At 43.1% G+C, this 128864-nt stretch overlaps 2 protein-coding genes across 5 annotated transcripts; both read left to right on the plus strand.

Moving 5' to 3' along the window:
* Positions 1-9553: 9553 nt before the first annotated feature.
* On the plus strand, positions 9554-18850 carry GGCT (gamma-glutamylcyclotransferase). The gene is made up of 4 exons (XM_040259696.1): positions 9554-9908; positions 15936-16081; positions 16969-17104; positions 18197-18850. The coding sequence occupies exons 1-4, from the start codon at positions 9768-9770 to the stop codon at positions 18338-18340; spliced, it is 567 nt and encodes a 188-aa protein (XP_040115630.1). The 5' UTR covers positions 9554-9767; the 3' UTR covers positions 18341-18850.
* Positions 18851-25033: 6183 nt separating this feature from the next.
* Positions 25034-121075, plus strand: NOD1 (nucleotide binding oligomerization domain containing 1). Of its 4 annotated transcripts, XM_040259697.1 has the most exons (13): positions 25043-25591; positions 74534-74631; positions 76832-77137; positions 78393-78567; positions 81358-83185; positions 92974-93057; positions 94230-94313; positions 95655-95738; positions 101538-101621; positions 102717-102800; positions 107588-107671; positions 112319-112402; positions 119946-121075. In XM_040259697.1, the coding sequence occupies exons 3-13, from the start codon at positions 76937-76939 to the stop codon at positions 120016-120018; spliced, it is 2865 nt and encodes a 954-aa protein (XP_040115631.1). In that variant the 5' UTR covers positions 25043-25591; positions 74534-74631; positions 76832-76936; the 3' UTR covers positions 120019-121075. The 4 variants fall into 4 exon arrangements, with proteins under 4 accessions (XP_040115634.1, XP_040115631.1, XP_040115633.1 ...); XM_040259699.1 differs by lacking the exon at positions 74534-74631 and having other exon boundaries at positions 25048-25591; XM_040259698.1 differs by lacking the exon at positions 25043-25591 and having other exon boundaries at positions 74488-74631.
* Positions 121076-128864: the final 7789 nt, after the last annotated feature.

The following is a 128864-nucleotide window of genomic DNA, read 5'->3' on the forward strand; positions in this document are numbered from 1 at the left end:
GATTCTGCAGCTTTGAGGCCCGAAGAATGAGATCATATCCTTCCACAGAGTGAGGCTGATTTGATCTGACCTAATTATCTGATTGATGTCTTGAGAGGCAGACGTACTTGGATATGTATTTGCTGCATCACTTTTCTCTTTAGGCAATTTATTTAGTCCTCGCCCCTCTTTTTATCTGTGTGGCATGAGACCTTGAGATACTGACCTAAAATTCCATAAAATGTGAATTTAATAATATAGGTAATTTTAAATAATAAAAGAAATACCAAAATACATGCTCACACATGCAAAAATATAAAAGAATACAGAATGAAAAGATGAAAGTTTTTTGTTCAACTTGTTCCCCTTGCAATGCCATTTTTCTTCCCACAGGCAGACACTGTTAACAGTTTGGTGAATGCCTTTCCAAAGCATATAGTAATAGATAAAAATAGACATAGAAATCAAAAGAGACCGTTTTCCCAAGCACTAAATAATAACCTTTATTGTAACTACCCTTCAGGATTAATCTCAAAATAAGAATACAGATTATCAAATTATTGAGAAATTACTGCCTGCTGGGGTTTTATGGGCCCTTCCACCACAAAAACATTTTGGAGTTAACATATTCTGACATACTTCTTGGTCATGTGCCAGATCATAAGCTGCTAGGAGACATAAATACCACCATAGTTAATAAAATTTACATAGGATCTTATAATGTTAAGGCATTAGTATACATTTTAAAATCTTAACTCAGAGCTGAAGTGCCTCTCAGTAAATCAAGGAAAGCTGGAAACAAATCATACAGAAAAAAAGATTGGGGAGCCTGTGCAAAGGGTAGAGGAGATTTTGACTCTGGTTCAATTAACAAGCAAGTATTCACTATTCATTTCTGCTGTGGTAAGCCCTGTAGATATACAGAAATATAAAGTGTGGTCCCTGCCTCCAGTGGGTTTACTATCACCTGAGAAATCAAACTTGCCAGACAGAATGGAATCAGATAATAAAGGCTTGCACAAGAACTTGAACTTGATAAAGTAATAAACAGCAGGCAGCCTCTGAGGTCTACACAAAGGAGTGATACAATGAAAAAAATTAAAAGACTATGTCTTCAGTCCCTTGCATGCCTTCATTTCCCTTCCATAATTACTGCCCCAGTTCATGTTTTCATGACTTTGGCTGTTGCAGTGAACTTATATCCAGCACTCAGCCATCTCCCCATCCTACTCCCTCCCAATCCATCCTACACATAGCTTACAAGACTGAGTTTCCAAAGATGCAGAAGAGCCTCACTGGCTCAACTTGCTCATCCACTTTGAATACCATCCTGGTAATCAGTTTTAGTGTTATTATTAAAAACACACACACACACTTAAAGGCAAAACATTTGCACATTGTGGCAAGTTTGAAGAGGTATGCATAAAAAAGGCAGAGTGTCTACTGAGGAAGGGCAGCTGGATGCTTCAGTTCAGTCACTAAGTTGTGTCCTAGGCAAGGCCATTCAGGCCAGTAGAACTTCAGTGGGACAGAGGGGCTGGGTCTCATGAAGCTGTCTCTTAGCTCTGTGGGCTGAGAAATTCTGTCTTGGTTCAGGGAGAAGATTCTCACAACCAGACTCAAGAGAGATTGATGTACACATCAGAAAGCCAATTTGTTGACATACAATGAGAACAGTAACAGATAAACCAGATATCTGTGTTCATTGGTCAAGCATTTTCTTCCACTAGGAAAATAAAAGCCACGCAAGAAGGCTTCAAGTGTGAGTTTAGCATGTTTGAGGAGCATCACGGGAGTCAGCTGGTCAGAGTGGAAAGATCAAGAGGAGGAGGAGTAGAAGATGAGATCGAGAGGTAGGCAATGGTCAGCTCATGTAGCACCTTGAAGACCATGATAAGGAGTCTGGATTTTATTCTAAGAAGTCAAAAGCTATTGGGGTGTTTTAGGCAGGCATATGATGTGACTTCCCTGGTGGCTCAGACAGTAAAGCGTCTGCCTACAATGAGGGAGACCTGGGTTCAATTCCTGGGTTGGGAAGATCCCCTGGAGAAGGAAATGGCACCCCACTCCAGTATTCTTGCCTGGAAAATCCCATTGACGGAGAAGCCTGGTGGGCTACTGTCCATGGGGTCCCAAAGAGTTGGACACGACTGAGCGACTTCACTATCTACTATCTATGATGTGACTTACTTTTTGATAGGATAATTCTGGATGCTGAGTGGAGAATCAATTCCAAAAGGATAAAAATGACCATTAAGGGACAAGTAAGGAAGCTATTCTAGAAGTTTGACAAGAGCAATGGTGGCTTTGGACTAGGGTAGTGGTGGTAAAGGTAGAAAGGACTGATTTGGGTGTGTGTGTGTGTGTCTGTTGTCGGTTTTTTTTTTTTTTTTTTTAATGGCAGAGAGGATTAGAATGCTGAGGGGTTAGAGGTGTGATTCCATGCCCACCAAACAGCTTTCCAATTGAAATTTGTCTTTTTAGTAGATTTTCCTAGAAAGAAGTACTGATCTGGGAGCCATGGATCTGGTTTTCCTGCTAATTCCAGTTTTCTACCCTGAGGATTTGAACTTGAGCCTGAAATGGTTAGGTTACTCTGTGGATGCTGAGGCTGTAGATTATAACATTCCTGAGCTGGTCTCAGGTAATCTCACCTTCCTTGTTCTCCAAACCAGTCTGGAAATGAAATAAACAATTCTTATTAAATGCATATAGTTTATATGGAAAGCAGCATATTTAATTCCACAATGATATTTTAGAGTATCTCTTGAAGATTTCTATCTCCTTGGAGACCTTAAAGTATTTTGCTCTGCCAGTATTATTTTAAATAAATATGTATTACTGACCTGAAGTATAAAGAAATCATTATTTTTTTAAACAGAAGAAAAATCAAACAAAAGTTTAATAACACGTATACAAGGAAGAAGCCCAGGAAAACTAAGTAACTTCAAGAAATTATTATTAATTATATGTGATCCTAGGTTACACCGGAAGTATAAAATAAATACGAACCTCCAACAACTACAAGGATGTGAAATAAGCAGTTATGGGGAAAGAATTCTATTCACTGCCTAAAACCCAATGAGTTCCCTTTGATCTCTGCTCTCCTTGGAAACCTGTATGGAATCGGTCAGTAGGATCTGTTACTGCTGCCTTTGCTTCTGTCTTCCTCTGCACTCCCACACTCCCCAGCCTCGCCCTGTGGCCATCATCACCCACCTGAATCACTGCAACAGCTTCCTGGCTGGTTTCCTGGACTCTGATTTTCTGGGAGGGGGGATAGGGCAATGGTGCGAAGCACACGCGACAGCACAGAAGTGGGTTTGGAGAGCGGTGAGTAGTTCAATTTCAAGAGCGCAATGGATTTATAGCAGGAAATGGGAGACAAGTCTGGAAGGAGATTAGCACAGTTGAGAGGGCCTGGGATTTGCGCTCAAAGTTCAGATGATTTGGTGGAGATATCATAGGGGAGATATACATATATTTTTAACTTTTTATCCAGTGAGGTGGGAAAACTATTCTATTTTTGTTTTTAATCTAAGATATTAGATTTTTAAAAATATGCTTTACCTTTACTGTATTTAGTAAATATTACAAAATACAAGAATTTTGCTTTAACACTAGACCCCATAGTCAGTTGGACAGTCATCATCCGTCTCATGAGATGTGAGGTACCCTGGGGGAGGGGCGGGAGTGCTTTCCTAAGGAGGGGTTGACTGTGGCCCTAGCCCTCCTTCATTCACTTTCTGTGTTTGGTGGTTTACTGTAATTTGCTTGGCTAAGTGGATTTCCAGAGAGCTAATAAATTATCACAAAGAAAATTTCTGCCTAGAACTAGACTGAAGCTCTTACTAAAATTGCAAGCACAAGAAAAGAATGAAGAAAGGCACCGAGCTGACATTTCTGACTTCCAGTACAAGCTCTTCATTCTGGACCTAGTGATATAAAAATAATGAAGATTTAATAACACCTGACAAGATTAGCTAGAAAATGGAAATTTGAGGAGGACTATTTGAAATATGGATTTTTTATCTACTATCTATAATTTTGTCCCATATGTATGTTTTACATTGATATGAGAGTTAAAATAGTTACTTTTAAATTTTATGTTTTGTAGATATACATATATGCTTACTCAGTCAGTCGTGCCTGACTCTTTGCGACCCAATGGACGGTAACCCGCCAGGCACCTTTGTCCATGGGGATTCTCCAGGCAAAAATACTGGAGTGGGTTGCCATGCCCTCCTCTGTGGGATCTTCCCAACCCAGGGATCAAACCCAGCTCTCCCACATTGCAGGCAGATTCTTTACCATCTGAGCCACCAGGGAAAGGAAAGGAAAGTGAAGTTGCTCAGTCATGTCTGACTCTTTGTGACCTCATGGACTGTAGCCTACCAGGCTCCTCTGTCCATGGGATTTTCCAGGCAATAGTACTGGAGTGGATTGCCATTTCCTTCTCCAGCGGATCTTCCTGACCCAGGGTTGGAACCCAGGTGTCCCACATTGTAGACAGACGCTTTACCCTCTGAGCCACCAGGGAAGCCCATCATATATATAACTTTATATATATTATTATATATAGTATATGTGCTCCAAAGTCTTAATGATACAATCAAAAACTTAAAGTCTACTGGATTAAAAGATGGCATTTGGAAGAAATCTGTCCTCATTATCTTTATCAAGTAATTGAATACTAGTACTACCATTTCATAATATTCTTATAGATATGATAGAGATTATACTTGCATAATAACCAGTTATATTTAGACCATGAGGGCTTTACAATTTGAGAAATTTGGGAAGCAATACCAAGTAATGACTCCAGAATCAGATTGCTTAATTTCTTCAGTCATTGCTTCCTGGGGCAAGTTAATCGACCACACCTCAGTTTCCTTGACTATAAAATGAGACGTAGTAATTTCTGCATAGGGCCCTTTTCAGGATTAAATGAGCTAATGGATGTAAAAGTTTAAACTGGCATACAATAAGCACTCAGTGAATGTTCAGTTCAGTCGCTCAGTCGTGTCCGACTCTTTGTGACCCCATGAATCGCAGACGCCAGGCCTCCCTGTTCATCACCATCTCCCAGAGTTACTCAGACTCATGTCCATCGAGTCCGTGATGCCATCCAGCCATCTCATCCTCGGTCGTCCCTTTCTCCTCCTGCCCCCAATCCCTCCCAGCAGCAGAGTCTTTTCCAATGAGTCAACTCTTCGCATGAGGTGGCCAAAGTACTGCAGTTTCAGCTTCAGCATCATTCCTTCCAAAGAAATCCCAGGGCTGATCTCCTTCACAATGGACTGGTTGGATCTCCTTGCAGTCCAAGGGACTCTCAAGAGTCTTCTCCAACACCACAGTTCAAAAGCATCAATTCTTCAGCGCTCAGCCATCTTCACAGTCCAACTCTCACATCCATACACGACCACAGGAAAAACCATAGCCTTGACTAGACGGACCTTAGTTGGCAAAGTAATGTCTCTGCTTTTGAATATGCTATCTAGGTTGGTCATAACTTTTCTTCCAAGGAGTAAGCATCTTTTAATTTCATGGCTGCAGTCACCATCCGCAGTGATTTTGGAGCCCCAAAAAATAAAAGTCTGACACTGTTTCCACTGTTTCCCCGTCTATTTCCCATGAAGTGATAGGACCGGATGCCATGATCTTCGTTTTCTGAATGTTGAGCTTTAAGCCAACTTTTTCACTCTCCTCTTTCACTTTCATCAAGAGGCTTTTTAGCTCCTCTTCACTTTCTGCCATAAGGGTGGTGTCATCTGCATATCTGAGGTTATTGATATTTCTTCCGGCAATCCTGATTCCAGCTTGTATTTCTTCCAGCCCAGCGTTTCTCATGATGTACTCTGCATAGAAGTTAAATAAGCAGGGTGACAATATACAGCCTTGATGTACTCCTTTTCCTATTTGGAACTAGTCTGTTGTTCCATGTCCAGTTCTAACTGTTGCTTCCTGACCTGCATACAGATTTCTCAAGAGGCAGGTTAGGCTTTGGTTAAATTTGGGGTTTTTAAAGTGTGGTTTGCTTTTTAAAAAAATTTTTTTAAAAATTACATTTTTTACTTTAAAAAATTATTTTAAAGTTTTTAATGAAGTATGGTTGATTTACAATGCTGGGTTAGTTTCAGGTGTACTAACAAAGTGATTCAGTCACTAATTCTTTTTCAGATTCTTTTGGTTATTATAAAATATTGAGTATAGTTTTCTGTGCTATACAGTGTCTTCTTATTGGTTATCTATTTTGGTTAAATCTGAGGGACTTCCCTGGCAGCCCAGGGATTAAGATTCTGTGCTTCTAATGCAGGGGGCACAGTTTCCATCCCTGGGTGGAGAACTAAGATCCCCTGTGCTGCACGGCCACAAAATAGACAAATAAATGGGAGAAAACAACCCTCCTTGCTACCTGCTGCCTCTTGTTGGCCAACAGGGGTCAGTACATGGCAATCTACATGGGGAAGCTAAATAAAATGCTTCACTGGGGCAAGAAAAGATTTTCAGTGTCTGAGGAAACATCTATGTTTAACTTCAGAAAATTTTCACAAACTGGTGTTGCAAAAAATCAGTCACGATAAAATTAAGCACTTAGAAGTATAGAAAGAAAAAAGAAGTCAAAATACTTTAAAAAGTAATTAAATAATACATATATTTCAAATGTTTAAAAGCAGTTTAAAATGCAGAAGGATGTTTTAAATGGTAGTACTCTGCAGCAGAGACCTTGGGAATTCATGGTGCAGTAGAGCACAATCTGGCCAAGAAAAGCAACTTGCTTACCGAAATGACCAAATATGTATGTCAAGTTCTGCTGCCTTCATGATTGGGGTGGAGGCAGGAGAGAGCATGAACCTTCCTATTTGCAGACTATATAACAGCAAAGTTCATTATTGAATGCTCACTATGTCAAGTGTTTTACTTACATCACCATTTTTTTTTACTTTTTAACATGAAAATATTCAAATATATAGAAAATAATAAAATAAGCGTCCATATACACACAGTTTAACGTTTAACAGTTTCCTTATTTTAATTTTTCTGAATTATTTTAAATACAGATAGCAAACATTTTGCTCCTAAATACACCAATATATTATCTAAAAAGAGAAGTTTTTCTAAATAAACACAATGCCATTGTATGCGTGCATGCTCAGTCGTGGCGAGTCTTTTTGACCCTATTGACTATAGCCTGCAAGGCTCCTCTGTTCGTGGGATTTTTCCAGGCAAGAGTACTGGAGTGGATTGCTATTTCCTCCTCCTGGGGATCTTTCCCACACAGGGATTGAAGCTGTGTCTCCCGTGTTTCCTGCATTGGCAGGCAGATTCTTCACCACTGAGCCACCTGGGAAGCCCACAATACTGTTAAAAAACAAAACAAAACAAACAACAAAACTATCCAGTATCATCTAATGCTTTAGTCACTATTCAAATTCTCCAATTGTCACAAATATCTTTTATACCAGAACCAAGGACAAGCCATTGTATTATGTTTCTTAGGCTTCTTTTTATCTAAAACAGCCCTCCTTCAGTATTGCCTCTCTTCTTTTTTCTTTTCTTTTTCTTTTTTTAAAGGCACTGAGTTAATTTAAGAGACTGAGCCATTTGTTCTACAGGATGTCTCACCACTTCTTCTGGATTTTTTCTGATTGTTTGCTTTATCCTTCATCCTTGTAGTTCCTGCTTGATTACTCTGAAGTTAAAGATTTTTGGAAACAGTGCTTCACAAATGATGCTGGTGCTTCATATTGTATCACATCAGGAGGCACATAATGTCAGGTTGGTCTAATTTTAGTGATGATGAAATTGACCTAGGTTAAGGTGGGAAGGGACCGGATTTCTCCACTGTATTTATGGATTTCCCCTGATAACTGGCACATGATCCCTGGCTCTATGTGAATATCTTGTTCCCTATCACACTTTTACCTGTTGGTCTCATGATCCTGGTATGAATTAATCATTTCAGTAGGGACTGCAAAATGGTGAATTTCTAATTCTATCCTTCATTTTACATTATTTAGCTGGCATACTTTTGTAAAGGGAACTGTTTCCTCACCAACTGGGGCCATTTGGTTACCCTGAAATACATCTGCAACTAGAAAAGCAGGCTAAATGTTTATTTTCTTAAATTACCAGTTTTCAGAGTAAAGAGTTGGTGTAAAAGTCACTACCAGTAGTATGGTAGACAAAGTTTTTTTAAGTTTTTTTTTTTTTTAAGATTTGTTTACTCTTGTGGGGATTTAGTTTTATGTTTGACATTTTAAATCAACTGCAGTTATTTGTGATGCTTAAATCATTCTAACTTTAGCCAGTGGGCATTCCTTCAAGTTGGCTTCTGTGTCCTTTCAAAGAACTTTATTTTTTAATACCTCCTGATTTTCTGTCACAAGATGTTCTGAGTGCTCCTCTTGACCCAGCATCAGCCATTTCTCCAAGGAACCCTGATACCTTTTAGTGGAAAAGTGGTATTTAAAAATCAAACTCTGGGTGCCAAGGATAGTTCATATTAATTTTCATTTCAAAGTTAACAATATAGAGTTTAATGTCATTGTTATTAAATTTCTTTACATGGGAGCTTTTACCCTAATAACATTAACAAAATTACTTTTAATATTTATATCAACCCTATGAGATAGGGGATCATATCTTACATTTATAACTTGTGATCATAATTTGTTACAATCTCTATTTTAAAAGGAGACACCAGAGACAAGAGGTTCAGTTCAGTTGCTCAGTTGTGTCCGACTCTTTGCGACCCCATGGACTGCAGCGTGCCAGGCTTCCCTGTCCATCACCAACTCCTCGAGCCTGCTCAAACTCATGTTCATCGTTACACGTCCAGTAAACAGCACATCCAAGTAAACAGCAAGTAAACGTTATACATGCGAGGTTACACGTCCAGTAAACAGCAGCGTCGGGCTTTGAGGCCCTCATGCAACTTCTATTAGGGGAGACCCTGACTCTCCGAGGAGCTTTCCCAGGAGGCCAAGGGTCCTTAGAAAAGGTAATCAGGTAGATAATCAGGGCTGCTGTTCACACTCGCGCGTCCGAATTCTTTGCGAACACATGGACTGCAGCACACCAGGCTTCCCTGTCCTTCACTATCTCCCGGGGTTTGCTCTAGTGCGAGGTCTTATCCACTAAGCCCTCTGATCAGGGCTAGGGTGCAGGAACCAGGGAGTGGTGTGAACACTCCCTCCTCATTCCTCCAAACCCAAAGGGCGGGACCGGGCAAGCTTCCGGCAGAGGGACCGTCGGGTGCATGATCCGAGCCGCTGTTTCACTTTAAATGGATCCCAAAGCTCCCTAAAGAGTACACACTGTCAGGGAACCACGCACGCATCACCCTAAGTGGAGAAAATCCAGCTGGGACCTGTGAGCTGCCACAGCTTGGCAGAGGACCTGACCCGCCCCTTCATAGAGCCCAGCCCACCCGCCAATCAGAGGGAGCCTTGAACAGGGGGCGGGACAAAAGAGGAGCAGGTCCAATGAGGAATCAGCCTCCGATCGCCTCAGGACCGAATATTACAAAATCCAAGCTGCTAGCCTAGAGGAGGCGATGGGTTGGCCAATCAGAGCGAGTAACTCACAGCGTTGGGTACTGGCAGCCAGTCAGAAGAGTGCTCGCAGGTGACTCGCCCGGCCCCAGCTTCCCGCCTTTCCCCTAACCTCTAAATCGGGGGGCCGGTGGTTCCTGGGTTAAGTTCCTCCTACACGGAGCTGTATTTCTCGTCCTCTCTTTACGCTTGTACTACCGACCCCAGGCCTGTGCAGGCGTCTGGTGGGACATGGCGAACTTGGGCTGCGAGGCCCTCCGGAGTCAGGATGGGGAGAGTTTTCTCTATTTTGCCTATGGCAGCAACCTGCTGACGGAGCGGATCCACCTCCGAAACCCCTCTGCCGTGTTCTACAGCGTGGCCCGCTTGCAGGTCAGTGCTCTCCTCCTGGCCCCCGAGATGTCCTCTGCTCTCTCTGCAGACAAAGCGGGCAGGATTTTGAGAACTCACTTTCTCAGGGCCGCTCATCGCCAGCATTGGTCTGGGAATGCAGCTCTCTCTGCTCAAAGTACATCAGGGTTCCCTGCACGACCCTCCCCCCACCCCCTTCCCCCACGGGTCCCTCTCGTCCTCTCTCAGCCCTCTGCTTGATCCCGGCTATGCTGTGCTACTCTGGCTCCTGTGCCTCCCAGGCTGCCCTGAGCTCGCCCTCCTGACGTTCTCACCAGCTGCTCATTCTGCCCAGCTCCCGATGCCTCTCCCTTGGCCACTGACTTAGGGACATCATCACAGAATGCACTTGGTTGGTCCCTCTAAGAAATCTTCTCTGACCCAAGCCAAGGAATCAGTTGCTTTCTGTTCTACATTTGCTCCAGGACTTGTCACCTAGTTTTGTAAAAACCCGTTTACCAACCTTTTGCTCTCTACCTGAGGGGTCCTGAAAGCTGGAGCTATGTCTCATTCATAGTAAGGGCTGTGCTCACTTAAGTCTAATGGCTGAATGAACCTTCACTTGCCTTGGTAAGAATCATAGCTCTTAGTACAGTACATTTATTCATTTAGTTCATATTCTTCCAGCACTTACCTGGAGATACAAAGATGACTGAGTAAAGCTAGCAGCTTTCAGGACCTCCCCATCTGTAGGAGAGACAGGCAAACAATTACCTACAGAGCCTTTTGACATCATTTTACCAGGCAGACATGGTATCTGCTATCATTGGTCGGGTTCTTAGTTGCAAGCAACAGAAGTAGCTGATTTAAGCAGAAAAAGAACGTGTTGAAAGGCTGTTGAACAGCTCACAGAATGACCAGGAAGGTAGGACCATAGAACTGACAAAACAGGCAGGCATAGAAGGGAAGCTATAAAATAGCCAGTATTGCAGATGGAAACAGCCTGGGAGGCCACTGTTGACTCACCCTTGAGCTTGGTAAACACGGACATTGCATCATGAATCACCCACTCTGGACCCTGCCTCTACTGTCACTGTATCTGGAAGCTCCTGAAACCCAAATACAGTTCCCACCCCCAGAGTGGAATTTCTGCTCCCCTGTGTCACTGACTTCTAATTCAAAACCCTAGGTGGGTGTCCTAGGCCAAATCTTGGCCATATGCCCATGCCCTGACTCCAGGCAAAGCTAGGAGAACCAGTCTCTGGCATTTGAAACTTCAAAAACAGGAGTTGGGTTCTGAGCACTATCTACCCATCAAACTCATACGATAGGGAATTCCCCAAATATGGTAAAGAGGCTTAGATGTTTTTAGCTGGGATGCAGCAAAGAACTATCTAACAAATGATATTCAGTCACAGGTATGGTCAGTCTTAAAAGGAGATGAATTGTACCTTGCTCTGAGTTTTGCTCTGAACCTAAAACTGCTCTGAAAAGAGTGGAAAAAAAAAATTGTTTTAAGGAAGCATTGAAGGTGCTATGGGAGTATGTGACTTAGGGATCTGACCTTACTGGGATGTACAGTAAAGCCATAGCTGAAGATGTGACTTAAGCTGAGATCTGAATGACTGGCGAGGGGAGAAGCAAATGGAACAGCAGGGACAGAAGATTTCAGGAGAGAAAAAAGCTGGGTCTTTTAGCTAGTGTGGCTAGAATTTAATGTGTAAGGAGGATGTAGCATGAAGTGTAGAGAGGCAGGGGAAGGGCCACATGTTACAGGGCCCCAGAGGCCAATGAAGACTTGGATCTTTATCTTGAGAACAACAGTGAGAAGACCTCTGCCAAATTTAAGCAAATGAAATATCAGGTTTACATCTTTGAAAGCTTGTTCTGGTTGCTGTGGAAAGTGCTTTGAAAGGGTCAGGGCAACCTACCAAAAGGGCTTTTGGAAGTGGATGTGGGAGCGCAGTTAGAAAGCTTTTGTAGCGGTCACTACTGAAGCTAATGGTACCTTGGAGTGGTAGCCAGGGCAGGTAGATGGTTTTTTGGGGTGGTGAGGAGAGAAAACTGTTAGGCTTTGGTGATTGATTGTGAAATGAAGAGTAGATAATGGTTTTTGATGCAACAGAGTGGATAATAGTGATATTTGTTAAAAAAGAAAAAAAAAGAGGAGTAGTTTGAGAGGGAACATCAAGCTCAGCTTGGGCATACAATTGGCCCTTGAACAATGCCAGGGTTAGTGGTTCCCACCCTTTGCTGAGCCGAAAATCAGAGAACTGCCATCTCTGCCTCAAAAAGAGAGGAATCGATAAATGACTCGCCCAAGGGCAGGAAGCTGAAGAGGTCTGGATAGAATCAGGACTCAGACCCTAGTTCCTTTGACACATATTCGCTATTTCAGTCTCTAATCGAACACAAAATTTCCCCCATTCTTAGTTACTTTGATGATCTGAAAATTGAAAAAAAATTCACAGATAAGTAGACCTGTGCAGTTCAAACTCATGTTGTTCAAGGGTCAGCTGTACTGAGTTTGAGATGCTTATTATGTACCCAAGTGAGCAGAAAAATGTTAGTGAACATTAATGAAGTACTTGGGCTTCCCTGGTAGCTGCCTGCAGTGCAGGGGACCACGGTTCGATTCCTGGGTGGGGAAGATCCCCTTGAGACAGATTAGGCTATCCACTCCAGTATTCTTGGGCTTCCCTGGTGGCTCAGTCAGTAAACAGTCCATCTGCAGTGCAGGAGACCTGGGTTTGATCCCTGGGTTGGGAAGATCCCCTGGAGGAGGACATGGCAAGCCACTCTAGTATTCTTGCCTGTGAAATCCTAGACAGAGAAGCCTGGTGGGCTGCAATCCATGGGGTCACAAAGAGTCGGACACAACTGAGCTACTGAGCACAACACAGCACATGAAGTACTTACTATGTTCTAAGCACTTTCAAAGTCAAAAGAGAGACCTGAGCTGGATAAAAGACAGTTGGAATATTGGATGGTATTTGAAGCCATCGGAGGGTATGATTTTGTCTTGAGCAAACTGCTGAGAAAAGGGCCTAAACTGAGACTTTTAGAAACTCCAACATTTAAAAACTAGGTAGTGGAGGAGGAGTTGGTAAAGGGAATTGAGATCAAGGAACAGCTGAAAGGAAAGGAGGCAGATCAAGACAGTGTGGGTAACTATGTCAGAAACATCTGAGAAGTAGAGCAAGATGAGGAATGAAAATTGTCTATGGGATTTAACAGTATATCAATTCAGTTCAGTCACTCAGTCATGTCCGATTCTTTTCGACCTCATGGACTGCAGCACGCCAGGCCTCCCTGTCCATCACCAACTACTAGAGCTTACTCAATCTCATGTCCATTGAGTGGGTGATACCATCCAACCATCTCATCCTCTGTTGTCCCCTTCTCCTGCCACCTTCAATCTTTCCCAGCATCAGGGTCTTTTCAAATGAGTCAGTTTTTCGCATCAGGTGGCCCAAGTATTGAAGTTTCAGCTTCAACATCAGTCCTTCCAATGAATATTCAGGACTGAGTTCCATTAGAATGGACTGATTGGATCTCCTTGCAGTCCGAGGGACTCTCAAGAGTCTTCTCCAACACCACAGTTCAAAAGCATCCATCCTTTGGTGCTCGGCCTTCTTTATGATCCAACTCTCAAATCCATACATGACTACTGGAAAAACCATAGCCTTGAATAGACAGACCTTTGTTGGCAAAGTGATGTCTCTGCTTTTTAATATTCTGTCTAGGTTGGTCATAACTTTTCTTCCAAGAAATAAGCGTCTTTTGATTTCATGGCTGCAGTCACCATCTGCAGTAATTTTGGAGCCCCAAAATAAAAGTCAGCCACTGTTCCCAGTGTTTCCCCATCCATTTGCTATGAAGTGATAGGACCAGATGCCATGATCTTAGTTTTCTGAATGTTGAGCTTTAAGCCACCTTTTTCACCCTCCTCTTTCACTTTCATCAAGAGGCTCTTTAGTCCTTCTTCGCTTTCTGTCATAAAGGTTGTGTTGTCTGTGTATCTGAGGTTATTGATATTTCTCCCAGCAATCTTGATTCCAGCTTGTGCTTCATCCAACCCAGTGTTCTTATGATGTACTCTGCATGTAAGTTAAATAAGCAGGGTGACAATATACAGCCTTGACGTACTCCTTTCCCAATTTGGAACCAGTCTGTTATTCTATGTCCAGTTCTAACTGTTGCTTCCTGACTTGCATACAGATTTCTCAAGAGGCAGGTCAGGTGGTCTGGTATTCCCATCTCTTTCAGAATTTTCCAGTTTGTGGTGATTCACACAGTCAAAGACTTTGGCATAGTCAATAAAGCAGAAACAGATGTTTTTCTGGAACTCTCTTGCTTTTTCGATGATCCAGCGGATGTTGGCAATTTGATCTCTGGTTCCTCTGCCTTTTCTAAAACCAGCTTGTACATCTGGAAGTTCATGGTTCACGTGCTGTTGAAGCCTGGGTTGGAGAATTTTGAGCATTACTTTACTAGCACGTGAGATGAGTACAACTGTGTGGTAGTTTGAGCATTCTTTGGCATTGCCTTTCTTTGGGATTGGAATGAAAACTGACCTTTTCCAGTTCTGTGCCCACTCCTGAGTTTTCCAAATTTGCTGGCATATTGAGAGCAGCACTTTCACAGCATCATCTTTTAGGATTTGAAATAGCTCAACTGGAATTCCATCACCTCCACTAGCTTTGTTCGTAGTGATGCTTTCTAAGGCCCACTTGATGTCTCATTCCAGGATGTCTGGCTCTAGGTGAGTGATCACACTATCATGATTATCTGGGTCATAAAGATCTTTTTTGTATAGACAGGTCCTAGTGTGGTTTTATCTTTTATCAGATCTCCTGATGTCTTGCCAAGGATACCTGTTCCTAGAACATCTAATATACCATTCAAAGGTACTGGTCACTCAAACCAACCTTTTTAATGAAATTCTAAAGGTTTTTAAGAAAAAAAAGGTAACAGAGATAAAATACAAACTTTAGATTTATTATCTAATCCAACTTTTTTTTTATCATTAGGAAACTAAGCTCTGGAAAATTGGAAAGAAATCTTCCTAGTCCAAACAGCTGAGTAAGGATTCTTAATCTCCCTCATTCTGTCCTTTGATTACTCATCTCTGTGAGGGAAGAAACTAACAGCTTGAAACTTTGACTCCATTACTTTAGTTGTGAGACCTTAGGCAAATTACTTAATCTTTTTGAGCTACTGTTTTTCTTTCTGTTAAATGTGTATAAAAAGTTGTTGACAGGATTTTGAAAAGTCCTTATGAAGCCCATGGCAGTGTACAGAACCCAGTAATTGTTAGCTGCTCTTATGATTATTATAGATATGTTAACATAATTCATGAATGTTAAAATTTATAAGTATACAAATCACCCTCAAATGACAGCTCCCTTAGGGCAAAAAAATATGCTAATAGGATACTCTTAACATACATGAAAGTAGAAATAATGTTATAACCTTTATGCAGCCATCACCCAGCTTCAACAATTATGTACAGAATGATTATTGTTGTTTAGTTGCTGAGTTGTGTCTGATTCTTTTGCAACCACCAGACTCCTCTGTCCATGGGATTTCCCAGGCAAGAATACTGGACTGGGGTGCCATTTCTTTCTCCAGGGGATCTGCCTGAGACCCAGGAATCAAACCCTCGTCTCCTGTGTTACAGGCAGATTCTTTACCACTGAGCCACCAGGGAAGCCCACACTATGATTGCCTCTATGTTAAAATTTATGTGTAAGTAAGTGGATTGGGAAGCAGTTTTCAAAAATAAAGATAGCTGTGTTAAGGCATCAGGATTATGGGATTCATTATCCCCGTTAACCTCTTATTTATGGTAAGATACATGTACATATTCAGTATACAGTTTATTTTTAAGAAAAATATAGTCCTTGAAATCTGGGTCCTTGGTTGTTTATCTTTGTGTTTTTTATAGAAGGAACTCAAAACTTATGTTTCAGTTACATGGTGTTGAAGGTAAATCTGTTTTTATTTTGAAAAGGGAAATTTTGGTTCATGTGGATATTGATCATATCACTTTGGTTTCCTTTGTAGGATTTTAAACTTGACTTTGGCAATCCCCAAGGCAAAACAAGTGAAACTTGGCATGGAGGTATAGCCACCATTTTTGAAAGTCCTGGCGATGAAGTATGGGGAGTAGTATGGAAAATGAACAAAAGCAATTTAAATTCTCTGGATAAGTAGGTGGCTTCTAATTATAAGTTAAATCATTGCTAATTTAGAAGGTGGATCATATGCAAGAATGTGTGTGTATATATATGGACATATTCTTTACACTTGAGAGTTAACCTAAAAGGTATAATGTTCATTTCCTAAAAAGAAAAGCCTAGAAGGGTTACACACTCTAAGATTTGGGGAGACTTTTGTAATCTCTTCTATGATTGATGGAAGTACTTATTTTCTATTTGTTTTTCTAATAAAAATATCTTTGTAGTTTCATATTGTGAGAAAGCATGAAGATTTTTGTAATTATTACATACTTTTACTGATTTCAAAAACAGAAACTCAGTTTTTATAAGAGTCAGATTTTTAAAAAATATTTCTTTAAGGTAGCAGTTGAATCAGTAAAAACGTGATAATTTGTAAAAATTTCAAAACATATTAGAAATGCTTCGATGCTTTTTAGAACTTAAGAGTTGTATGGCAGAGCATTTAATACAAAGAAAGTTGACAGAAAAGAGTAGGATTTGAGAAGAGCAAACATCTGACATGCTTACTACTTTACTTCACTTGGAAACAGGAATGAGCTGTCCTGTCTAATTTTGCAGAATGGATATTCTCTTGTCAGAACACATAGTCCAGTTTTCATAGATAAAGAGCGATGTTTCAGGCTTATAAAGCCTGCAATAACTAAAGATCTATTAGAAGTATACCCAGTAATAGTAAGTCTCCAGCTTTCTAATTGAAATGCTAAGCTTACTTTTGATATGGTGGTATTTATAGTATGTTCTACTCTATCCCCCAATACATAGAGAACACATACATCCATAAATAGTTAAAATTTTAATCCAGTAAACTAACTTGGCTGAGTCAACGTATGATTAAAATGTGGCTGTTCTGATTCCAGGCAAGAAGGGGTTAAAAGTGGAATGTATGTCCCAATAGAAGTTACTGTTTCAACTCAAGAAGGAAAAGAAATAACCTGTCGAAGTTATCAGATGACAAATTATGAGAGTGTTCCCCCATCACCCCAGTATAAAAAGGTATCCTTTTTAACTCACAAAGACTTTTGGTGATTCCTTGTTAATTTTCACAGAGTTAAATGACAGAATATCTTGTTTTTAAAAGGCTGTGTTTTAAATTCTATATGAACAATTCATTTCAATCAATATGTTTTTAATACAAAAATGATAGTTATTTACTGAATAAATGTTCCAATTTATTTGTAATGATAGAACTATGCCCCTAAAACTTTGTTTATTAAAAAACTCTCAAAAATGTACTTGAGTCATAATCCTAGACATATTTTTCTTTAAAAACATGTATGAGTGTATTTTTTGTAGTTATTCTATACCTATGCTTTTTAATCATTTTTTTCTTCTCCACAAAATAGTATTTCATAAACCCCAAGATTCATTTTTATAGGGCAAAAATATATTTCCTACGGTTGAAACGTTTTCCATTTCTAGATGGAGGGATAAGTCATGCCCCTTTCAAAATCACGGACACCTTTCCAGCATGCACGCACAGGAAAAGAATAAAGGATAGAGAGGCTGACATCCCTCTTCAGAAACCCAAACTTAGGTACTTATTGGCAGGTCCAATCAGGACATGATACTTGGAGAAGGTGACCCAGTTCCTGGGCCTAATCTGGAATTTTCTAGAATGGAGCCTAGAGGAATTAGCCTGGTGTGGATCTGGGGAGTACCACTGAATACACTTGCTGTTTATTCCCCCATGTGTAATTCAGAGGTAGAGTAGACTCTAGGATTCAACTAAAAACTGCTCCCTATAAACTTTAAATTTCTTTGAAGAATGGTGTTTGTTTCTTAAAAGATTTTGTTCATTTCATGCAAATTCTATACAATAAGTTTTATATTAAAAATATTTTAAACCATAGTATTGAGTACAGTTGCTATCACATAGGGATGGATTGTGTGGCTGTGAAAACTCCCTGTATATTCATGCTCATCATGGGAGGAATGACTCTTCATTTTGTTCTACAGTTGTTTATTCTAGAGTTATCTGAAAGCTAATATTTCATACTTTGATACTACAAATAAAGCTGTGGTATACTAAACTAAATTATGTTCCTAACTAAAAGAGAGTTTTGTTGTTGTTTAACCATTTTCCAGGTCATTTGCATGGGTGCAAAAGAGAATGGTTTGCCACTGGAGTACCAAAAGAAGTTAAATGCAATAGAACCAAATGACTACAAAGGAAAGGTCTCAGAAGAAATTGAAGACATTATCAAAAAGGGGGAAGCAAAGACTCATTAGAATTTAATGGAATATATCTACATATATTTTCTCTATATGCTAATACCTTTTTAATATTTAGAACAGGGATCTGGGATGTATCTCTGTTTAATATATTTCAACAGTGTTCTGGAGGGTTATTTCACTTGGGTGCTTTCTTGTTTTCAGACTGTAAAAAGACCAAGATAGGAGTTAGACAATTGAAAGGTGGGCTATGAGAGGTGTTGGAATGCATGACAGTTAGGTGTGAGTACTCCTGTGAACCCTTAAAGTTATTTTATTGAGTTTATCTGAAGTGTATTTTTGCTCTGTGACTGAAGATAAATTTGCAACTTAATGATGGTGCTGGTAAATCCCTCTGCTCTGGGATTTTTAAAAATCAGCTTAATAAGAGCAAGCAAACTGAAGAGACAATTGATTATAAAATTTTAAAATTATTTTAAAACTATTAAAAAAAATTTTAATTATTTTAAAATTTAAAAGATGGCGTAATGTTCTTAGAGGAATAAATGTATTTGTGGTTTAACCTGTGTTCTCTGCGAAAATACTACATTTCCTTTTATGAGAAAGGCTCACATCATCACACATACTGGGTCTGGTCTTGGCCATATCCACTCTATACTAAAGGATTATTGCACAGACTCTGGAACCAGTATATTAGGGATCGGCTGTCAGTTCCACCACTTTCTACCTGGGAAACTTTGGGTTATTTGACTCAACTTCCTCAACTTCCTCGCCTGCAGACTGAGGACAGCCCAAATATCTATGTCTTAGGATCATTTTGAGAGGTATATGTATAAGCTTGGAACACAGCCTGGCATGTAATAAGTATTAGTAATCATTATTCTTATTGAAAGATTAAGTTTGTACTGATCCATCTTTAGAACAGAATTTTAAAGTAGAAGAGTCAAGATCATGAGGGAAAAGTATTTCTTGGAAGCTAAAATTTGATTTCTTGGCATATTAAGAAATGGTCATCTTCTTAAATTTATTTACTGAATAAATGGAAGCGAGTCATGAATAAAACAACACTGGTTATCATGCAATCTCTCATGTCTCTGTGGAATGCAGTGAACTGAACCTTCAAAATAGGTTATTAGAATGAAAGAGAAGAAACCCCAGGAGCATAAAATAAAGATTTGGTTTTTACTCTTGGGAAGAAGGCCCGAAGAACTTTTAAGCTACAGCTGCAATTCTATAGTGAGGCTTCACTATCTCCCAGAGTGGAGTACAAATTAAAGATTTTCCTTATTTTCTTTCAAGCTCAGAAATGCTTTTCAAAGACTATCTTGGCATTAGTGTCACCAGGAGCTGGTTGTATTTTGAGAGGGCCAAAATCATTGATGGAAATTCCTTACATATGACATTTGCCAGTACTACCTTGAAAACAACTAGAAAGAAGATAAAATGAGCTGAAAGGCTAGACAGTGATGGAAAGTATAATATATGTAGAGGTAATGTTATTAACGGGATTCCCTGGTGGCTCAGATGGTAAAAGCGTCTGCCTGTAATGCGAGAGACCCAGGTTCAATTCCTGGGTCAGGAAGATCCCCTGGAGAAGAAAATGGCAGTCCATTCCAGCACTCTTGCCTGGAGAATCCCATGGGCGGAGGAGCCTGATAGGCTACAGTCCAAATGTTAGTAACAACTATAAAAGGTGAAAAGTAAAGTGAAGTAAGGTTTTTACACTTCATTTGAACAGGTAAAATGACACCAGTAGACTAAAAAATTACATATGTATAATATGTATTATATAGAAGTATGCTACCTATGGGACTTCGATGGTGGCTCAGATGCTAAAGCGTCTGCCTACAATGCAGGAGACTCAGGTTCAATCCCTGGGTCGGGAAGATCTCCTGTAGAAGGAAATGGCAACCTGCTCCAGGATTCTTGCCTGGAAAATCCCATGGACGGTAGAACCTGGTAGGCTACAGTCCATGGGGTCGCAAAGAGTCGGACACAACTGAGCGACTTCACTTTCACTTTCATGTTACCTACTTAAAAAGTATACAAAGAGCTACACTTAAAAACACCACAGGTAAATAAAAACAGAATTCTAAAAAATGTTCAGGTAACCCACAGGAAGACAGGAAAAAGAAAATAGGAAATGACAGAACAGAAAGAACTGGGAAATGAACAAAAAACAATAAAATGGCAAACTTATACCCTAACATATCAATAAGTATATTCAATGAAATGATCTCAAGACACCAAGTAAAAATTGGTGGAGTGGATTAAAAGCATATAATTCTCTTCTATATGTTTACAACAACTTGTTTATCCATCCATCCGTTGATGGACATTTGGACTGTTTTCACCTTTTCACTATTGTGAATAGTGCTGCTATGAACATGTGTATACATATATATTTTTAAGTACCGAGGAATAGAATTGATGAGGTCATATGGTAATTCTAGGTTTAAGTTTTTGAGGAATGACCAACCTGTTTCTCACAATGGCTGAAAAATTGTACATTCTTACCAATGATGTATATAATTTTTTAAAGGAAATAAACAAGTGAAAATTTAACCAAACGTTTTAAGACTTGTATACTGAAAACTACAAAACACTGATGAAAGATATCAAAGATCTAAATAAAGGGAGAGGTATACTATGTTCATAGTTTGGAAGGCTCAACATAATAAAGAACTCAGTTCTCTCCAATGTAGGTTTACCACAATTTCTATCAAAATCCCTTCAAGATTTTTTTTTCTTAAATTTGTATGGAAAGGCAAAGGAATCAGAATAGGTAAAGCAACTTCAAAAAAGCAGAATAAAATGGGAGGACTCAATTGGCCCAATTTCAAGATTGTGTGGTACTGGCAGAGGGATAAACATACAGATCAATGAAACAGAATGGAGAATCCAGAAATACGTACAAGGTGCACAGGTAATTTAACGGAGGAAAGATAGCCCTTCAACAATTAAGCCCTTCAACAAAGATACCTTTGCCCTTCAACAAAGATAGCTCTTCTTCCTTGGAGAAGGAAATGGCAACCCACTCCAGTATTCCTGCCTGGAGAATTCCATGGACAAAGGAGGCTCCATGGGATCACAAGAGTCGGACACGACTTAGTGACTATTCCACCACCACCATCAACAATGATGCTGGAGCAAAAATTATAGGCAAAAATAATAATTACAATAAAGTTAACTGAAGTCTCATTCAAAAATTAACTCAAATGCCTGACAAAACTATAAACTTTGGGGTGGTAAATTTTCTTTGACATCTAGGAATTTGCAAACAGAGTTCTTAGACTGAATACCAAAAGCATGATCCATACAAGGAAAAATGGATAAAACTAGTGTACATTGAAATTTAAAATGTTTGCTCTGTGAAAGATCCTATTAAGAGAATGAAAATACAAGCTTGAAGTGAGAGCAAATATTTACAAACCACATATCTAACAAAGGGTTAGTACCTACAATATATCAAGAACTTTTGAAATTCAACAATAAAAAAGCAAATAATTCAACTAATAAATGAGACATGAAGAGACATTTCACACAAGAGGAGACACAGATGGCAAATATGCACATACAAAGATGTGTACCATCATTAGCAAGTTAAAAGCATAATGATAGATCATTAAGCTACACACGCATAGAACGGCTAAAAGGAAACATGACTGCCAAATGCTATGAGGATGTGATGAAACTAGATGACTTACACGTTGCTGGTGGGACTGCAAAACGGTCCAGCCGCTGTGGAAGACAGTTTAGCAGTTTCTTAGTAAGCTAAACATGCAACTATCATATGACCCAACAGTTGCACTCCTGGGCATTTACCCCAGGGAAATGAAAACTTACGTTCACATATAGACCTGTAGATTAATGTCTATAGCGATTTTATTCATAACAGCTAAACACTGGAAATAATCCAAATGTCTTTCTACATGTAAATGATTAAGCTGTGGTATCTTTGTGGTAATGCCATGAAATACTACTCAGTAATAAAGAGAACCATTGATACAAGCAATGCCCTAGGTGAAGTTCCAGAGACTTAGGCTGAGTGAACAAAACCGTCCCCAAACAAAATCTCAATACGTACTGTGTGCTTCCATTTATGTAACATTCTTGAAATGACATAGTACAGAAATGGGGAACAGATTAGCAGTTGTCAGGGGTTAAAGAAAAGGTGGTGTGGTGTAATGGCAACATGGGGGCTCATTGCAGTGGTGGAAATGTTCTGTATCTTGACTGTATCATTCAGGGTCTGCAAGATGTTACCATGAAGGGAAATTGGGTTAAAGGTGTAAGGGTCTCTGCATTATCTCTTACATCTGCATGTGAATTTACAGTTCAGTTCAGTTGCTCAGTCGTGTCTGCAACCCCGTGGACTGCAGCACGCCAGGCCTCCCTGCCAATTTTACATTCTTACCAACAATGTATATAATTTTTTAAAGGAAATACTTAAGTGCAAATTTAACCAAATGTGTTAAGACTTGTACTGAAAACAACAAAACACTGATGAACGATATCAAAGATATAAATAAATGGAGAGGTATACTATGTTCATAGTTTGGAAGGCTCAACATAATAAAGACCCAACTCCTGAAGCTTGCTCAAACTCATGTCCATCAACTTGGTGATGCCAACCAATCATCTCGTCCTCTGTCATCCCCTTTTCTTGCTTTCAATCTTTCCCAGCATTAGCCTCTTTTCCAGTGGGTCAGTTCTTTGCATCAGGTGGTCAAAGTATTGGAGCTTCAGCATCAGTATGAATATTCCATTGAATATTCAGGACTGATTTCCTTTAGGATTGACTGGTTTGATCTCCTTGCAGTCCAAGGGACTCTCAAGAGTCTTCTCCAACACCACAGTTCAAAAGCATCACTTCTTCGGCACTCAGCTTTCTTTATGGTCCAACCCTCACATCCATACATGACCACTGGAAAAACGATAGCTTTGACTAGGACTTCCCTAGTGGCTCAGATGGCAAAGTGTCTGCCTACCACGTGGGAGACCCAGATTCAATCTCTGGGTCAGGAAGATCTCCTGGAGAAGGAAATGGCAACCCACTCCAGTATTCTTGCCTGGAAAACACCATGGACAGGGGAACCTGGCAGGCTGCAGTCCACGGGGTCGCAAAGAGTCAGACACGACTGATTGATTTCACTTTCACTTGACTAGATGGACCTTTGTTGGCAAAGTAATGTCTCTGCTATTATGCTGTCTAGATTGGTCATAGCTTTTCTTCCAAGGAGCAAGTGTCTTTTAATTTCATGGCTGCAGTCACCATCTGCAGTGATTTTGGAGGCCCCCGCCCCCAAAATAAAGTCTCTCACTGTTTCCCTATCTATTTGCCATGAAGAGATGGGACCGGATGCCATGATCTTAGTTTTCTGAATGTTGAGTTTTAAGCCAACTTTTTCACTCTAGCGAATTTACAACTATCCCCAAATACAAAGTTTAATTAAAAGTAAAAATAACTATAAATGAATTTTTGAAGCAGCAGAATCAGCAGAGAACAGGAGACTATTAAACATGCCCAATAAAATTAGAAATAAGACCAAAATACTCTTGGAAAATAAATATTGTTGAAATTAAGAACTTAAGTGGATGATGTATTGGTTGCCTATTGCTGTTGTAATGAGTTACCACAAATTTAGTGGCCTAGAGCAACAGTTTTTATTATGGTTCTGGAGTTCAATAGTCTAAAATAGGTCTCACTGGGCTGAAATCAAAGTGTCAGCAGGACTATTCCTTCTGGAGCCCAGCTAGAGAACCCATTTCCTTGTTTTCTGCAGCTTCTAGAAGCCACTCTCAATTTCTTGGCTCATAGTTCCATTCTTCCTCTTCAAAACCAGCAACATCAGACCCAGTCCTTCTCAAGTTGCTATCTCTTTTAGCTCTCCTTCTGCCTCCTTCTTCCATTTATAAGGACTCTTGTGATTGCATCCAGCCCATACCAATAGACCATGATTAATCTTTCCATCTCAAGGTCAGCTGATTTGCACCCTTAATTCCATCTGCTACTTTAATTCTCCTTTGCCATATTCATAGGTTCCAGGTGTAGGACTTGAACATTATAGGGGCCTGAAGGGACTATTCCACCTAGCGAAGACCAGTAACACAGCAGATTCAAATAACCACAAAAATAATTGATTGATGGAAAGAACTGAAGAAGTTAACTGAAAGTGCAGCCAGAGAAGCAGGATATAGAAAATGTGAGTATTTAAAAGATATGGAAGATAAAATCCAAAATCCTAGAAGAAAGGACAAATTTTGCAATTTTTCTACCAGAAGTTCATGTAAGGATAAACTTACGTGAAGGAGAATTGGTATCTTTAGCGTCTCTATACTAGGTTTGACAAGTTTGCACGTCTCCCACCAGTGTTACCTTTGCAAAGTTTCACTTTTGAGTTATGAACAAACTTCTCAGAAGGCAGCCTTTTTTGGGAATCTAAATATTCATGAGCATATGGGGTTACATGATTGAATGTATTTTATTCAGTGTGAAACTTATTTATAGCATCGTTATGCCTTATGTAGACCTTTTCCATTTAAAATGTTTAAAAAAACACATTTTACTGGGAAATGTATTAGCTAGCATGTTACAAACTCCCTGACAGGTCATCACAGTGTTAACAGTATACAATGTACACCGCCAAGAAGAGATTTAAGGGCAGGAAGAAAACCTTAGATTTTTTGAAAGTCCATATCGAAGTATATGCTCTGTCGTAAAGGTTTGATTGTTTTGAGCTGCTTTTCATCCGGGAGCACGTGTCACGTGTTAACAGGAGTTTCACGGAGGAGCACGTGTTCTAACAGGCGTTTCCACAGTCGTGTTTTGAAGCAGCTGCCTCTGGTTGCGGACTCTGGGCTAGCACTTCTAGCGGGACAGGTCTGAGCTCGCAGCGGAAGGGACCGAGCTGGCACCACCAGTCGGCGCTGGGTCACCTCTGGCGAGCCCTCAGGCCTTCCAGCTCAGTGGCCTGGCCACTCTGCTGGGGCAGGGACTGCCCCTCGAGGCTGCCCAGGGCCACTTTCTGCACGCAGCCTCTCCGGGCCGCCCGCGTCCGCCTCGCCCGCCTCGGGTTTTTCGCGCAGGCCGCGGAGGTTCGGGGCGCGGCCGTCGTTACGGCCGTGACAGTTCGCGTTCCCGGCCCGCGCGGCGGCTGTACCTTCCCTGCAGCGGGTGAAGTTGCCGCGCCGCGCGCTCCGGGGTCGGCGCTCCCCAACCTCCGAGTTCCCGCCCGCACGCTCCCGGCGCACCCGACTCCGGCTCTGGCTCCCCAGTATCGCGAGGTCTCCACACCTGGCTACCAAGTAAGTCCCAGCGGCAGGGGTGGGTCGCTCGGAGCACACGTTTTCTGGGGGTCCTGGGCGCCGCGGCGGAGGAGGCGCAGAGAGGCGGCGTCCTGCGAGCGGGCGGAATTCAAAGCTGCGCTGGAAGAGCTCCGGGCGGAGCAAGGAGGAGAAACCCGGTGTTTGTGGAACCACGAAAAGTTCAGGGGGGTGAACTTCAGCGTTAGGGGAATCGTTTATCCCATGGTGGTCCAGCCAGAGCGTCTCAGTCCTGCCTGCACTGTAGAATCACCTGGGGTGCTTGTAAAATTCAGATGCCCAGGCTGGATCCATCAGAACCCCTGGGGGAGTGGAGGGGGTGGGGGTCTGTATCGTTTACACTTCTCAGCTGATTCCACTGTGTGGGCAGGGTTGAGCACCAACGACCAGAGTGGTTGCCAAGAGAGGGTGGAAAGGCGGGCAGGGGCTTTGATAAGAGTCCAGCCTGCGACAGATCCGGCTGTACCCAGTGTCCCGCGTGGCCCTGGGGAAGGGGCAGTGGCCCTCCCTCTGGTTTCCCAAGACGCAGAGAAGGGAAATGAGACAAGACTTGGCAGCGTCGCCGGAATAGGGCCTCAGCTATGCACACAGTCTTTTGGCATATTGTGAAACACAGAAGCTTTGCCAGATCATGATGCCTCGTTGGTTCTGCTTTCTGGGAAATGCCTCTGTTACTGTCATTTAAAGTTAAATGAAGGGAAGCCAGTAAACCCGTTGACAGCTTCTGGGATTTCTGCTTTAAGGGTGAAGTTCGGTGTGCTTCGGAGAAGGCAATGGCACCGCACTCCAGTACTCTTGGAGAATCCCATGGACGGAGGAGCCTGGTAGGCTGCAGTCCATGGGGTTGCTGAGAGTCGGACACGTCTGAGCGACTTCATTTTCACTTTTCACTTTCACGCATTGGAGAAGGAAATGGCAACCCACTCCAGTGTTCTTGCCTGGCGAATCCCAGGGACGGGGGAGCCTGGTGGGCTGGCGTCTATGGGGTTGCACAGAGTCTGACACGACTGAAGTGACTTAGCAGCAGCAGCGGCAGGTGTGCTTGCCGCAGGGTCGGGTTTGTACCTGCTAAAAGCCCCCTATCTGAGACTTCCCATATCCAAGAACTTGGATATTAGGAGTGCACAGAATTTACCCTCTTAGCACCCAAGGGTATGTGCTGGGGGCAAATAGCGCTAATCTCAGCAACTAGGGCCCCTGGACAAGACACAGATTTCTACTGCATGTGTGGGGCAGATAAGAAAGGTGGATTTGAAATAAACAACAGCCTAGGAGAAGAGAGGGCTTCTAGAGGGTCCAAGAAGAGTGGATTGTGGTTTTGCATAATGAAGAAATTTAAAGTCAAGCTTTGGAGCCCATCAAACCTGGGCCCAAATTCAGATTCTGTCACTTCTGTGATACTTGCATGATCTCCCTGAACCCCTGTTTTCTTTCTTGTGAAGTGGGAAAATAGCTCTGTCCTGAATGAGATAATGTGTATCAAATGCCTGGCAGGCCAGGTTGCTGCTCCATCAGTAGCAGTTATTGGCCACTGTAGTGGTGATTTGTGTTCAACAGTTGTTTTCTTAGCACAGCCACAGTGAAGAGAGTGTGCAGCAGTTGTCTCCCTGAAACTCCATTCCCTTTTCTTTTCCTGCCTTGCTCAGGAGAGGGGTTTGTACTCCTCCTCGGTCACTGTGTAGTTTAAGGTCTGGAATTTCAGGCCGCCAGTCTGTTGCTCAGTAGGGCTTATTAATGGCTCTGGAATACAGTTTTACTCCATGTGATAGGAATGACAAAGTGGTCCTTAAGTTTGAGACTTCCTCTATTCTACTCTAATATATATATATATGCACACATGCATATATGTATACACGTATATACATATGCGCTCCCCTGTAGCTGGGCCGTTTACGGGGTTTCAGAATTGACATGGGCACATACACGTGACTTTTGTGGTCAGCATCCTTGGGCTGTGCCCCAGTTGTACCTGTTTTGCTACTAACTCTTGGCCTAGGGACAATGAATCCTTCTTAGATGAACAAGAAGTCAGAAATTTGGGGAAGGGAAAACCTACATCCTGCAGTTGTCAGTGGGGGCATCCTGAATCTTTCACCTTAGTTCCACTGTGTGTGTGGATCCTCTGACAGCAACAGCAGCACTGTTTATTTTAGATTAAACAGTAGAAATACTATAAATAATGATTTAATGTTGATATAAAAATCAAGTGCTTTTACAGCACTATCCCTGATACTTGCCTAATGAGAATCTTAAATTCTTGTCTCCTTTTATAAAAAAAAGTTCAGTATTTATTCAGTATCTAAGACTTAAATGTAGGATTTGAAGTTTAAATTACCAGTTCCTTCTATGATTCTTCTTTTTTGGGGGTTTGAGGCAAGATGAAATTTTAAAAGAGAAGATTTATACCTTTGCTGAATTTTTGTCATCTTTTAGGTATCTTGGAGGTTTCTGAAAGTCCTGTGTTCTTTTATCTTTTGGGCAGAGTCAGTTGAGTCTCATACAAAGGGCTTCCTTTCATCCATCTATAGACCAAAGTTGGAAGGAAGGAAGGTTGTTTCAAGGAAAATTCTTTGGTGCGTCATTACTCAGTGACGTGTTCCCCCCCCCCCCCAACTTGACTCTTGTAGTAAGAGGTGAGTAATCACTGCCCATTTCAATTAATTAATGTTTTTTACCCAGTGCTGGAAAGTTTGTCAAAGCAAGACTTTATGGGTTGAATTCTTCTTGTTGTGTTTTATCTAAAACCCACCACAGACCAAACTGTGGGCAGAGACTTTAATGCAAAGTTGGCCAGGACAAGCTTGCCACCCTCCCTCCCTTTAGTCATCCTCCCTGCCTCTGGAGCTGTTGAGTCTAGGATGCTGTTACTCTGTGGTAATCTTTCCTTGGCCCTCTGAAGGGGCACGATGCCCTACCAAGAGATCTGCTTCTATAGAACCAGCAAGGCGATTTTGTGTTATACTTCACTTAGAGTGCTCGCTAGTAATCTGTTGCTTTGTTATTTGTTTTGCTGAGCAGTCATTTTCCTTCAAATTAAACTATAGTTTGAGGTTTTAATTCAACTTCAGTGGCTCTGAGATCAACTGGCCCAGCGAACTCATTGAGAAAGACCCTGATGCTGGGAAAGATTGAAGGCAAAGGAAGAAGAAGGTGGCAGAGGATGAGATGGTTAGAATCACCAACTCAGTGGACATGAGTCTGAGCAAACTCCAGGAGAGTGGAGGACAGGAAAGCCTGATGTGCTGCAGTCCCTGGGGTCACAAAGAGTCAGTCATGACTGAGCAACTGAACTTATGTTGTTCAGTTGCTAAGTCGTATCCAACTCTTTGTGACCCTATAGACTGCAGCACACCAGGCTTCCCCGTCCATCACCAATTCCCAGAGCTTGGTCAAACTCATGTCCATCGACTTGGTGATGCCATCCAACCATCTCATTCTCTATTGTCCCCTTCTCCTGCCTTCAGTCTTTCCCAGCATCAAGGTCTTTTCCAATGAGTCAGTTCTTCGCATCAGGTGGCCAAAGTGTTGGAGCTTCAGCATCAGTCCTTCCAATGAATATTCAGGACTGATTTCCTTTAGGATTGACTGGTTCGATCCCCTTGCAGTCCAAGGGACTCTGAAGAGTCTTCTTCAATACCACAGTTCAAAAGCATCAATTCTTTGGCGCTCAGCTTTCTTTATGGTCCAACTCTCATATCCATACACGACTACTGGAAAAACCATAGCCTTGACTAGACAGACCTTTGTTGGCCAAGTAATGTCTCTGCTTTTTAAATTGCTGTCTAGGTTGTTCATAGTTTTTCTTCCAAGGAGCAAGCGTCTTTTAATTTTATGGCTGCAGTCACCATCTACAGTGATTTTGGAGCCCCCCAAAATAAAGTCTGACACTGTTTCCACTGTTTCCCCATCTATTTCCCATGAAGGGATGGGACCAGATGCCATGATCTTTGTTTTCTGAATGTTGAGCTTTCAGCCAACTTTTTCACTCTCCTCTTTCACTTTCATCAAGAGGCTTTTTAGTTCCTCTTAGCTTTCTGCAGTTCTCCTGGGTTTCCTTACCCTACTGCTCTCCACCTGGGTGCCCTTTCCCAATAAAATCTCTTGCTTTGTCAGCACAGGTGTCTCCTCAGACAATTCATTTCTGAGTGTTAGACAAGAGCCCAGTTTCGGGCCCTGGAAGGAGTCCCTCTTCCTGCAACAAATGGCAACTCTGGTGGGGACGCTTCTTCGCTGAGACTGACATCCTGACTACTCGGGGTACTCAGGGGCCAGCTTGCCTGCCAATGGACCAGACCCAGCGGCTGCCACTGGGACCCTTTTGTCCCTGGTCTCCACCTGATGCGGATAACTGGCCAGATTGCCCTGACCAGTAAGGAACAAGAGACTTTATTGACATCTCTCCCCTTCCCTCTCTCTTTCCTCTCCTTAACCCTTCCTATCCTTCCCTGTTTTTCTAGTCCCCCGGTCCTGGACGCAGGAATCTGGTCGAAGGGCCCTCAGCCTGAGCTGAGGATTGGAGACTGATCACCTCCTCTTGGCAGAGAACTCGAATTCTGGTTCTGATTTCTGGTAGGGCCGAGTTCCAGTCCTCCCTTCTCTGGAGGCCCAAGGAAAAGTCTGATAACACCTGGGTATCTGTAGGTGGCAGGAGACGTCTGTAAGGCCACCCCTTTCCTCCCGCTCTCCCGCCTCCTCCTCCTCCTCCTTTCAACCTGGCTTCCTTTTCTCCCTTGAAATCTTTGATGTTAGTACTTGGATCTGAAGTTCTTTGTCTCTATAGGAGGTTTTCTGAGAGACTGTATTCTTGTACTTAAGGGATTCCCTGGTGGCACAGAGGTTAAAGCGTCAGCCTGCAATGTGGGAGACCTGGGTTCAATCCCTGGGTCGGGAAGATCCCCTGGAGAAGGAAATGGCAACCCACTCCAGTATTCTTGCCTGGAGAATCCCATGGATGGAGGAGCTTGGTGGGCTACAGTCCACGGGTCGCAAAGAGTTGGACACGACTGAGCGACTCCACTTTCACTTTCACTTTCTTTCATAAGGGTGGTGTCATCTGCATATCTGAGGTTATTGATATTTCTCCCAGCAATCTTCATTCAGCTTGTGCTTCATCTAACCGGGCATTTCACATGATGTACTCTGCATATAAGTTAAATAAGCAGGGTGACGATATACAGCCTTGATGTACTCCTTTCTCAATTTGGAACCAGTCTGTTGGTCCATGTCCAGTTCTGTTGCTTCTTGACCTGCATACAGATTTCTCAGGAGGCAGGTAAGGTATTCCCATCTATTGAAGAATTTTCCACAGTTTGTTGTGATCTACACAGTCAAAGGCTTTGGCACAGTCGATAAAGCAAACCACCACCTAGTTTCCTATAGAACTATTGAATGGGTCAACATGAGGGTCTAGGTAATTTGCAGAGTGAGCACCAGGTTAGCACCAGGTATTGGTTGGTTACTGTTTTAAGAAAACATGAAAAGTCACCGTCACTACATCTTTGTATTCCTCACTGTATCTTTGTTGCTATTGGCCCTTCTGTATGTCAACTCTACAATACAGTTTAGGGACAGGAAATAGTTAGATGGAGTGACTTGGTAGATATTTTCAGAGTCATGCTTAGCTGAGTAGGGCAGTCAAATACTACTAAGGAAAGGAAAGCCTTTCCACGGTAGAAGAGCTGGGAGCAGATGATGATTTACATGAGAAAATATTTGTGGTATTCTAATTCCCGGAAGATAAAAGTCTGATGACTAAGAACTCCTCATGCTTCTTTTTAACACATTCCCCAGTTGCTATCAGTGACCCCCCAACCAAGCCTTCTAGAAGGAACCAGGTGGAAAGCTAGGCTTTTCTTGGGGATATCCTAACTCCGTGTTATTCAGGACAGCAGGCCCCTTCATGGAGTGGGACATTCCTGGACTTCACTTAACAAGGCTAGTGTTGTTTACATTTAATATGAATTCAGGCACATTGATGATTTCAAGTGAAGTTATAAGATCTATGACAAATACTAAACAGTCAGGACTTGAATGGAAGAGACTGTGAGCTTTGGTGTCAGAACTAGGATCAAGCTCCCACTTCATTCCTTAACTAGCAGTGTGACCTCGCCCAGGATTTAATTCTTCCAACCTTGTGTCCTTGTTTGTATGAAATAGTTACAGTTCTTTCCTTAGAGAGTGGTTTTGAGTATTTGATAAGATAGTTGCTGTGAAGTGCTCAGTGTACCACCTGACTTCCAGGAAATGGTGGTTAAGATGATGATAATGAGTGTAATGATTGTCTGGCTTTGAATTAGCTACTTAATCCTCAGGAGCCTCAGTTTTTTACATCTGTGAAAAGGGGATAACTCTAACAATCTGGAAGGATTGGCTTGAGGCTTTGATGAAATGAAGTGAGATAAAGATGTGTCTGATCTCATAAACCCTAAATAATGATAGCTTACGTAGGTTTACTCTCTGCAACACTGGTTGAAGGACGTTAGGTTCCTGTTTTGTTTTTTAGCTCATTTAATCTGCCCAACAACCTCATATTGTAGTTATGCTCAATGAGATTAAATAACCAGCCCAAAGTGAACAGATTGTTAGTGCTGCACTCAGGATTTAAAGCAGAAATCCAGGTTCTAAGCACTCAGGACTCAGTGAGTGCCCCTCCCTCTCTGCCCACCTCCCCCTCTCCACCCATGCCTGCCTCCTGGAATTGACCCACAGATGTGCTTGTGCTCTTTGTAGCGCAGTACTCCTGGATACAAGGCCCTTGCACAGAACTGCCTGCCTCTGCCTGCTGATGGAGTGAACATGGGCACCCCCCTCCACCTCCATTTATAACCTTTAAACCTCAACCATTGCTTTCACTGGATGATCTAATACACACGGTGGGTGGTGATACTGGTACTGACTGACGTTATTAGAATGAATTATGATGTTTATTTTGGGATAAATGTCGATCATCTCAGAGTACTGAGATTGTTAACCTAGCTGTAATAAAACACAGACGTTCTGTGTTTCCAAACATATTCTAAAACAGTCACCCAGATAGGTGTGCTGGGTATTTGAGAAAACAGAAACCAGGCCTGGAATTTCCCAGGATGGGGACCCAGGTGGACATGCCAGTGTTTAAAGGGCATTCCATCAAAAATACAGTGGCCTGTGCCAGGCCCACTACCTTTAAAGATATTCCTTACTCATCGCCCTTCTGCACCCTACTAGCATTTGCATTGTTTGGCGCTCTGGCAGCCTTCCAAGAGGCTTGGGCCAGTGGAACTTGGAGCCTAGAAAAGGGAATTCTCCATTGAGTGACTTGAGGATGATTTAACATGTCTGGTAATGAACTGGCACTTGTTTTTCTGGCTTTCTGAATGAAAAAGAAACTTCATGGGTAGGAAGTTCTTTGCTGGCTTCCCAGCCTGGTGTTGAGGGCTGTCAGAGAACTGTTTATAGCTCCTGGCTCCTCCTGGCTGTTTGGGGTTTCAATTCTGCAATCCATTGATTCAACAGATATTATCAGAAGACCTTGCTGGTGCCAGGAATCTACCCAGTTTTGGGGATACAGCAGTGAATGAATCCCAGTGCCCAGTACCTGGCCAAAGGGAATTTGCCAGCTATTGGAAGAGGAAGGGGTGGTAAACACAAGTACATAGGTATAAATGGGCTAAGTGCTGTAAGTGAAAACAATAGTATGTCATGACACATGTACTGGGCTTAAGGGAGTCTGGGATCTGCCCCTCCAAGAATGAACCTTTTCAACTAGTTCTTTGGGATGAAGAGAGGTAAGGCCACACTAGATGCAAGCAAGAGCATGTTTGAAGGCTCAGAGGTGGAAAGAATGGAGTGTATTGAGGCGAGTGCAATGAGGAAGGCCAAGCAGAGCCTCCTGGGCTAGGAAAGATTTGGAAATTTATTGTAGAGAGCAATAGGAGGCTTTGAGGAGTTCCTACCCGTACCTTTTCTCAATGTTAGTAATCTATAAGAACAAGGTGATTAATGACCTTTACTTGTTAAGTTTTATAAACCTTGTCTTGGGCTTCCCTGGTGGTTCAGTGGTAAAGAATCCACCTGCCAATGCAGGAGACGTGAGTTCAACCCCTGGGTCAGGAAGATGATCTGGAGAAGGAAAGGGCAACCCGCTCCAGTATTTTTGCCTGGGAAATCCCACAGACAGAGAACCTGGCAGGCTACAGTCCATAGGGTCAGAAAGAATCGGACACGACTTAGCAACTAAACAACAACAGCAGACAACAAACCTTGTCTTAATGTGCAAGACAACTATGGAGACAAATTACGGTTTTCAATTACTTTTTAAAAAAATCTTTATTTGGGTGCATCGAGTCTTAGCTGTGGCACGTGGAATCTTCATTGCATCATGCAGGATCTCTTTGTTGCAGTGCCAGACTCCCTCGTTGTGGTGTGCAGGCTTTGTGCGGGCTTAGCTGCTCCTTGGCATGTGGATAATAGTTCCCTGACCAGGGATCAAACCCGTGTCCCTTGCATTGCAAGGCAGATTCTTGATCACTGAACCACCAGGGAAGTCCCTATGGTTTTCAGTTTCTAATGAAGGAACTGAATCTCAGAACAGAGAAAAGATGGCAGAACCAGGACTCAGAGACTGGTCTGCCTGGCCCACAGCACCTGCTCCGTGGTTTTTCAGGAGGAGATGTGTGTAAATGCATGCCAGCCAACCATGTGCCAGCATCCTTCAGTGGGAGCCTCTGTGCATGCACATGGGTGGGGTCCAGTACACCCTAGCTCCTTAGAAATAGGAACAAAAGGTTCCCAAAAGGGGAGGCAGGATGGCAGCGTGGGTGCCAGACTGTCAGAGTCTGTGGGTAAAAATTCTGGGAACCCTCTGGCTCAGGGGAGAAGCTTTGAATGGTAGTTCATGCTAGTCTGTTTCTCTCTGGCTTTATCCCCAAAGCCCGGAAAGAGGTACATTCTTCATGCTGTTCATCTACCAGGGAATTTGCATATACTTAAGAAACTGGAGACTGGTTCCAAATAGGAAAAGGAGCACGTCAAGGCTGTATATTGTCACCCTGCTTATTTAACTTCTATGCAGAGTACATCATGAGAAACGCTGGGCTGCATGAAGCACAAGCTGGAATCAAGATTGCTGGGAGAAATATCAATAACTTCAGATATGCAGATGACACCACCCTTATGGCAGAAAGTGAAGAGGAACTAAAAAGACTCTTGATGAAAGTGAAAGAGGAGAGTGAAAAAGTTGGCTTAGAGCTCAACATTCAGAAAACTAAGATCATGGCATCTGGTCCCATCCCTTCATGGGAAATAGATGGGGAAACAGTGGAAACAGTGTCAGACTTTATTTTGGGGGGGCGTCCCTGGTGGCTCAGAGGTTAAAGCGTCTGCCTGCAATGCAGGAGACCTGGGTTCGATCCCTGGGCTGGGAAGATTCCCCTTGAGAAGGAAATGACAACCCACTCCAGTGTTCTTGCCTGGCTCCCAAATCACTGCAGATGGTGACTGCAGCCATGAAAATAAAAGACGCTACTCCTTGGAAGGAAAGTTATGACCAACCTAGATAGCATATTCAAAAGCAGAGATATTACTTTGCCAATAAAGGTCCATCTAGTCAAGGCTATGGTTTTTCCAGTGGTCATGTATGGATGTGAGAGTTGGACTGTGAAGAAAGCCGAGCGCTGAAGAATTGATGCTTTTGAACTGTGGTGTTGGAGAAGACTCTTGAGAGTCCCTTGAACTGCAAGGAGATCCAACCAGTCCATCCTAAATGAGATCAGTCCTGAGCATTCATTGGAAGGACTGATGCTAAAGCTGAAACTTCAATACTTTGGCCACCTCATGTGAAGAGTTGACTCATTGGAAAACACCCTGATGCTGGGAGGGATTGGGGGCAGGAGGAGAAGGGGACGACAGAGGATGAGATGGCTGGATGGCATCACTGACTCAATGGACATGAGTTTGAGTGAACTCCAGAAGTTGGTGATGGACAGGGAGGCCTGGTGTGCTGCGATTTGTGGGGTCACAAAGAGTCGGACACGACTGAGCGACTGAACTGAATTAAACTGAAAAAACTGGAGTGTTTAAAAAAACAAATTCTTTACGTGGAGCTTTCAGGTACAGGAAAAGCCTCTTGTTTTGGGGCATCTGCATTGCCCCTTTTCTTCTCACCCCTGTGTAGCTGTCGTGAGGTCATGGAGTGAGAGGTCACAGCAGGTCAGGTGTATCTGGGCTGGCAAGGAGGACCTGTTTCCTGAGATAGGCCCTCGCCAGGCGGGGGCCCAGGGCGTGCCATCTCTCAGAAGAACCTGGCATCTCCTCGACCTCTCGATGGCCCTTGGGGTCCCCTCCCACACATCCCAGGTACTGTCTGACTAAGCTGCAGGTAGATTTGTGTCCCAGACAGTAAAAGTCCCCAGCTAAGCATTTTGGCCAACAGTTAACTGAGTGTTTGTTCAAGACCAGGTTTCACTTCAAGCCTCCAAGGTGACTAACATGTTTTGTTCTTATAAAGTGCCTTTTATTTGAGAAGCTCCAGATACCTTCTGTGTCATCCTCAGTGCCGTCTCCTAATGTTCTCTGGCTTCCAGACCTGCCCCTTCTGTAGAACTTTCTTTGGTATAAGCACCTAAACCCACTTATAGGGTTCCAGATCTGGGTTTCTGATTCAAGACTCTGTTATCTTTTGTTGGCTTCCTTTATTAACATATTTTAATTCACTGGGCCCTCACAGATGAGTACAGCAGGGGGGTTTGGGAACTTTGTTTTTCAAAGCCTAGATAAAAACAGGAAAATGTCCACCAACAATTGTATATCAGCCTCATAAGGCATGGGCTTCCCAGGTGGCGCTAGTGGTAAAGACCCCACCTGCCAATGCAAGAGACATAAGAGAAATGGGTTCAATTCCTTGATTGGCAAAATCCCCTGGAGGAGGGCATGGCAACCCACTCCAGTATTCTTGCCTGGAGAATCCCATGGACAGAGGAGCCTGGCGGGCTACAGTCCATGGGGTCGCAAAGAGTCAGACATGACTGAAGCGACTTAGCACAGCATACCCATAAGGCACAATGGAGGACATTGTCACAAAACAATGGGTGATTGTGTACCAAGAGAATGCTTGGCAAGTGAGAGCTATACTTTGGTTAAACTTTTTAAGGCAGCTGCTCATGGAAAAGTCTTAGAGCAATAGAAAATTTTGGTGCCTGCAGATCTCAGTTTATCTACTAATGAACTTTCCTGGTGACACTCCTAAGTGAGCCTGTGAATTCTGGAAATCTACATATTTGTTCAATGATCATTAATGGAGCACCTGTTATTAGCAGCATACTGTGCTGGGTTCATTCATTCAACATTTTTTTAACCCAGCATCCTCTCTGTGCTGGAGATATAGGGACTAACCATAGGAACACCATCCCTCATAGTCAAATGCTGGGCCTCAAAGATGAACCAGTCCAAAGCTCCAACTTATACCATCTTCTCCTTGGTCATGATACATGCTTGCAGTATGACCAGTGTTGTGCTAAATGCTGTCTAAGTATTCACTCACTGAATCCTCATACCAGTCCTAGAAAGTATGTGTTATAGTCTGCATTTTGTAGACAAGAACATTAGAACATTGAAACACAGAAGGCTATGTATTTGTCCAAATCACACAGCTAGTGATTGGAACCATGTAGCCTGGTCCTGGGCTTCCCTTGTGGCTCAGCTTGTAAAGAATCTACCTGCGATGTGGGAGACCTGGCTTCAGTCCCTGGGTTGGGAAGATCCCCTGGAGAAGGGAAAGGCTACCCACTCCAGTATTCTGGCCTGGAGAATTCCATGGACTGTATAGTCCATGGGGTCACAGTCGGACACGACTGAGTGACTTTCACTTTCAACCTGGTTTTAGAGTCTTGCCCCTTCACTGCCACTATCAATTGATATGGAGAAAGAATTCAGGAGAAGAAAAAAGTGATGTACCCCATCCTGTGACACAGGTGGGGATAAAGTACCATGGGAATTCCCACTGAGAGGAGAGAGGAGCTTAGGGGAGGACATGGTGAGGTGGGGCCCCTGTGCTTTCCACATCTGACGGGCATCAGTCCCTGCTGGGGGTGGGGTGGGGTGAAACTCTTGGCTGCTGAGGGGGTCACTCTAACCAGAAATAAATAAAAGAGCGTTGGCCTCAGTGCCTGGAGGCCTCAGTGCCTGGAGGCCTCAGTGCCTGGAGGCCTCAGTGCCAGGGTTCTAGTTCTGGTTGTTATAGACAAGTCTTGGCCTTGCCTAGAGCTTCAGTTTCCTCATCTCTAAAATAGGGGTGTTGGACACTGTTCTGTTCTGTGGTCTATGGTTCCAGCAGGAAAGGGAGGGGCTGGCTCTGCACGCTGAGCACGGTTTCTTGACCAGAAGGAGATGCTTGGCTCAGGAATGTGGAGTCAGACATTCGAGTTCCCTGGGGGCCTAGACAGCTCTGAAAGGTGATTGGTATCCCATGAGCATCCACCCCCAAGCACTCCCGTGCACTGTGTCTGCATCCCTGCCTTTGTGGTGGCAGGGCGGCAGTGTCTGTGCCTAGAGTTCAGTCTAAGTGGCGCTTTCACAAGAGAGAGAGAAAGGGAGACTGAGAGATGGAAGGAGAGATGGAGAATGAGACAGGAGACTGACTTTTTCTATCTGTGACGTTCTGAGAGATTGTGCTTTCAGATACTTAAAGTAAATGAATGTTAATGGAACTTAAGAGCTTTGAATAATGACTGTAGCCTCACCTGTCTGCTAAATTTTCTCTGGAGGGGGCTGTTGGTAGTTTTCAGGTATGGCAGAGGCATAAAGTACTAGGCTGGTTTTCCAGGTTAATAAATTGGAAACAAAACAAGAAAAATGAATAACCTCCCCAGAACCCCATGCTCCTGAGTTCCGTGTAGACCCAGTGAAGAGTGGCAGCTTGAGTTTGTCTAGTTTCTGGAAGCATAATTGAGTTGATGTTTCTGTGGCTTATGCAGCAGAAAAAGTAGAACTCTGTTTGAGCTGACCCATATTTTGCATTCTCTCTGCAGTTGTATCAGTGTTGTATAAAGTTGTGCTTGGTCTTAGCTTGCTGTTCAATTGCTGATGGGAGGTGTTGGGCCACCCACCTCCTTGCTGGGCAGCTTCAAGTATGGTGGAGCCTTACTGTCCACAGCATCTGTGTCAGCACACAGGGTATAATTGTCTTCTGCACCATGAGACTGAGCTGAGGAGGCCTGGGGTCCTGCTCAAATGAACCACACTCCAGAGAGAAGTCGTTTCCTTAGGAGAATCCAGCTGTGATCCTCAGTGTTTATGGTTGTGTGTCTGCAGGTTGTGCAGGGATTTATGATCAGGTTGGCAGAACCTTTATTTTTTTATTGAAAGATAATTGCTTTATAGAATTTTGCTGCTTTCTGTCAAACCTCAACATGAATCAGCCATAGGTATACATATATCCCCTCCCTTTTGAACCTCCCTCCCATCTCCCTCCCCATCCCACCCTTCTAGATTGATACAGAGCCCCTGTTTGAGTTTCCTGAGACATACAGCAAATTCCTGGTGGCTATCTGTTTTACACATGGTAATGTAAGTCTCCATGTTACTCTTTCCATGCATCTCACCCTCTCCTCCCCTCTCCCCATGTCCATAAGTCTGTTCTCTATGTCTGTTTCTCCACTGTTGCCCTGTAAATAAGTTCTTCAGTACCATTTTTCTAGATTCTGTATATGTGCATTCGGTTCAGTTCAGTTCCAGTAGCGTGTTGGGCACCTACTGACCTGGGGAGTTCCTCGTTCAGTATCCTATCATTTTGCCTTTTCATACTGTTCATGGGGTTCTCAAGGCAAGAATACTGAAGTGGTTTGCCATTCCCTTCTCCAGTGGACCATGCTCTGTCAGACCTCTCCACCATGACCCGCCTGTCTTGGGTTGCCCCGCGGGCATGGCTTGGTTTCATTGAGTTAGACAGGCTGTGGTCCTAGTGTGATTAGATTGACTAGTTTTCTGTGAGTATGGTTTCATTGTGTCTGCCCTCTGATGCCCTCTTGCAACACCTACCATCTTACTTGGGTTTCTCTTACCTTGGGGTATCTCTTCATGGCTGCTCCAGCAAAGCGTAGCCGCTGCTCCTTACCTTGGATGAGGGGTATCTCCTCCCCACTGCCCTTCCTGCTCTTCAATGTGAGATGGCTCCTCTAGGCCCTCCTGCGCCCGTGCAGCTACCACTCCTTGGAAGTGGGGTGGCTCCTCCCGGCTGCCGCCCCTGGCCTCAGGCACGGGGTGGCTCCTCCTGGCCGCCGCCCTGGCATTGGGCGCGGGGTGGCTCCTCTCGGCTGTTCCTGCACCGTCGTAGCCTGGCACTCTTGGCGGCTGCCCCTGACCTCGGACATGGGGTAGCTGCTCTCGGCCACGCTTAGTGCGCCGGTTGCAGCTGCCTGCGCTTATTTATCTTTCTCTTTCTGACTCACTTCACTCTATATAATAGGTTCTAGGTTCATCCACCTTATTAGAACTGACTCAAATGCGTTCCTTTTTATGGCCGAGTAATATTCCATTGTGTATATGTACCACAACTTCTTTATCCATTCATCTGTCAATGGACATCTAGGTTGCTTCCATGTTCTATCTATTGTAAGTAGTGCTGCAGTGAACAATGGGATACATGTGTCTCAATTTTGGTTTCCTCAGGGTATATGCCTAGGAGTGGGATTGCTGGGTCATATAGTGGTTTTATTCCTAAATTTTAAGGAATCTCCATACTGTCTTCCATAGTCGCTGTATCAATTTACAGTCCCACCAACAGTGCAAGAGCATTCCCATTTCCCCCACACCCTCTCCAGCATTTATTGTTTGTAGACTTTTTGATGATGGCCTATTCTGACTGGTGGGAGCTGATATTTCATTGTAGTTTTGATTTGCATTTCTCTATTAATGAGTGATGTTGAGCATCTTTTCATGTGTTTGTTAGCCATCTGTATGTCTTCTTTGAAGACATGTCTGTTTAGCTCTTTTCCCCACTTTTTGATTGGGTTGTTTGTTTTTTCTGATATTGTTGTATGGGCTGCTTGTATATTTTGAAAATTAATCCTTTGTCAGTTTCATTTGCTATTATTTTCTCCCATTCTGAGGGTTGTCTTTTCACCTTGCTTATAGTTTCCTTTGATATGCAAAAACTTTTAAATTTAATGAGATCCCACTTGTTTAGTTTTGTTTTTATTTCCATTACTCTAGGAGGTGGGTCATAGAGGATCTTGCTTTGATTTATGTCTTTGAGTGTTCTGCTTGTTTTCCTCTAAGAGTTTTATAGTTTCTGGTCTTACATTTAAGTCTTTTAATCCATTTTGAGTTTATCTTTGTGTATGGTGTTAGGAGGTGTTCTAATTTCATTCTTTTACATGTTCAGTTCAGTCACTTAGTCATGTCTGACTCTTTGCGACCCCATGAATTGCAGCACGCCAGGCCTCCCTGTCCATCACCAACTCCCGGAGTTCACTCAGACTCACGTCCATAGAGACCGTGATGCCATCCAGCCATCTCATTCTCTGTCGTTCCCTTCTCCTCCTGCCCCCAATCCCTCCCAGCATCAAAGTATTTTCCAATGGGTCAACTCTTCGCATGAGGTGGCCAGAGTACTGGAGTTTCAGCTTTAGCATCATTCCTTCCAAAGAACACCCAGGGCTGATCTCCTTTAGAATGGACTGGTTGGATCTCCTTGCAGTCCAAGGGACTCTCAAGAGTCTTCTCCAACACCACAGTTTAAAAGCATCAATTCTTTGGCATTCAGCTTTCTTCACAGTCCAACTCTCATATCCATACATGACTACTGGAAAAACCATAGCCTTGACTAGATGGACCTTCTTTGTTGGCAAAGTAGTGTCTCTGCTTTTGAATATACTATCTAGGTTGGTCATAACTTTCCTTCCAAGGAGTAAGCGTCTTTTAATTTCATGGCTCCAATCACCATCTGCAGTGATTTGGGAGCCCCAAAAAATAAAGTCTGACACTGTTTCCCCATCTGTTTCCCATGAAGTGATGGGACCAGATGCCATGATCTTCGTTTTCTGAATGTTGAGCTCTAAGCCAACTTTTTCACTCTCCTCTTTCACTTTCATCAAGAGGCTTTTTAGTTCCTCTTCACTTTCTGCCATAAGGGTGGTGTCATCTGCATATCTGAGGTTATTGATATTTCTCCTGGCAATCTTGATTCCAGCTTGTGCTTCATGCAGCCCAGCGTTTCTCATGATGTACTCTGCATATAAGTTAAATAAGCAGGGTGACAATATACAGCCTTGACATACTCCTTTTCCTATTTGGAACCAGTCTGTTGTTCCATGTCCAATTCTAACTGTTGCTTCCTGACCTGCATACAGATTTCTCAAGAGGCAGGTCAGGTGGTCTGGTATTCCCATCTGTTTCAAAATTTGCCACAGTTTATTGTGATCCACACAATCAAGGGCTTTGGCATAGTCAATAAAGCAGAAATAGATGTTTTTCTGGAACTCTCTTGCTTTTTCGATGATTCAGCAGATGTTGGCAATTTACATGTAGTTGTCCAGTTTTCCTAGCACCATTTATTGAAGAGACTGTATTTGCCCCATTGTATATTCTTGCCTCCTTTGTCAAAAATAAGGTACCCATAGATGCATGGGTCTATTTCTGGGTTTTCTATCTTGTTTCATTCATCTATATTTCTGTTTTTGTGCCAGTACCATACTGTCTTGATAACTGTAGCTTTGTAGTATAAATTGAAGTCAAGAAGGTTGATTCCTCCAGCTCCATTCTTCAAGACTGCTTTGGCTATTCAGGGTCTTTTGTGTTTCCATATGAATTGTGAAAGTTTTTGTTCTAGTTCTGTGAAAAATGCCATTGGTAATTTGAAACCGATTGCATTGAATCTGTAGATTGCATTTGGTAGTATTGTCATTTTCACAATATTCTTCCTACCCAGGAACATGGGATATCTCTCCATCTGTTTATGTCATCTTTGATTTCTTTCATTAGTGTCTTATAAATTTTTTGTCTACAGTTCTTTTTTCTCCTTAGGTAAATTTATCCCTAGATATTTAATTCTTTTTGTTGCAATGGTGAATGGTATTGATTCATTAATTTCTCTTTCTGATTTTTCATTGTTAACATATAGAAACACCAGTGATTTCTGCATATTGATTTTGTATTCTTCAACTTTGCCAAATTCACTGATTAGCTCTAGTAATTTTCTGATATTATCTTCAGGGTTTTCTATGTGCAGTATCATGTCATCTGCAGTGGGAGCTTTATTTCTTCTTTTCTGATCTGGATTCCTTTAATTTCTTCTCTGATTGCTGTAGCTAGAGCTTCCAGAACTATGTTGAATAATAATGGTGAAAGTGGACACCCCTTGTCTTGTTTCTGATCTTGGGAATGCTTTTAGTTTTTCACCATTGAGAATAATGTTTGCTGTAGACTTATTATGTATAGCCTTTACTATGTTGGGGTAGGTTCCTTCTATGCCCATGTTTTGAAAAGTTTTAATCATAAGTGGGTGGTGAATTTTGTCAAAGGCTTTTTCTGCATCTATTGAGATCATCATATGGTTTTTATCTTTCAATTTGTTAATATGGTGTGTCACATTGATTGATTTGTGTATATTGAAGAATCCTTGCATCCCTGGAATAAACCCAACTTGATCATGGTGTATGAGCTTTTTGATGTGTTGCTGAATTCTGTTTGCTAACATTTTGTTGAGGATTTTTGCATCTATGTTCATCAGTGATGTTGGCCTATAGTTTTTTGGTGTGTGCGTTGTCTTTGGTTTTGGTATCAGGGTGATGGTGGCCTTGTAGAATGGGTTTGAAAGTGTTCCTTCCTCTGCAATTTTTTGAAAGAGTTTTAGAAGGATAGGCATTAGCTCTTCTCTATATGTTTGACAGAATTCTCCTGTGAAGCCATCTGGTCCTGGGCTTTTGTTTTTTTGGGAGATGTTTGATCACAGCTTCAATTTCAATGCTTGTAATTGGGTTGTTCATAATTTCTATTTCTTCCTGGTTCATTCTTGGAAGATTGAACTTTCTAGGAATCTGTCCATCTCTTCCAGGTTATCTATTTTATTGCCATATAGTTGTTCATAATAGTCTTTTATAATCTTTGTATTTCTGCATTGTCTGTTGTAACCTCTCCTTTTTCATTTCTAATTTTGTTGATTTGAGTCTTCTCTCTCTCTTTTTTTTTTGATGAGTCTGGCTAAAGGTTTATCAATTTTGTTTATCTTCTCAAAGAACCAGATTTTAGTTTTATTAATCTTTACTATTGTTTCTTTCATTTCTTTTTCATTTATTTCTGCTTGGATCTTTACGATTTCTTTCCTTCTACTAACTTTGGGGTTTTTTTTTGTTCTTTTTCCAGTTGTTTTAGGTGTAAACTTAGGTTGTCTATTCGATGTTTTTCTTGTTTCTTGAAGTAGGATTGCATTACTATAAACTTTCCTCTTAGAACTGCTGTTGTTGCATCCCATAGGTTTTGAGTTGTCTTGTTTTCATTGTCATTTGTTTCTAGAAATCTTTTTATTTCCCTTTTGATTTATTCAGTAACCTGCTGGTTCCTTAGAAACATGTTGTTTAATCTCCATGTGTTTGTGTTTCTTACAGTTTTTTTTTCTTGTAATTGATATCTAGTCTGATAGCATTGTGGTCGGAGAAGATGCTTGATCCAGTTTCAATTTTCTTAAATTTAGTGAGGCTTGATTTGGGACCCAAGATGTGGTCTATCCTGGAGAATGTTCCATGTGCACTTGAGAAGAAGGTGTATTCTTTTGCATTTGGATGGAATGTCCTGAAGATATCAATGAGATCCATCTCATCTAATGTATCATTTAAGACTTGTGTTTCCTTATTAATTTTCTGATTTGATGATCTGTCCATTGGTGTGAGTGGGGTGTTAAAGTCTCCTACTATTACTGTGTTACTGTCAATTTCTCCTTTCATGTTAGTGTTTGTCTTATATATTGAGGTGCTCCTATGTTGGGTGCATCGATATTTACAATTGTTATGTCTTCCTCTTGGATTGATCCCTTGATCATTATGTAGTGTCCTTCCTTATCTCTTGTAATCTTCTTTATTTTAAGGTCTATTTTGTCTGATATGAGGATTGCTACTCCAGCATTCTTTTGCTTCCCATTTGCATGGAATATATTTTCTATCATCTCACTTTCAGTCTATATGTGTCTTGAGGTCTGAAGTGGGTTTCTTGTAGACAACATATATATGGGTCTTGTTTTTGTATCCATTCAGCCAGTCTGTGTCTTTTGGTCAGAGCATTTAATCCATTTAAAGTAATTATTGATATATATGTTCCTATTGCCATTTTCTTAATTGTTTTCCATTGATTTTGTAGATCTTTTTTCTTCTCTTGTATTTCTTGGCTATATAAGTCCCTTTAACATTTTTTGTAAAGCTGGTTTGGTGGTACTCAATTTTCTTAACTTTGCTTGTCTGAGAGCTATTTATTTCTCCATCAATTTTGAATGAGATCCTTGTTGGGTACAGTAATCCTGGTTGTAGATTTTTTCCTTTCAGTACTTTAAATATATCCTGGCATTCCCTTCTGGCCTGCAGAGTTTCTGCTGAAAGATCAGCTGTTAAGCATATGGGGTTTCCCTTGTATGTTACTTGTTGCTTCTCCCTTGACGCTTTTAATATTCTTGCTTTGTGTTTAGTCTTTGTTCGTTTGATTAGTATGTGTCTTGGCATGTTTCTCCTTGGGTTTATCATGTATGGGACTCTTTGTGCCTCTTGGACTTGATTGACTGTTTCCTTTTCCATGTTGGGGAAATTTTCAACTATAATCTCTTCAAATTTTTCTCATACCCTTTCTTTTTCTCTTCTTCTTCTGGGACCCCTATAATTTGAATGTTGGTACATTTGATATGGCCCCAGAGGTCTCTGAGACTGTCTTCAGTTCTTTTTATTCTTTTTACTTTATTCTGCGCTTGAGAAGTTATTTCCACCATTTTATCTTCCAGCTTACTGATTTGTTCTTCTGCTTCAGATATTCTGCTATTGATTCCTTCTGGAGTATTTTTAATTTCAGTAATTCTGTTGTTTGTGTCCGTATGTTTATTCTTTAATTCTTCTAGGTCTGTGTTAATTGATTCTTATATTTTCTCCATTTTGTTTTCAAGGTTTTGATCGTCATTACTATCATTATTCTGAATTCTTTTTCAGGTAGTTTGCCTATTTCCTCTTCATTTATTTGCACTTCTCTGTTTCTAGTTTGTTCCTTCATTTGTGCAGTATGTCTCTGCCTTTTCATTATTATTATTTTTTTAACTTATTGGGTCTGAGGTCTCCTTTTCCCAGGCTTCAAGGAAAGTTGATTTCTTTCCTTGAAGAAGGTTGAATTCTTTCTTCCTTTTGGCTTCTGCCCTCCTAAGGTTGGTCCAGTGGTTTGTGTGAGCTTCATATAGGGTGAGATTTGTGCTGAGTTTTTGTTTGTTTTTCCTCTGATGGACAAGGCTGGTGAGGTGGTGATCCTGTATGCTGATGATTTGGTTTGTATTTTTGTTTTCTTTGTTGTTTAGATGAGGCATCCTGCACAGCGTGAAACTGGTGGTTGGGTGATGCAGGGTCTTGTATTCATGGGGTTTCTTTTGTGTGAGTTCTCACTATTTGATACTCCCTAGGGTTAGTTCTCTGGTAGTCTAGGGTCTTGGAGCCAGTTCCACTCCAAAGGCTCAGGGCTTGATCTCTTCAGGAGCTTGCACTCAATGGCACTCAGTGTGACATTACTGATTGAACAAGGCAGACCCCTCACAAGAAGTCCTCCTCTGGGCAGACCTTGAGAACACTGACCCCATCCCTTGCCTCAGGTGTGGCCTCCTGGCAGAACCTTTTATAAAAAATGATTTTGTTTTATTCTTGGCTGTGCTGGGTCTTTATTGCAGCGCGGGCTTTTCTCTAGTTGCAGGGAGTGCGTGCCGCACTCCAGTCGCCTCACTGCAGTGGCTTCCCCTGCCCGGAGCACAGGCTCTGTGGCCCCTGGGCTTCTGTAGTTCTGGCTCCCAGAGTCCAGAGCACAGGCTCAGTAGTTGTGGTGCACAGGCCTAGTTGCTCCGTGGCCTGTGGGATCTTGCAAGATCAGGGATTGAACCTATATCTCCTGTGTTGGCTGCTGGATTCTTGACCACTGAACTGCCAGGGAAGCCCCAGCAGAGCCTATTTTTGTTGCCTTTTTGTAATCTGGGGAATGTCATCTCTGAAGTAGGCAGGTATCTATTTGAGGTAAGCAGAGAAGGATGGCTTTATTTTACATTATCTTAAATCTGAGTTCAGTAAGTAAACAGCAATGATCAATTCCTATTGTCCAGGAATGTGTAGACAGAATGTTTGATATATCCACATCATGCATGGCTAATGTGGCTCTGCCAGAGAGGGCATTTTCTGGATAGACCCTAGCAATAGGGTTTTTTTTTTTAAGCAGAAAGAAAGGAACAATCTAAAGAGGTTTCATTAGTAATGATAGCCCTTTAGGTGGGGAGGAGATATTGATGGAAAGTATAAGGTACCTTTGACGTCATCCATCAAAATGAAAACATCACTCAGGGTCAGAATGTTACACAGAAGGAAGCTGAGTCCATGTTATTTTAAAGTGTTCAGTGGCTTGGATTACATGAAAAGAAAAATAAGACAAAGGAAATGAAAAGACTTGTGGTAATTATGGATCATTTTTTTCTTTGTGTTACTTAAGGTTAAACAGTTTTAAGGTTTAAAAATATCTACTTAAAAGTCAGTTCTGTTGACTCTCTTGCTCCATTTTGTTTTGGTAGGGCTTGATTTTTCATCTTACATGCTGTATCTCAAACCAGGTTCAGTAGTAATAACGTAAATTGACAGGCTTCTACTAAATTGAAAACAAAAATGTTCCATCCAAAACCCATCAAGTCTGACTATGATATTTCACCACACCAAGAGGAGCATTCTGTTTATTGACAGGTGCACAGAAGGAGTCATACCATTCCATCCGAGTGTGTTTGATTTTAGTGGATTCTCATTTAGTTTAATGGAGACTGAGCATTTTTCCCTAAGAGGGTGAGCTGAAACTCAGAGTTCATTAAAAGATGGTGATTGCTGGGAGTGTTGCATTAACCTGCCTCAAGTTTTCCTAAGATGCCCCAATAATTAAAAAGGCTTATTTAAAGTTTAAATTATGCAAGTATATAGTCTTATAAAAAAGTAAAATGTTATAAATAAAAGTACTATACCAGTCCTTTATGCCCTTGCCTGTCTGGAAGTACTGTCTCTTTTCATAAAGTATGTCTTTTTCCCTGTGTTTTTCTTTGCATTTATGTTCACAGATGTATACTTGTAGAAAATATATAATGTTTTGCATGTCTGTAGGGCAGATGATATGGGAAAATTATGTTATTGTACTCTTTCTGCAACTTGCATTTTTCAAATGACAGTATGTCTTGAAGATCTTTCTTTCAATACATGGAGCTCCACCACATTCTTTTTTTTTTTTTTTATCATTAATCATGTCCTTTTATCTTTTATGATTCCTAGCCAATGACTCTAACAGAAGTGGTGGTGGTGGACTGGGTTGAGTGGCTGAGGTTTTTCTGATGTGGGGCAAGTAGCTGTGTGGAGTGAGGTGGATGCAGGACCCCAACAAGCAGACACAGCCAGTCCAATACATAAGAAGAGAATGTGTGGCTTGCTGTATGCCTCCCCCTGCTTTAAATAAATTAGTATTTTCTTGTATGCTGCTGCTGCTGCTAAGTCGCTTCAGTCGTGTCCGACTCTGTGCGACCCCATAGATGGCAGCCCACTAGGCTCCGCCGTCCCTGGGGTTCTCCAGGCAAGAACAATGGAGTGGGTTGCCGTTTCCTTCTCCAGTGCATTAAAGTGAAAAGTGAAAGTGAAGTCGCTCAGTCGTGCCCAACTCTTAGCGACTCCATGGACTGCAGTCTACCAGGCTCCTCCATCCATGGGATTTTCCAGGCAAGAGGACTGGAGTGGGGTGCCATTGCCTTCTCCAATTTTCTTGTATAGATTATTTTTAAGTCTGAAGTAGGTGGGAAATGATGCTGAATTTTAATTTAATTCTAAAGTCAGTTTTATGGCATCTGAAGAAAAAGTTGTAGTGGTTTTATCTTTTTTTTTAAACAATATTTATTTCTGGCTGTGCTGGGTCTTTGTGGCTGCACACAGGCTTTCTCTAGTTGTGGCAAGCAGGGGATATTCTCTGGTTGAGGTGTGCAGGCTTCTCATTGCAGTGGCCTCTGTCGCAGAGCACGGGCCCCAGACGAGTGGGCTTCCATAGCTGTGGCACTTAGGCTCAGTAATTGTGGAGCACAAGCCCAGCCACCCCGCGGCTTGTGGGATCTTCCCCAACCAGGGATCAAACCTGTGCCCCCGGCATTGGCAGGCAGATCCTTAACCGCTGGACCACCAGGGAAACCTGTGGCTTTATCTTTATTGCGAGTGGTTCTTTAATGTCCTGGCTGTCTGTCCTGTAGAAACTGATGCCGTGTGAAGGCAGGGAGAGGGCTGCAGAGAGTATTCCAAGCCTTCTGTTCTGCCTCCAGCCAACTTTCTGGCCCTTGATAACTCACTTCACCCCTCTGGGCCTCAGCTTCTTAGTTTGCTAAGTGCTTTTCTTACCCAAAATAATGGTATCTTCAGGCCAGGTTAAGTTGTGCTGCAGTAACAGGTAATTACAAAATCTCAGCAGCTCAAAAAATCAAAGCTTTGTTTCTTGTTCACACTCTATGCCCATCGCATGTTAGCAGAGGCTCTCCTTACTGTGGTTACCTATGGGCCAGGTAGATGGAGCAACCACCGGCTGGAATGTCGCTGGTCCTGGTGCCAGAGGAAAAGGAGAGTTGTATGCTGACAAATTTTGCAACCATGCTGAGTAACTCGTTCCACTTCTGCTCATGTATCGTGAGTCAGAGCAGGTAACTTCAATAATGTGTAATCCTATCTGGTACCTGGGAGGAGAATCCAAATTACCTGATGAGCAACACTCTTCTCTCGCAGTGTTCTTTGTCAAGGAGTGGGTAGGAGAGTGTGTGAAACTGTCCTGTGATCAATCAAGTTATATCCTGAAAGTTAATCATTGACATTTTACTGTGGCCTCCAAGGTTCCAGAGCGTAGCAAACAGCAGCCCGTGTGAGGACTTACATTTCCGGAAATGACTGGAGCTTAGGGAGGTGGCAGTCGGAATAGGAACAGAGGCGGATGGCTCTAAGCCAAATGCCACAGCACCTGGATGCCAGCAAGGCTGGCCTTGATTTTGCTTATGTTTGTATGTGTTTCCAGCCTGAATGCAGAAAAAGGAGAAAAAGTCAGCAGCAGAAATGGTTGTAGGGTGGCCTGACTCTATGTTAGCATCTTCCACACTGCTAAAGAATGTTTTAAGGCCTAGGGATCTTATCTGCTGTTGGGAATCTTATCTGCTGGTGTTACCAAAAAATACCAACTTTCAGAAAGCTGTGCCATTTATTTTGAAATACATATATATGTGAATGATGACTCCCAACACTTGGGGTAAGAAAAGAATGACATCACGTGGATATTGGGAAATGATTTCCTCAAGGTTTCTGTGCTCACTCTAGCCCCCACACCCTCTTCAGGATGGGGGCCCAAGTGTCTGCTCCTCCTGGGAGTCAGTGTTCATACCACACTGTGGGCAGGGTGACCTCTGCACTCGGGCTCTGCCAGATGATTGTGCACAGAACAAAACCGCTGCTGAGTGGCCGTGTTTCAGTGTCTCCAGGGAATGCTGAACTGATCTCTCTTTGGGCCTTGCTCTAAGGATGAATGGGATGGGGTGGCACACCCGGGTGACCCTCAGCAACCGGGCAGTTCTTCCCCTGCTGCATGTGTGCTGTGAGTTTTCAGGGCTCAGCATCTCTCTAGTGTCTTGGATCCAAACTGCCTGCTAGACAGAGGCTCTTGCCACTTCTCTTTGTCGCCTTCACTACAGAGGGCTCCAGTGGGGCCAGGGAAGCCCTCAGGAGAGCTACAGACAGACTTGACTCTGGGCATTTCTCAGTCACTCCTGTAGCCCCTGTTCTGGGTCCATCTGCCCAACCGGGCCACAACCTCTGTGCAGGGGGTGCTACGTACCCTCCACGTGCCTCAGTGTCCTCACTGTAAACCGGGGGTAACAGTGACTTCTGCCACCTCTGGCTGGTCTAAGGATTGAGTGAAAGAACAGAGAGGGTTAAATGAGGTCTAGGCACTTAGTGACCACGAACTCAATCCTACAGCAACACTGGGAGGTAGAACTGTCAGAGACTTGGAGGAAACCGAGACACAAGAGGATGGCTGACTTGCTCATGAGCAGTGGACGCATGTCTGAACTCAGCCCTCTGGCTCCAGAGACCACATTAACCCCTTACATTATCTGGCTTCCTGCGGTGAGTGGAAGTGTTCAGTCAACACTCGGCCCATAATGAAATGCTTCTGCAGTGTTAGTGATGACTGTCGGTGCCCTGTTGGGACCTCTGAGCAGCACAGGTTTGACATTGAGTTTCCTGAGAAGGATGCCTGAGGATGCAGCCTCCCAGAGCCTGCCCAGCATCCACCATCCCCCGCCACCGCCTGCCCGCTGCAGCCCTTCCGCAGGCCTGTCTGTGATGGATAGCTTGTCGTCGTGTGACTGGGAGCTGGTGGAGGCTGCCAGGTACAGTGTCCAGATTTGCCCTGGCAGTTCAGGCAGGCAGGGCTGAGCCTAGGAAGGGGCTACCATTTGTCATCAGTTTTGATCCTCGGTTTGGCACATGGAATTTCTCAGGTGTGAGGTTTGAAAACAGCAAAGAGTGGCAGGTGGTTCTTACTCTTTAGAAAATAAAAACCAGGGAAGGCAAAGCAACTGTCAGAAATGAGCTTCTGCAGCTCAAAAGGGGGTCTTGGCAGAGGTACAACAACCACGTATAGTGTGATGCCAATTATGCAAAAAGATCAGTGTAACTGCATATAGAGAAAAGCAGAAAGGGAACATACTCCAAAATGTTAACAGTGGGTGGTGGGCAGCTTTGTTTCTCTAAACTTTTTTATTTCCAAATTTTCCACAGTGAGCAGGTATTGCTTTTATATTTGAGGAAAATTATTAAAACATAGAATGAAACATCAGAAATGGATGAACATTTTTTTGAAATGTCTTTTATCTTAGCATTGCAGTTACCAGAGAATGCACATTTCCTTTCTGGATCCCCTGGGTAGTAGAAAGGGCAGGAAGGAGCAGGCTTATGATGAATCCCTCTTTGGAAAGTGAAACTGAATGTGTGTGCATATGTGTGTGTGTGGCTATGTATGCATATGCCTATGTTTGTGGTTTTACTGTAATAGAAGTCAGTCTCTACCCACGAGTCCTGGTTGTTCTCCAGATGTGGGACTCCTTTTAAAGTGAGTTCTTTCTGTGAAGCGTCCTGGTGGCCTGATGGTGCATCAGCCCACGTGCCCTCTAAACCCCTGGCCTCACCTGCCTTCCCAGACTTTTGGCTGACACAGCCCTCCTTCCATTCTGGGGATCCATGTTCACCACATTCCAAAATCTTTGCTTTGTTTCCACCGTTTTCAGTCTCTTATCAGCTGTTTCAGCTGTTAATCTGTTTTCTTTGCATTTGGTGGTCTGGTTGGTTGGTTACTTACTGTCTTCTTTGTAAGTCCCCTGAGGGCAAGGGTAGTTGATTTTATTGACCTATGTGTCCTGTATGTTCCATAAATACATGATGAGTGAAAATGGAGACAGGAATGAACGCGAGGTGCTCCCTCTCTGGGAGCTCACCTTCACAGTCTGCTTCTTCAGTTGGGAAGGCATCACAACCGACCCTTCTGTGATAAGACTGCCTTGGGATCACTCTCCCCTGGAGGTGTGGCTTTCTTTCTACCCCTTCAGACCCCTCCCCTCCAGTTTCTCCTGGTGACTGGCCAGCAAAGGAGACCACGATGGCAGCCAGAGAGCATAGGCACCTGCATTGATGTGGGCTTGTCCTTACCTGCTTGCTATTCTAAAGAGACAAGTTACTAGGACACAGAACTGGTGGAGAGTATTGGTTGACAGCAAGCTCAAAAACCTGTCAAAAGTCTGCAGCAATGTTCCAGAGAGTTAAACCTAAGTACTTGGGATGGGTTAAATATTTATTTTTTTCTCATTTAAAAAATGAGATGCTCCCTATCAGAGATAGTTTGGAATATGCCTCCCAAAATCTAAGTAATAAAAATCACCTGTAATCTTGTCACCCAAAAATAATGGCAATGTTTCGATAGATTTCTGAGTTTTCTTCTTAGTGTATATGGTTATTTATAATATGTGTAAATGCCAGTGGCCACAGCACTGGAAAAGGTCAGTTTTCATTCCAATCCCAAAGAAAGGCAATGCCAAAGGATGCTCAAACTACCGCACAATTGCACTCATTTCACACACTAGTAAAGTAATGCTCAAAATTCTCCAAACCAGGCTTCAGCAATACATGAACCGTGAACTTCCAGATGTTCAAGCTGGACTTAGAAAAGGCAGAGGAACCAGAGATCAAATTGCCAACATCCACTGGATCATGGAAAAAGCAAGAGAGTTCCAGAAAAACATCTATTTCTGCTTTATTGACTATGCCAAAGCCTTTGACTGTGTGGATCATAATAAACTGTGGAAAATTCTTCAAGAGATGGGAATACCAGACCACCTGACCTGCCTCTTGAGAAACCTGTATGCAGGTCAGGAAGCAACAGTTAGAACTGGACATGGAACAACAGACTGGTTCCAAATAGGAAAAGGAGTACGTCAAGGCTGTATATTGTCACCCTGCTTATTCAACTTATATACAGTTAAGAGAAACGCTGAGCTGGAGGAAGCACAATCTGGAATCAGGATTGCCAGGAGAAATATCAGTAACCTCAGATATGCAGAAGACACCACCCTTATGGCAGAAAGTGAAGAAGAACTAAAGAGCCTCTTGATGAGAGTGAGAGTGAAAAAGTTGGCTTAGAGCTCAACATTCAGAAAACAAAGACCATGGCATCCGGTCCCATCACTTCATGGCAAATAGATGGGGAAACAGTGGAAACAGTGGCTGACTTTGTTTTTCTGGGCTCCAAAATCACTGCAGATGGGGACTGCAGCCATGAAATTAAAAGATGCTTACTCCTTGGAAGGAAAGTTATAACGAACCTAGACAGCATATTAAAAAGCAGAGACATTACTTTGCCGACAAAGGTCTGTCTATTCAAGGCTATGGTTTTTCCAGTGGTCATGTATGGATGTGAGAGTTGGACTGTAAAGAAAGCTGAGTGCCGAAGAATTGATGCTTTTGAACTGTGGTGTTGGAGAAGACTCTTGAGAGTCCCTTGGACTGCAAGGAGATCCAGTCTATCCTAAAGGAGATCAGTCCTGGGTGTTCATTGGAAGCACTGATGTTGAAGCTGAAACTCCAATACTTTGGCCACCTGGTGCGAACAGCTGACTCACTTGAAAAGACCCTGATGCTGGGAAAGATTGAGGACAGGAGGAGAAGAGGACAACAGAGGATGAGATTGTTGGATGGCATTACCGACTCAATGGACATGAGTTTGGGTGGACTCCAGGAGGTGGTGTTGGACAAGGAGGCCTGGTGTGCTGCAGTTCATGGGGTTGCAAAGAGTCAGACACGACTGAGTGACTTAACTGAACTGAATGTATGCATACATATATATGTGTATAAGAAACTGCTTGAACAAATTAGAATACCATCCTTATGAAATTTCATTTATTTTTAAAAAATCTTTGCAAAGAATATTTATAAACAAGAGTAAACATGCCGGGTATAATAATAAATTAAAAGCACAGTATAAATAATATGACAGTTTTTTTGTTTTTCCTTTCTAACATATGCATATAAGGCTATACATTTCTATGACTTTTTAAATCATAGCCCACAAATTTTGATAAGTTGTATTTTCATCATGCAATTCAAAGTATTTTCTAATTTCTGCTTTTATTTCTCCCTTGACTTACAATTTTGGAAATTTTCTAAGTATTTTTTATTTTGTGGTCAGAGAACATGTTCTGAATGATTTCAGTTCTTTAAAATTTCTTCAGAATGTACTTTATGGTCCTGTATATTGGTCAGCTTTGAACATTCAACATGCATTCTAAATGCTGGACATTCTGTTGCTGTTGGCTGTGGTGTTCTGTAGATTTCAGTCTAGACAGACTTATTGATAGTTTTGTTCATATTCTCCATATTCTTACTGTTTCATTTTTTTGCTCTATTCTTTCAGTTGTTCTGAGAAATGTATTAAAGTCCTTCACTGTTTGCAAGGGCTTCCCTTGTAGCTCAGCTGGTAAAGAATCCACCTGCAATGCAGGAGACCTGGGTTCGAACCCTAGGTTGGGAAGATCCCTGGAGAAGGGAAAGGCTACCCACTCCAGTATTCTGCCTGGAGAATTCCATGGACTATATAGAGTCAGACAAGACTAAGCGACTTTCACTGTTTGAAAATCCTCATTGTGGATTTGTATATCCTTCCTTTTTATGTTTGTCAATTTTTGGTTTATATATTTTGAAAATAAGTTACCATGTGTATACAAAATTAAGTTTCTATGACATTTTTAGAATTAATTATTTTACCATTATGAAATGTTACTTTACCTCTAGTAACATTTCTTCCCTTAAATTCTTCCTTAATTTTAATAGAGCTCTACCAGATCTCTTTTGATTAGTTTGTGTCTAATATATCTTCTTGAAAGTGAAAGTACTTGGGTGAATTAAATCCTGTCATTTTCTTTAAGGTGTAGCTTATACAAGGGTTCTCTTTTAGCACATCCTTGCCAGCATTTGTTATTTGTGTTCTGTGTGATGGTAACCATTCTGCCAGGTAGGAGGTGATATCTCTTGGTGGTTTTAATATACATTTCTCTGATTGATGTTGAGCATCTTTTCATATGCCTGTGGGCCATCCATGTCTTCTTTAGAAAAAATGTCTATTCAACTCTTCTGCTCATTTTAAATATGGATTGTTTGTGGGGTTTTTGTTTGTTATTTTGGCCAAGTCATGAAGCTTTTGGGATCTCAGTTCCCCAGCCAGGGGTAGAACCTGTATCCTCTGCAGTGGAAGCACAGGGTCTTAACCACTGGACTGCCAGGGAAGTCTGACTTGTTTGGTTTTTGATGTAGAGTAGCATGAGCTGTTTGTACATTTTGTATATTAACACATCATGAGTTAGATTGGGTTGGCCAAGAAGTCTGTTCAGATTTTTCTATGACATCTTGTAGAACCCAAATAAACTTTTTGACCAGCCCATTATTATTTGTAAATGTTTTTCCCCAATTCAGTAGATTGTCTTTTTGTTTTGTTGATGGTTTCCTTTGCTGTGCAAAAGCTCTTAAGTTTAAGTGTGTCCCATTTGTTTCTTTCTGCTTTTATTTCCTTTGCTTTAGGAGACAGATCCAAAAAAAAAATTGCTGTGATTTACGTCAAAGAGTATTCCATCTCTGTTTTCTCCTAGGAGTTGTTTGGTTCCTGGTCTTACATTTAGGTCTTTACTTCATTTAAAATCTACATTTCTATATGGTGATAGTGTGTGTGTGTGCTCAGTCACTCAGTTGTGTCTGACTCTTTGTAACCCCGTGGACTGGAGCCTGCCAAGCTCCTCTGTCCACGGGATTATCCTGGCAAGAATGCTGGAGTGTCATTTCCTCCTCCAAGGGGTCTTCCTGACCCAGGGATGGAACCTGCATCTTCTGTGGTCTCTTACATGGCAGGTGAATTCTTTATCACAGAGCCACCTGGAAAGTCCCATATGGTGTTAGAGAATGTTCTAAATTTCATTCTTTTGTGTGTAGCTGTCCAATTTTCCCAGCACCAGTTATTGAAGAGACTTGTCTTCTATCCATTGTGTATTCTTGCCTTCTTTGTCATAAAATAATTGACTGTAAGTGTATAGGTTTATTTCTAGGCTCTCTATTCTGTTCCATTGATCTATATATTTGTGTGCCAGTACCATGCTCTTTTGATTACTTTTGATTACATAGCCTTGTTGTTTGCAGTCAGGGAGTGGGATTCCTTCAGTTCTATTCTTTTTCAAGGTTGTTTTAGCTATTCAGGGTATTTTGTTTTTCCATACAAATTTCAGAAGTATATGCTCTAGTTCCATTTAGAATGACATCAGTATTTTTCCTTTTTTAAAAAGACATTGAAACATACTTGATTTATAATATTGTATTGATTACTATTGTGTAGCAAAGTGATTTATTTATACATATATATGCATTCTTTTTTATATTTTCCATTATCGTTTATCATAGGATATCAAACAGAGTTGTCTGTGCTATACAGTAGGGCCTTGTTGTCTATCCATTCCATATATGAAAGCTTACATCTGCTGATTCCGAATTCTCAGTCCATCCTTACCCTACTCTCTCTCCGCCTTGGCAGCCACCAGTCTGTCCTCTATCTCCATGATTCTTCTGCGTTTCCTAGATTCATTTGTGTCCTGTTTTAGATTCCACGTATAAGTAATATAACAGTACTTGTCTGTCTGACTGACTTTGTATGATAATCTCTAGTTGCATGTTGCTGCAAATGGCATTATTTCACTCTTTTTTATGGCTGACTAGTGTTCCATTGTATATGTGTACCATATCTTCTTTATCCATCTATCTGTCAAAGGACATTTAGGTTGTTTCCATGCTTTGGCTCGGAGAAGGCAATGGCACCCCACTCCAGTACTCTTGCCTGGAAAATCCCATGGACAGAGGAACCTGGTGGGCTGCAGTTCATGGGGTTGCTAAGAGTCGGAAACGACTGAGTGACTTCACTTTCACTTTTCACTTTCATACATTAGAGAAGGAAATGGCAAGCCACTCCAGTGTTCTTGCCTGGAGAATCCCAGGGACGGGGGAGCCTGGTGGGCTGCGGTCTCTGGGGTCGCACAGAGTCGGACACGACTGAAGTGACTTAGCAGCAGCAGCATGCTTTGGCTATTGTGAGTAGTGCTGGTATGAACATAGGGGTGTATGTATCTTTTTGAATTATAGTATTTTCTGGTCATATGCCTAGGAGTGGGATTGCTGGATCATATGGTAATTCTATTTTTAGTTTTCTGAGGAGCCCCCATATCGTTCTCCACAGTGGCTGCACCTACTTACATTCTCAACACCAGTATAGAAGGGTTCCCTTTTATCCATACTCTCTCCATTGTTTTATTATTTATAGACTTTTTAATGATGGCCATTCTGACTGGTGTGAGGTGGTACCTCATTGTAGTTTTGATTTGCATTTCTCTAATAATTAGCAATGTTGAGCATCTTTTCATGTGTCTATTGACCATCGGTATTTCTTCTTCAGAGAAAAGTCTATTTAGGTCTTCTGCACATTTTTCAGTTGGGTTGTTTGTTTTTGTTGTTGAGTTGTATAAGCTCTTTGTATATTTTTAACACTAAACCCTTGTCTGTCCCATCATTTTCAAGTATTTTCTCCCATTCTGTACATTGTCTTTTCATTTTGTTTATGGTTTCCGTTGCTGTGCCAAAGCTTGTAAGTTTGACTAGGTCCCATTTGTTTCTTTTTGTTTTCATTTCTATTGCCTTGGGAGACTGATCTAAGAAAACATTGGTATGATCTATATCAGATGTTTTGCCTGTGTTCTCTGCTAGGAGTTTTATGGTATCATGTCTCATGTTTAAGTGTCTAAGCCATTTTGTGTTTCTTTCTGTGTCTGGTGAGAGGGTGTGTTGTATATTCATTAATTTACGTGCAGCTGTCTAACTTTCCCAGCACCACTTGAAGAGACTGTCCTTTTCCCATTGTTTAGTCTTGCCTCGTTTGTTGAAGATTAATTGACTGTGGGTGTTCGGGTTTATTTCTGGCTTTCTATTCTGTTCCATTGATCCATATGTCTGTTTTTGTCCTAATACCATGCTGTTTTGATTACTATAGCTATGTAGTATTGTCTTAAGTCTGGGATGGTTATGCTTCCTGCTTTTTTTCTTTCTCTTTACGATTGCTCTGGCAACTCTGGGTCTTTTATGGTTCCGTATAAATTTTAAGGATTATTCTAGTTCTGTGGAAAATGTTGTGGGTAATTTGATACGGATCACATTAAATCTGTAGATTGCTTTGGGTGGCATGGCCATTTTAACAATATTCTTCCAAGAACATGGGATGTCTTTCCTTGGAATCATCTCGAATTTCCTTTATTAATGTTTTATGGTTCTCAGCATGTAAGTCTTCCACCTTCTTGGTTAGCTTTATTCCTAAGTATTTTATTTTGGGGGTTTCAGTTTTAAAGATTTTTTTTTTTACATTGTCTTTCTGATATTTCATTGTTGGTATAAAGAAATGCAATTGATTTCTACATGTCAATCTTGTTATATTGATACTTTGCTGAATTTATCAGTTGTGGTAGTTTTTGTGTGGAGTCTCTAGAGTTTTCTATATATAGTATCATATCATTTACAGATAATGGTGATTTTATCTCTTCCCTTCCAGTTTTGATGCCTTTTATTTCTTTTTCTTGTGTGATTGCTGTGGCTAGGTCTTCCAATACTACGTTGAATGGAAGAGGTGATAATAGGCATCCATGGACATCACCAGATGGCCAACACGGAAATCAGACTGATTATATTCTTTGCAGCCAAAGATGGAGAAGCTCTATACAGTCAGCAAAAACAAGACCGGGAGCTGACTGTGGCTCAGATCATGAACTCCTTATTGCCAAATTCAGGCTTAAATTGAAGAAAGTGGGGAAAACCACTAGATCATTCAGGTATGACCTAAATCAAATCCCTTATGACTATACAGTGGAAGTCAGAAATGGATTTCAGGGACTAGATCTGATAAACAGAGTGCCTGATGAACTATGGATGGAGGTTCATGACATTGTACAGGAAACAGGGATCAAGACCATCCTCAAGAAAAAGAAATGCGAAAAAGCAAAATGGCTGTCTGAGGAGCCCTTACAAATAGCTGTGAAAATAAGGGAAGTGAAAAGCTAAGGAGAAAAGGAAAGATATACCCATTTGAATGTGGAGATTTGAATGTGGAATTCCAGAGAATAGCAAGAAGAGATAAGAAAGCCTTCTTCAGCAATCAATGCAAAGAAATAGAGGAAAACAATAGAGAGGGAAAGACTAGAGATCTCTTCAAGAAACTTAGAGGTATCAAGGGAACATTTCATGCAAACATGGGCTCAATAAAGGACAGAAATGGTGTGGACTTAACAGAAGCAGAAGATATTAAGAAGAGGTGGCAAGAATACACAGAACTATACAAAAAAAGATCTTCATGACCCAGATAATCACGATGGTGTGATCACTTACCTAGAGCCAGACATCCTGGAATGTGAAGTCAAGTGGGCCTTAGAAAGCATCACTACAAACAAAGCTAGTGGAGGTGATGGAATTCCAGTTGAGTTATTTTAAATCCTAAAATACGATGCTGTGAAAGTGCTGCACTCAATATGTCAGCAAATTTGGAAAACTCAGCAGTGGCCACAGGACTGGAAAAGGTCAGTTTTCATTCCAATCCCAAAGAAAGGCAATGCCAAAGAATGCTCAAACTACCGCACAGTTGTACTCATCTCACACGCTAGTAAAGTAATGCTCAAAATTCTCCAAACCAGGCTTCAGCAATATGTGAACCGTGAACTTCCAGATGTTCAAGCTGGTTTTAGAAAAAGCAGAGGAACCAGAGATCAAATTGCCAACATCCGCTGGATCATGGAAAAAGCAAGAGAGTTCCAGAAAAACATCTACTTCTGCCTTATTGACTATGCCAAAGCCTTTGACTGTGTGGATCATAATAAACTGTGGAAAATTCTTCAAGAGATGGGAATACCAGACCCCCTGACCTGCCTCTTGAGAAATCTGTATGCAGGTCAGGAAGCAACAGTTAGAACTGGACATGGAACAACAGACTGGTTCCAAATAGGAAAAGGAGTACGTCAAGGCTGTATATTGTCACCCTGCTTATTTAACTTCTATGCAGAGTACATCATGAGAAACGCTGGGCTGGAAGAAATACAAGCTGGAATCAGGATTGCCGGAAGAAATATCAATAACCTCAGATATGCAGATGACACCACTCTTACGGCAGAAAGTGAAAAGGACTAAAGAGCCTCTTGATGAAAGTACAAGAGGAGAGTGAAAAGTTGGCTCTACATTCAGAAAACTAAGATCATGGCATCCAGTCCCATCACTTCATGGCAAGTAGATGGGAAAACAGTGGAAACAGTAGCTGACTTTATGTTTTAGGGCTCCAAAATCACTGCGGATGGTGACTGCAGCCATGAAATTAAAAGACACTTACTCTTGGAAGGAAAGTTATGACCAACCTAGACAGCATATTCAAAAGCAGAGATATTAGTTTGTCAACAAAGGTCCATCTAGTCAAGGCTTTGGTTTTTCCAGTGATCATGTATGGATGTGAGAATTGAACTGTAAAGAAATCTGAGCACTGAAGAAGTGATGCTTTTGAACTGTGGTGTTGGAGAAGACTTTTGAGAATCCCTTGGACTGCAAGGAGGTCCAACCAGTCCATTCTAAAGGAAATTCGTCCTGCATGTTCATTGGAAGTACTGATGCTGAAGCTCCAATACTTTGGCCACCTGATGTGAAGAACTGACTCATTTGAAAAGACCCTGATACTGGGAAAGATTGAGGGCAGGAGAAGAAGACGATGACAGAGGATGAAATGGTTGGATGGCATTACCAACTCAATGGACATGAGTTTGGGTAAACTCCAGAAGTTGGTGTTGGACAGGGAGGCCTGGCAAGCTGTGGTTCATGGGGTTGTGAAGAGTTGCACACAACTGAGTGACTGAACTGAACTGTCTTGTTCCAGATTTTAGCAGGAAAGTTTTCAGCTCTTCACCATTGAGTATTATATTGGCTCTGGGTTTGTCATAAATTAACTTTTCCTAGCTTGAGATAGGTTCTCTCTATACCCACTTTGGGGATGACAGAGGATGAGATGGTTGGGTGGCATCACCAACTCAACTGACATGAATTTGAGCTAGCTCCAGGAATTGTGATGGCCAGGAAGGCCTGGCTTGCTGCAGTCCATGGGGTCGCAAAGAGTTGGACACAACTGAGCCGCTCAACTGAACTGCTAGCCACTTTGAGTTTTTATCATGAATGGATAGTGGATTTCATCAAATGCTTTTTCAGCATCTATTGAGATGAGCATGTATTTTTTGTCTTTTCTTTATGTAGTATATCATATTGATTGATTTGCATATATTGAACCATCATTGTGAACCTGGAATGAATCCCACTTAGTCATGGAGTATGATCCTTTTTATGTGTTGTTGGATTTTGTTTCCCAATATTTTATTGAAATTTTTTGCATCTGTATTCTTCAAAGATATTGGCCTGTAATTTTCTGTTTTTCTGGGTTCTTTGTCTGGTTTTGGTATCAGAGTGATAGTGGCTTCATTGAGTGTCCCTAGGAGTGTCCCTCCTCTTCAGTTTTTTGGAAGAGTTTGAGGAAGTTTGGTACAAGTTCTTCTTATGTTTGGTAGAATTCATCTGTGAAGCCATCTGGTCCTGGACTTCATAGGGAATTTTTAAATTACAGATTCTATTTCACTTCTGGCAATTGGTTTCTTCAAATTATCTATTTCTTCTCGATTCAGTTTTGGTGGGCTGCATGTTTCTAGAAACTTGTCCATTTCTTCTAAATTGTCAGATTTGTTGGCATATAATTGGTCATAGTATTCCTTTATTTTTTGTATTTCTGTGGTATCAGTTATTATGTCTTTTTCATCTCTTAATTTGTTTATTTCAGTTCTCTCTCTTTTCTTCTTGGTAAGCTTTGCCAGAAGTTTGTCAATTTTGCTTATCCTTTCAAAGAACCAGCTCTTGGCTTTTTTTAATCTCTATTTTATTTCCTCTATGATCTTACTATTTCCTTCTTTCTGCTGACTTTAGGTTTTGTTTGTTCTTCTTTTCCTAAATCTTCTATGTGGTGACTTAGGTGGTTTATTTGAGGTTTTTCTTGTTTTTGAGAAAGGCCTGTATTACTGTGAACTTCCCTCTAAGAACTACGTATGGTGCACCCCATGGCTTTTGTATGGTTGTGTTTCCACTGTCATTTGTCTCAAGGAATATTTTAGTTTCCACTTTGATTTCATTGCTGACTCGTTGATTTTTTTTTTTTTTTTAGTACCATGTTGTTTAGTCTCCATGTAATTTTTTCTCATTTCTTTTTCTGCGGTTAATTTTTAGTTTCATTGTGCTCAGAAAAGATGTTTGAAATAATTTCTGTATTCTTAAATTTTTTGAGGCTTGTTTCAGGCCCTTGTATGTGGTCAATCCTAGAGAATGTTCTGTGTGCACTTGAAAAGAACTTGTATTCTATTTTTTGAATGTAATGGCCTGAAAATATCAAGTAGGTCTAATTGTTCTATTGTATCATTTAGGATCTCTGTTGCCTTATTGATTATCTGTCTGGAAGATCTGTCCATCGACGTGAGCCTCTTGTTATTACTGTATTCCTATCAATTTCTCACTTTATGTTTTAGCATGGTTTTATGTATTTGGGTGCTCCTATATTAGGTGCATATATGTTGATGAATACAAAATTCTCTTCTTGTATTTATCTTTTTATCATTTTATAATGTCCTTTATCTTTCTTTATAGTCTTTAAGGTCTGTTTTGTCTCAGGAATATTGCAATCCTACTTTGTTGTCATTTTCTTTTTTACAAATTATCTTTTTCCACCCCTTCAGTTTTTAGTCTATATGTATCCTTTGCCCTAAAATGGATCTCTTGTAGGCAGCATATTTTAGAGTCTTGTTTTATTTCCAGTCTACCACTCTAAATGTCTTTCTATTGGAACATTTAGTCCACTGACGTTTAAGGTAATTATTGATAGATATGTATTTATTTCCATTTTGAACCTTATTTTCCCATTGATTTTATATTTCTTCTTTGTCCTTTCTGTTTTTGTTAATCATTTTGTATCCTTTTGTAGTTTGATTTTCTCTTGTATTATACTTATGTTCTTTTTGGTTTTTGTGAATCTATTGTGTGTTTTCAATATGTGATTAACCTGTTTTTTAAATGTGTTAACCACTTACTATATCTACTTGCCTTAGATTGGTAGTCATATAGGCTCAAACACATTCTTGGCGGGGGTGGGTAGGAATCTACGTTTTCTGACTTTCTGCCCCTACATTTTATGATTTTGAGGTCCTCTTTTACATCTTTATGTTCATCCTTTTGCTCTTCATTGTGGTTTTCATCACTTTCATAGAAAATGTATTAATCTAGTTTAAGTGATTTATTTTCCATTTGTGATTTTTTTTTTCTATTATGGATTCTTCTTTTCTATTTAGAGAATATCTTTCAATGTTTCCTTTAGGATAGGTTTAGTATTGCTGTACTCTCAGTTTTTGCTTGTTCGAGAAACTCTTTATCTTTCCTTATATTCTAAATGATAATCTTGCTGGGTAGAGTATCCTAGGTTGCAGATTTTTCCCCTTTAGAACTCTGAATGTATTTTGCCACTCCTTTCTGGCCTGCAATGCTTCTGTAGAAAAATCATCTGTTAGCCTTATTGGAGATTCTCTTGTAATTAACTTTGTTTTTCTTTTGCTGCCTTTAGAATCCTCTCTTTAATTTTGTCCCTTTTTATTTGTCTTGGTGTAAGCCTGTTTATCTTGTTGGGGACCCTTTGTGCTTCCTGTACTTGGATATCTGTTTCCTGTACCTGGATATCTGTTTCCTTCTTTAGGACTAGGAAGTTTTCAGCCATAATTTTTCAAATACATTTTTGACCCCCTTTTTCTTTCCCTTCTGGAATCCCTATCATGCATAGATTGGCATGCTTTATATTATCCCATAGTCTCTTATATAGATTTTTTTTTCATTTGGCTTTCTGTTTGCTATCCTGATTGGGTGATTTCCATTATTCTATCTTCCAGGTCACTTATCTTTCTGCATTATTCAATGTGCTATTCATTGCCTTTATGCAGCTTTCATCTCTGCAAATGAATTTTCCTTATTCTTTTTTGATCACACTTTGTGGCTTGTGGGATCTCAGTTCCCCAACGAGGACCTGAACCAGGCCCCATCAAACCCTAACCACTGGACAACCAGGGGAATTCCCTGTGGTTGATTTATGTAATTTTTCTTGGTTCCTCTTTATAGTTGCTGGCTCCTTGTTATAGTACTCTGCATTGTTGTTGATAGCCTTTCTTAATTCCTTCATATTTTCATTATTTCCTTTTTGAAATCAGTGTCTATTAGACTGAAGAGGTCTGCTTTATTGTTTGTCCTTTCAGGGGAATGCTCTTGGTTTTCTACCTGGATTCCTTTGCTTCTTCATTTTGCTTATATTTCTCTTACTCTGTGAGTTTAGGAGAAACAATTATCTACTGTGGTCTGGGAGGACTATTTCTATGTGGAGACGTGCCTGTGTAACTTGTGTGGGTTTAATATATTTGGTGCGAGGGTTGTATTTTAGTATGGGTGCCTGTCATCTATTTTCTTAGTGTGTGTGTATTATTATCCCCTTGATAGAGAGTGTGCAGATGTGGTGTCTGGTGCTTTGTTTGGGGTTTCTTGGCAGCAGTGGTGGCTCAGGTGTGCCCCAAGAGAATGTGATGGGAGCAGCGGCTATTCTTGCAAAGTTGCTAAGTCACTTCAGTTGTGTCTGACTCTGTGTGACCCCATAGACGGCAGCCCACCAGGCTCCCCCGTCCCTGGGATTCTCCACTCCTGGAATCTGTGAAGGTGGGTGGTAGCAGCTTGCAACCATGCCTGGTGTCCAGGCAGGTGGCAGCGGTGGTTCCTGAGCACTCCTGGAGTGGTGATAGCTCAGGACTGCTCCTAGAGCCTGGGCAGGCACTGTCCTGTCATCTGTGAGCTCGTGCACAGGAAAAAAGGCGACAATTCAGCTCCCTACCCTCCCACTGCACACTTTCCAGACAGTGGCAACTGGCTTTTAGGATGGCCCAGGCTTCCTCTGTGTACACCCCCAGCCATAGGCTCAGTGAATTCCAGCCCCAGCCCAGGCTGTTTCCACACAGCCTACCCCAATCTTCTCCCTGGTTCTGATCTCCAAAGCCCAAGTTCCAGCACTCAGCTCCCACCCACCCCAGTAGACGCATGTCTCAGACTGGGGAACGAAGGGCAGAGGCCCTGATCATCCATACAGTTTTCCCTCTGCTCCAGCTACTTACTGCCTGCTGGCTGCTGCACTCTCCTCCAAGCCTCTGAAGCTCCCTTTCTGTCCCTGTAGAGCTCCCCACCAGGGAGGGGTCTTCCCATGGTGCAGGAAACTTTCCTCTTTCACAGCTTCCTTCCAGCAGCACAGGGCTTGTCCTGATTACTTTCTGGGTAGAGTATTCTTGGTTGTAGGTTTTTCCCTCTCATTTTAAATATGTTGTGCCATTCCCTTCTGACCTGCAGAGTTTCTGCTAAAAAGTCAGCAGATAGCATTTTAATTATAAGGTATGTTGGTGTGTTTCCTTTGGGTTGATTCTATTTGGGTTTCTTTGCACTTCCTGGACCTGGATGTCTGTTTCCTTTCCCAAGTTAGGGAAGTTTTCAGTCAGTATGCCTTCAATTCTGTTTTCAGCCTTATTTTCTCTTTCTTCTCCTTCTGGGGCCCCTATAATGCAAATATTACTGTGTTTGATGTTTTCCCAGAGGTCTTCATTCTGTTCATGCTTTTTTCTTTTTCATGTTAAGCATCTGATTTCTGCTACTATCTTCTGGCTCGTTGATCCAGTCCTCTGTATCATTTGGTCTATTTCATTTCAGTTATTGCATTCTTCATGCCATTTTGGTGGTTTTTTATATTTTCTGTTTGTTAAAAACTCCTAAATTCTTGTTTTGTGCATTGATTCTTCCAAGTTCTTTGATCATCTTATGATCATTACGTTGAACTCTTTCTCAGGTAGATTGTCTATGTCTACTTAGTTCTTTTTCTGGGGTTTTATCTTGCTTCTTAATTTGGAACATGTTCTTTGTTGCCTCATTTTGTCTAAGTTGCTTTTTTAATTTTTATGTGTCTGATGGGTTGTTTGCATTTCCCAACCTTGAAGAAGATGCTTTTCATAGGGATCCTGTGTGTCCCAGGATACTTCCCTTTTACCACATGAGTTATATGCTCTAGGGCTTCCCCCATGAGGGATGCATGGGTCTTTCTGTTGTGGTGCGCTCTGTGGGTAGTCTAGTGAGCTTGGTTGACCCCTGGTTTCTCTGGTTGCCAGTTCGTGCCTTGTGCAGAGGCTGCTAGTGACTCATTGGTGGGACTGGTTCATGAGGCAGCTGGCTGCAGAACCCCCAGGGGTCTATACTTGTGCTGGGGTCCTGATGGGTGGAGTTAGGATCCAGGAGACCTCAGGGGCCATTGCTCATCCACTAGTGAGCAGAGCTGTGCCCTGGTGTCTGGTTTCAGGGTTGAAGGGTCCCAGAGCAGGTGTCGGATCACTGGTGGGTGGGGGCAGTTCCTGACACAGTTGACTGCAAGGTCTAGGGTGTCTTGAATCTTGTATTGGCCTGCTAGTGGGCATGTCCTGGGCCCAGCTGGCCTAGGGCAGGATCTGGACAGCTAGTGAGTGGGCCAGGACTGGAGATGGCAGGACCGTAGTTTTCCTGTGACTTTTGTCTGCCTACTGGTGGGTGGAGCTGGATGAGAGGCTAGAGCAGGCTCACTGGTGGGCGGGGCTGGTGCCTTGGGGATTCTGGGGCTGGTTCCAGACTGCTCTGGGTAGAGCTGAGTCCCAGAGACTCTGGCTGGAGGGCCGTGATGGTCTTGGTTCTACTGCCTGTGTACTGGTGCATAGAGTTGGATTCTGGGCCCTCTGCTGGGCAGGGCTGTGTCCAGAGGCAGCTATGGATCTACGGGTGTTAGAGCAGCCTCTCTGCTGGTGGTGGGGCTGTGTCCATGCCCAGTTAGTTGCTTGGCCTGAGCTGGCCCAGCACTGGCCCCTGCAGAGCACTCAGTGCCTATAGCCCCATGTGGGGCTGGGGCCTGGGGCTGATAAGCTAAAGAGAGGATTCCAGAATGACACTTGCCAGCACCAGACTGTGTCTGTGTTCCCAGGGCGAGCTATAATTACCTTCTGCCACTCCGGGAGACTCTCCAGGAATAGCAGGTAGGTTTGACCCAGGCACCTATCAGGTTACTGCTTCTGCCCTGGGTTCTAGAGCATGTGAGATTTTGTATGTGCCCTTTAAAAGTGAGGTCTCTATTTCTTGCAGCCCTATGGGACTCTCAAAAATAAGCCCCACTGGCCTTCAAAGCTAGATGTTCTGGGGGCTCATCTTCCTGTGTAGGACTCCCAGGTTGGGGATCCTGGCATGGGACTCGGATCTCTCACTCCCTTTGGGAAAACCATGCAGTCATAATTATTTTCCTGTTTGTGGATCGCCCACTGGGGGATGTGAGACTTGACTACATGGCAGCTCTGCCCCTCCTGCCTACTTCTCTGTGCTTCCATCTTTATATCTCTAGTTGTAGAAGAAATTTTCTGGTAGGTTCTAGTCATTTTCAACAATGATTGTTCTGCATGTAGTTGTGATTTTGTGTACCTGTAAGAGGAGGTAAGTTCAGGGTCTTTCCCACTCTGCCATCTTGCAGTGTTTCCCTTGTTTAAATGTTAATTCTACATATATTTTAAACCCTCGAAGATAGTATTGCTTTGTTCAGTCAATACACATTTATATTTAACCATGTATTAAAATTTTCTGTTGCTCTCATTTTGTTTGAAATCATTTGTTTAGATGATTAATCTCATTTGTTTAAAATCACTTTTCTTCTACCTAAAAAAGCTATTCAGTACTTATTTTAGTGCAGCTACACTGACAAGCTCTTTCAGTTTTTATTTATCTGGAAATATATTTTCACTTTAAAGAAAATAAACTCCAGTGAAGTATTATTTTATACAGTAACATTCACAGATTTTAAGTGTACAGGTAGACTTTTGACAAATCATATGTGTATATATAATCCCTGGATATCCCCTGGAGAGGGGAATGGCAACCCACTCCAGTATTCTTGCCTGGAGAAATCCATGGACATGGGCCTGACGGGCTACAGCCCATGGGGTCACAAAGAGTTGGACATAACTGAGTGACTAACACTAATGATATTAATGGTGTATATATATATATATATATATGTGTGCGTGCATAATATACATACACACGTTTCATATGCATACACATGTGTGTACATGCTCAGTCATGTCTGGCTCTTTGCAATCCCATGGACTGTAGCCTGCCAGGCTCTTCTGTCCATGGAATTTTCCAGCCTACCCACTGGAGTGGGTTGCCATTTTCTACTCCAACACATATGTGATATATGCATATAAATACATATCTATGCATAGTGATACATACTATCATATATATGTGCTGTTGTTCAGTTGCTAAGTCATGTCTGACTTTTTGCAACCCTGTGGACTACAGCACCACAGGCTCCCCTGTCCTTCACTATCACATAGAGTTACTCAAACTCAAGTCCGTCGAGTTGGTGTTGCCATCCAACCATCTCATCCTCTGTCATCCCCTTCTCCTCATGCCTTCAATCTTTCCCAGCATCAGGGTCTTTTCCAATGAGTCATTTCTTCCCATCAGATGGTCAAAGTATTGGAGTTTCAGCTTCAGCATCCGTCCTTCCAATGAACGTTCAGGACTGATTGCCTTTAGGATTGACTGGTTTGATCTTGCAGTCCAATGGACTCTCAAGAGTCTTATCTTACACCACAGTTCAAAAGCATCAATTCTTCGGTGCTTGGCCTTCTTTATGGTCCAACTCTCACATCCTTATATGACTACTGGAAACACCATAGCTTTGACTATATGAACCTTTGTTGGCAAAGTGATGTCTTGGCTTTGTCTAGAAATACTCTGTCTAGGTTTGTCATAGCTTTTCTTCTAAGGAGCAAGCATCTTTTAATTTCGTGGCTGCAGTGAATGTCCACAGTGATTTTGGAGCCCAAGAAAATGAAATCTGTCACTGTTTCCATATTTTCCCCCAATCTGTTTGCCATGAAGTGATGGGACCAGATACCATGATTTTAGTTTTTTGAATGTTGAGTTTTAAGGCAACTTTTTCACTCTCCTCTTTCACTTTTGTCAAGAGGCTCTTGAGTTCCTCTTCACTTTTTGCCATTAGGGTGGTGTCATCTTTATGTCTGAGGTTATTGATATTTCTCCTCGCAATCTTGATTGTAGTTTGAGCCTCATCCAGCCCAGCATTTCGCATGGTGTACTCTGCATATGCATTAAATAAGCAGGGTGACAATATACACCCTTGGTGTACACCTTTCCCAATTTTGAACCAATCCGTTGTTTCATGTCCAGTTCTAATTTGCTTCTTGACCTGCATACAGATTTCTCAGGAGGCAGATAAGGTGGTCTGGTATTCCCATCTATCGAAGAATTTTCCACAGTTTGTTGTGACCCACACAGTCAAAGGCTTTAATGTAGTCAATGAAGCTGAAGTAGCTGTTTTTTTGGAGTAATTCCTTTGCTTTTTCTAAGATCCAGTGGATGTTGGCAATTTGATCTCTAGTTCCCCTGCCTTTATAAATCCAGCTTGTACATCTGGAAGTTCTCAGTTCATGTACTGCAGAAGCCTAGCTTGAAGGATTTTGAGTCTTATCTTATTAGCATGTGAAATGAATGCAACTGTGCAGTAGTTTCTGCACAATTTTTTGGCATTGCCTTTCTTTGGGAATGGAATGAAAACCGACCTTTTCCAATCCTGTGGCCACTGCTGAGTTTTCCAAATTTGCTGACATATTGAGTGCAGCACTTTCACATTATCATCTTTTAGGATTTGAAACAGCTCAGCTGGAACTTCATCACCTCCACTAGCTTTGTTCGTAGTAATGCTTCCTAAGGTCCACTTGACTTCACATTCCAGGATGCCTGGCTGTAGGTGACTGACCACACACTATCATGGTTATCTGGGTCATTAAGACTTTTTTTCTTCAGTTCTTCTTTGTATTCTGGCAAATAGAATGTATTCACTTCATGGCAAATAGATGGGGAAACAGTCAACAGTGGTTGACTTTATTTTTGGGGGCTCCAAAATCACTGCAGATTGTGATTGCAGCCATGAAATTAAAAGATGCTTACTCCTTGGAAGGAAAGTTAGGACCAACCTAGATAGCATATTAAAAAGCAGAGACATTACTTTGTCAACAAAGGTCCGTCTAGTCAAGGCTATGGTTTTTCCAGTGGTCATGTATGGATGTGAGAGTTGGACTATAAAGAAAGCTGAGCACCGAAGAATTGAAGTTTTTGAACTGTGGTATTGAAGAAGACTTTTGAGAGTCCCTTGGACTGCAGGGAGATCCAACCAGTCCATCCTAAAGGAGATCAGTCCTGAATGTTCATTGGAAGGACTGATGTTGAAGCTAAAACTCCAATACTTTGGCCACTTGATGTGAAAAGACCCTGATCCTGGGAAAGATTGAGGGCAGGAAGAGAAGGGGACGACAGAAGATGAGATGGTTGGATGGCATCATTGACCTAATGGACATGAGTTTGGGTGGACTCCGGGAGTTGGTAATGGACAGGGAGGCCTGGTGTGCTGCGGTCCATGGGGTCGCAGAGTCAGACATGACTGAGCGACTGAACTGAACTGTGTATTCTTGCCGCTTCTTCTTAATATCTTCTGCTTCTGTTATGTCATTGCCGTTTCTGTCCTTTATTGAGCCCATCTTTGTATGAAATGTTCCCTTGGTATCTCCAATTTTCTTGGAGAGTTCTAGTCTTTCCCATTCTATTGTTTTTGTCTATTTTTTTCCATTTTTCACTGAAGAAGGCTTTCCTGTCTCTCCTTGCTGTTTTCTGGAACTCTGCATTCATTTGGGTATATCTTTCCTTTTCTCCTTTGCCTTTTGCTTCTCTTTTCTCAGCTATTTGTATGGGATCCTCAGACAAACACTTTTGCCTTCTTGCATTTCTTTTTCTTCGGGATGGTTTTGGTCACCACCTCCTGTACAATGTTACAAACCTCCATCCATAGTTTTTCAGGCACTCTGTCTACCAGATCTAGTCCCTTGAATCTGTTCATCACCTCCACTTTATAATCATAAGAGATTTGATTTAGGTCATACCTGAATGGTCTGGTGGTTTGCCCAACTTTCTTCAATTTGAGCCTGAATTTTGCAATAAGAAGCTGATGATCTGAGCCACAGTCAACTCCTAGACTTGTTTTTGCTGACTGTATAGTTTCTCCATCTTCAGCTACAAAGAACATACTCAATCTGATTTCAGTATTGACCATCTGGTGTTGTCCATGTGTAGAGTCATCTCTTGTGTTGTCAGAAGAGAGTGTTTGCTATGACCAGTGCGTTCTCTTGGCACAACTTTGTTAGCCTTTGCCCTGTTCATTTTGTACTCCAAGGCCAAACTTGGCTGTTACTCCAGATATCTCTTCACTTCCTGCTTTTGCATTCCAGTCTTCTATGATGAAAAGACATATTCTTTTGGTGTTAATTCTAAAAGGTCTTATAGGTCTTCATAGAACTATTCAACTTTAGCTTCTTGGCATCGGTGGTTGGGGCATAGATTGGATTACTGTGATACCAAATGGTTTGCCTTGGAAATGAACCGAGATCATTCTGGCATTTTTGAGATTGCATCCAAGTACTGCATTTAAGACTCTTCTGTTGACTATGAGGGCTACTCCATTCCTTCTAAGGGATTCCTGCCCGCAGTAGCAGATATAACGGTCATCTGAATTAAATTGGCCCATTCTCATCCATTTTACTTCTCTAGCTCCCAGGTGGCACATTGACTGCCACCCAATGGCCAATGATGGTTTTTCACCCTCAATGAAGACCAGCAATGGGACAACCAGAGCGCCAGGCATGCCCTCCAGCTGTGTGGAGCAGCTGAAGGGCATGTCCTGCTAGTCAGGGCCCGACAAAACATGGTCTGCTGGAGAAAGGAATAGCAAATCACTTCAGTATTCTTGCCTTGAGAACCGCATGAACAGTATGAAAAGGCAAAAAGATTGACACCTATCGGTGAGATATACATGAATTTGTGGCACTGCAAGATAAAGAACACTTCTATCACCCCAGGAATTTCTCTTATTCTTCTTTGCATTCAATTTCTCACTTCTATTCCCCCTACCCAGGAAACCACTGCTCTGATTTCTAGTTCAGATTTCTAGAATCATATGAATGAAATCATACACTCCATACTCAAAATTTTGAGTCTTGTTTCTCTCAGCATAACGTCTTTGATACTCATTCATGTCATATTAATTTTTCATTCATATTTATTTTTCAATAGTGCACTATTATATGTAGCTCCCCAATCTACTCATCCACTCACCTGCAGTTGGCCTCTGTGGGGACAGCAAGCTCCGCTATCAGAACTGGCAGTGGAAGCCCCCTGTTTTAAAAAAAACACCCGCAAAACTGTCAGAACCTCTGAACCTTTTCAGAAGGCTGAGATCTAGAATGAGAAGTTACTAAACTGAAACTTATCACAGGCTCTTGATATGTATTTCAAATGTGTTTCCAGAAAATGTCCATCAGTTTACATTCCTGGTATGAGAGTTCTTGCCTCACCATACTATCAAAACCATTTTTGTGTCTTATTTTCTGATCTTTTCAAGCATGAAAATTGAATCTAATTGTTGAAAGGAATTCACGCTAAACCGCTAGGTCCTGTAGTTACTTTGTTTCTGAGTTTATAGGATTATAGTGAGCTTACTTCTTTAACCTCCATCTCACTGACTTTCTGAGAAACTCTAATCTAAAAAGCCAGTTCACAATCTCTTCTGGCATCAGTATTTCTGGTGACCAAATGTCCATGAACTGCATTTCTCTGGAGTGTTCCATGATTTAGATTTGGTCTACCATTGGATTCTAACAGGGTAGAATCAGCTTTCTTTGTTTCCTCTTTCACCATCCACACCTTGTTAAATTCCTGCTGAGTTGAGAGATCTTTGCAAATCTGGTTAAATTTCAAGCTAGTCTCCTTGCCAACTGGCTGACGTGCAATTTGTTGCTTTGCTTAGGGGCCCATAAATCAGGTTTTCCTTAAGTTTCTGCCTTAGGCAGTAAGAGGTAGTGATGGCTATGGGTGATACTCTGGGGAAGGGCCGGGGAGGCACGTCAGTGGTTCTGTAGGAATCACAGGCTTGGAAGAGTTAGAAGCCAGGAGTGAAATGAGACCCACGGTGAAGATGTTTGAGGATTGGGAGCGAAGGAATGAAGGCCCTGTGTAACACCCATTCCGAGCCTTGGGTTCAGTTGCTCAGTCATGTCTGACTCTTTGCGACCCCATGGACTGCAGCATGCTAGGCCTCCCTGTCCATCGCCAGCTCCTGGAGTTTACTCAAACTCATGTCCATTGAGTCAGTTGATGCCATCCAGCCATCTCATCCTCTGTTGTCCCCTTCTCCTGCCTTCAATCTTTCCTGGCATCATGGTGTGAAAAGACCCTGATTCACCAAGTGACAAGGCAGTTCCCTTTCCAGCTCTCTGATTTACCATGATCTCAAAGAGAAAGTTTCATTGTTGTGCTACTGTGTCTTTAACACCTCTCACATGCTTCTAAGAGAAAACAAGCCTCAGACCAAGAGCCTTTCTGGGCAACATTGTTAAGCTGGAATTCAATAGCACGGTTTTATTCTTTAGTGAATTTATTTTTGTGTTACTTTTTTATTTAATGCAAGTGAGTGTTTTGGTTATAATGGTAATATAAAATTTCCTTTAAAATTAGTCTGCTAGAGTTGTAAAATAAAGTCAATTTAAAGGAAAACGTTAAGTACACAACTTTGCTTTTGAGACTCAATTATGGCCAAAAAATATGACTGTCATGCCTGAATGACTAAGATTTGGAAAATAGTATCCCAAAGGAAGAAGGTAACGAAGAGTACTCTGAGATCCTACAGTTCTGTATTAAAAATTACTTTCTCCAATTTTATTCATTCATTCATTCATTCATTTGTTCACTGTGCAGCACTCAGGGTTTTCAAAGAAACCTTTCTTTCTCTTTTTTTTTTTTGACTTTGAAGATTCCAGAAAGAAATTGGAAATTGAAGATTTAAGGATAGAATGTTGTTTTACAGTATTCTCACTCACTTCAAAGAACACATGCCAGAAACTTAAAAAGGTATTACTAACCACTAGTTTAAATATACATTTAACATCATCAACTGGTATCCTTAAGGGAACTAATTTTCTAAAACTTTGGATCCTTAAGTGAGGCACAGAATTGACAACAGTAGAAAAAGCTGAATTAGAGTCTAATCAATCAGCATACTTTTAGTGGACTAGTAGCTAATCACTCATTTTTGTTCCTTCAAATTCCTTTAGATAAGAATCTCTTGCCTTTCTTGTTTAGAATGTTAGAATGTACTGTGCTTTGCTCAGTCAGGTTATAATAGGGAAGGGTATTGTGTGGAGTCCCGTTGAGAATCTCTGGAAGGCTTGCATTTCACAACTTGAAGGTAAAAGACGATAAAATGCAAAAATGCAAGGAAAAAAAATGTGTCAAAGAGCAGGAGACTTGTTGTGGGGAAAAATGTGAGAACCATGAGACCTGAATGTTAACATAGGTGGGCTTGTGAAATATACATGTTTGGAACTCTTATGAATTTTTTTCTTTAAGATCAACAAAAAATATTTAAAGCTATCTCTCTGGGATATGTGGGGTTTAGATGAAAGACTAGTTCAAGGCCTTTCTGCTTTCAAGAGTGTGATCCATTTTCTATCCACAGGATGACTGGAAAATTAAGTGGCTGAGAGATCTTATTCTGGAGGGGAAAAAAAAAGCAATCAGTACAATTCTGGGGTTGCACAGACAAACCCAAAGTATTTTCTTAATACCCAAATAAAAGAGCTTGGGCCCTACCAAGACAGGAAGTTCAGCACCTCTATGAGGTTTTTGAGGATTTCCAGGGAGATGGTGTCTCCTGGTCATCCACCGCTTGGAATTCCACGTTACCTCTCTTTGTTGCCCTCATTCTGTCCCACTTCACTCCGGCGTGGCCGTTGCCACTCCTTCATTCCCTCAGGTGCTTTTATGTAACTGGTTTGGCTGGAGATACAAGGAGAGCTGGGGCGGGGCTGTGCAGAGGACTACAGCACAGCCCAGATCAGGCAGTGATGATGGACACGCTGCTGTTCCCAGGCTCCTGGGCTCTGACTGCCACAGGAGAGCCATGACTACCATGGATGCCTCATCCCAGCTCGCTCTCTCCTCAGGGCATTTTGCTCTCTCCCATCAATTCCCACAACTCCTTGGCTCCAAATTCTGGCCCCTGGCCCCTCACAGGGCGTGTAGAAACTTCTAATCCCTGTCAGCTAATTTGGAAAACATACATTTGCATTCTTATTCCAGTCTAGGATTGAGACATACATTTTCCCCCCAAACTTTAAACTTTTTATTTTGTATTGGGGTATAGCTGATTAACAATCTTGTGGTAGTTTCGGGTGAACAGTGAAGGGATTCAGCCATACATGTATATATGTACCCATTCTCCCCCAAACCCCTCTCCCATCCAGGTTGGCACATAACATTGAATAGAGTTCTATGGAGACACACTTTTTAAAAAATAATAAGTTTTGCTAAACAAAAGCATTGTCTACCTTTGGTCATCTACCCCACTGATGTAACCCACAAGCAGACACAACTAAATTATGATTTTTTTTTTACTGTAATTCATCTCAGATCAATATCTTAAGCATGACTCCGTCCTGCTTTTGTTATTCAGTTGCTCAGTCATGTCCATCTCTTTGTGACACCATGGCCTACAGCACACCGGGCTTCCCTGTCTTTGACTATCTCCCAGAGTTTGCCCAAACTCATATCCATTGAGTCAGTGATGCCATCCAACCATCTCATCCTCTGTCATCCCCTTCTCCTACTCCCCTCAATAATTCCCAGCGTCAGGGTCTTTCCCAATGAATTGGCTCTTGGCATCAGGTGGCCAAAGTATTGGAGCTTCAACTTCAGCATCAGTCTTTCCAGTGAATATTCAGGATTGATTCCCTTTAGGATTGACTGCTTTGAGCTCCTTGCAGTCTAAGGGACTCTCAAGAGTCTTCTCCAACACCACAGTTCAAAAGCATCAGTTCTTTGGTGCTCAGCCTTCTGTATGGTCCAACTCTCACATCCATACATGACTACTAGAAAAACCATAGCTTTGACCAGACGGACCTTTGTTGGCAAAGTAATGTCTCTGTTTTTTAATATGCTATTCCTGCTCTAAATAGAGAAATTCCAGGACCAAAGAAAGGTGGGGGGTGGTGGGGTGGGGAAATCTTTCCCATGGCTTTGGCTTTGTTGGTGATTTCGTTTGTTTCTTCAGGCGCTGTGCTGAGATGCTGGCCCTGGATCCTGATTGCCCTTCTGCCAGAAAGACACAGGCAGCCAAAGATGAGTTTGGGGAAAGCAGCCACTTGCTTCTTTAACCATGGAAAAGCACGGCCGCAGTGAGATGGAAATAGTCCCATCAGAGTCTCACTCCTTCATCAAGTTGTTGAAAGTCAACCGGGAGCATCTGGTCACTCACATCCGAAACACTCGGTGTCTGCTGGACAACTTGCTGCAGAATGACTACTTCTCCACTGAAGATGCAGAGATCGTGTGTGCCTGCCCCACGCAGCCCGACAAGGTGCTGGTGATGGGGAGGCCAGCTCTGGTGGCCAGACGGGGTGAAGAGCTTTGAGAGTTCAGTACATTGGGTGATTATTTACAGAACAGAAATTACATATTTCATTTCTGTGATCATGACACAGCAAACTCCTCTGATCCCCTCCATTCTCCTTGCTGTGTGTTCTGGTTCTCAAACAACTCATTTTCCAATTCACTTTAAATTAGTGAATTCTTTAGAAAGAAAGAATGCATGAAATGCTAGCCATGCTACCCCCTTCTGTGCCTGTTAAACCCTGGAGAGCTGCTCACTGCTGGGTACGGCTCTGAGAATGGCCCTCATTTCTGATTGAGGAATAGCTGCGTTTTAGCCCAGGTCCACAGTAAAGACTTTCTTACATTTCACTGTGGGAAGTCTTCCCAGCCCTTGGTTTCACTTTAACTTTGTGTCATGTTCAGAAAAATAGAATGGAGGGACCAAAACCTCCTTCTTGGGGAGAGGAGTGACAGAATTCATTTGTAACATGATCCTGCCGGGGCTTCCCTGGTGGCTCAGTTGGTAAAGAATCTTCCTGCCGTGCAAGAGATCCCAGTCCCATCACTGGATCAAGAGGATCCCCTGGAGAAGGAAATGGCCACCCACTCCAGTGTTCTTGCCTGGGAAATCCCAGGGACAGAGGACAGAGGAGCCTGGTGGGCTGTAGTCCATGGAGCTACAAGAGTCGGACATGACTTGGTGACTAAACCACCAGCAGCACTTTTCTGACCTGTTGGGCTCAGAAAAGACCAGACAGGTTTCTGAGAAAAGCACAAAAGAACACTGTGGTGATTTTTTTCCCTTGAATTTTTAATACGACAGAAAACTTTCTGAAGGTACATCTTAGACAGGAGTCTGCTGTCCATTTGCTCTGTTTGGCCCAGCACCCACCTCGTTATGCCTAATGGCTGATTTTCTGCCCTCAGCTCTTGTTCCCAGAGAGCAGTAGTGTTAGGTTAAGAGGGAAAAGAAGAGCTGGGAAAAGGAAACTCCAGGGGTGGGCCTGACCCCAGTTGTGAGTCTGACCTTTTTATTTTTAGGCTCGTGGAAGCCTCTGTTTTCCTAGAGCCATGCAGTTTGTTTCTTGCTTAGGAGGTCCATTTCAGGCTGTAGCATCTCACACTGGCTGGGTGGACAGTCAAGCTCGAGGCTGTAAGAGCTCAGAGCCCTGCGTGTGGGCCCCTCTGGGGGGTGAACAGCCCTAGCACTGGCCCTCATCCTCCTGCTTGCACCCTGCTAGGTCCGCAGAATTCTGGACCTGGTACAGAGCAAGGGCGAGGAGGTGTCCGAGTTCTTCCTCCACGTGATCCAGCAACTCGCAGACGCTTATGTGGATCTCAGGCCGTGGCTGTCAGAGATTGGCTTCTCCCCTTCTCCGCTCATTCAGAGCAAAGCTGTTGTCAACACTGACCCAGGTACGAGGGAGCCACCCAGGAGGCAAGGCCTCCAGGGCTTGGAAATGTTCTCTGTGAAGGCCCAGCAGGGGATAAAGGTGGGGTCCACCTTGGCCAGCCCTGCCCTCCACCCCAGGCAGCAGGCTCTGCTGCTGTGTTCCTTTTAGAAAAAGAGAGCTGGGTCCCTGTCACCCTTGTGCAGCCCAAGGGACTGTGATTGAACTGCCCACGTGTAGCTGGTCTGGTTTATGTAAGGGCCTATGGAGGTATCGGGATGACTTCTATTGAACCCCTTGCTGGCTTCCTATTCTGAGGTATCTAGACATTTTAGTGGTTGTACAAATTCAAGGTTGTATTTTTTTTTCCTTCTTAAAAATCTTACCAAATTTGATTCTAGGCGAAGAATTCTATCACTCCTGACTGCCAGTCCTTATTTCTAAAACATCATGCCCACCCCACCCCCCACCTTGCCCTTTAGTTAAATGATTAGTTCTGTAGGTATTTATGATGTGCTCACCATGTGCTAAGGCTGGGGGTGCTGGATGCCAGGGGTACAGTGGGGAGCAGACCCAGATATGGTTCCTGCCTTCAGGGAGCTCAGAGGTTAATGCAGGAAACTGGTAGTAACACGGATGTATATTTGCTAATAGTGATAAGGAGCACAGTAGTCCAAGGTGCTGAGAGAGCATGTAATTAGAGCCACAGTCTGGTCTGAGGACCAAGGAATCTTCTTTCCACGCCTGTGGTTACTCCACAGCTGTTGGCAACATACCAGCACCGAGCTTCCAAACTCTTGAGTTTCAAAGAATCCAGTTTGACCTTGAAAACAGAAGCATAGGATCGTGTTCCAGACTGTCACGTGTGTATTTGGGAGAAACTAGACCTAGAGACAGAGTGTCAGGGCCAAGCTTTTGCTCCTGAGGTCCCAACACTTAAGCACCAGCCATTGCTAGCTTCTCACTCTCACTGCTCCTGCTCACCTCACTTCTGTTATTTTTGTTGTTGTTCAGTTGCTAAGTCGTGTCCGACTCTGTGACCCCATGGACTGTAGCACACCAGGCTCCTCTGTCCTCCATTCTCTCCCATAGTTTGTTCAAATTCATGTCCACTGTGTCAGTGATGGCATCCAGTCATCTCATCCTCTGTGGCCCCCTTCTCCTCCTGCCTTCAATCTTCCCCAGCATCAAGATATTTTCCAGTGAGTCAGAGATTCACATCAGGTGGCCAAAGTACTGAAGCTTCAGCATCAGTCCTTTCAATGAATATTCAGGGTTGATTTCCTTTAGATTTACTGGTTGGTGTTCCTTGCTCTCCAAGGGACTCTCAAGAGTCTTCTCCAATACCACAGTTCAAAAGCATTAATTCTTTGGTGCTCAGCCTTCTATATGGTCCAACTCTCACATCCAGGTGGATCTGTATATGACTACTGGAAAAAACATAGCTTTGACTATACAGACCTTTGTCAGCAAAGTGATGTCTCTGCTTTTTAATATGCTGTCTAGGTTTGTTATCTTCCCCTATGAAAAAAGGAAAATATTCCTTTGATGAAGAGTTTTCTAAAAGGACTTTACTCCGTTGGGCCCTTTACCTAGCTACTGTAACAGATTTTAAAGTATAATTCACTCTATAAGAAGCTAGATGCAAAAGGCTGCGTATTGTATGAGTCCATTTATAGGAAATGTCCAGAGAGGGCAAATTCATGGAGAGAGAAAGCAGATCAACAGTTTCCCAGGGCCAAGGTGAGACAGAGATAGCTGGCAAATGCACTTATGATGGATATTGTACCCCTGGATTATAGCAGTGTTTGCGTAAATCTGAAAATTTACTAAAAATAATTGTAAACCTGTTGTAAAATAGGTGAATTTATAGTCTGTACATTTTTCCTTACTAAAACTTAAAAAAATAGAATTTACTTCACAAATGTTAAGCAGAGAACCAAGTTGATAGGAGAGGGTTGTAGATGAATCTGGAAATATGCATGTGTCCAATTTTTATTGTTATCATTAAAACCCCAAAAGTATTTTAAAGGAATTTATGGAATACCTTTTTTTTTTTTTTTGCCTGGAGTAAGGCCATTGTGTAGTTTGGTTCTGCAGAGTGGCACCCATGTCCTCATGTTAAACCATGTACCCACTTATGGGCAATCCCAGGGCTCCCCCTAGGGCATGTGCTAAGCATCAGTGATTCCCCAGACCTCAGCTGTGGAACCAGGACTGCTGTGCTCTGTGGAGTCCTTTATCTACTCAGTTACAGTGAGGCACAGCCCCTTTGTAGTCCATGTTAATATCAAACATATCATCACAAAAAGTTTGGCATTGGGTTTTATGAGACTATTTAAGAGCAGTGTAATAAGCACAAGAAGTTTGGGGACAGTTTCTTCCTCACAGTACAAGTTTCAGTGTAGACTGGCCTGAGCTGTTTGAGTGGAACACTTCGCGTGGGCTGGAGCAGCAGAGCCGTGTAGCCTAGCCCTCTGTTTTGAAGGGGCTTCAGCTTTTAGCTGGTGTAAAATGATGACTTGTGCAGAGGAGTAGGGAGCCTGGTTCAGACACTGATCCCAGTTGGGTTCTGTCCCTGCTGGCTGGCTAAATTTGAGGTCAGGCAGAGGGGTGGAGGCCAGAGGACTAGGGGATTCTGGAATGCTAGCTCTCTGTATTTGAGGAGTCCTTGCACCTGGACTCAGTGTCCAGGCTGTGGGTTTGTCTGTCTGTGTACTTGTTTCTTCACCTGAGACCTCCCATTGGATACCCTTTCCACCTGTGTCTCTTTCTCAACCTTCTTCCACCTCTCACCTACCGGCTCTCCCTGCAGTGAGCAGATACAGCCAGAAGCTGCAGCAGCAACTGGGCCAGGACTCCAAGTTCATTCTGTGCTATGCTCAGAAGGAGGAGCTGCTGTTGGAGCAGATGTACACGGACACGGTGGTGGAGCTTGTCAACTTCAGCAACGAGAGCCTGGGCAGCCTGGACAGCCCGGCCTGCCTCCTGGACGCAACCACCGGCGTCCTCAACGAGCAGGGTGAGATCATCTTCGTATTCGGCGATGCAGGCATGGGCAAGTCCATGCTGCTGCAGCGGCTGCAGAGCCTCTGGGCAGCGGGCCAGCTGGACCCAGGGATCAAGTTCTTCTTCCACTTCCGCTGCCGCACCCTCAGCTGCTTCAAGAAGAGCGCAGCACTGTGTCTGCAGGACCTGCTCTTCAAGCATTACTGCTACCCAGAGCAGGACCCCGGGGAGGTTTTTGCCTTCCTGCTGCGCTTTCCCCACACGGCCCTCTTCACCTTCGACGGCCTGGACGAGCTGCACTCAGACTTCGATCTGAGCAGCGAGCCCGACACCTCCTCCCCTTGGGAGCCCGCCCACCCGCTGGCCCTGCTGGCCAGTCTGCTCAGTGGGAAGCTGCTCAAAGGGGCGCGCAAGCTGCTCACGGCCCGCACGGGCGTCGAGGTCCCGCGACATCTCCTCTGGAAGAAGGCGCTCCTGCGCGGCTTCTCCCCCAGCCACCTGCGCACCTACACCGGGAGGATGTTCCCCGAGCGCGCCGTGCGCCAGCGCCTGCTGGATCAACTGGAGGCCAACCCCAACCTCTGCAGCCTGTGCGCGGTGCCCCTCTTCTGCTGGATCATCTTCCGGTGCTTCCAGCACTTCCATGACACCTTTGAGAGCTCCCCGCAGCTGCCTGATCTCACGGTGACGCTGACTGACATCTTCCTGTTGGTCACCGAGGTCCACCTGAACAGGACACAACCCACCAGCCTGGTGCAGCAGAACACGCGGAGCCAGACGGAGACCCTCCGCGCTGGCCGGGACACCCTGTGCTCGCTGGGCCGGGTGGCTCACAGGGGCATGGAGAAGAGCCTCTTCGTCTTCAACCAGGACGAGGTGCAGGCGTCCGAGGTGCGGGAGGGGGACCTGCAGCTGGGCTTCCTTCGAACCGTGCCGGAGCTGGGCCTCGGAGAGGAACAGCAGTCCTATGAGTTCTTCCACCTAACCCTCCAGGCCTTCTTTGCTGCCCTTTTTCTAGTGGTGGACGACAAGGTGGGCACTAGGGAGCTGCTCAGGTTCTTCCAGGAGTGGACTCCTCCCGAGGAGGCTGTGGCCACATCGACCTGCTTTCCTCCCTTTCTCCCTGTCCAGTGTCTGGGGGGCCATGGCCTGCATGGGGAAGACCCCTTCAAGAACAAGGATCACTTTCATTTCACCAACCTCTTCCTGTGCGGGCTGTTGTCCAAAGGCAAACAGAAACTCCTGCGGCACCTGGTGCCCACAGCTGCCCTGCGGCGAAAACGCAAGGTTCTGTGGACTCACCTGTTTGCCAGCCTGCGCTCCCACCTGAAGAACCTACCCCGGGTTCAGTCTGGGGGCTTCAACCAGGTGCAGGCCCTGCCTACCTTTATCTGGATGTTGCGCTGCATCTACGAGACGCAGAGTGAGAAGGTGGGACAGCTGGCGGCCAGGGGCATCTGCGCCAACTACCTCAAACTGACCTTCTGCAATGCCTGCTCAGCTGACTGCAGTGCCCTCTCCTTTGTCCTGCATCATCTGCGCAAGCGGCTGGCGCTCGACCTGGACAACAACAACCTCAACGACTTCGGTGTGCGTGAACTGCAACCATGCTTCAGCCGCCTCACTGTCATCAGGTGAAGCCACCAGGTTCAGGGAGCGGTTGGCAGGGCTGGGGCTCAGGTGTCAGACCCAAGGACTAGGATCCTGGAGCTGGATTTCCTGGGTTATCCTGGGACTCATGACCACAGATCTGGGAGCATCCCGACCTTCTCTGTCTCAGGGTGAAAGTGAAAGTCGTTCAGTTCTGTCCAACTCTTTGGGACACTATGGACTATATAGTCCATGGAATTCTCCAGGCCAGAAGAATTCTCTCCACTCCACTGGAGTGGGTGGCCTCTCCCTTCTCCAGGGGATCTCCCCAACCCAGGGATTGAACCCAAGTTTCCCGCATTGCAGGCGGCTTCTTTACCAACTAAGCCACAAGGGAAGCCCGCTCTGTCTCAGGGTGGCAGAAGGTAATGAGCAAAGCTTCCAAGTTAGATGGATGTGAATCGGCCCTAACTGGGTGTCCTTGAGCAAGTTGCTTAACTTCTTTGAGGTTTCAGTGTCCTCATTCAAGGACACTCCTCAAAAAAGGAGTCTCTTATATCCTAGCAATTACAGTAATAACAATCAGCATTTATTGAGAATGAGTAAAGGGCTTTACAAATATTACCTGGCTTAATCCTCTTAACGTCTCTGTAAGAGTTGTTGTTCAGTCACTCAGTTGTGTCCAACTCTGCGACCCCATGGACTGCAGCACACCAGATCTCTATTTTGGCAAGTGAGGAAGCAGAGGCACAGAAAAGTTGCTCAAGGTCACACATGGGGGCCATGGTGGAGCCAGAATCATAAAGAACCTACCTTTTCAGATTTATGTGAGGCTCAGAGATAACCCGTGAAGTTTCTGACACATGAAAAATTTTATAAAGCCAAAAAAAGATGACTTTGTGGTTATTAGTGTTAATTTCTACCAAAAAACCTGGCAGCCCTGAGCAGCAAAGGATCTCAGTAAAGAATGCTGACTCTTAGTTTCCTGTTTGATGGTTTCAAGGAAAAAAAAGCCAGTCAGTCTTCTTTCTTCTATTAGCATCTTGTGTTAAATACGCCTTGTAAATCTCTACAGGGAGTTTCAGTTCTCTACTGCTTGGCTCATGCATTCCTGAAGAGCAGAGGGATTTGGAACTGATTCCAGGTACCAGTTAGACCAGCACCAGAGTGTACATTGTGCAGCGATGGGTGGATGTAGGGAGCCCAAGCCTGTGTTGGCCTGGGAATTGGGAAGTCTGGAATCTGTTCTCTGAGCTCTCAGCCAGCAACTCTCTGTATGCAGCCTCAGGCAACGCTACACTCAGTGCCTCCCCATGCCCATTTCATAAGGTGGAAATGCTGCACCAGTCTGATGGTCCCGTAGTTTGCCTCCAGACAGCAAAAGACAAAATAGGAAGAAATGGACCACCCTAAGGAAGCACTTTGAGCTCCCTGAGGGCATCAGTGAGGATTAGTTTTGGCTGAGAGTTAGAGAAAACTCACAATACTGGTGGACTTTCCAGGTGGTGCTAGTGGTGAAGAATGCTCCTGTCAATGCAGGAGACACAGTTTCCATCCCTTAGTTGGGAAGAGCCTTTGGAGTAGGAAATGGCAACCCACTCCAGTATTCATGCCTGGAAAATCCCATGGAGAGAGGAGTCTGGCGGACTACAGTGCTTGAGCGTGCAGAGAGTTGAGCATGACTGAGCACCAAGCACCACCAAAATACTGATGGCTTAGATAAGTTATCAGCTTATTTGTTTCTCATGAAAAAGTATAAAGGAGGGCAGTTTAGGGCTTCTCTGATGTCTCCATGACCACCAGCCTTGGCTGTCTTTTGCCTTACTGCTCTGTTATCCTCCCTATCTGACTGCCAAGTCCTGGCCCAAAATGGCTGCTTAAGCTCCAGCCATTCAGTTGACATTCTAGTCACCAAGAGGAACAAAAGGCAAAGGACAAACCCCATTCTTCTTTTGGTAAATTTATTTTATTGAAGTATAGTTGATTTACAATGTTGTATGCATTTCTGCTGTATAGCAAAGTGATTCATTGATTCAAAGTGATTCAATTACATATTTTTTTATATTCTTTTTTCCATTATGGCTTATCACAGGATATTGAATATAGTTCCCTGTGCTATAGAATAGAACCTTGTTGTTTATTCATTATGTGTATTAATATAATAGTGGTGTCTGCTAATCCCAAATTCCCAATCCATCCCTACCCCATCCCACCCTTCCCCTTGGCAACCATAAGTCTCTCCTCTATGTCTGTGAGTCTGTTTCACAGATAAGTTCATTTCTGTCATATTTTAGATGCCACACATAAGTGATATCATATGGTATTTGTCTCTGACATTTCATTTAGTGTGATAATCTCTAGTTGCACATGTTGCTGAAAATGGAATTATTTCATTGTTTTTTATGGCTGAGTAGGAGAAGGCAATGGCACCCCACTCTAGTACTCCTGCCTGGAAAATCTCATGGACGGAGGAGCCTGGTGCGCTGCAGTCCATGGGGTCGCTAAGAGTTGGACACAACTGAGCGACTTCATTTTCACTTTTCACTTCCATGCATTGGAGAAGGAAATGGCAACCCACTCCAGTGTTCTTGCCTGGTGGGCTGCATAGTCCAGTCTATCAGTTCAGTTCAGTCGCTCAGTCGTGTCCGACTCTCTGCGACCCCATGAATCGCAGCACGCTAGGCCTCCCTGTCCATCACCATCTCCCGGAGTTCACTCAGACTCACGCCCATCGAGTCCGTGATGCCATCCAGCCGTCTCATCCTCAGTCGTCCCCTTCTCCTCCTGCCCCCAATCCCTCCCAGCATCAGAGTCTTTTCCAATGAGTCAACTCTTCGCATGAGGTGTCCGAAGTACTGGAGCTTCAGCTTTAGCATCATTCCTTCCAAAGAAATCCCAGGGTTAATCTCCTTCAGAATGGACTGGTTGGATCTCCTTGCAGTCCAAGGGACTCTCAAGAGTCTTCTCCAACACCACAGTTCAAACACATCAATTCTTCAGCACTCAGCCATCTTCACAGTCGAACTCTCACATCCATACATGACCACTGGAAAAACCATGGCCTTGACTAGACAGACCTTAGTCGGCAAAGCAATGTCTCTGCTTTTGAATATACTATCTAGATTGGTCATAACTTTTCTTCCAAGGAGTAAGCGTCTTTTAATTTCATGGCTGCAGTCACCATCTGCAGTGATTTTGGAGCCCCCCAAAATAAAGTCTGACACTGTTTCCACTGTTTCCCCATCTATTTCCCATGAAGTGATGGGACCAGATGCCATAATCTTCGTTTTCTGAATGTTGAACTTTAAGCCAACTTTTTCACTCTCCTCTTTCACTTTCATCAAGAGGCTTTTTAGTTCCTCTTCACTTTCTGCCATAAGGGTGGTGTCATCTGCATATCTGAGGTTATTGATATTTCTCCCGGCAATCTTGATTCCAGCTTGTGTTTCTTCCAGTCCAGCGTTTCTCATGATGTACTCTGCATATAAGTTAAATAAGCAGGATGACCATACACAGCCTTGACATACTCCTTTTCCTATTTGGAACCAGTCTGTTGTTCCATGTCCAGTTCTAACTGTTGCTTCCTGACCTGCATACAGGTTTCTCAAGAGGCAGGTCAGGTGGTCTGGTATTCCCATCTCTTGAAGAATTTTCCACAGTTTATTGTGATCCACACAGTCAAAGGCTTTGGCGTAGTCCATAAAGCAGAAATAGATGTTTTTCTGGAACTCTCTTGCTTTTTCAATGATCCAGCGGATGTTGGCAATTTGATCTCTGGTTTCTCTGCCTTTTCTAAAACCAGCTTGAACATCAGGGAGTTCACGGTTCACGTATTGCTGAAGCCTGGCTTGGAGAATTTTGAGCATTACTTTACTAGCATGTGAGATGAGTGCAATTGTGCGGTAGTTTGAGCATTCTTTGGCATTGCCTTTCTTTGGGATTGGAATGAAAACTGACCTTTTCCAGTCCTGTGGCCACTGCTGAGTTTTCCAAATTTGCTGGCATATTGAGTGCAGCACTTTCACAGCATCATCTTTCAGGATTTGAAACAGCTCAACTGGAATTCCATCACCTCCACTAGCTTTGTTCATAGTGATGCTTTCTAAGGCCCACTTGACTTCACATTCCAAGATGTCTGGCTCTAGATTAGTGATCACATCATCATGATTATCTGGGTCGTGAAGATCTTTTTTTGTACAGTTCTTCCATGTATTCTTGCCACGTCTTCTTAATATCTTCTGCTTCTGTTAGGTCCATACCATTTCTGTCCTTTATTGAGCCCATCTTTGCATGAAATGTTCCCTTGGTATCTCTAATTTTCTTGAAGAGATCTCTAGTCTTTCCCATTCTGTTGTTTTTCTCTATTTCTTTGCATTGATCGCTGAAGAAGGCTTTTTTATCTCTTCTTGCTCTTCTTTGGAACTCTGCATTCAGATGCTTATATCTTTCCTTTTCTCCTTTGCTTTGCACCTCTCTTCTTTTCACAATTGTTTGTAAGGCCTCCCCAGACAACCATTTTGCTTTTTTGCATTTCTTTTCCATGGGGATGGTCTTGATCCCTGTCTCTTGTACAATGTCACGAACCTCATTCTATAGTTCATCAGGCACTCTATTTATCAGATCTAGACCCTCAAATCTATTTCTCACTTCCACTGTATAATCATAAGGGACTTGATTTTGGTCATACCTGAATGGTCTAGCAGTTTTCCCTACTTTCTTCAATTTAAGTCTGAATTTGGTAATAAGGAGTTCATGATCTGAGCCACAGTCAGCTCCCAGTCTTGTTTTTGTTGATTGTATAGAGCTTCTCCATCTTTGGCTGCAAAGAATATAATCAGTCTGATTTCGGTGTTGACCATCTGGTGATTTCCATGTGTAGAGTCTTCTCTTGTGTTGTTAGAAGAGGGTGTTTGCTATGACCAGTGCATTTTCTTGGCAAAACTCTATTAGTCTTTGCCCTGCTTCATTCCACATTCCAAGGCCAAATTTGCCTGTTACTCAGGTGTTTCTTGACTTCCTACTTTTGCATTCCAGTCCCCTATAATGAAAAGGACATCTTTTTTGGGTGTTAGTTCTAAAAGGTCTTGTAGGTCTTCATAAAACCATTCAACTTCAGCTTCTTCAGTGTTACTGGTTGGGGCATAGACTTGGATAACTGTAATATTGAATGGTTTGCCTTGACGAACAGAGATCATTCTGTCATTTTTGAGATTGCATCCAAGTACTGCATTTTGGACTCTTTTGTTGACCATGATGGCTACTCCATTTCTTCTGAGGGATTCCTGCCTGCAGTAGTAGATATAATGGTCATCTGAGTTAAATTCACCCATTCCAGTCCATTTTAGTTTGCTGATTCCTAGAATGTCGATGTTCACCCTTGCCATCTCTTGTTTGACCACTTCCAATTTGCCTTGATTCATGGACCTGACATTCCAGGTTCCTATGCAATATTGCTCTTTACAGCATTGGACCTCGCTTCTATCACCAGTCACATCCACAGCTGGGTATTGTTTTTCCTTTGGCTCCATCCCTTCATTCTTTCTGGAGTTACTTCTCCACTGATCTCCAGTAGCATATTGGGCACCTAATGACCTGGGGAGTTCCTCTTTTGGTATCCTATCATTTTTCCTTTTCCTACTGTTCATGGGGTTCTCAAGGCAAGAATACTGAAGTGGCTTGCCATTCCCTTCTCTGGTGGACCACATTCTGTCAGGGCTCTCCACCATGACTCGCCCATCTTGGGTTGCCCCGTAGGCATGGCTTGGTTTCATTGAGTTAGACAAGGCTGTGGTCCTAGTGTGATAAGATTGACTAGTTTTCTGTGAGTATGGTTTCATTGTGTCTGCCCTCTGATGCCCTCTTGCAACACTTACCATCTTACTTGGGTTTCTCTTACCTTGGCGTGGGGTATCTCTTCACGGCTGCTCCAGCAAAGCACAGCCGCTGCTCCTTACCTTGGACAAGGATAGCTCCTGTAGGCCGTCCTGTGCTGCGCAGCCACCACTCCCCGGGTTGCTCCTCCTGGCCACCGGCCCTGGCCTCAGGCGTGGGTGGCTCCTCCCAGCTGCTGCCCCTGGCCTCCGGCTTGGGGTGTCTCCTCAAGGTCACTGCCCCTGGCCTCGGGCGCGAGGTGGCTTCTCCTGGCCACCCCTGATCTCGGACGCGGGATGTCTCCTCCCGGCCGCCACTGGCCTCGGACGCGGGGTAGCTCCTCTCAGCTGTTCCTGCGCCGTCGCAGCCTAGCACTCCAGGCTGCTGCCCCTGACCTCGGACGCAGGGTGGCTCCTCTCAGCCGCGCTTAGTGGGCCGGCTCGCAGCCACCTGCGCTTAGTGGTCACATAAAGTCGGACACGACTGAAGCGACTTGGCAGCAGCAACAGCAGCATTCCATTGTATATGTACCACATCTTCTTTATTCATTTATGGGTTGGTGGACATTCAGGTTGTTTCCAAGTCTTGACTATTGTGAATAGTGCTGCTCTGAACTTAGGGGCATATTTTTAATTATAGTTTACGACACATCCCATTCTTTTGAGAAAACTTCTCAGCCACTGCTGATGAGAATTCTGCTTAGATTTCACTGGGCAGAAGTTAATCATGTGCGCCCAGCTAAAAAATGGGGGATTCTGTTTCTAAGTAAGCATGAATATTGGGAGTGACTAGTGGGCTCTGGGATAGTCCTGCAGTGTTTGTACACACTGTGCCCCATCACCAAGGCGAGTAACATGAGTGGGAAGGGTCCAGAGTGTCTGATATGATCATTCTGATTGGCCTAAAATCAAGTTTTTACCACTTTAGCTTCTTGTTAATTACAGAAGACAGCTTGTGGCTCAGTTTGGCCCAAGGCTTGTGTTTTAGATAAAGTCTTACTGGAACAGAGTCACACTCATTTATTTACATATTGACTGCTTCATTCTGCAGAGCTGAGTGGTTACAATAGAGATCAGATGTCTCTCAGAGCCTAAAAATTTTCTTTCTGACCCTTTATAGAAAAAAATTGCAGAGCTCTGGTCTGTTATCTCACCCACTCCTGACCCTCACCTCGTCCCTCACATTCCTCCATTTCTGAGCTTTATTCCATCCCTCAGTTCAGTTCACTCACTCACTCGTGTCTGACTCTTTGCAACCCCATGAACCACAGCATGCCAGGCCTCCCTGTCCATCGCCGATTCCCGGAGTTTACGAAACTCATGTCCATTGAGTTGGTGATGCCATTCAACAATCTCATCCTCTGTCATCCCTTCTTCTCCTGACTTCAATCTTCCCCAGCATCAAGGTCTTTTCCAATGAGTCAGCTCTTCACATCAGGTGGCTAAAGGATTGGAGTTTCAGCTTCAGGATCAGTCCTTCTAATGAACACCCAGGACTGATCTCCCTTAGGATGGACCAGTTGGATCTCCTTGCAGTCCAAGGGACTCTCAAGAGTCTTCTCCAACACCACAGTTCAAAAGCATCAGTTCTTCGGCGCTCAGCTTTCTTCACAGTCCAACTCTCACATCCATACATGACTACTGGAAAAACCATAGCCTTGACTAGACAGACCTTTGTTGACAAAGTAATGTCTCTGCTTTTGAATATGCTGTCTAGGTTGGTCATAACTTTCCTTCTAAGGAGTAAGCGTCTTTTAGTTTCATGGCTGCAATCACCATCTACAGTGATTTTGGAGCCCAGAAAAATAAAGTCAGCCACTGTTTACCCATCTATTTGCCATGAATTGATGGGACCAGATGGCACGATCTTACTTTTCTGAATGTTGAGCTTTAAGCCAACTTTTTCACTCTCCTCTTTCACTTTCATCAAGAGGCTCTTTAGTTCTTCTTCGCTTTCTGCCATAAGGGTGGTGTCATCTGCATATCTGAGGTTATTGATATTTCTCCCGGCAATCTTGATTCCAGCTGTGCTTCCTCCAGCCCAGCGTTTCTCATGATGTACTCTGCATATAAGTTAAATAAGCAGGGTGACCATACACAGCCTTGACATACTCCTTTTCCTATTTGGAACCAGTCTGTTGTTCCATGTCCAGTTCTAACTGTTGCTTCCTGACCTGCATACAGGTTTCTCAAGAGGCAGATCAGGTGGTCTGGTATTCCCATCTCTTGAAGAATTTTCCACAGTTTATTGTGATCCACACAGTCAAAGGCTTTGGCATAGTCCATAAAGCAGAAATAGATGTTTTTCTGGAACTCTCTTGCTTTTTCGATGATCCAGCAGATGTTGGCAATTTGATCCCTAGTTCCTCTGCCTTTTCTAAAACCAGCTTGTACATCTGGAAGTTCACGGTTCACGTATTGCTGAAGCCTGGCTTGGAGAATTTTGAGCATTACTTTACTAGCATGTGAAATGAGTGCAATTGTGTGGTAGTTTGAGCCGCCTTTGGCATTGCCTTTCTTTGGAATTGGAATGAAAACTGACCTTTTCCAGTCCTGTGGCCACTGCTGAGTTTTCCAAATTTGCTGACATATTGAGTGCAGCACTTTCACAGCATCATCTTTTAGGATTTAAAATAGCTCAACTGGCATTCCATCACCTCCACTAGCTTTGTTTGTAGTGATGCTTCTAAGACCCACTTGACTTCACATTCCAGGATGTCTGGCTCTAGGTGAATGATCACACCATCGTGATTATCTGGGTCGTGAAGATCTTTTTTGTACAGTTCTTCTTTGTATTCTTGTCACCTCTTCTTAATATCTTCTGCTTCTGTTAGGTCCATACCATTTCTGTCCTTTATTGAGCCCATCTTTGCATGAAATGTTCCCTTGGTATCTCTAATTTTCTTGAAGAAATCTCTAGTCTTTCCCATTCTGTTGTTTTCCTCTATTTCTTTGTATTGATCGCTAAAGAAGGCTTTCTTATCTCTTCTTGCTATTCTTTGGAACTCTCCATTCAAATGAGTATATCTTTCCTTTTCTGCTTTCTCCATTCCATCCCTTGGACTCATGTAAATTAAGGTGTGGAGGATTGAGAAGATCAGGGCCGTTTGTTATAGAGATTCCTTGGTAGTAAAACAAAAATATTCTGCATTTTGGGCAAATCATAATATCCGGCTAGTATAGCACTTTTGAAGAGCATTTTAAGTGTGCAGCTGGCCCTTGTCCAGGAGCCATCCATCATCCCAAGGCCCTCTTTTTTTGCCCCCTCTCAAAGCTTGGCCTGCTGCAAGCCGCACTGGCATTAAAGAGGAATGGGAGAGTGTGGCTGCCAAGGCCTGCCTTGTTCAACTGTTTTCCCTTGCCGTTGATCTTCCCACACAGAACCACACCACAGGAGCTGTCTCCCTTGACTAGCCTTTTTGGTGGCAAGGCAGGTGTAGCACGTGTGTTTCCAGATGGAAAGGCTCTTGGCATTTTGGGTGGGACAGTCCGCGTGGGGACTGTCCTGCCTTTTGCAGGACCCCTAACATCTCTGGCCCCATTTGTGAGATGATGGAACATCCGCTCTCCCAGCCTCATAACCAGTAAATGCAGCTCCACATGCTTCCAGATCCCATAGCCCCTTGTGAACAGTGAGAGCCACATTAACACAGAGGCCCTTGGCAAATGCAGGATATCAGAGGGGGTGGCCACATGTGTCCTTCAAGTAGCCCTTGTGTTGAATCAGAGCTGTGCTGTAGCCTTGTCAATGGGCTGATTCTGGTGGGTCTCTTAGGCCCCATGAAGACCAGGTTCTATAGGGGCCATTTGACTGGCTACTATGGATAATCTCTGCGGGCATTTATAGCTGGGAAAACTCCAGGACCTATAAGCTTTAGAACCTTGCGGAATTAATGTTCTTTCACAGTGAGAAGCTTCTCTGATTCTTAAATTTCTTTACTGTTTTTTTTTTTTTTTTTCAGACTCAGTGTGAACCAGATCACTGACAGTGGGGTGAAGGTGCTATATGAAGAGCTGACCAAATACAAAATTCTGACATTTTTAGGGTATGTATTTCTCAAGAACACTGGGACAGCTATGTAGTGAGAATAGAGAGTAGCAGGAAATTGCCCTTCCTATGGATCACTGGATGGTTGAGACTGATGGCCCCAGACACCAGCAAAAGCACTGGACTGGGAGCCAGGAATCCTGGGTTCTGCTTTTGGCTCAGCCAGCAGCTCACTCTTTGAGAAAGTCAGGAAATCTCCCTGAACCCAGCCCTCTCATCCCCCTTGTATAATTGGGATCCTAATATAGGCATATAGTTTCACAGGTGGTGATTGAGAGATGTAATGGCTGCATACCTGGGGATATGTTTTATGAACGTGAGAATACTGTTTATGTGGTAGATTTCACTACTGTGGGTCCATGATCTGTTGTCCAGAACCCTTGGAGCATGACACGAATCAGAAATCAGTGTTCCTACTACCAGCAGTGTCATGACCCCATTTTCAGATACTTTAATATTTCTGCAGCAAAATGTAGAAACAGTCAAACCAGCTGAGATAAAGACCATGAACAGCACCACACTGGTTGTCAAACTAGTTATGAAGAAGTTTGGGTTTGGGGAGCCTTTGGGATCTTGGAGTTGAGATGAGGGGTTGAGGGGTTGTGGGCCAGCCTGGCCGGCCCCATGGCGGCTATGCACTCTATGAGCTGCAGCCAGCCTGTCAGCTTCTTGGGGCCTCAGTTTTGTCAGCCATCAGGAACCTGTCTGCTTCCCACTTTCAACCTTACTGTTGAATTGGTATCAAGTGGTAAACTGACTAAAAGGAAGACACTGAGGTGGTTCTAGTGGTCAGAAAAGGTTACCCCTCCAGATTATCCCTTAATCTCAAAGTGCCCCCCTGGCTACCATTTATTGAACACTTACATGCAAGAGCTTGGAATGATCTCATATGATCCTCATAACAATCCTGTGAGGAGCTGTAAATCTTACCCCTTGTTACAGATGGAGAAACTAAGGCACAGAGAGCCTGGGTACGTTGTCCCGGGTCATAAAACTGGGGAAAGTGGCAATGTTGGCCTTGACCCCGGCCTGTGAGATCCCTGAGCCCCAAACTCTGGTCTCCACATGCCCTTCCTTTCTCCTTTTGACCCAGACTCTGGACATCAGCAGACAGCACTTACTTTAAAAAAATGGGGTCATAAATTCTCATGGCCGTGCTTTCTCTCGAAGCTTATACAACAACCAAATCACTGATGTCGGAGCCGGGTACATCGCCAGAATCCTGGATGAGTGCAAAGGCCTCACACACCTGAAGTAAGTGGGGTGGGTACAGTGGGGTCTTCAGCAGCTTCTCTTGGTCACCCGTTGTTATTCAAGCAAAGAATAAATGTCCCCCTAGAGCTGCCTTCTGCTTGCCCCAGGGCCATATGGTTCAAATCAGGACATCTGTGTGGTGAACTGTGGGTGAGGCTCAGAGTTTAGAAGGGTGTGGGGAGATCCTGAGGGGAAAGCCCTACTGTGTTGTCGGGAAGAATGTGGCATTTTGATTTCATTAACTCCTGACAGGAGAGAGGTCACAACTCTCACCCTGTCTGGAGGTCTTTTTCCCCTGAGGAAGTTCTCATTATCTTAGTCCATCTTGCTTTTGTAACAAAATAACATTCCCAGGTAGCACTAGTGGTAAAGAACCCGCCTGCCAATGCAGGGGACAAAAGAAACTCAGGTTTGATCCCTGGGTTGGGAAGATCCCTTGCAGGAAGGCATGGCAGCCCACTCCAGTATTCTTGCCTGGAGAATCTCATGGACAGGGGAACCTGGTGGGCTACAGACCACAGGGTCTCAAAGAGGCAGACACAACTGAGGCAACTTAGCATGCATGCATTAATACTGGGGATTTCTTTCTCACAGTTCTGGGGGCTGAAGACTCTAAGATTAATGTGCCAGAAGATTTAGGTGCCTGGTGAGGGCCCAATTCCTGGTTCTTAGATAGTGCCTTCTTGCTGCGTTCTCACATGGTGGTGGAAAAGGGGGAGAGAGAGCATTCTTGGACTTCACTTAAAAGTCACTAAACCCATTTGTGAGGGCTATGATGCATGGCCTTATCACTTCCCAAAGGCCCCATCTCCTAGCATCCTAATATCTAGGGGTTAGGATTTCAACATACAGATTCTGGTGGGGTGAGGGAGACAAACATTCAGGCCACAGCCATCTAGTTGCAGGCTACAGTTTGAACCTTGGCTGTGTCATAGGAAATGTCCTGCTAAAGATGTCAGAGCACCAGGCTTTCAGGAGCCCCTGGTGCTGCTCTGGTGATGGGACCCTACCCCTTGACCATTTGCAGTTGAAGTGGGAACCATCTAGTCTGCTGATGGAAAGGAGTGATGCTCAGAGGTCATTTAAATAATCTGAGGGAGAACTTGCATCCCTTTCTGCAGAGATTGTGTCTCCTGGAGAGGAATGCTGACTTACTTTCCTCAGAGCTTCAGGCCCCTTCCTGAGGGAAGCCCAGGGAAGGCTGCTGACAGGAGAAAGACCCAGGAGAAAGACCATCTATCCTAAGAGGGCCCCAGGGGGCTCTGTGCCAAGGATGAGTGAGGGTGGCTGATGCTGGAGTTCCCTCACAGCTGGAGCTGACGTGTGCATGACTCTCTGCAGATTGGGAAAAAACAAAATAACAAGTGAAGGAGGAAAGAGTCTCGCTCTGGCTGTGAAGAACAGCAAATCCATCTTTGAAGTTGGGTGAGTAGAGGTGAATGCACGTGGGTGTTTGTATACGACCTGCTCTCTGTACAGTAGTGCTGGCTGGCCTGTAATTTTCCCTTTTTGCGATAATTTTGTCTGGTTTTGCTATCAAGGTGATGGTGGCTTCACAGAGAATGAGTTTGGGAGTTTCCCTTCCTCTATAATATTTTGGAACAGTTTCCAATGGATAGGTGTTTACTGTTCTCTAAATGTTTGGTATAATTTGCCTATGAAGCTCTCAGGTCCTGGCCTTTTGTTTGCTGAGAGTTTTTCAGTGCTTGTGATTGGTCTGTTCATATTTTCATTTCTTCCTGGTTTAGTCTTGGGAGCTTGTACCTTTCTAAGAATTTGTCCGTTTCTTCCAGATTGTCCATTTTATTGGCATATAGTTGCTCGTAGTAGTCTCTTATGATCCCTTGTATTTCTGTAGTGTTCATTGTATCTTCTTTTTCATTTCTAATTTTATTGATTTCAGCCCTCTCCCTTTATTTCTTGATGACTCTGGCTAAAGGTTTATCAATTCTGTTTATCTTTTCAAAGAACTAGCTTTTAGTTTCATTGATCTTTGCTATTTTGTCGTTGTTTATTTCTGCTCTGATCTTTGTGATTTTTTTCCTGTCTACTAACTTTGGGCTTTGTTTGTTCTTTCTCTGATTGCTTTAGGTGTAAGTTTAGGTTGTTTATTTGAGACTTTTCTAATTTCCTGAGGTAAGATTATATTGCTATAAACTTCCTTCTTAGAATGACTTTTGCTGCATTCCATAGGTTTTTGATTGTTGTGCTTTTTGTTTTCATTTGTCTGTAGGTATTTTTAAAATTTCCTCTTTGATTTCTTCAGTGATCCATTGTTTTTTTAAGTATCATATTGTTTGTTGTTGTTTAGTCTCTAAGTTGTGTCCAGCTCTTTTGCTTCCCCGTGGACTGTAGCCCACCAGGCTTCTCTGGCTATGGGATTTCACAGGCAAGAATACTGGAGTGGGTTGCCATGTACTTCTCCAGGGGATCTTCCCAACCCAGGGATCAAACCCATGTCTCTTGCATTGGCAGGCAGATTCTTTATCACTGAGCCACCTGGAAAGCCCAGCATATTGTTTAGCCTCCACATTTTGTGTTTTTTACAGTTATTTTCTTTAGGTGATTTCTAATCTCATAGTGTTGTGGTTGGAAAAGATGCTTGACAAGATTTCAGTTTTCTTAAATTTACTGAGGCTTGCCTTATGGCCCAGCATGTGATGAATCCTGGAGAATGTTCCATGTGTACTTGAGAAGAATGTGTATCCTGCTGCTTTTGGATAGAATGCTCTATAAATTAAGTCCATCTGGTCTAATATGTCATTTAAGGCCTTTGTTTCCTCCTTTTCTTTCTGGATGATCTGTCCATTGATGTAAGTGGGGAATGCGGGAGACCTGGGTTCGATCCCTGGGTTGGGACAATCCCCTGGAGAAGGAAATGGCAACCCATTCCAGTATTCTTGCCTGGAGAATCCCATGGATGGAGGAGCCTGGCGGACTACAGTCCATGGAGTCGCAAAGAGTTGGACATGATTGAGCCACTTTCACTTTCACCATTATTGTGAAAATAATGTACTGTTGGTTTCTCCTTTTCTGGCTGTTAGTATTGCCTTATATATTATGGTGCTCCTATATTTTATTTTGGGCAATATATATTTACAGTTGTTATATTTTCTTGAATTGATCCCTTGATCGTTATGCAGTGTCCTTCTTTGTTTCTTGTAACAGTTTTTAAAGTCTGTTTTGTCTGATAGGAGTATTGCTACTGTGGCTTTCTTTTGATTTGTATTTGCATGGAATACCTTTTTCCATCCCCTCACTTGCAGTCTGTGTGTGTTCTAGATCTAAAATCAGTCCATTGTAGACTGTGTGTGTGTGTGTATGTATGTATGTATGTATGTCTTATACCCCATTTAGCCAGTCTTCTGTCTTTTGGGGGCATTTAATCCATTCACATTTAAGGTAATTATCAATATATATATTTTAATTGCCAGTTTGTTAATTGTTTTGACTTTGTTTTTGTGGGTCTTTTTTCTTCCTCTTTTTGTTCTCTTGTGACTTGATGACTAAGTGTAGTGTTGTGTTTGGATTCCTCTTTCTTTTTTGCGTATGTATCAATTATAGATTTTCAGTTTGTCATTACCATGAGGTTTTGATACAGCAGTCTGTATATAAGCAAGATTGTTTTAAGTTTCTGATCTCTTAATTTCAAATGCATTTCCAGTATTCTGCATTTATATTCTCCTCATGGTTGCTGATTTTGAGGTCATATTTGTGTGTGGATGATATCCTACCTCTATGTATGTTTGATTATACTGGTAAGCTTTTCCATTCATGATTTTCTTGTTTCTAGTGTGGCCTTTTTTCCCCCACCTAGAGAAGTTCCTTTAGCGTTTGTCATAGAGCTGCTTTAGTGATGATGAATTCTCTTAGCTTCTGCTTGTCTGTAAAGCTTTTGATTTCTCCATCAAATCTGAACGAGAGCCTTGCTGGGTAGAGCATTCTTGGTTGTAGGTTCTTCCCACTCATCACCTTAAATCTATCACTCCAATCCCTTCTGGCCTGCAGAGAATCTCTGGGTGACTATTTCCTTCCCTGCATTAGGGAAAATCTCAGCTATCATCTCTTCACACGTGTTCTCAGGTCCTTTCTCTGCCTCTCCTCCTTCTGGGACCCCACAGTGCAGAAGTTGTTGCCTTGTATGTCATCCCAGAGGTCTCTTGGACTGTCCTCATTTCTTTTCATTCTTTATTCTGTTCTGTGGCAGTCTTCATTTTGTCTAACTTTCTGTGACTGCAGTTTCTGTCCCACAGGCTGCAGGGTTATAGTTCCTTTTTCTTCTGCTGTCTGCCCCCTCATGGATGAAGCTGTCTGAGAGGCTTGTGCAGGCTTCCTGGAGGGTGAGACTAGTTCCCATCCACTGGTGGGTAGAGCTGGGTCTTGTCCCTGTGGCAGGCGGAGCTGTGTCGGGGGTTTGTTTAGTGGGCAGCTGTATGGTCAGGAAGACTTTAGGTAGCCTGTCTGCTAACTGTGGGGCTGTGTTCCCACCTTGTTGGTTGGTGGACCCAGGGTGGCCCAGCACTAGAGCCTACAGGCTATTGTGTGGGGCCAGATTTTGGTGAAAAAATGGCGGCCTCCAGGAAGGCTCATGCCAATGAGTATTCCCAAGAACTACCACCATCAGTGTCTTTGTCCCCACAGCAAGCCAGAGCCACCCTGCCTTTGCAGGAGACTCTCCAATATGAGCAGGTAGGTCTGGCCTAGGTTCTTATGAGGTCACTGCTTTTCCCCTGGGTTGGTGTGTGTGCCCTCCAAGAGTGGAGTTTCTGTTTCCCCCAGTTCTGTGGAATTCTTGTGATGAAACCCCACTGGCTTTCAAAGGCAGATTCTCTGGGACCTCCTCCTCCCGTTGCCAGACCCCCGGGCTGGGGAGCCTGATATGGGGCTCAGAACTTTCACTTTTGTGGGAGAACTTCTGTGATAAAAGTTTCCAGTTTGTGGGTCACTCACTTGGGAGGTATGGAATTTGATTTTATCATGATTATGCCCCTCATACTGCCTTGTTGTGGCTTCTTTGGATGTAGGATATCTTTTCTGGTAGGTTCCACCATTTTTTGCTGATAGTTGTTCAGCACTTAGTTGTGATGTCGGTGTTCTCGTAAGAAGACGTGAGTTAACATCCTTCTAATCCACCATCTTGTCTCTGCCTCCCCTCTCTGGAGGCTTTTTTAATTCAATTTTTTATTGAAAATACATGTAACATAAAATTTACCACCTTAACCACTTTAAGTGTACAGTCTGATACACTTAAAATTAAGTATATTCATATAGTCATGCAACCATCATCTTTATCTATTTCCAGAACTCTCTTTATCTTGTAAAACAGAAACTCTATACCCATGAAACAGTAATTCCCAATTCTCCCCTCCCCTCAGCCCTTGGCAACCACCTTTCTACTGTCTGTCCCTGTGCATTCAGCTACTGTAGGTAGTCATATAAGTGGAATCATACAGTATTTGTCCTTTTGTGACTGGCTTCTTTTACTTAGCATTAGGTTCTCAAGGTTTATCCATGTTGTAGCATGTATCAGACTTTACTTCTTTTTTAAGTCTGTTTAATACTCCATTCTATGCACATACCACATTTTGTTTATCCATTAATCTGTCAGTGGACACTTGGGTTATTTCTACCTTTTAGTTCTTTTGAATAATGCTGCTATTGACACGGGTGTACATATATCTCTTTGAAGCCCTGATTTCAATTCTTCTGGGTATATACCCAGAAGTGGAACTGCTAGAACACATGGCAATTCTATTTTTACTTTTCTGAGGAACCACCATATTGCTTTCTACAGCACCTATAGCATTTTACATTCCTACTAACAGAGCATAAGGGTTCCAATTTCTCTACATCCTCACCAACACTTGTTATTTCCTGGTGTTTTGATAGTAACCATTCATATGGGTGTGAGGTGATACTCCATTGTGGTTTTGACTCAGGAAACTATTTAAAGCTTTTCATAGTTACAATTTTCCCCTGATTTTAAAAGAAACATAGATAATCTTATTTGTAAACTATGGAAAATATGAAAAGTATAATAGAGATCATCTTCTCAAAAACAATTGTCATCTACCCGAGATGTCAGTTAAGCTTTCTTGAGCTCTCTCATGCAATGGGTGCCCTCTCTATACTGGTTACTATTGTAGACGTCGAACTACCTGTACAGAATTTCACTCTACCTTTCTCCACTTAATCTCATGTCATGAGTAGTTTTCCACTTTATTAAAAGTTTGATCCTTTGCAGTTATATCCACACACTTTTTATGCAAAATGCTGAAAACTCTCATTCTGGGGTTTTACAAGCCGTATTGCCAGAGACATCAGGCCACTTGCCTGGTGAGAGCATGTGGCTGAGGCAGCTTTGGTTGTGTTGTGGTGGGCCCAGCAGACTTGCTTTCTGTAGACAGTGACCCTCAGCCTTTTAGAAATAGCTGACTCATAGGCTCAGCACTGTCCTGGGTGATTTGCATATATTAACTCACTTCATCCTCACAACTCCTTGAGGAAATGCTCTTATTCCTGCTTTCAGACGAGGAGACTAAGACTAAGCGACTACACACCACCCGTGCACGCATAGGTGGTGGTGGGGCAGGGCCAGGTTGGGAACCCAGTGTCTTACCATACAGACCCTTGATTTAGCCGGATCCTGTTAAGGTTTTCTGCTGTGGGGAAGGGAATACAGTTTGTCATTGCAACTCCCCACCCAAACTACAACAATCTGAACAGCATGATTTGGTCATGTCTTCTTTACATGCCAGGAAAATTGCTGATTAAGTTTCTTAGTGTGTTTCTTGATAGTTGCTTTATGCAAGACTGACTATGCTTTCAGGAACATGTGTCACCCCTGTTCAGGGTCAAATGGATATTGGGATCTGGCACCCCCCGCCAGGCCTTCCTTTCAAGCTCTTGTCAACCTGTATATCCTGTGGGTGACATTTCAGGGACGGTCGTGAGCTTAGGCTCTGACTGACAGCTCTCCAAAAACTCAGGGGACAGACTTGGTTTCTAATTGTGTCTGACTTATGTTCCCAAGGCTTCTACTGGTTTTGTTCCTCCAGAGCAGCTCACTAAGGGGCTGGTGGAGAGATTCATCTCCAGGCCACAGCTCCAGAGATGGAGCAGAGACATCTGCCTGTTGAGATTACATGCCATCTCCTGTGGCCAAGAGCAGAAAATAAGGGGAAGAGCATGAGGTAACTTTTACTGTCTCGCCTCTGCCCTCAGGATGTGGGGCAATCAAATCGGTGATGAAGGAGCAAAGGCCTTCGCAGAGGCTCTGAGGAACCACCCCAGCTTGACCAACCTGAGGTAACTGCTGCTTTCTGAGACCCAGTGTCTTCAGGCCCAGCCTGCTCACTCGGGCGCACCTCTTGTTTCACCGGGGGAGGAACCAAGGGGAAGAGGTGGCTGGCATTCCTAACAGGGAAGGTATTTGTGTGTGTGGTTTTACCTTGTCTTTCTAAGAACATTTTTATTGACATAGAGGATAGGCATACAGTAAAGTACATCATGGTGAAGTTTTCAGCTCCGTAATGTGACGTGCACACACCCAACATATCAGACATGGGACACTGCCAGCTCCTTGGCAGTCTGCCTGTGCCCCTTGAGGGTTGGGGAGGAACTCTTCAGTCCAAATAAAACTGAAAGGGACACTGGGCAGCTTATTTCTGCCCCTTCTTCATTCTCAGGATGGTGCTGGGACAAGAGGGGACCTTTCATCTCAGTAAACAGACTTGGTCCTTCCCGGCCCTCCTTTAGACCTCCGGCGGAATCGCTGAGACCTGGGTGTCTCTTGGTTGCCTGTGTTCTTGCTGTCACTTACAGAGAGTCTCCTGTGGTAGAGGCAGTAGCAGAGTTCCTTCCTTATGAGAACAGAGATTTCCCTAGGCCTCACTGATGTGTGCCTGTAAGGTCTCAGCATCCAAAGCAGAGCTGGCCAAGCCTCTTCAACCCGCTGTGGGCACTGTGGCCAGATATGGCCCATGTTTCATTTCCCTTCTGGCCTGTTCTCATGGTCTGAACCTGGGCTCTGAAGCAACAAACTCAAGCAGCTGCTGGCACAGCTGAGCACTTCTGCTTCTTGCTTTGAGTCAGCCCAGGCAGGGGCCACCTCCTGGCAAGTCTTTCCAGCTGCTTTAGTTGCTGAGTGTGTTAGTCTCTCAGTTGCGCCCAACTCTTTGTGACCCCACGGACTGTAGCCTGCCAGGCTCCTCTGTCCATGGAACTCTCCAGGCAAGAAAATTGGAGTGGGTTGCCATACCTTCCTCCAGGGGATCTTCCCCACCCAGGTATTGAACCTGGTTCTCCCACATTTCAGGCAAATTCTTTACTATTGAGCTGCCAGGCCAAACGCAAATGTAGACATGTTTTTAATAACCTTCTCCAAATGTTTTTCCTTCCTAGTCTTGCATTCAATGGCATCTCTACAGAAGGAGGAAAGAGCCTCGCGTGGGCCCTGCAGCAGAATGCATCTTTGAGAATATTCTGGTAATAACCAGAGTCATTTTGAAAGGTTGGGTATTGGGGATTTTTCCAAAGACTGTGCATAGCTTAGAATCTTAACTGAAAGGCTGCCTCTGAATTGAGAAGGCTCTATGCTGCGCTTAGTCGCTCAGTCACATGCAACTCCACCAGGCTCCTCTGTCTATGGGATTGTCCAGGCAAGAATACTGGAGTGGGTTGCTGTGCCCTCCCCCAGGGCATCTTCCCAACCCAGGATCAAACCCACATTGCAGGCAGATTCTTTACCATCTGAGTCACCAGGGAAGCCTGAACATTGAAAAGGCTCTAGGCCTTTCCTCAAAGGAAGGTTTATAATTTAATTTCCTCCTGGAGAAGATGATAGTCATCCCCAGAAGCACAGACAAGTACAGAATGGGTGGAGTGGGCCCTAGGAGCCTGAGTTTGAGACCTTAGCTTTCTTGGCCACTGCGGGCCTCAGGTAAATCAGAAGGCTAGCCATTCTGACTGTCAGGATATCTCTGGAACACCCCCAGATATGCCTTGAAGGGTCCAACTTTCACATTCTTGTTTCAGTGTTCTCCCTTCTTCCTCTTACACTGCCTTTCTCCCATGCAGCCTCCTGCTTTAGTCACATCAGGAGTTGACCTTCCTGCTCCCACTCACCTGTCCTCACTCCTTCTGCATTCCAGGGCCACTAATTAATTAATGTTACCTTCTTAAAGTGCTCCTCTTTTTTTGTTGTTGTTCTTTTTTTTGGCCATTTACCACATTTTTATTTTACTTACCTGCCTGTATCATAAATTGCTTCCAGGTGAGGAAGTTATGTTACATGTCTCCATATCCTCCTCATGAGATATTGGCTAAATCAGTTAATGTAAATGTCATCACTGTGAGAATTCTGACACTAGACCTGCTGCCCAGTAAGCTCATTTCCCTTTTCTCTTCGAAAAATCTCTTTTAAGATTTTGAAAAGTAAAAAACATACTTTTTGAGAAAAAAAAATATGACACTGAAGTCTGGAAAGTAGGAAGTGAAAGTACCTCCCCTTTCATGTTTCCTAAATATAATCTTCTATTTCTAGCATTTGAATGTATATTCAAATAAATATCCCTTTTCTTATAAAATAGAATTTAGCAAGTGACTTAAAAAACATCTCAGCCATATGTTGTACATATTTTATATGTCCTTTTATGTCAGGGTTTCTCTGTCTCAACACTGTTTTGACATTTTGGTCCAGATATTTCTTTTTTGTTGAGAGGCTGTCCCGTGCATTGTAACATATTCAGCAGAATCCCTGGTCTTTGCCCATTTGATACTCTGTAGTGACCCCTAATTGTGACAATCAAAAATTGTCTCCAGACATTGGCAAGTGTCTCTGGATGGAAACTCACCCCGGTTGAGACTCACAGTTCTAGGTGGATAATAATTTCAATCCCCAGAATCTCTTGAGTACTGACCATAAATACATCATGCATCGTTCTGTCTTTTTTGTACAGTAACACATTCTCACAACCATGCAAGGAGGTTTGTACCATGACTGTTAACATTTACTGATGGGAAAACTCAGGCCCAGAGAAGTTCAACCACCTGCTGTGGTCACCCTGCTAGTAAGCGATTCCCAGCTGGCCTATCTGACTCAGAGTGTCTTAAGTGCTATGCTCTTCATCTTTCTTCCTCCTACCTCAGTCTCTCTAAAGGCTGCACACTCACAACTTATTTTTCCAATTGCCTCTATTGATACTGAAATTTGTCCACATCTTACATTATGACCAAAAAAGACTACAATCAATATTTATCTATGGAAACCTGTCTGTAATGTCTCTGCGCACCATAAATCAATTTCTAGAAGTCTAATTATTGGTCCAAAGTGAAACACATTTAAAATTTGGACCAGTTCAGTTTAGTCGCTCAGTCATGTCCGACTCTTTGCAACTCCATGAATTGCAGCACACCAGGCCTCCCTGTCCATCACCAACTCCCGGAGTTCACTCGGACTCACATCCATCGAGTCAGTGATGCCATCTGGCCATCTCATCCTCTGTCGTCCCCTTCTCCTCCTGCCCCAAATCCCTCCCAGCAGCAGAGTCTTTTCCAATGAGTCAACTCTTTGCAGGAGGTGGCCAAAGTATTGGAGTTTCAGCTTTAGCATCAGTCCTTCCAATGAACACCAAGGACTGATCTCCTTTAGGATGGACTGGTTGGATCTCCTTGCAGTCCAAGGGACTCTCAAGAGTCTTCTCCAACACCGCAATTCAAAAGCATCAATTCTTCAGCCCTCAGCTTTCTTCATAGTCCAACTCTCACATCCATACATGACCACTGGAAAAACCATAGCCTTGACTAGATGGACCTTTGTTGGCAAAGTAATATCTCTGCTTTTCAATATGCTGTCTAGGTTGGTCATAACTTTTCTTCCAAGGAGTAAGTGTCTTTTAATTTCATGGCTGAAATCACCAGCTGCAGTGATTTTGGAGCCCCAAAAATAGTGTCTGACACTGTTTCCACTGTTTCCCCATCTATTTCCCATTAAGTGATGGGACCGGATGCCATGATCTTAGTTTTCTCAATGTTGAGCTCTAAGCCAACTTTTTTACTCTCCTCTTTCACTTTCATCAAGAGGCTTTTTAGTTCCTCTTCACTTTCTTCCATAAGGGTGGTGTCATCTGCATATCTGAGGTTATTGATATTTCTCCTGGCAATCTTAATTCCACCTTGTGCTTCTTCCAGTCCAGCGTTTCTCATGATGTACTCTGCGTATAAGTTAAATAAGCAGGGTGACGATATACAGCCTTATACTCCTTTTCCTATTTGGAGCCAGTCTGTTGTTCCATGTCCAGTTCTAACTGTTGCTTCCTGACCTGCATACAGGTTTCTCAAGAGGCAGGTCAGGTGGTCTGGTATTCCCATCTCTTTCAGAGGTTTCCACAGTTTATTATGATCCACACAGTCAAAGGCTTTGGCATAGTCAATAAAGCAGAAGTAGATGTTTTTCTGGAACTCTCTTGCTTTTTCGATGATCCAGCGGATGTTGGCAATTTGATCTCTGGTTCCTCTGCCTTTTCTAAAACCAGCTTGAACATCTGGAAGTTCACGGTTCACGTATTGCTGAAGCCTGGCTTGGAGAATTTTGAGCATTACTTTACTAGCGTGTGAGATGAGTGCAATTGTGCGGTAGTTTGAGCATTCTTTGGCATTTTCTTTCTTTGGGATTGGAATGAAAACTGACCTTTTCCAGCCCTGTGGCCACTGCTGAGTTTTCCAAATTTGCTGGCATATTGAGTGCAGCACTTTCACAGCATCCTCTTTCAGGATTTGAAATAGCTCAACTGGAATTCCATCACCTCCACTAGCTTTGTTCATAGTGATGCTTTCTAAGGCCCACTTGACTTCACATTCCAGGATGTCTGACTCTAGGTGAGTGATCACACCATCGTGATTATCTAAGTCATGAAGATCTTTTTTGTACAGTTCTTCTGTGTATTCTTGCCATCTCTTCTCAATATCTTCTGCTTCTGTTAGGTCCATACCATTTCTGTCCTTTATCAAGCCCATCTTTGCATGAAATGTTCCCTTGGTATCTCTAATTTTCTTGAAGAGATCTCTAGTCTTTCCTTGGATGCAATCTCAAAAACAACAGAATGATCTCTGTTCAAGGCAAACCATTCAGTATCACAGTAATCCAAGTCTATGCCCCAGCCAGGAACACTGAAGAAGCCGAAGTTGAACGGTTCTATGAAGACCTCCAAGACCTTTTAGAACTAACACCCAAAAAAGATGTCCTTTTCATTATAGGGGACTGGAATGCAAAAAATTTGGATAGACACTACCAAATTGCCCTTCAAGGAATGATTTTTTATTTTTTTTTTTTCTGTTTTGTTCTCCTTCCTTTATTTATTCTTTCATCCACTGGCACAACAGGGTTTAATCATCTTTACAACCAGGAGCGTCTCGCCCTCTGTGCTTTACCCACGTCACTTTCTGCTTTTATGAACAACTGACAGACTACTGGAACTTTCAGTCACAGAACTTGGGTCCTTCATAACTGGCAAAGTGATGATCACATTTTAACATGCATTTGTCAGGCTTTTCTAGGTCCTCATCAGACTGAATTTAGTAACAGACTGTCAAGGGTGTTCAAGGGATCTTAAAGGCTGCAGGAGACCACAGAAGCAAGCATTCAGTTCAGTTCAGTCGCTCAGTCATGTCCGACTCTTTTCGACCCCATGAATCGCAGCACGCCAGGCCTCCTTGTCCATCACCAACCCCCAGAGTTCACTCAGACTCATGTCCATCGAGTCAGTGATGCCATCCAGCCATCTCATCCTGTCGTCCCCTTCTCCTCCTGCCCTCAATCCCTCCCAGCAGCAGAGTCTTTTCCAATGAGTCAACTCTTCGCATGAGGTGGCCAAAGTACTGGAGTTTCAGCTTTAGCATCATTCCTTCCAAAGAAATCCCAGGGCAGATCTCCTTCAGAATGGACTGATTGGATCTCCTTGCAGTCCGTCCCTTGCTTTTTGTGGGCCCAGGTCTTCTGTGAAATCTGAGAGCTTAGCAAGGATGGAGGGGAGTATGGGCTCCCCAACAATAGCAGGGCTAAGAAGTGGGAGCTTGGGTGAAGGGTTTGCACTAGAAATGAACCTCCATTTATTGTCTTTGGGACTCAGAGGCTGGGTTTAGAGCCTGGCTGTTCGCTGAGTTCTCAGCAAGTGATTAGCAGCATAAGCCTGGAAACGCCTGGGCCAGGAACACAATGAAGAAAGGGTACCAGGTAAGACTGACTGCCCTGAGTCCACTCTCCCTTTTTCTTACAGGCTCACCAAAAACGAACTTGATGATGAAGTGGCAGAGAGCTTTGCAGAGATGTTGAAAGTCAACCAGACATTGAAACATTTATGGTAATTCAGATTTCAACACTGTGCTTTGAAAAAAAAAAAAAAAAAAACTTTGACATAAAATTAACATACCATAAAAGTCACTCTTTTGAAGTATACAATTCAGTGATTTTTAGCATATTTATAGGTTGTGCAGCCAACACTACTCTCTAACTCTAGAACATTTTACCTAACCGCCTCCCCTATTCCCCCCAGACCTGTATGCAGTAAGCAATCACCCCCCTTCCTTCTTCTCTCTCAGTTCCTGCCTGCATGCTAAGTCCCCTCAGTCATATCTGACTCTGTGACTCAATGGACCGTTGTGCCCCAACAGGCTCCTCTGTCCGTGGGATTTAGCATCTACTCATTTTATTTTCAGTCTCTGGATTTGCCTTTTCTGGGCATTTCATAGAGATGCAGTCGTACAATATGGGGCCTTTTGTTTCTGTGTTATTTCAGTAGCATAAGTTTTCAAGCTTCATCCACACTGTGGCATGTATTGGTACTCCATTGCTTTTTATGGCTAAATATTCCGTTGTATGGATAGTCCACGTTTTGTTTGCCCATTCGTCAGTTGGTGGATATTTGGATTGTTTCTACTTTATGACTGTTATGAATAATGCTACTGTGAACATTCATGCATGTCTGTGTAACCATGTGTTTTCTTTTGGGTATATACTTAGGAATAGAATTTCAGGGTTATATGGTTATTTTGTTAACTGATAAACTGTTTTCCAAAGTGATTATGCTATTTACATTCTCACCAGTCACGTATGAGGGTCACCATTTCTTCACGTCCTCACCAACACAGGTCTTCCGGGGTCATACTATCCTAGGGGATATGAAGTGCTGTCTCATCGTGGTTCTGATTTGCATTTCCCTGACACTAACAATGTTGGGTGTCTTTTCATGTGCATATTGGCCACTTGTATATCTTCTTTGGAGAACTGGCTCCACATTCTTTGTTTATTTGTAAATTGGGTTGTGCTGTGGTAAGCTGGTTCAGTCGTGTCTGACTTTGCTGTAGCCCACCAGGCTCCTCTGTTGATGGGGATTCTCCAGGCAAGAACACTGGAATGGTTTGCTGAGCCCTCCTCCAGGGGATCTTCCCCACCCAGGGATCAAACTCCTTGTCTCTTCCGTCCCCTGCATTGGCAGCTGGGTTCTTTACCACTAGTGCCGCCTGGGAAGCCCTAAGTTGGGTTATGTGCCTTTTAATTGCTGAGTTGTTAGGATTCTTTAAATATTCTATGTGCGAGACATTTACTAGATAGATGATTTGCAAATATTTCCTCCCTTTCTGTAGAGTTTTTCAATTTTGCAAATATTTCTTTTCAGTTTCTTCACAGTGACCTTTGAAGCACCAAAGTTTTTAATTTTGATGAAGTCCAATTTATTTTTTCTTTAGTTGCTTGTGCTGTAGGTGTCTTACTAAGAAATCATTGCCTAATCCAAGGTCACAAAGATTTCTTTTAAGTGTTACAGTTTTGCTCTTGCATTTAGGCCCTTGATCCATTTGGAGTTCGTTTCTGTGTATGGTATGAGATTTGGGATCCAGCTTTATTTTATTGCATCTAGATAATCAGTTGTGCCAGCACCACGTGTTGAAGACTCTTCCCTTTTGAATGGCCCTGACACTTTTGTCAAATCAGTTGACCATAAATGTGTGAGTTTATTTCTGGACTTTCTATTCTGGTTGAGCCATATGTTTATCCTTATGCCAGGACCATACTGTCCTGCTTATTGTAACTTTGTAATAAGTTTTTGAAACCAGGGAGTGTGTGTTTCCAACTTTGTTCTTCTTAATATTGACTATTCCGGGTCCCTTGCATTTCCACGTGAATTTTAGATCATCATGGGTCCCTTGCATTTCCACGTGAATTTTAGATCATCATGTCAGTTTCTGTATGTATGTATGTATGTATGTACCCAGTGTGTTACTTTTACATGTTTTTTTTTTTTTTTTCCTTTCTGACCCATAGACTTTCTTTTATGCCCTTCCCTAGGTGTCAGGCCAGCCTCCCCAGGGAGAACACAGTTAGGAGAGGGCTAGAGAGTGAGTCTTCACTCTTTGTGTGAGCACAGACCACACTGGCCAGGGTGAAGATAGCCAGTGGGCCTTAGCACTGCCAGGCTTTTTAACGTCTCCTCCTACCCAGCCTCTTGCCAGGTCTAGGCTGCAGGCAGCTTAGCCTACCTCCTGCAAGGCGTAGGTGGTGCCATTGTCCCACCCATGGCAGGGATCATTAGGAAATAGCAGAATTTAACTAAATGCAGAACTCTGTGCCCACTTCCAGGTTCTATTTTTGCTCCTTTTGCAAAAAGTCCAAGTCACACTGTGGTCATGCTTACCAGAAAGTCACAACCTCTGCACCAAGACCAGGGGCCCCAGTCTGTGGGAGATGTGGCAACAATCACTGGGTCCTGGCTGCAGCATGGCTGCCTATGCCTGTGTGCTTGGGCAGGAATGGTGACAAGAACTTGCACTGGGCACCGTGATAGAGACTGAGAACTACTTCCTACCCATCCTCCTATTGAAACTAACACACTCAGGGTTGTGGGGTTCTCTTACAGTTATTCTCATGTTATAGGTCAGGCAACCGAAGAACAGAGAGCTTCTTCAAGGATCTATAGCTGGAAGGTGGGGAGTAGGTGTAATTGTATATGAGGAGAACTTTTAACCACGCTATACTGCTTCCTTCTAAGGGATTGGCTTAATTTCTGAACTCTCATCAGTCATGGTAATACAGGCCTTCATCTTCCTCATGCAGCTGCCTTCTTGGATCAGTGCCCCAAATTTCTAAAGGTCAAGTGCATTTGCAGCCTTTATCTACAAAAAGCCAGAGCAGAGGAGTGAACCTGTGATGATTAAAAAAAAAAAAAAAGTAGACATATCACTGACTTGGGCTGCATTTTTTTTCCTGGGTGGGCTAGAAGCACAGCCTCCCAGGGGAGCAATTCAGAAATTGTTCAGGCTTCTCAGCTCTATCTGAAACCTTTGTTTCATTGAGTCACTGTTAGCCAACATAATGGGGTATACGCCTGGAGGCCTCAGTATGGATGCTTTTCCACTGGGACTCATGAATAGTTTTCCCCCTCCCTCTCAGATGTTAGATAGGACATGGCACCATTTTGGAAGCCTTTCCCCCACCAAAGAAGAGAATGCCTAGCTCTTTAAAAATACTTGACTTTAAAAGCTGCCTTGCCTTTCTCCAGTCACCTGGAAGGAGATATCAGACTGCCTGTTCCCAGATAACGTTCCTTAGAATTTGTTGTTCAGACTGGTCATCTCGAAACAATGAAAAGTGTCAAGCACACATGCATATATATGTTCATGTAGTAAAAGTACCTACATGTGAATATACAGATCTATTATGCTCATGCTAAAAATATACAGAAAAGTTAAACATTAAAAAATTTATTGATGTATAATTTATATATTAATACAATGTTTAATTTCTGCTGTATAGCACAGTAACTCAGTTATATATTTTTTAAAAATTAAGTTTTTACTGAATTTGTTATAATAGTGCTTCTCTTGTTTATGTTCTGGGTTTTTGGCCACAAGGCATTTGGATTTTTAGCTCCCCAACCAGGGTTCAAATCTGCATCCCTTTCACTGGAAGGCAAAGTCTTAACTCACTGGACTGCCAGAGAAGCTCCCTGCATGTTGTTTTTCATGTTCTTTTCCATTATGGTTTATCACAGGATTGTGACTATAGTTTCCTGTGTTACATAGTAGGATCTTGTTGTTTATCCATCCTCTATATAATAATTTGCATCTACGAATCCCAAATCCCCAATCCTTCCCTCCCCACCCTTCCTCCTCATTGCTAGCCACAAAGTCTGTTCTCCATATGTGTTTTGTAGTCTATATTTGTTTTGCAGTCTATTTTGTAGATAGGTTCATTTGTGTAATATTTTAGATTCCACATATAAGTGCTATCATATGGTATTTGTCCTTTTCTGCTTAGTATGATATTCTTAATGCTGAGTAATAGTTCAGTGTATATATATGTGTGTGTGTACATATATACCACATCTTCTCTATCATCTGATGGCTATTTAGGTTGTTTCCATGTGCTGGCTAGTGTATATAGTGCTGTACGAACATAGGAGCACATATATCTTTTAAAATTAGTTTTATCTGGATATATACCCAGGAGTGGGATTGTTGGATCTTATGGCAACTCTCTTTTTTAGTTTTTTTTAAGGAACCTCCATACCCATTTCAATAGTGGCTGCACCAGTTTTCATTCCCACCAACAGTGTAGGAGGATCCCCTTTTCTTCAAATCCCCTCCAGTATTTATTGCTTTTAGACTTTTTAATGACGGCCATTCTGACTGGTATAGGAAGTGGTACCTCACTGTGGTTTTGATTTTCACTTCTCCAATAATTAGAGATTTTTCATGTACCTGTTGGCCATATGTATGTCTTCTTTAGAGAAATGCCTATTTAGGTCTTCTGCCCATCAGAAAAGTTAAACATTTTAAAACATGTCATTTATTCTCCTGAGTCTGATCTAGACAGTGTTTGCTAGACTGAAAGTTAAATGGATTCAGTTCTTCCTGACCCTGTCTCTCATTCCATCATACCCTTCCAACCCCCTAATGACGTGGACAGAGTTCATCCAGTATGACTTGATACAAAAGGTATGTTTTTCTTTCAGGCTTATCCAGAACCAGATCACGGCCAAGGGGATTGCCCAGTTGGCAGAGGCATTACAGAAGAACACTGGCATAATGGAGATTTGGTAAGACTGAGCTACCACTTTTTGTAGCGGTAACAACAGTGATTATTTACTTAGCACCACTGACTATGTGCTATGCACAATGTAAGGCAATGTGCATTTCTTTCTCATCTTTCCAACAATCTGTAAAGTAGGTAGTACTGTTTCCATTTCACAGATGAAGAAACTGAGGCCCAGACCCAGGTCACACCTAAGAGGAGAAACTGAAATTCAAGGCTGTGACTTCATAGTTAGGACTCTTCTGCAGTCCCCCTGTCCTAGATTGTACAGGGGCAGACAGACTGAGAACTGATTCCCACTGAGAGGTGGCCTGGAGTTTGAAGCATGTTCTTTTCCTCTCTGGGCTTCCAGGCTGTATTTGAGCTGACTGTACTCTTTCCCAACTTCCTGTTTCTGAGGACTCGCTTATGCCAGCAGAAGGAAAGCCCATGGCCTGCCTTACTGCACTGTTGCGCCCCACTCCATTTCTTGGGCCTCCCACGGGACACATGCAGCCCCCCCCCCATTCCCCCACAGGTAGGACTGGCCCTGGGGTACATTCAGGGGGTGAGGGAACGTGTATGTCCCATTAGTAACGGAAAGGGCCCTGACTGCCTCAGTACTGATGTAACCGAGTTGAGAACAGAGGGCCCCTGTGTCCTTGAACCCAGACCCACCAAGAGCTCTGGAATTTGCTCTCTGCCCCAGGCCTGGCCTGAGACAGCCCAGCAGAGTGTGAGGCTCAGACCAACATGGAAAGCCTGGCAGGGGCGAGAGCCGGGTTCCCCTGGAGGGCAGAGACCACAGGAGTTCATGCTCCATCCAGGGCCCTGAAGGCCATGGAGCAGCCTTGCCATGAGCCAAACCCTCAGTGCAGGGGGTAGTTACTCATTAACTATAGTGCTTTCTTCGTACTGGGGAGAAGAATTTCATAGCCCAAAAAATGTAAGTCAAGGTACAGCTTTCTCCCTGACCTTGGCTGCTAGAACGGTGTTTTTTAAACTTTGCTTTAGAACTCCTTAGAGGATCATAAATTGGTTTGGTAGGTTGTAACTAGCATTATTTAAAGAATGAAATGGAGTAGAACACCAGAATGCTGTGTGCACACTATGAGATATTTCATAATCTAATTTCAGATGTGGGTGTGTATGTATAGATGTGTACCAGCATAGACACTGGTTCACAATGTAAAATGTTCTTATTTGGAGGCAAAACCAAAAAAACATTTGACAACATTATGCTTGAGAAGAGAGCCCAGGCTCCAAACAGATTCATGGAGGGGCTGTGGCAAGTTGTCTTCCAAGCCAAGCCTACTCAGCCAGGAATCCTTTCCTAGAAGCACCCCGTTTGCTGCTGACTCTCTTGTCTGAGGACAAAAGATAGAGGTGGGAAGAGGACAGGAGACCAGGCTGAAGGACAGTCTGTGGACCACAGCTGGCCTCCACTCTGCTCAGTGACTGGTTTAAGGACATGCAGCTGCTTTAATTCTGACTAGCTTGAAATGGCCTACCAAAGACCATTGTTCCTACACAAAGAACTATTTGTATAGGACTCAGTATCAGTCTTTAAGGCAAGCTGTGTAGAACCTGACCGAGGCATTGGTGTCAGGAAGGATTAGAAAAGAGGACAAGGAGGATGTCTCGGGTGCTGGCTCAGGAGTATCTTCAGTCCCTGGCTCATCCCAGGAGTCTCACTTCATGGGCTGCCAGGGCTGGGGTTAGGCTCTGCCCAGGGTCATCACTGGCAGAGATTACCTTGGGCCATCTCCTTGGACTCTTTATCTGTAATGACATTTATATCTGCCTCATCCCTGTTCAAAAAGAACTTGAGATATGAAGTCCCTCAAAGACAGAAATTAGCAGTATTCAATGACCCGGTGTCATAGATTACAGCACTTAACCACACTCTGTTGCAAGAGCCTTCTGTGAGGCTGTCTGCTCCAGACTGAGCTCCTTGAGGGTAGGGCCTGTGTCAGGGTCACTGCAGAGTCCCCAGGGAAAGCACAGCATCTTAATTTGTTGAATAACGAATGAGTGCCCGGTGCTGTGCCGATTCTGAGAATCCAGTGGTGAGCAAGATGGAGCTGCTCTCATGGGTTTACATCTAGTGAGGAAGACAAAGGAAAAAATTATTCAAGTAATTATTTAATGACAGTCATGGGTGCTGGAGAGGGGAAGGTCTCCTGAAGGAAGTGGCATTTAAACTAAGCCATGAAGGACGAATAGGAGATCATCAGCTGAGGTGGGAAGACAGTGTTCTAGGAAGGAGAACGTCATGTGCAGCAGTTCTGAGGCACGAAGGAACGTGGTACCTTTGAAGAACAGTGTGGAAGAAGGGCCACAGGAGGTGGAGACTAGATCACGAAAGATCTATGGGTCCTGTTGGATATTTTTGGTTTATCCTACAAGCAGTAGGAAGTCATTGAAGGGTTTCTAGCAAAGAGGGATGTGCTCAGAGCCACACTGTTTAAAAAAAAAAAACCACCCTGGCTCCTGTAGGAAAGTGGACTGGGAAAGGCCGGAGGCCACATCAAGGGGGCAGAGAAGAGGTGATAGGTACTCAGATCAGGATGGTGGTGGGAACATGTGGAGAGGTTCCAGGAGCCATGCTAGGGATATTTAGGAAATAAAAACTTCGTGACAGAATATGAAGGTGGGGAAGGTTAACCTCCAGGTTACTAACTTGCACAACTGGAGAAAGAGTGGTGCCATTCACAGAGCTAGGGCACCCTGGGGAGAGGTGCCCACTATGAGGTACCTGGGAGGCATCCAGATGAAAATGTCAAGTAGGTAAGAGGCTCCGGAGTAGAGAGGTCTCGCCCAGGTCACTGACATACAGATGAGGCCAGGGATAGATGAGGTTCTTCTGGGGGAAGAGGGCCTACCCCCAAGCCTGGAGGAAATCCATTATTTAGAGGTTATATGGAGGAGAATATAAAGAAGATGGAGTGATCAGATGTAAATATCAGAGACTGTAAATATCAAGCCAAGAAACGGATGGCAGTGTTTCAAGGAGGAGGAAGAAATGCCTGTGAAGATCAAGAAAGATAAGGCCTGAAAAATGTCATTTAAATTCAGTTTTATAGAGGCTATTGGTGACCTCAGACCCATTCCACGGAGTGATGATAGCTCCATGAAGGGATTTTTTTTAAAAATTGGATTATAATTGCTTTACAACTAGCTTCCGCTACAACAGCGTGGATCAGCTGTGTGTATACATCTCTCTCCTCCCTCTTGGGCGCCCCTCTAGGCCGTCACAGGGCGCTGAGATGAGCAGCTCCCCGTGGCGGTCTGTTTCACATGGGCGTGCATATATGTCCATGCCACTCTCTCAATCTGTCCCAGCCTCTCCTTCCCTCACTGTGTCCACAAGTCAGTTCTCCATGTCTGCACTTCTATTCCTGCCCTGCAAATAGGTTCACCAGTACTGTTTTTCTAGATTCCATATATATACATTAATATATTTTTCTGACTGACTTCACTCTGTATGACAGACTCTAGGTTCATCCACATTGACCCAGTTTTGTTCCTTTTTGTGTTTAATAGTTCACTGTATATGTACACCACATCTTCTTTATCCATTTGTCTGTCCATGGACATTTAGGCTATTTTAAGTAGTGCTGCAGTGAATACTGGAGCACATGTATCTTTTTGAATTGTTTTCTCGGAGTATATGCCTAGGTGTAGGATTACTGGGTCCTATGATAGTTTTTCGGAGAAGGTGATGGTACCCCACTCCAGTACTCTTGCCTGGAAAATCCCATGGGCGGAGGAGCCTGGTGGGCTGCCGTCTATGGGATCGCAAAGTCGGACACGACTGAAGCAACTTAGCAGCATGATAGTTTTTAGTTTTTAAAGAAACCTCCATACTGTTCTCCATAGTAGTTGTAGCTATTTACATTCCCACCAGCAGTGCAGGAGGGTTCCCTTTTCTCCACATCCTCTCCAGCATTTATTATTTGTAGATTTGTTTTGATGATGGACGTTCTGACTGGTGTGAGGTGATACCTCATTGGAGTTTTGATTTGCATTTCTCTAATAATGAGTGATGTTGAGCATCTTTTCATGTGTGTGTTGGCCATCTGGAAAGGATTAATATCAAACAAGTCATCGAGATGGCCGAGTAAGAGGATGTGGAGCTCACCTCCCCCCACAAACACATTGAAAATACGTCCAAGTGTAGAACAAGTCTCATGGAAAACTGGAAACTGGCAGGAGAGTGCCTATACAACCAAGGCTACAAGAAAGATCCCCATGTAATCAGGTAGGATGGGTTAAAAAAAAAAAGAATCAGGTGAGGATGGCACCCCACGGAAAGGACTAAGAAAAGGAAGCCTGGGAAGTGAGCAGGTTGACTCACCCACCACAGACTGGGTGTCCCAGTGCTGGGCTCCTGTGCAGAGGAGACAAGCCCCGTCGGCTGCTTGGCGAACTAGTATGGCAGAGAGAAAGGCTGGAGCGCCTAGCCTCCGCTGGGAGGAGTGTTGTGGGTGCTTGCTTGCCACCAGACAGGGCAGAAAGAAGTCTGCCTGAGTGGCTGCCGCCTGACTGTGCTCCCAAAGCCGCACTGAGCAAACACCCCAGGCCCACTCACTCCACACCACAGATTGGCACTGGATCTAGAGAAGCCAAGTCCTGGCAGAAGACCTGATCTAGGGACACAGACGTGGCCCCCAGGAACCTGCTGAACAGCACTAACAAAGCAGCTCAGATGTCTGATGGCAACACAGCTGCTTCAGCCCTAATGCCACTGCTAGCCAAGCAGATGCTCCAGCCTCTCCATGCCACAACCTTGCACTAGACCTGGCACGACCACAATGGGAAGAAACATGACCTTGGGCTGCAAGTGAGATGCCTACACAGGTGGTGCATCAGACCTCTGTAAATGCACAAGCCCCAGTGCAGGGAGAAGGGAAAACATACAGGGAACAGAGCCAACTCTATAGCCCAAAGCTCAGGGCATTTGCTCCAGCAACTCCGGAGCAGCACCTGCCCTGTGTGATGGTCACTGAGCAGAGAGGAGGTCCCACATCACATCCTGTGCAGGTTCTAGCTCTTTTAGTTCTAGCCATACTCCATCAAGGTGATGGTGGCCAGCACACCCTGAAGAAGACATGGCTGGCATCCACAATCAAATCCAGTCCTCACATCAAAGACACTGGGCACACACAGTCTACACAGGGACACTCACATAAAAACACCTCTCCATGACCACAATAGATTACTTTTCTCTTTTTCAGTGAATTTAGGTGAAACAGTTAAGGAAAAAGCAGAGGAACTACTCCCACTTGAAAGAGCAAGAGAAGCCCCCTGGAAAAAGTAATGAAACAGAGGTAATTGGTCTTTTTGGTCATTTTTATTACCAAAAAGCTGGTAATAAAAATGCTAACTGAATGAAGAAAGAAAACTGATCTAAGCACAGATCATTTTAACAAAAACTATAAAAAGATCTAATCAAAAATTCAATTTCTGAGATAAAACTCACTGTAAAAGCAATAGCAGACTAAATGACACAAATCCAAATGATCTGAAAGATAAAAATGGAAATCAACCAACATAGCAGACAAAGAAAATGAAAAAAATGAAAGCAGCATAAGATATCTGTGGAATAAAATGTGCCAATATCTGCTGTGTAAGGATTCCAGAAGGAGAAAAGAAGGGAATAAAACATGTATTTGAAGAAATTATGGCTGAAAACTTCCCAAACCTAAAGAAGGAACAAATATCCAGGAACAGGAAGCACAGAAGGTCCCAAATAAGATGAACCCAAACAGAACCACACCAAGACATACTGTAATTAAAATGGCAAAAGTCAAATAATTCTAAAGGCAGCAAGAGAAAAACAGTCCTTTACAAAGAAATCCCCATCAGGCTATCAGCTGACTTCTCTGCAGAAACCTCACATGCCAGAGGAAGTATTAATAGCATGATATATTCAAAGTCCTGAAATGGAAAAATATCAACCTAGGATACTTAATCCTAGGAAGATTTAGAATATAAGAATTTCTCAGAAAAGCAAAAAGCAAATAATTCACCATTACAAAATCTACCCTAAGAGAAATGTTGAAGAATCTTCTCTAAATGGAAAAGAATCTATAGGAAAGGGGAAATACCAATAGGAAAAGCAAATATATATTGAGGATTGAAGATCACTTAAACCAGTACATGGATTAAAAGTGAAAAAAATGTAAAAATGACTATAACTACACTAAACAGTAAAGGGATAAGCAGGGAGATATAAAATATGACATTAGGAATTAAAAATGTAGCTCTAAGGCAAAATGGATAAAAGCAAAAATAAACAAATGGGACCTGATTAAACTTAAAAGCTTTTACATAGCAAAGGAAACCCCTGAAAAAATGAAAAGACAACCTGCAGAATGGGATAAAATATTTGCAAATGATGAAATTGACAAGGGGTTAATGTCCAAAATATACAAACAGCTCATACAACTCAACATCAAAAGAACAGCCTGATTAAAAAATGGGTAGAAGTCCTGAATAGACGTTTTTCCAAAGACAATTTACAGATTCCCAACAGGCACATGAAAAGGTGCTCAACATTACTAATTATTAGAAAATGCAAATCTAAACCCAATGAGGTATCACTTCACACCTGTCAGAATGGACACCATCAAAGTCTACAAATAAATTCTGGAGAGGATATAGAGAAATTGGAACCCTCGTACACTGTTGGTGGGAATGTAAATTGGTGCAGCCACTACGGAAAACAATATGGAGGATTCTTAAACTAACAGTAGAACTACCATATGATCCAGCAATTGCACCCCTGGGGATATATTCAGAAAAAGATAAAACACTAATCTGAAAAGATATATATACCCCAGTGTTCACAGCAGCACTATTTACAATAGCCAGGACACGGAAGCAACCCAAGTGCTCATCAACAGATGACTGGGTTAATATGTGATAAACACACACTTATATGTATATGTACATATATATGTACACATAATATATGCATAATATATATGTACACACACATATGCACAATGGAATATTACTCAGCCATAAAAAGAATGAAATACTGCTATTTACAAAGTGGATGGACCCAGAGAATATTATGCTAAAAGAAATAAGTCACAGAAAGAAAAACTATTATATCAGGTAAATGTGGAATCTAAAAAATAACACACATGCCTGTATATAGGCAAAACAGAAACAGACTCACAAATACAGAAAATGAACTTGTGGTTACCCAATGTTTACCCTGGGTTACCCTCCAAAAGGGTGAGGAACAAATCAGGAGTATGAGATTAACATATATACAAATTACTATATTATAAAATAATAAGAATATACTGTGTAGCATAGGAAATTATACCCATTATCTTGTAATAACCTGTAATAAAAAATAATGTTCAGAAATACTGAATCACCATGCTGTACACCTAAAATTAACACAATACTGTAAATCAACTATACTTCAGTTTTAAAAAAAAGTGTTTGAATTTCAGGGTTGTGTGAAGCATGAGAGTGTGTTAGGAACACGTTAGGAAGGTGTATACAGTAGTCCCTCACTTACTTGTGTTCTTTTTCTCCAACAGCTTAAATGGAAACTTGATAAAGCCCGAGGAGGCCAAGGTCTTTGAAGATGAGAAGCGGATTGTCTGTTTCTGAGGGGATATTTTCTCGTGGGTGGGTCTTGGCCCTGGGGGCAACTCAGTGCAGTCGCCTGGCTTGGATGGCGGCATCCAGGGTCTGCTGAGGTGGACTTCTAGGAATCCAGCCTTCATGATGCAGATCAAGTGGGATCTGGCAGAGATCCCTCCAACTGGCAGAGGACCCGAGTAGTTGTTACAATTCTGCAGGAAAAAGCATGAGCCATTTTAGTGACTGTAAACTTTCTATAAAGAGATGTTAATGCACAGCCATGATTATTTAAATCTGCACCTAGAGGAGTGAGACTTAGAGCTCCTACGAATGCCTGCCCAAAGGCTAGGGGGAACGAGTCAGTCCCCGCCGTGCTCACTGAAGAGTTGATGACATGGTGCACAGTTGGTACCATGTTTCTTGGGGGGCAAAGGTGCTCAACAAAGGAAAGTATTTTACCTGAAATATTGTCTTCCTTCTCAGTGCCTCCCCAAGTGTTGATACTATTCCCACCTCACTATAGACACTGAGGGGGTACAGTGTAGGGGTTTGACTCCTCCAAGGCTCTATAGGGAGCTGGTGCCAAAGAAAGGACCCACAATGGGCTTTCGTCTTAGTCCTAGAGTCTCACCATCTGCTGACAAAGATGGCAGGATGCCCTCTTCACCAGACTGAGGGACAGGGCAATGTCTTCATAATACTGAGGCTCCACTCAGGGCTTTCGTGGGATGGGGCTGAACTCTAGAAGGCTGATGCTATGGGCTCTGCCCCAGGAAGAAGAATCAGTACCGTCCTCCAAAAGGAATAAAGGCCTGGCGTGCCCTTGTGGCCGTGGCATCCAAACTGGAGCTTCTCTCTTGCCCTGTGGAGAAAGGGAAGTCTCCTCCTGCCCCTGAGCAGTTGTGAGGGTGGCTGTGTTGGAGGCAAGTCTCAGAGTTGCTGAGAACTCGGCTGGGAGAGCATGTTAGACCCCTGCCACCATGGCGGGTATGCAGTGGATTCTAAATGGGGGGAAGGAGGAGGTTTTACCAGATAACTCGTTCGTTTGCCAATTCCTTTGTTAGTAAAAATACTGAAACCCTCATTTCTAATTGAGTTCAGTTCAATCGCTCATTCGTGTCCGACTCTTTGCGACCCCATGAATCGCAACACGCCAGGCCTCCCTGTCCATCACCAACTCCTGGAGTCCACCCAAAAATCATGTCCATTGAGTCAGTGATGCCATCCAACCATCATCCTCTGTCGTCCCCTCCTCCTCCTGCCCTCAATCTTTCCCAGCATCAGGGTCTTTTCAGATGAGTCAGCTCTTCGCATCAGGTGGCCAAAGTATTGGAGTTTCAGCTTCAACATCAGTCCTTCCAATTGTCTGAGTCAGGGGTTTTAAAAAGGAAGTCGGCCTGGCAAGCACGCTGTGACCCCTTCAGAGGCATTTACTACATTGGGTGGGGCCCCAGGGTGACGTGCTGTGAGGAGAACCAGACGAGGGACAGTCAGAGGCATCCTCAGTGTTATCCTTCACAAGTCCCTCCACCTACCAAGAGAAGGAAGAAGGAAGAAGGCAGAGAAAGTATCTGAGGCCCCTCCATCTAACCTCCCAGTCCACACAAGCGGCTTCTCAGAGGGAATACCTTGAGTCCCTGGTGGTTGGGGCCAGGGTATGCTGGCATAGCCAGATTTCATGGTCCTCACCACAACCTGATGGGCTGTCCCCTACCCTTCTCGGCTGTTCACTGCCAAATAGAGGACCAGGGTGGGCTTGTACCCACTGTGGCAAGAGGCACTGAGCTGATGGTAAGTGGGAGGCCGTTCAACAGTACCTTGGAGTTGTCAGAAGTCCAGCCAGGCTTTATACAACAGCCACAGTTAAGAAGGGTATAATTCAACAAGTTAGCCCTGAAAGTTAGGGGAAAAATCCTGTACAGTCACTTGGTCACATGGGAGCTATTCCCCTAAGGTCCTGGCCACCCCAGGTTTGGGTATCTGCCTAACAGTCACCACCCCCACCCCCACCCAAGGGAGGACCTCTCTTCCAGAATATCTGAGCAGCAGATATGCCCAGATCACATAAAGGAATGAGTGCTTGGTGAGTTGAAAGCCTAGGGTGCTTAGAACAGACTTCAGACTTGACAAGTCAGAGAACCACACTTCTCAGCTGACAGAATCATATTTTATTATAAACTGCTAACACTAAACTTTTGAGATTCTAAAATGAACCGATCTCTTTAACAAGTGGTGCTGGGAAAACTGGTCAACCACTTGTAAAAGAATGAAACTAGAACACTTTAATACCATACACAAAAATAAACTCAAAATGCATTAAAGATCTAAACGTAAGACCAGAAACTATAAAACTCCTAGAGGAGAACATAGGCAAAACACTCTCCGACATAAATCAAAGTAGGATCTTCTATGACCCACCTCCCAGAATGTTGGAAATAAAAGCAAAAATAAACAAATGAGACCTAATTAAAATTAAAAGCTTCTGCACAATAAAGGAAACTATAAGCAAGGTGAAAAGACAGCCTTCGGAATGGGAGAAAATAATAGCAAATGAAGCAACTGACAACTAATCTCAAAAATATACAAGCAACTCCTGCAGCTCAATTCCAGAAAAATAAACGACCCAATCAAAAAATGGGCCGAAGAACTAAACAGACATTTCTCCAAAGAAGACATACAGATGGCTAACAAACACATGAAAAGATGCTCAACATCACTCGTTATCAGAGAAATGCAAATCAAAACCACAATGAGGTACCATTTCACGCCAGTCCAAATGGCTGCAATCCAAAAGTCTACAAGCAATAAATGCTGGAGAGGGTGTGGAGAAAAGGGAACCCTCTTACACTGTTGGTGGGAATGCAAACTAGTACAGTCACTATGGAGAACAGTGTGGAGATTCCTTAAAAAACTGGAAATAGAACTGCCTTATGACCCAGCAATTCCACTGCTGGGCATACACACAGAGGAAACCAGAATTGAAAGAGACACGTGTACTCCAATGTTCATCGCAGCACTGTTTATAATAGCCAGGACATGGAAGCAACCTAGATGTCCATCAGCAGATGAATGGATAAGAAAGCTGTGGTACATATACACAATGAAGTATTACTCAGCCATGAAAAAGAATACATTTGAATCAGTTCTAATGAGGTGGATGAAACTGGAGCCTATTACACAGAGTGAAGTAAGCCAGAAAGAAAAACACCAATACAGTATACTAATGCATATATATGGAATTTAGAAAGATGGTAACGATAACCCTGTATGCGAGACAGCAAAAGAGACACAGATGTATAGAACAGACTTTTGGACTCTGTGGGAGAGGGAGAGGGTGGGATGATTTGGGAGAATGGCATTGAAGCATGTATAATATAAGAAACGAATCGCCAGTCCAGGTTTGATGCAGGATACAGGATGCTTGGGGCTGGTGCACTGGGATGACCCAGAGGGATGGTACGGGGAGAGAGGTGGGAGGGGGTTTCAGGATGGGGAACACAGGCAGATTCATGTTGATGCATGGCAAACCAATACAATATTGTAAAGAAATTAGCCTCCAATTAAAATAAATAAATTCAAATTAAATAAAAGACAAAAAAATAATAATAAAAATAAAATGAACCCAGAAACTACCAAATATTACTACTTTTAGAGACTATGAAAATTAAAACTGTTGCCTCTAAGGGAAACTGAATTTGTGTAGTATTGGGTTAAATTCTAACCTGGAAATACTTTGGTCTTCCAGATGGTGAATGATGGATTTTCTTACAAAAGAGAAATTAGACTGCTAATTTGTTGGAAAGGTTCTCCACTGCCCATAGGTGAACTTCTCTGCAGAGAAATGGAGAAATCAAGAAAAAGATAATAGGAAATTGGGGGGAGGGGAGGAATTCCACAAACAGGATACGACTGTTTCCACTGGACATGTTAGTTGATTGTTTCAGACCTACATGTCCATGTTCACTTGGAACTAATAAAATAAGCCATGTAAAATCACTGTGGGGCTTTGGGCCACATCTTAAGACTGTCAGAATTTCAGTTTTTACCTTGAAAACGGAAATCCCAGAGTACTGACTTACAAAGTTGTTGTGAGGATTAAATGAGCTGCCGCATGGAGATCAGCACAATGCTGGTGCAGGATCAGTGCTCAATGAAAGTGAAAGTCACTCAGTTGTGTCTGATTCTTTGCGACCCAAATCTCCAGGCCAGAATACTGGAGTGGGTAGCCTTTCCCTTCTCCAGGGCATCTTCCCAACCCAGGGATCAAACCCAGGTCTCCCGCATTGCAGACGGATTCTTTACCAGCTAAGCCAAAGGGAAGCCCAAGAATATTGGAGTGGGTAGCCTGTCCCTTCTCCAGTGGATCTTCCTGACCCAGGAATCGAACCAGGGTCTCCTGCACCGCAGGAGGATTCTTTACCAACTGAGCTCAGGGAAGCCCCCAGTGCTCAATACACAGTATGATAACTTGGATTCAATCCCTAGATCAGGAAGATCCCCTAGAGAAAGAATGGTAACCCACTCCAGTATTCTTGCCTGGGAAATCCCATGGACAGAGGATCCTAGAGGGCTATAGTGCATGGGGTCCCAAAGTGTCAGACATGACTTAGCAACTAAACAACAACAATTATAAAACCAATGTTTCTCATTTCTGCTCACAGTGGCATCCCCCGGTATCCCTTTAACACTCGTAGGCTTAGGATACGTCCCAACAAGGTCAAATATAGCACTAGAAGTTCTCAAATTCAAGTCTAGAAGCATACAACATTGAGCTTCCTGCAGTATCCTGACACCTTCAGTGAAAAGCACAGCCATGAGTTGTCATCATTCTTAGAATTACATGCCACTCACTGAACAGAGGGAGGCGCATCCATGTCTTCACTGCACAGTAAGAACAGAGCAAAGCTGGCACCACCGCACAAAGCCAGGCCCGCCAGCTTTGCCAGGTGTCCCTTTCAGCTCCCCAACTGGGAAGGCACATTTGGCTCGTTGGTGTTTTGGTCCACTTCCAGGGGTGACACATGTCTATTTCCAGTAACTAATTGCTCACTTACAGGAATAAAAATCCTTGCTCTAGACCTGAAAGGCAAAAGCATGACCATCATCTCAGGTCCATAGAGAGGAATTTTAATGAAAAGCGGAATTAGCTGGTAAGGAGGCCAAAGCTCATGTTCCGGTACAGATGGGCTGGCCGCAGAGCTACAGGGCCCAGGGGCCATCCCAGCAGGATTCTCACAGACTTAAAGCTGAATTAACTGCACCCAGACCAGCTTAAAACTCTTTCAGAAGCACTAAGCACTAAAAAGAGGGTAGGCCCCCAGTGATTTGAAATGAAATGAATGAATGAATAATAAAAAAAAGATTTTAAACCAGGTGAATTATAAAATAAGTTCAAGGATGCTAAACAAGTTTCTGATTTTCCCCATACCTACTTAGGTGCTTTTTGGGGCAAATAACAAATATCAAAATAACTTGATTTTTTTTTTCCTTGACAGTTTCCTCTCTGTCACATTTGTATTACAAAAGCAGTATAACGATATTAAAATTTTTTAAATAATGCTTCAGTTCAGTTCACTCACTCAGTCATGTCTGACTCTTTGTGACCCCATGAATCACAGCATGCCAGGCCTCCCTGTCCATCACCATCTCCTGGAGTTCACCCACACTCATGTGCAATGAGTCAGTGATGCCATCCAGCCATCTCATCCTCTGTCGTCCCCTTCTCCTTCTGCTCCCAATCCCTCCCAGCATTAGGGTCTTTTCCAATGAGTCAACTCTTCTCATGAGGTGGCCAAAGTACTGGAGTTTCAGCTTTAGCATCATTCCTTCCAAAGAAATCCCAGGGCTGATCTCCTTCAGAATAGACTGGTTGGATCTCCTTGCAGTCCAAGGGACTCTCAAGAGTCTTCTCCAACACCACAGTTCAAAAGCATCAATTCTTCAGCACTCAGCTTTCTTCACAGTCCAACTCTCACATCTATACATGACCACTGGAAAAACCGTAGCCTTGACTAAACTATTACTTTGTTGACAAAGTAATATCTCTGCTTTTGAATATGCTATCTAAGTTGGTCATAACTTTCCTTCCAAGGAGTCTTTTAATTTCATGGCTGAAATCACCATCTGCAGTGATTTTGGAGCCCCTAAAAATAAAGTCTGGCACTGCTTTCACTGTTTCTCCATCTATTTCCCATGAAGTGATGGGACCAGATGCCGTGATCTTCGTTTTCTGAATGTTGAGCTTTAAGCAAACTTTTTCACTCTCCTCTTTCACTTTCATCAAGAGGCTTTTTAGTTCCTCTTCATTTTCTGCCATAAGGATGGTGTCATCTACATATCTGAGGTTATTGATATTTCTCCTGGCAATCTTGATTCCAGCTTGTGCTTCTTCCAACCCAGCCTTTCTCATGATGTACTCTGCATAAAAGTTAAATAAGTAGGGTGACAATATACAGCCTTGAGGTACTCCTTTTCCTATTTGGTACCAGTCTGTAGTTCCATGTCCAGTTCTAACTGTTGCTAACTGTTGCTTCCTGAGCCAAAGATGGAGAAGCTCTATACAGTCAGCAAAAACAAGACCAGGAGCTGACTGTGTCTCAGATCATGAACTCCTTATTGCCAAATTCAGACTGAAATTGAAGAAAGTAGGGAAAACCACTAGACCATTCAGGTATGACCTAAATCAAATCCCTTATGATTATACAGTGGAAGTGAGAAATAGATTTAAGGGACTAGATCTGATAAACAGAGTACCTGATGAACTGTGGATGGAAGTTCATGACATTGTACAGGAGATCCCCATGGAAAAGAAATGCGAAAAAGCAAAATGGCAGTCTGAGGAGGCCTTACAAATAGCTGTCAAAAGAAGAGAAGCAAAAAGCAAAGGAGAAAGGAAAGATATTCCCATTTGAATGCAGAGTTCCAAAGAATAGCAAGGAGAGATAAAAAAGCCTTCCTCAGCGATCAATGCAAAGAAATAGAGGAAAACAACAGAACGGGAAAGACTAGAGATCTCTTCAAGAAAATTAGAGATACCAAGGGAACATTTCATGCAAAGATGGGTTCAATAAAGGACAGAAACGGTATGGACCCAACAGAAACAGAAGATATTAAGAAGAGGTGGCAAGAATACACAGAAGAACTGTACAAAAAAGATCTTCATGACCCAGATAATCACGATGGTGTGATCACCCACCTAGAGCCAGACATCCTGGAATGTGAAGTCAAGTGGGCCTTAGAAAGCATCACTACGAACAAAGCTAGTGGAGGTGATGGAATTCCAGTTGAGCTGTTTCAAATCCTGAAAAATGATGCTGTGAAAGTGCTGCAGTCAGTATGCAAGGAAATTTGGAAGACTCAGCAGTGGCCACAGGACTGGAAAAGGTCAGTTTTCTTTCCAATCCCAAAGTAAGGCAATGCCAAAGAATGCTCAAACTACCACACAATTGCACTCATCTCACACGCTAGTAAAGTAATGCTCAAAATTCTCCAAGCCAGGCTTTGGCAATACGTGAACCGTGAACTTCTACATGTTCAAGCTGGTTTTAGAAAAGGCAGAGGAACCAGAGATCAAATTGCCAGCATCTGCTGGATCATTGAAAAAGCAAGAGGGTTCCAGAAAAACATCTATTTCTGCTTTATTGACTATGCCAAAGCCTTTGACTGTGTGGATCACAATAAACTGTGGAAAATAATGCTTCAGTTCAGTTCAGTCGCTCAGTCATGTCCGACTCTTTGTGACCCCATGAATTGCAGCACGCCAGGCCTCCCTGTCCGTCACCATCTCCTGGAGTTCACTCAGACTCACGTCCATCAAGTCAGTGATGCCATCCAGCCATCTCATCCTCTGTCATCCCTTTCTCCTCCTGCCCCCAATCCCTCCCAGCATCAGAGTCTTTTCCAATGAGTCAACTCTTCGCATGAGGTGGCCAAAGTACTGGAGTTTCAGCTTTAGCATCATTCCTTCCAAAGAAATCCCAGGGCTGATCTCCTTCAGAATAGACTGGTTGGATCTCCTTGCAGTCCAAGGGACTCTCAAGAGTCTTCTCCAACACCACAGTTTAAAAGCATCAATTCTTCGGCGCTCAGCCTCTTCACAGTCCAACTCTCACATCCATACATGACCACAGGAAAAATCATAGCCTTGACTAGACGGACCTTAGTTGGCAAAGTAATGTCTCTGCTTTTGAATATGCTATCTAGGTTGGTCATAACTTTTCTTCCAAGGAGTAAGCGTCTTTTAATTTCATGGCTGCAGTCACCATCTGCAGTGATTTTGGAGCCCCCCAAAATAAAGTCTGACACTGTTTCCACTGTTTCCCCATCTATTTCCCATGAAGTGATGGGACTGGATACCATGATCTTCGTTCTCTGAATGTTGAGCTTTAAGCCAACTTTTTCACTCTCCACTTTCACTTTCATCAAGAGGCTTTTTAGTTCCTCTTCACTTTCTGCCATATGGGTGGTGTCATCTGCATATCTGAGGTTATTGATATTTCCCCCAGCAATCTTGTTTCCAGCTTGTGTTTCTTCCAGTCCAGTGTTTCTCAAGATGTACTCTGCAAATAATGCTTATGATAATGCTAATAGAAACTTAATTTTTGTATGTCATTTTTCCATATTTTACCTGCATGGAGACTTTTATTATTGTAAAATACATGTAATATACAATTTATCATCTTAATCATTTCTATACATTTCAGTGGTATAAACACATTCATATGTTGTGTAACCATCACCAAAGCCCATCTCCAGAATTACTCTTCTTGTAAAACTAAAACTATGCTCATTAAACATATTCCCCCTGCCCCCACTCCTGGCAACCACCTACTACTTTCTTTCTGTATGATTTTGACTATTCTATTTTTTTTTTT

Source organism: Oryx dammah, unplaced genomic scaffold (assembly GCF_014754425.2).
Source record: "Oryx dammah isolate SB20612 unplaced genomic scaffold, SCBI_Odam_1.1 HiC_scaffold_18, whole genome shotgun sequence".
Taxonomy (NCBI): Eukaryota; Metazoa; Chordata; class Mammalia; order Artiodactyla; family Bovidae; genus Oryx; species Oryx dammah.

Bases quoted from the DNA above. Each gene is read 5' to 3' on its own strand.
- GGCT (XM_040259696.1), top strand. From the start codon at position 9,768: ATGGCGAACTTGGGCTGCGAGGCCCTCCGGAGTCAGGATGGGGAGAGT. The intron at 9,909-15,935 runs GTCAGTGCTCTC...TTTCCTTTGTAG, and splicing joins ACAGCGTGGCCCGCTTGCAG to GATTTTAAACTTGACTTTGG. The intron at 16,082-16,968 runs GTAGGTGGCTTC...TTCTGATTCCAG, and splicing joins AATTTAAATTCTCTGGATAA to GCAAGAAGGGGTTAAAAGTG.
- NOD1 (XM_040259697.1), top strand. From the start codon at position 76,937: ATGGAAAAGCACGGCCGCAGTGAGATGGAAATAGTCCCATCAGAGTCT. The intron at 78,568-81,357 runs GTACGAGGGAGC...CTCTCCCTGCAG, and splicing joins TGTTGTCAACACTGACCCAG to TGAGCAGATACAGCCAGAAG. The intron at 83,186-92,973 runs GTGAAGCCACCA...TTTTTTTTTCAG, and splicing joins AGCCGCCTCACTGTCATCAG to ACTCAGTGTGAACCAGATCA.